This window comes from Ranitomeya imitator, chromosome 1 (genome assembly GCF_032444005.1).
Source record: "Ranitomeya imitator isolate aRanImi1 chromosome 1, aRanImi1.pri, whole genome shotgun sequence".
Taxonomy (NCBI): Eukaryota; Metazoa; Chordata; class Amphibia; order Anura; family Dendrobatidae; genus Ranitomeya; species Ranitomeya imitator.
Window position 1 is genome coordinate 435049574 of NC_091282.1, and position 144179 is coordinate 435193752.

Below are 144179 nucleotides of genomic sequence, written 5' to 3' on the forward strand. Positions count from 1 at the left end.
GACCTTGTGCAGCAGTGCATCAAGATCCGGATAGTCCCTCAGAAAACTCTGCACAACCAAATTGAGCACATGTGCCAGACATGGGATGTGAGTGAGGTTGCCAATGGCCAAAGCTGCCACCAGATTTCGGCCATTGTCACACACTACCATGCCTGGCTGGAGATTCACTGGCACAAACCACACATCGCTCTCCTGCTTGATGGCATTCCAGAGCTCCTGCACTGTGTGGCTTTGATTCCCCAAAGAAACAAGTTTCAAGACGGCCTGTTTGACGTTTAGCACGGCTGTGCTCATGTCGGTCGTAACAGGTAAACGTTCACGGGTCCATGTGGAGGTGGACTGTGACGGCTCCTGCAGGGATGATTCCAAGGAACTTGTGTATGAGGAGGAGTCAATGCGTACAGACTGGATTCCTGCAATCCTTGGAGTGGGCAGGACACGTCCTGCGCCACTCGCACGATCTGTACCTGGCTCAACAACATTTACCCAATGGGCAGTGAGGGAAATGTATCGCCCCTGTCCATGTTGACTGGTCCACGCATCGGTGGTGAGGTGGACCTTGCTACTGACGGCGTTCAGTAGCACGTCTTTTATGTGTCCCTCCACATGCTTGTGCAGGGCAGGGACAGCTTGCCTGCTGAAGTAAAAGCGGCTGGGCACTTGGTACTGTGGGACTGCCAATGCCATCAAGTCACGGAAGCTGTCAGTCTCCACCAGCCTGAATGAGAGCATTTCCAGTGACAGAAGTTTGGCAATGCCTGCATTCAGAGCCTGTGCTCGGGGGTGGTTGGCCGAGAATGCCCGCCTTTTCTCCCATGCCTGTACTACCGATGGCTGTAGAGTAGACTGGGAGTGTGAGGATGACTGGGAATGTGGTGCTGTGGGTGGAATTACACTAGGTCTCTGGACAACAGTGCCAGAGGTTCTTCCATGGCGATCCTGGGAGGAAGCCGAACCAGCTGTGCGTGAGCTGGAGGAAGAGGCAACACGAGCTGAAGAGGTGGTAGCTGCCGCTGTTGGTTGGCCTAGGTCTTCAGTGTGTTTTTGTAACTCCAACGCGTGCCTGGTCCGCACATGTTTCCACATATTTGTGGTATTGAGGTTGCTGACACTTTTCCCTCTTTTTACTTTCTGATGACACAGCTTGCATTTGACAAAACAAATGTCATCTGCAACTGTGTCAAAAAAGGACCAGGCACTGCAAGTCTTGGGAACGCCCTTTTTGGCTTTTGAAAGAGACAGGCTCCTAATGGGTGCCAAATTGGAGGCTACAGGCTCCGCAGTCTTCCCCCTCCCTCTCCCTCTTTGACCCGTTAGGGGAATCTCTTCCTCAGAGCTGCTCCCACCACCTTCCTGTTCCTCACGCCACGATGGGTCAAGGACCTCATCATCTCCACTACCCTCTGCCACCAACTGCTCCTCCTGGATAGTCTCGGCAGCACAGTATGCACCAGAAAGCGGCACCTGAGTTTCATCATCAGATGCGTACTGCGCTGTGGTCACCGCAGGCACTGGCCCACCCGCCTCTTCAGAGTCAGAGAGACAAAGCTGTTGGGCATCACTGCACACTGCCTCTTCTTCCATTTCTCCAATGCTGCTTGGCTGGCCCCCTGTTTCCAAGCCAAGAGATTCAGAGAACAGAAGTAGAGACGGCTCCTGTCCTGGGCTCTCTGACTGCCTGGCCAATTTGGCAGGTGGTGAAGAGACAGATGGCTGCTCTCCAGTGGTCTGTGCCTGAGAGAATGTGGCACTAATTGAAGTCGATGCCGATGCGTTAGCTGCCATCCATCCGACAACGGCTTCAATTTGATCTTCACGCAGCAGCGGTGCACGGCGCTCTCCGACAAAGCTGCGCATGAAGGACTGTTCCCTGCTGAAACTAAGTGATGATGAGTCACCGGTGCCCGCAGCAGGCACAGAATCACCATGTCCTCTCCCTGCTCCTCTCCCTGCTCCGCGCCCACGCCCACGTGCCTTACTCCCTGCCCTCTTCATCTTGGTTGACAGATAAAGATAAGCGAAAAGTACTAAGGCCTTAGTGTGCTTATTCCTGAAATGCTCCTCCTAACAGGTGTAAGAAACACTAATGTTGTAAAGTGTGGACTAGACTTTATTATTTATAAAATGTGGCCTACACAAGCGTTAAGTGGTGTTTGGTGAACTTTACTTTTTTTTTCTGCAGATCGGGCTACAGAGCGAGTTTAACTCACACGGGGACCGTGCAGACAGCCGTAAATGGCGCTGCAAGGCCCAAAAACACTCCTCTAGGTTATCCTATGTAGTGTTTTTCCACTATATAGCTGGAGACGGGTGGAAAGACACTAATAGGAAATTTTTGGAAAAATTTTCAACAGGCTGCACTATTTGAAAAAAAGGACAAGTTATTCAACGGTATGAGGCAGTGACGCACCCTGAGCTGAATACAACCGGCTGTGGCTGCACACAGACTACAGGGCGAGCTGCGCTCACACAGAGACCGTGCAGACAGCCGTAAACGGCGCTGCAAGGCCCAAAAACGCTCCTCTAGGTTATCCTATGTAGTGTATTTCCACTATTTAGCTGGAGACGGGTGGAAAGACACTAATAGGAAATTTTTGGAAAAATTTTCAACAGGCTGCACTATTTGAAAAAAAGGACAAGTTATTTAATGGTATAAGGCAGTAACGCACCCTGAGCTGAATACAACCGGCTGTGGTTGCACACAGACTACAGGGCAAGCTGCGCTCACACAGAGACCGTGCAGACAGCCGTAAACGGCGCTGCAAGGCCCAAAAACACTCCTCTAGGTTATCCTATGTAGTGTATTTCCACTATTTAGCTGGAGACAGGTGGAAAGACACTAATAGGAAATTTTTGGAAAAATTTTCAACAGGCTGCACTATTTGAAAAAAAGGGCAAGTTATTCAACGGTATGAGGCAGTGACGCACCCTGAGCTGAATACAACCGGCTGTGGCTGCACACAGACTACAGGGCGAGCTGCGCTCACACAGAGACCGTGGTGCAGACAGCCGTAAACGGTGCTGCAAGGCCCAAAAACACTCCTCTAGGTTATCCTATGTAGTGTATTTCCACTATTTAGCTGGAGATGGGTGGAAAGACACTAATAGGAAATTTTTGGAAAAATTTTCAACAGGCTGCACTATTTGAAAAAAAGGACAAGTTATTCAACGGTATGAGGCAGTGACGCACCCTGAGCTGAATACAACCGGCTGTGCCTGCACACAGACTACAGGGCGAGCTGCGCTCACACGGAGACCGTGCAGACTGCCGTAAACGGCGCTGCAAGGCCCAAAAACGCTCCTCTAGGTTATCCTATGTAGTGTTTTTCCACTATTTAGCTGGAGACGGGTGGAAAGACACTAATAGGAAATTTTTTTAAAAATTTTCAACAGGCTGCACTATTTGAAAAAAAGGACAAGTTATTCAACGGTATGAGGCAGTAAGGCACCTTGAGCTGAATACAACCAGCTGTGGCTGCACACAGACTACATGGCGAGCTGCGCTCACACGGAGACCGTGCAGACAGCCGTAAACGGCGCTGCAAGGCCCAAAAACCCTACTCTAGGTTATCCTATGTAGTGTTTTTCCACTATTTAGCTGGAGACGGGTGGAAAGACACTAATAGGAAATTTTTGGAAAAATTTACAGCAGGCTGCACTATTTGAAAAAAATTAAAAGTTTTTTCACGGTATGAGGCAGTGACGCACCCTGAGCTGAATACAACCGGCTGTGGCTGCACACAGACTACAGGGCGAGCTGTGCTCACACCGAGACCGTGCAGACAGCCGTAAACGGCGCTGCAAGGCCCAAAAGCCCTACTCTAGGTTATCCTATGTAGTGTTTTTCCACTATTTAGCTGGAGACGGGTGGAAAGACACTAATAGGAAATTTTTGGAAAAATTTACAGCAGGCTGCACTATTTGAAAAAAATGAAAAGTTTTTTCACGGTATGAGGTAGTGACGCACCCTGAGCTGAATACAACCGGCTGTGGCTGCACACAGACTACAGGGCGAGCTGCGCTCACACGGAGACCATGCAGACAGCCGTAAACGGCGCTGCAAGGCCCAAAAAACCCCCTCTACGTTATCCTATGTAGTGTTTTTCCACAATTTAGCTGGAGACGGGTGGAAAAACACTAATAGGAAATTTTAGAAAAAATGTGCAGCAGGCTGCACTATGAGCAAAAAAGGACAATGGATAGAACTGTATGAGGCAGTGTGAACCCCCCTGAGCTGAATACAACCAGGTATATGGCTGCACACAGACTACAGAGTGAGCTGCACACACACACACACAGAGACCTTGCAGAACGCTGTTAAAACAGCGCTGCAAGGCAAGAGCAAGGTGAACACACAGTGTTTGCTAAATTAGCCTTGGAAAAGCAAAATAAAGCAATTAGCTATCTCAACTGGCCCTCAGTTAGAACACAGCGTCCTGTCCCTAACTGAAATCACAGCAGAGTGAGCGCAAAATGGCAGCAGCGTTTTTTATAGTGCAGAGTGACATCATTTCAGCAGCCAATCACAGCCTTGCCAGTACTTACATGCCCACCATGCTAAACAGGATGTGCCCACACTTCCATTCATTCCTCATTGGCTGCTGCGTGCAGTTTGAATTCTGGGAACTTCCGATTCCGGTATCCGATACGTGGGAAATATCGGAATTCGGTATCGGAATTCCGATACCGCAAATATCGGCCGATACCCGATACTTGCGGTATCGGAATGCTCAACACTACTTACAAACTCTTTGTCTCTCATATAAATATTGCTTATCTGTTTAGTCAGTGATATAAAGTTGGTGCGATTCAATATTGGCTTTATGTGAAGTTACAACATCCTTTTCAAAAGTTCTTGATAAGACCTTGATCATATATGACATTCGGGTAACATGTTTGTCAAATTCATTAATTATGCTACCTCTAGCAGAGCTTTAGGAGTCTAATGACCCTTCTTCATCAATTCTTGATGTGTGATTTTGTAATATAAAGAATTACATATTTTATTTAAGCAAGCAGTAGAATTCTCTTCTTCGCCAGTCCATGCGATTTGATTTTTTTGCACATCAGATTGCCAATAAACAGGTTGTCAGTTATAGAACTGAAGCATCAGAATGTTTGCAAGTCATGCTTTTGCATTGCAAGAGCAGTTGTTGGTTTGTTGGTGATGGGACATTACGTTAAGAGTGTGATTTCAAACTAAAAATGAAAGGACTTGTGTTGTTAATGCAACTGAATGGCTATTGCACTGTTCGAAGTAGAGATCAAAAGATGGGGCACTGTTTCGCTGGCTTCATAGCTCAGTGGTTAGAGCACTGGTCTTGTAAACCAGGGTTCGTGAGTTCAATTCTCACTGGAGCCTTTGTGTTATTTTGAAACTGAATAGTTTAATGAAAGTAATAAAACGAAGAAAAAGCCAGCTCACCGATCCCACGGGGAAGCAAGGGACTCCGTCCTTGATGAGACGTGATGAAACACATTTGAAAAGAAAAAAGAGGTTCCAGCTTCTCCAGATAAAATCGAAAGGCTTTATTGCTATAACATCATTAAAAAATGAACAGCTCCCGAGACATCACCATGACAGTATGTACAACAGGCTACACGTTTCGACCGACAAGCGGTCTTTATCAAAGCTTTGATAAAGACCGCTTGTCGGTCGAAACGCGTAGCCTGTTGTACATACTGTCATGGTGATGTCTCGGGAGCTGTTCATTCATTTTTTAATGATGTTATAGCAATAAAGCCTTTCGATTTTATCTCGAGAAGCTGGAACCTCTTTTTTCTTTTCAAGTGTGAATAGTTTAATACTTGAGCTTATCTATAAAAAATACCTGCTAAGGTGAAGGTTTATTATACTGAGAAAAAAATGTTCAGACATAATAATTACATTACTTGGAGAGTTTTCATCCATTTCAGGTTTTCAAAAAAACGTGGTGGCAAAGAAAAAAAATACTTGTTGCTTCTGTGAAGCCGATCCTGAGGAAAACTACTCCAAACTAGGCACATTCAAATCAAACATCTGCAAAAAATGGCCTTAAGAGTGAAAATCTCATTGCAAACTCTGCAAAAAATCCCCAGGAAACACATCATGAACATAAAAACTCTTCCCAGAAGTACCTAATAAAGTGGTGTTTTCCTAAGTGGTTTCTGCTTGCAAAACTCATTGTTTTTAAATGCCTTAATAAAATTCCATCTGCAAATAACCTAAAGATTCACACTGAGGTTTTTTCAGGAACTTTTGATCAAAACTTTTCCAAACACCACTAGGAGTTCAAAAAACACAAGTTTTGTTTGAAGTGTTGGACTGCGCACACACTCAGTTTTTTAACCCCTTAAGCCCCGAGGGTGGTTTGCACGTTAATGACCAGGCCAATTTTTACAATTCAGACCACTGTCCCTTTATGAGGTTATAACTCTGGAACGCTTCAACGGATCTTGGCGATTCTGACATTATTTTCTCGTGACATATGGTACTTCATTTTAATGGTAACATTTATTTGATATAACTTGCGTTTATTTGTGAAAAAAACGGAAATTTGGCGAAAATTTAGAAAATTTTGCAATTTTCCAACTTTAAATTTGTATGCCCTTAAATCACAGAGATATGTCACACAAAATACTTAATAAGTAACATTTCCCACATGTCTACTTTACATCAGCACAATTTTGGAACCAAAATTTTTTTTTGTTAGGGAGTTATAAGGGTTAAAAGTTGACCAGCAATTTCTCATTTTTACAACACCATTTTTTTTTAGGAACCACATCTCATTTGATGTCACTTTGAGGGGTCTATATGATAGAAAATACCCAAGTGTGACACCATTCTAAAAACTGCACCCCTCAAGGTGCTCAAAACCACATTCAAGAAGTTTATTAACCCTTCAGGGGTTTCACAGGAATTTTTGGAATGTTTAAATAAAAATGAATATTTAACTTTTTTTCACACAAAATTTATTTCAGCTCCAATTTGTTTTATTTTACCAAGGGTAACAGGATAAAATGGATGCCAAACGTTGTTGTACAATCTGTACTGAGTACGCTGATACCCAATATGTGGGGGTAAACCACTGTTTGGGCGCATGGCAGAGCTCGGAAGGAAAGGAGCGCCATTTGACTTTTCAATGCAAAATTGACAGGAATTGAGATGGGACACCATGTTGCGTTTGGAGAGCCCCTCATGTGCCTAAACATTGAAACCCCCCACAAGTGACAGACACCATTTTGGAAAGTAGACACCCTAAGGAACTTGAGGAACAGGAACTGAGTGTTTTTGGTTTTACTATTCTCTTTTGTGTCTTCAGGACCCTAAGGAACTTATCTAGATGTGTGGTGACCACTTTGACCCACCAATTGCTTCACAGAAGTTTATAATGCAGAGCCGTAAAAATAAAAAATCATATTTTTTCACAAAAATGATCTTTTCGCCCCCAATTTTTTATTTTCCCAAGAGTAAGAGAAGAAATTGGACCTCAAAAATTGTTGTCCAATTTGTCCTGAGTACGCTGATGCCCCATATATGGGTGTAAACCATTGTTTGGGCGTATGGCAGAGCTCGGAAGGGAAGGAGCGCCATTTTACTTTTCAATGCAAAATTGACTGGAATTGAGATGGGATGCCATGTTGCGTTTTGAGAGCCCCTGATGTGCCTAAACATTGAAATCCCCACAAGTGACACCATTTTGGAAAGTAGACCCCTTAAGGAACTTATCTAGAGGTGTGGTGAGCACTTTGACCCAACAAGTGCTTCACAGAAGTTTATAATGCAGAGCCGTAAAAATAAAAAATCATATGTTTTCACAAAAATGATCTTTTCGCCACCAATTTTTTATTTTCCCAAGGGTAAGAGAAAAAATTAGACCACAAAAGTTGTTGTGCAATTTGTCCTGAGTGCGACGATACCCCATATGTGGGGTTAAACCACTGTTTGGGCGCATGGCAGAGCTCGGAAGGAAAGGAGCGCCATTTGACTTTTCAATGCAAAAGTGACTGGAATTGAGATGGGACCCCATGTTGCGTTTGGAGAGCCCCTGATGTGCCTAAACATTGGAACCCCTCACAAGTGACATCATTTTGAAAAGTAGACCCCTTAAGGAACTTATCTAGATGTGTGGTGAGCACTTTGACCCAACAAGTGCTTCACAGAAGTTTATAATGCAGAGCCGTAAAAATAAAAAATCTTATTTTTTCACAAAAATGATCTTTTCGCCCCCAATTTTTTATTTTCCCAAGGGTAAGAAAAGAAATTAGACCACAAAAGTTGTTGTGCAATTTGTCCTGAGTGCGACGATACCCCATATGTGGGGGTAAACCACTTTTTGGGCGCATAGCAGAGCTCGGAAGGGAAGGAGCGCCATTTGACTTTTCAATGCAAAATTGACTGGAATTAAGATGGGACGCCATGTTGGTTTGGAGAGCCCTTGATGTGCCTAAACATTAAAACCCCCCACAAGTGACACCATTTTGGAAACTAGACCCCCTAAGGAACTTATCTAGATGTGTTTTGAGAGCTTTGAACCCCCAAGTGTTTCACTACAGTTTATAACGCAGAGCCGTTAAAATAATTTTATTTTTTTTTCGCAAAAATTATTTTTTTGCCCCCAGTTTTGTATTTTCACAAGGGTAACAGAATAAATTGGACCCCAAAAGTTGTTGTCCAATTTGTCCTGAGTACGCTGATACCCAATATGTGGGGGGGAACCACTGTTTGGGCGCATGGCAGAGCTCGGAAGGGAAGGAGCGCCATTTGGAATGCAGACTTAGATGGATTGGTCTGCAGGAGTCACGTTGCATTTGCAGAGCCCCTGATGTACCCAAACAGTACAAACCCCCCACAAGTGACCCCATATTAGAAACTAGACCTCCCAAGGAACATATCTAGATGTGTTGTGAGAACTTTGAACCCCTAAGTGTTTCACTACAGTTTATAACGCAGAGCCGTGAAAATAAAAATTCTTTTTTTTTTTTCACAAAAATGATTTTTTAGCCCCCAGCTTTGTATTTTTACAAGGGTAACAGAATAAATTGGACCCCAAAAGTTGTTGTCCAATTTGTCCTGAGTACGCTGATACCCAATATGTGGGGGGAAACCACTGTTTGGGCGCATGGCAGAGCTCGGAAGGGAAGGAGCGCCATTTGGAATGCAGACTTAGATGGATTGGTCTACAGGAGTCACGTTGCATTTGCAGAGCCCCTGATGTACCCAAACAGTACAAACCCCCCACAAGTGACCCCATATTAGAAACTAGACCTCCCAAGGAACTTATCTAGATGTGTTGTGAGAACTTTGAAGCCCTAAGTGTTTCACTACAGTTTACAACGCAGAGCCGTGAAAAGAAAAAATCATTTTGTTTCCCACAAAAATTATTTTTAGCCCCCCAAATTTTTATTTTCCCAAGGATAACAAGAGAACTTGGACCCAAAAATTTGTTGTCCAATTTGTCTCGAGTACGATGATACCCCATATGTTGGGGTAAACCCCTGTTTGGGCGCCCGGGAGAGCTCGGAAGTGAAGGAGCACTGTTTTACTTTTTCAATGCAGAATTGGCTGGAATTGAGATCGGACGCCATGTCGCGTTTGGAGAGCCCCTGATGTGCCTAAACAGTGGAAACCCCCCAATTATAAATGAAACCCGAATCCAAACGCACCCCTAACCCTAATCCCAACTGTAACCCTAACCACAACCTAACCCTGACACACCCCTAATTCTAATCCCAACCCTAATCCCAACCGTAAATGTAATCCAAACCCTAAGCCTAGCCCAAACCCTAGCCCTAACCCTAGCCCTAACCCTAGCCCTAACCCTAGCCCTAACCCTAATGGGAAAATGGAAATAAATACATTTTTTTTTATTTTATTATTTTTCCCTAAGGCTAGGTTCACATTGCGTTAGGGAAATCCGTTTAGCGCTAGCGGATTGCGCTAACGCAATGTCTTTTTAGGTGTCGTGTTTAGTGGTCGCGTTAACGTCCCCGCTCTGGAAGATCGGGGATCGGACCTCGGGCGCGCCGCGGACGCTGCAAGCAGCGTCCGAGGCGTGCCACAAAAGAACGGCACCTTGCTAGCGCGAGCCGAAAATGGCACGCTCTAGCGATGCGCTACACCCGAAAATCACATTGCTGTCAATGGTTGTGCTAACGGACCCGTTGCACGGCGTTAATTGTGACATTTTCGCCGTGCAACGCTGTCCGTTAGCGTTAACCCATTAACGCAATGTGAACCTAGCCTAACTAAAGGGGTGATGAAGGGGGGTTTGATTTACTTTTATAGCGTTTTTTATATCGGATTTTTATGATTGGCAGCCGTCACACACTAAAAGACGCTTTTTATAGCAAAAAAGTTTTTGCATCTCCACATTTTGAGACCTATAATTTTTCCATATTTTGGTCCACAGAGTCATGTGAGGTCTTGTTTTTTGCGGGACGAGTTGACGTCTTTATTGGTTACATTTTCGGACACGTGACAGTTTTTGATCGCTTTTTATTCCGATTTTTTGTGAGGCAGAATGACCAAAAACCAGCTATTCGTTAATTTCTTTTGGCAAAGCGTTTATACCGTTCCGCGTTTGGTAAAATTGATGAAGCAGTTTTATTCTTCGGGTCAGTACGATTACAGCGATACCTCTTTTATATAATTTTTTTTATGTTTTGGCGCTTTTATACGATAAAAGCTATTTTATAGAAAAAATAATTATTTTGGCATCGCTTTATTCTGAGGACTATAACTTTTTTATTTTTTTGGTTATGATGCTATATGGTGGCTCGTTTTTTGCGGGACAAGATGATGTTTTCAGCGCTACCATGGTTATTTATATCCGTCTTTTTGATCGCGTGTTATTCCACTTTTTGTTCAGCGTTATGATAATAAAGCGTTGTTTTTTGGCTCGTTTTTTTTTTTTTTCTTACGGTGTTCACTGAAGGGGTTAACTAGTGGGCCAGTTTTATAGGTTGGGTCGTTACGGACGCGGCGATACTAAATATTTGTACTTTTATTGTTTTTTTGTTTTTTTTTTTTATAAAGAAATGTATTTATGGGAATAATATTTTTTTTGTTTTCTTCTTTATTTAGGAATTTTTTTTTTTTTTTTTTTACACGTGTGGAAATTTTTTTTTTTACTTTTTCACTTTGTCCCAGGGGGGGACATCACAGATCACCGATCTGACAGTGTGCACAGCATACAGCATACAGCCGGGCAGGATTACAGCTGCAGCTGCAGCCTGATCCTGACCCGGAAGTGCTCCCTGCAGGACCCGGATGCAGCCCGGCGGCCATTTTGGATCCGGGGACTGCAGGGAGAAGACACTCGGTACACGGTGAGTACATCACCGTGTACCGATCGTCTCAGGGAAGCCCGCAGGGAGCCCCCTCCCTGCGCGATGCTTCCCTGCACCGCCAGCACACCGCGATCATCTTTGATCGCGGTGTGCCGGGGGTTAATGTGCCGGGAGCGGTCCGTGACCGCTCCTGGCACATAGTGCCGGATGTCAGCTGCGATAGGCAGCTGACACCCGGCCGCGATCGGCCGCGCTCCCCCCGTGAGTGCGGCCGATCGCATATGACGTACTATCCCGTCACTGGGAATTAAGTCCCAGGTCACCTGGACGGGATAGTACGTCATATGGGATTAAGGGGTTAATGAATTTTTGGAACAGAAACTGGTATGTGCATATGACGGCTTTTAAACTCAGGACAACTTGATGAGTTTTTCACGCAGAAGACTTTTCAAGAAATTTAGGACATTTCTTCCCCTGAATCGTCTTTTGTGTCATCTTTTTGGTTGTTTCCTGGACAATTTTGAGACAGCTTTTTTGAAAGGTTTTCCCATTGTTTCGGTGATGTCTTTTTTTCTGGTAGCATTTTTCACTTCATTTAAACATGAAGAAACAGTTAGTTCTTTTAAGCAAAATCAATGGCAAAACACTCCAAAAAAAAGTCTTGTTGCAGTCCAGGCATGTATTGAGCTTTTCCACTGATTTGTATTGTAAAATACACAGCATGCTCCTGGTGGAAAACGTTAAAAGAATGGACATGTGACTTCTTTTAACCGCTTGGCATTTTTAGAAACCTGAAGTGGTCAAAAGACATTCAAAAACCTCAACATAGACAGAGCAAGTCAGTTTTACATAGAATTTCTTATGTTCATTCTTTTGAGCAATGTTTGATAGGGTTTTCAAATGATTCCAATGGCGGAAGCCGCCTGAAAAAAGACGTCATGTGCACATAGCCACCTAGTTGAAACTGAGTGGAAACTCTACAAATGCACCTGCAAATCTCATAGCTCCTCAAAAATTTGGAGTTTCTGCCCAGATTCTGCTGATGGAATTTTCTCCAAAGTAGACACTGTAAATCAATAGGTTGCAAAGAAAAAGCTTTAAAAAAAAAAACTCTTCAAAAACACTTCAAGAACTCTTAAAAAGTGCTTTAGGAGCCACTTTATAAAGCTGAAACTCCTTTAAAAGCTCCCCAATGAAAGGGTGTTTTTGCTTTAAAAAGTCTTCTTTTTTGAATGCCTCAATAAATCTCCATCTGCATATTTCCTAATACTGACACAAAAAAAATTCAGACATCATTCTTAAATTTGCCAAGATTGAAAATATAAATGAACATCATGGCCAGAGATCTAATGCTATGTGGCGACAAAGACTTTAGAGCAGATTTGCTTTAAAATTTGCTTTCATAAAAAGTTTCCACTTGAAAAACTCATCTTGTTTGAATGGTTCCATAAAACTCCATTTGCACATAGATTAATACTGACCTGAAAAAAATTTATGAAATCATTCTTAAATTTGGTACAATTGAAAATATAAATAAATCATCATGCTTCTCTTTACATTTTTGTACCAAGCCTTATCTTACAATCATTGCTTGTATGGGTTGTAAGTTTTCATATGCATTTTTCCCATGTCAATGTCAAATTGGTACCTAAAGAAAAATCTTTGTACAGTTTCTTTGCATTTCTCCCATGTAGCATAGTAAATGATCCTTAGGAGGTACTGAGCGTACCCAAACCTCTAACAGACTAATCCCTACATTGCTCGAGAAATTGTTGCTTGTCAATGGCTTCATAGCTCAGAGGTTAGAGCACTGGTAGTCGTGAGTCTGACTCTCACTGAAGCCTTATAAAAACTCTTTGTCTCTCATATGAAAATTGCTTATCTGTTTGGTCAGTGGTATAAAGTTGGTGCGATTCAAGATTGACTTTATGTGAAGTTACGACAACCTTTTCAAAAGTTCTTGATAAGACTTTGATCCTATATGACATTCGGGTAACATGTTTGTCAAATTCCTTTCTTATGCTACCTCTAGCAGAGTTTAAGGAGTCTAATGACCCTTCATCTATTCTTGATGTGTGATTTTGTCATATAAAGAATTACATATTTTATTTAAGCAAGCAGTAGAAGTCTCTTCCTTGCCAATCCATCCAATTTCATTTTTTTGCACATCAGATTGCCAATAAACAGGTTGTCAGTTTTAGAACTGAAGCTTCAGAATGTTTACAAGTCATGCTTTTGCGTTGCAAGAGCAGTTGTTGGTTTGTTGGTGATGGGACATTACGCTAAGAGTGTGATTTCAAACTAGAAATGAAAGGACTTGTGTGGTTAATGCAACTGAATGGCTATTGCACTGTTCAAAATAGAGATCAAAAGATGGGGCAAAGTGACGCTGGCTTCATAGCTCAGTGGTTAGAGCACTGGTCGTGAGTTCAATTCTCACTGGAGCCTTTGTGTTATTTTGAAACTGAATAGTTTAATTCCTGAGGTTTATTATACTGAGAAAAAAAATGTTCAGACGTAATAATTACATTACTTGGAGAGTTTTCATCCATTTCAGGTTTTCAAAAAAACGTGGTGGCAAAGAAAAAAAATACTTGTTGCTTCTGTGAAGCGGATCCTGAGGAAAACTACTCCAAACTAGGCACATTCAAATCAAAAATCTGCAAAAAAGGCTTTAAGAATGAAAATCTCATTGCAAACTCTGCAAAAAATCCCCAGGAAACACATCATGAACATAAAAACTCTTCCCAGAAGTACCTAATAAAGTGGTGATTTCCTAAGTGGTTTCTGCTTGCAAAACTCATTGTTTTTAAATACCTTAATAAAATTCCATCTGCAAATAACCTAAAGATTCACACTGAGGTTTCTTCAGGAACTTTTGATCAAAACTATTCCAAACACCACTAGGAGTTCAAAAACCTCAAGTTTTGTTTGACGTGTTGGACTGCACACACACTCAGTTTTTTAATGAATTTTTGGAACAGGAACTGGTATGTGCATATGACGGCTTTTAAACTCAGGACAACTTGATGAGTTTTTCACGCAGAAGACTTTTCAAGAAATGTAGGACATTTCTTCCCCTGAATCGTCTTTTGTGTCATCTTTTTGGTTGTTTCCTGGACAATTTTGAGACAGCTTTTTTGAAAGGTTTTCCCATGGTTTCGGTGAAGTCTTTTTTTCTGGTCGCATTTTTCACTCCATTGAAACATGAAGAAACAGTTAGCTCTTTTAAGCAAAATCAATGGCAAAACACTCCAAAAAAAGTCTTGTTGCAGTCCAGGCATGTATTGAGCTTTTCCACTGATTTGTATTGTAAAATACACAGCATGCTCCTGGTGGAAAACGCTAAAAGAATGGACATGTGACTTCTTTTAACCGCTTGGCATTTTTAGAAACCTGAAGTGGTCAAAAGACATTCAAAAACCTCAACATAGACAGAGCAAGTCAGTTTTACATAGAATTGCTTATGTTCATTCTTTTGAGCAATGTTTGATAGGGTTTTCAAATGATTCCAATGGCGGAAGCCGCCTGAAAAAAGACATCATGTGCACATAGCCACCTAGTTGAAACTGAGTGGAAACTCTACAAATGCACCTGCAAATCTCATAGCTCCTCAAAAATTTGGAGTTTCTGCCCAGATTCTGCTGATGGAATTTTCTCCAAAGTAGACACTGTAAATCAAAAGGTTGCAAAGAAAAAGCTTTAGAAAAAAAAACTCTTCAAAAACACTTCAAGAACTCTTAAAAAGTGCTTTAGGAGCCACTTTATAAAGCTGAAACTCCTTTAAAAGCTCCTCAATGAAAGGGTGTTTTTGCTTTAAAAAGTCTTCTTTTTTGAATGCCTCAATAAATCTCCATCTGCATATTTCCTAATACTGACACAAAAAAAATTCAGACATCATTCTTAAATTTGCCAAGATTGAAAATATAAATGAACATCATGGCCAGAGATCTAATGCTATGTGGAGACAGACTTTAGAGCAGATTCGCTTTAAAATTTGCTTTCATAAAAAGTTTCCACTTGAAAAACTCATCTTGTTTGAATGGTTCCATAAAACTCCATTTGTACATAGATTAATACTGACCTGAAAAAAATTTATGAAATCATTCTTAAATTTGGTACAATTGAAAATATAAATAAATCATCATGCTTCTCTTTACATTTTTGTACCAAGCCTTATCTTACAATCATTGCTTGTATGGGTTGTAAGTTTTCATATGCATTTTTCCCATGTCAATGTCAAATTGGTACCTAAAGAAAAATCTTTGTACAGTTTCTTTGCATTTCTCCCATGTAGCATAGTAAATGATCCTTAGGAGGTACTGAGCGTACCCAAACCTCTAACAGACTAATCCCTACATTGCTCGAGAAATTGTTGCTTTTCAATGGCTTCATAGCTCAGAGGTTAGAGCACTGGTCTAACTGGTAAACCAGGGGTCGTGAGTTCGACTCTCACTGAAGCCTTACAAAAACTCTTTGTCTCTCATATGAAAATTGCTTATCTGTTTGGTCAGTGGTATAAAGTTGGTGCGATTCAAGATTGACTTTATGTGAAGTTACGACAACCTTTTCAAAAGTTCTTGATAAGACTTTGATCCTATATGACATTCGGGTAACATGTTTGTCAAATTCCTTTCTTATGCTACCTCTAGCAGAGTTTAAGGAGTCTAATGACCCTTCATCTATTCTTGATGTGTGATTTTGTCATATAAAGAATTACATATTTTATTTAAGCAAGCAGTAGAAGTCTCTTCCTTGCCAATCCATCCAATTTCATTTTTTTGCACATCAGATTGCCAATAAACAGGTTGTCAGTTTTAGAACTGAAGCTTCAGAATGTTTGCAAGTCATGCTTTTGCGTTGCAAGAGCAGTTGTTGGTTTGTTGGTGATGGGACATTACGCTAAGAGTGTGATTTCAAACTAGAAATGAAAGGACTTGTGTGGTTAATGCAACTGAATGGCTATTGCACTGTTTGAAAAAGAGATCAAAAGATGGGGCAAAGTGACGCTGGCTTCATAGCTCAGTGGTTAGAGCACTTGTCGTGAGTTCAATTCTCACTGGAGCCTTTGTGTTATTTTGAAACTGAATAGTTTAATTCCTGAGGTTTATTATACTGAGAAAAAAAATGTTCAGACGTAATAATTACATTACTTGGAGAGTTTTCATCCATTTCAGGTTTTCAAAAAAACGTGGTGGCAAAGAAAAAAAATACTTGTTGCTTCTGTGAAGCGGATCCTGAGGAAAACTACTCCAAACTAGGCACATTCAAATCAAAAATCTGCAAAAAAGGCTTTAAGAATGAAAATCTCATTGCAAACTCTGCAAAAAATCCCCAGGAAACACATCATGAACATAAAAACTCTTCCCAGAAGTACCTAATAAAGTGGTGTTTTCCTAAGTGGTTTCTGCTTGCAAAACTCATTGTTTTTAAATACCTTAATAAAATTCCATCTGCAAATAACCTAAAGATTCACACTGAGGTTTTTTCAGGAACTTTTGATCAAAACATTTCCAAACACCACTAGGAGTTCAAAAACCACAAGTTTTGTTTGACGTGTTGGACCGCACACACACTCAGTTTTTTAATGAATTTTTGGAACAGGAACTGGTATGTGCATATGACGGCTTTTAAACTCAGGACAACTTGATGAGTTTTTCACGCAGAAGACTTTTCAAGAAATGTAGGACATTTCTTCCCCTGAATCGTCTTTTGTGTCATCTTTTTGGTTGTTTCCTGGACAATTTTGAGACAGCTTTTTTGAAAAGTTTTCCCATGGTTTCGGTGAAGTCTTTTTTTCTGGTCGCATTTTTCACTCCATTGAAACATGAAGAAACAGTTAGCTCTTTTAAGCAAAATCAATGGCAAAACACTCCAAAAAAAGTCTTGTTGCAGTCCAGGCATGTATTGAGCTTTTCCACTGATTTGTATTGTAAAATACACAGCATGCTCCTGGTGGAAAACGCTAAAAGAATGGACATGTGACTTCTTTTAACCGCTTGGCATTTTTAGAAACCTGAAGTGGTCAAAAGACATTCAAAAACCTCAACATAGACAGAGCAAGTCAGTTTTACATAGAATTGCTTATGTTCATTCTTTTGAGCAATGTTTGATAGGGTTTTCAAATGATTCCAATGGCGGAAGCCGCCTGAAAAAAGACATCATGTGCACATAGCCACCTAGTTGAAACTGAGTGGAAACTCTACAAATGCACCTGCAAATCTCATAGCTCCTCAAAAATTTGGAGTTTCTGCCCAGATTCTGCTGATGGAATTTTCTCCAAAGTAGACACTGTAAATCAAAAGGTTGCAAAGAAAAAGCTTTAGAAAAAAAAACTCTTCAAAAACACTTCAAGAACTCTTAAAAAGTGCTTTAGGAGCCACTTTATAAAGCTGAAACTCCTTTAAAAGCTCCCCAATGAAAGGGTGTTTTTGCTTTAAAAAGTCTTCTTTTTTGAATGGCTCAATAAATCTCCATCTGCATATTTCCTAATACTGACACAAAAAAAATTCAGACATCATTCTTAAATTTGCCAAGATTGAAAATATAAATGAACATCATGGCCAGAGATCTAATGCTATGTGGAGACAGACTTTAGAGCAGATTCGCTTTAAAATTTGCTTTCATAAAAAGTTTCCACTTGAAAAACTCATCTTGTTTGAATGGTTCCATAAAACTCCATTTGCACATAGATTAATACTGACCTGAAAAAAAATTATGAAATCATTCTTAACCCCTTCATGACCCAGGCTATTTTGACCTTAAAGACCTTGCCGTTTTTTGCAATTCTGACCAGTGTCCCTTTATGAGGTAATAACTCAGGAACGCTTCAACGGATCCTAGCGGTTCTGAGATTGTTTTTTCGTGACATATTGGGCTTCATGTTAGTGGTAAATTTAGGCCGATAATTTTTGCGTTTATTTCTAAAAAAATCGGAATTTTGGCGAAAATTTTGAAAATTTCGCAATTTTTAAATTTTTTATTTTTATTCTGTAAACCAGAAAGATATGTGACACAAAATAGTTAATAAATAACATTTCTCACATGTCTACTTTACATCAGCACAATTTTGAAACCAAAATTTTTTTTTGCTAGGAAGTTATAAGGGTTAAAATTTGACTAACGATTTCTCATTTTTACAACAAAATTTACAACACCATTTTTTTTAGGGACCACCTCACGTTTGAAGTCACTTTGAGGGGTCTATATGAGAGAAAATACCCAAAAGTGACACCATTCTAAAAACTGCACCCCTCAAGATGCTCAAAACCACATTCAAGTAGTTTATTAACCCTTCAGGTGTTTCACAGCAGCAGAAGCAACATGGAAGGAAAAAATGAACATTTAACTTTTTAGTCACAAAAATGATCTTTTAGCAACATTTTTTTTATTTTCCCAAGGATAAAAGGAGAAACTCAACCGCAAAAGTTGTTGTCCAATTTGTCCTGAGTACGCTGAAACCTCATATGTGGGGGGGAACCACTGTTTGGGCGCACGGCAGGGCTCAGAAGGGAAAGAGCGCCATTTGATTTTTTGAATGAAAAACTAGCTCCCATCTTTAGCGGACACCATGTCGCATTTGGAGAGCCCCTGTGTGCCTAAACATTGGAGCTCCCCCACATGTGACCCCATTTTGGAAACTAGACCACCCAAGGAACTTATCTAGATGCATATTGAGCACTTTGAACCCCCAGGTGCTTCACAAATTGATCCATAAAAATGAAAAAGTACTTTTTTTTCACAGAAATTTTATTTTAGCCTCAATTTTTTCCATTTTCACATGGGCATCAGGATAAAATGGATGCTAAAATTTGTTGGGCAATTTCTCCTGAGTACACCGATATCTCACATGTGGGGGTAAACCACTGTTTGGGCGCACGGCAAGGCTCGGAAGGGAAGGAGCGCCATTTGACTTTTTGAATGAAAAATTAGCTCCAATCTTTAGCGGACACCATGTCGCGTTTGGAGAGCCCCTGTGTGCCTAAACATTGGAGCTCCCCCACATGTGACCCCATTTTGGAAACTAGACCACCCAACGAACTTATCTAGATGCATATTGAGCACTTTGAACCCCCAGGTGCTTCACAAATTGATCCATAAAAATGAAAATGTACTTTTTTTTCACAAAAATTTTATTTTAGCCTCAATTTTTTCCATTTTCACATGGGCATCAGGATAAAATGGATGCTAAAATTTGTTGGGCAATTTCTCCTGAGTTCACTGATATCTCACATGTGGGGGTAAACCACTGTTTGGGTGCACGGCAAGGCTCGGAAGGGAAGGAGCGCCATTTGACTTTTTGAATGAAAAATTAGCTCCAATATTTAGCGGACACCATGTCGTGTTTGGAGAGCCCCTGTGTGCCTAAACATTGGAGCTCCCCCACATGTGACCCCATTTTGGAAACTAGACCACCCAAGGAACTTATCTAGATGCATATTAAGCACTTTGAACCCCCAGGTGCTTCACAAATTGATCCATAAAAATGAAAACGTACTTTTTTTTCACAAAAATTTTATTTTAGCCTCAATTTTTTCCATTTTCACATGGGCATCAGGATAAAATGGATGCTAAAATTTGTTGGGCAATTTCTCCTGAGTACACCGATATCTCACAAGTGGGGGTAAACCACTGTTTGGGTGCACGGCAAGGCTCAGAAGGGAAGGAGCGCCATTTGACTTATTGAATGAAAAATTAGCTCCAATCTTTAGCGGACACCATGTCGTGTTTGGAGATCCCCTGTGTGCCTAAACATTGGAGCTCCCCCACATGTGACCCCATTTTGGAAACTAGACCACCCAAGGAACTTATCTAGATGCATATTGAGCACTTTGAACCCCCAGGTGCTTCACAAATTGATCCATAAATATGAAAAAGTACTTTTTTTCACAAAAATTTTATTTTAGCCTCAATTTTTTCCATTTTCACATGGGCATCAGGCTAAAATGGATGCTAACATTTGTTGGGCAATTTCTCCTGAGTACACTGATATCTCACATGTGGGGGTAAACCACTGTTTGGGCGCACGGCAAGGCTCGGAAGGGAAGGAGCGCCATTTCACTTTTTGAATGGAAAATTAGCTCCATTCATTAGCGGACACCATGTTGCGTATGGAAGGTATGTAGTGTATGTCAGGTTGGTGTGTGTGGTGTAGTATTCACCACACACACACACCAACCTGACGTACACTATATCAAACTACACACCAACCTGACGTACACAACGCCATACACACCAACCTGACACACTACGTCAGGTTGGAGTGTGTGGTGTAGTGTACGTCTGGTTGGGGTGTGGTGTAGTTTACGTCAGGTTGGTGTGTGTGGTGTAGTGTACACCATACACACACACCAACCTGACGTACACTATACAACACCACACACCAACCTGACGTGCACTACGCCATACACACCAACCTGACACTACGTCAGGTTGGAGTGTGTGGTGTAGTGTACGTCAGGTTGGGGTGTGGTGTAGTGTACGTCAGGTTGGGGTGTGTGGTGTAGTGTACACCATACACACACACCAACCTGATGTACACTATACCACACCACACACCAACCTCACGTACACTACGCCATACACACCAACCTGACACACTACGTCAGGTTGGAGTGTGTGGTGTAGTGTACGTCTGGTTGGGGTGTGGTGTAGTTTACGTCAGGTTGGTGTGTGTGGTGTAGTGTACACCATACACACACACCAACCTGACGTACACTATACAACACCACACACCAACCTGACGTGCACTACGCCATACACACCAACCTGACACTACGTCAGGTTGGAGTGTGTGGTGTAGTGTACGTCAGGTTGGGGTGTGGTGTAGTGTACGTCAGGTTGGTGTGTGTGGTGTAGTGTACACCATACACACACACCAACCTGACGTACACTATACAACACCACACACCAACCTGACGTACACTACTCCATACACACCAACCTGACACACTACGTCAGGTTGGAGTGTGTGGTGTAGAGTACGTCAGGTTGGGGTGTGGTGTAGTGTACGTCAGGTTGGGGTGTGTGTGTGGTGTTGTGTATATCAGCCTGGTGTGGGTGAGTTCTGTAGGGGAATGTCAGGATGTGTTTAGTCCACGGACGTGTGATGAATTCTGAAGCATTCATTCAAACACAGTCCAGGTTTGTCGGGACACGTTTCACATTGGAAACGAGTTTCCCTTCTTATCCCCCTTTTATAGCACACCCGGCACCTTTTTTTTGCTCTCCCCTCACAAGGAAAATGTTGCCCTGGTACCATACGGGAGACTTGAGTTCCAGGGGTGCTGGGGCCCACTCCTTCCTCGCCTCCAAACATTAGGGCCTTTATCACCGCCTCCTGGAACTGAAGGAAGGTGTTGTTGGTCTGGCCTGCACATCGTGATAGCACGTATGCGTTATACAGTGCCATTTGCACGATGTGCACAGCCAGTTTTTTATACCACACCTTCGTCTTCCGCATGGCACTATAGGGCTGGAGGACTTGATCAGAAAGATCAACTCCCCCCATGTGTTTGTTGTACCCCAGGGCACAGTCCGGTTTGTGGACCTGTGCTGGGGTACCTCGAACGGTGGTGGCCGTGGTGCCGGGACCATGGATTGTGGTCAAGAAAAAGACGTCCCTTTTGTCTTTGAACTTGACCGCAAGCATGTTGCCTCTACATTGGGCCCGGCTCTCACCCTTTGGGAGAACCTGCTCAATTAGTGACAAAGGGAGACCCCTCTTGTTTCTGCGCACGGTACCGCAAGCGACGGTAGCTCTGGCAGAGAGGGATTGAAAGAGTGGGATGCTTGTATAAAAGTTATCAACGTACAGATGGTAACCTTTATCAAGCAGTGGGTGGACCAAATCCCACACTATTTTCCCACTCACCCCCAGAGCAGGTGGACATTCTGGGGGCTGGATACTGCTGTCCTTTCCTTGATAAACTCTAAAGCTGAGAGTGTACCCTGAGGTACTCTCGCAGATCTTATAGAGTTTTATCCCGTACCTTGCCCTTTTGCTGGGCAGGTACTGACGGAACTGAAGCCTCCCTTTGAAGTGGATGAGGGATTCATCCACACAAATTTCCCTTTGGGGAATGTACACTTCAGCAAACTTGTTGCTGAAGTGTTCGATGACCGGCCGAATTTTGAATAGTCTATCAAAATTCGGGTCATCGCGAGGAAGGATGTCCGTGTTGTCCCTAAAGTGGAGAAATTTATGAATCGCCTCAAAACGTTTGCGTATCATAACCATGCCATATAATGGAGTTTGATATAAAATATCAGTACTCCAGTATTGGCGAATTTCTGGTTTCTTCACAATCCCCATGTGAAGGACCAGTCCCCAATATTTCATCATTTCTACAGAGTCAACGGGATTCCAAGTAGTAAATGATGAACTTGGGTTTTCGGCAAAAAATTGCAGGGCGTACAAATTTGTTTGCTCCACCATGAGACTGACGATTGACTCCGAGAAAAAGACTTTGAAAAAGTCTATTTCCCGGAGGTTGGCAGTCTCAAATTGGATTCCTGATTGGGGAATGAAATCAGGAATCCGTGGAGCAAAATTTTCAGGGACGGGGGTCCAGACGGGGGCACTAGTGCTAGGTTGGGCGTCACTTGCACTAGGTTGGGGGTTACTTCCACTTGGCTCCGACTCTCCTCCCCTGAGCTCCGGCTCTCCTCCCCTGGGCTCCGGACGATTTCTCGACCTGCGACATCTTGGGGGTGGCGAGTCGGTGTCACTAGAGGAGGAAGAGTGGGAGGAATACAGAAAAGTGGGGTCCTCTCCCTCACTATCAGCTTCGGAGGCAAGATAGGAATATGCCTCCTCAGCTGTGTACAGCCTTTGTGACTGGGATGACTGGGATGAGCGGGACATTGTGTGTGTGGTGTGTGTAAAAAACTAAACTTTATTATAGTGTGCGTGTGTCTATGTGCGAGTGTTTGGTGAAACTTTCTACTGCAGGAGGGGGCTGCCAGGCGCGGGGGCGGCTGCCAGGAGCGGGGGCGGCTGCCAAGCGCGGGGGCGGATGTCAGGAGCGGAGGCGGATGTCAGGAGCTGAGGCGGATGTCAGGAGCAGGGGTGGATGTCAGGGGCGGGGGCGGCTGTCAGGGGCGGGGGCGGCTGTCAGGGGCGGGGGCGGCTGTCAGAAGCGGGGGTGGCTGTCAGAAGCGGGGGCGGCTGCCAGGAGCGGGGGCGGCTGCCAGGCGCGGGGGCGGCTGCCAGGCGCAGGGGCGGATGTCAGGAGCGGAGGCGGATGTCAGGAGCGGAGGCGGATGTCAGGAGCTGAGGCGGATGTCAGGAGCAGGGGCGGATGTCAGGAGCTGAGGCGGATGTCAGGGGCGGGGGCGGCTGTCAGGGGCGGGGGCGGCTGACAGGAGCGGGGGCGGATGTCAGGAGCGGAGGCGGATGTCAGGGGCGGCTGTCAGGGGCGGGGGCGGCTGTCAGGGGCGGGGGCGGCTGTCAGAGGCGGGGGCGGATGTCAGGAGTGGAGGCGGATGTCAGGAGCGGAGGCGGCTGTCAGGCGCGGGGGTGGCAGAGGCGATGCAGTAGCAGATGGAATCGGCAGCAGCAGGGGTGATCGGGGGACGGGGGATGATCAGGGGGACGGGGGGTGATCAGGGGGACGGGGGGTGATCAGGGGGACGGGGGTGATCAGGGGGGCAGTGGGTGATCACTGGGGACAGGAGGGGGCTGTCAGGCGCAGGGGGGCAGAGGCGATGCAGTAGCAGCAGCAGATGGAATCGGCGGCAGCAGCAGGGGATGATCTGGGGGACGGGGGTGATCAGGGGGGCAGGGGGTAATCAGAGGGGCAGAGGGTGATCAGGGGGGCAGAGGGTGATCAGGGGGGCAGAGGGTGATCACCGGGGGACAGGAGGGGGCTGTCAGGCGCGGGGGGCAGAGGCGATGCGACAGCAGCAGATGGAATCGGCAGCAGCAGCAGGGGGTGATCAGGGTGGCGATCAGGGGGGCAGGGGGTGATCAGGGGGGCAGGGGGTGATCAGGGGGGCAGGGGGTGATCACCGAGGGGCAGGGGGAGGCTGTCAGGCGCGGGGGGGCTGAGGCAATGCAGCAGGAGCAGATGAAATCTGCTGCAGCAGCAGGGGGGTGATCAGGGGGGCAGGGGGTGATAAGGGGGGCAGGGGGTGATCAGGGGGGCAGGGGGGGTTCAGGGGGTGATCAGGGGGGCAGGGGTGATCAGGGGGGCAGGGGGTGCTCAAGTGGGCAGGGGGTGATCACCAGGGGGCAGGCGGAGGCTGTCAGGAGCTGGGAGAGCTGAGGTGATTGAGCTGGCAGCAGCAACAGGGGGGGTGAAAAGGGGGACAGGGGGTAAGATCGGGGGGGAGGGTGATCAGGGGGGCAGAGCGCAGAGGTGGATGGCAGAGAGGGGAGTACCTGGCGGCGGCGGCGGTGGCAGGAGCACAGGCAGCGGCGGCAGGAGCAGCGGCAGAGGCGGCAGGAGCCGCGACAGAGCAGCAGCAGCGGCGGCGATTGGCGGCGATCGGCGGCGATCGGGGGGCAGGTATAAACGCAGGGTCCTCGTTCTCCAGCTTCCAGCAACGGGATGAGTCTGGAGAACGAGGACAGACATATTTTACTCCGCCCATACAGATCTGATTGGAGAGCTAGCGTCACATGGACGTTAGCTCCAATCAGAGCTGAAGGGGGTTAAATAAAGGTCACCCGGAGCGATCGTACACCCGGGGGGGCAAAGCCACCCCCCCTGGGGTGAAGTACAGGTCCCCCTGCACCTGCGGGTACGGTGACATTTGAATGACCCCGGTCACCGGACCCGCAGGGAAGCATTCCCGCCATGACGCCACGTAGGCGTCACAGGTCGGATTGGCACCGACTTTCATGACGCCTACGTGGCGTCAAAGGTCGGGAAGGGGTTAAATTTGGTACAATTGAAAATATAAATAAATCATCATGCTTCTCTTTACATTTTTGTACCAAGCCTTATCTTACAATCATTGCTTGTATGGGTTGTAAGTTTTCATATGCATTTTTCCCATGTCAATGTCAAATTGGTACCTAAAGAAAAATCTTTGTACAGTTTCTTTGCATTTCTCCCATGTAGCATAGTAAATGATCCTTAGGAGGTACTGAGCGTACCCAAACCTCTAACAGACTAATCCCTACATTGCTCGAGAAATTGTTGCTTTTCAATGGCTTCATAGCTCAGAGGTTAGAGCACTGGTCTCGTAAACCAGGGGTCGTGAGTTCGACTCTCACTGAAGCCTTACAAAAACTCTTTGTCTCTCATATGAAAATTGCTTATCTGTTTGGTCAGTGGTATAAAGTTGGTGCGATTCAAGATTGACTTTATGTGAAGTTACGACAACCTTTTCAAAAGTTCTTGATAAGACTTTGATCCTATATGACATTCGGGTAACATGTTTGTCAAATTCCTTTCTTATGCTACCTCTAGCAGAGTTTAAGGAGTCTAATGACCCTTCATCTATTCTTGATGTGTGATTTTGTCATATAAAGAATTACATATTTTATTTAAGCAAGCAGTAGAAGTCTCTTCCTTGCCAATCCATCCAATTTCATTTTTTTGCACATCAGATTGCCAATAAACAGGTTGTCAGTTTTAGAACTGAAGCTTCAGAATGTTTGCAAGTCATGCTTTTGCGTTGCAAGAGCAGTTGTTGGTTTGTTGGTGATGGGACATTACGCTAAGAGTGTGATTTCAAACTAGAAATGAAAGGACTTGTGTGGTTAATGCAACTGAATGGCTATTGCACTGTTTGAAAAAGAGATCAAAAGATGGGGCAAAGTGACGCTGGCTTCATAGCTCAGTGGTTAGAGCATGGGTCTTGTAAACCAGGGGTCGTGAGTTCAATTGTTATTTTGAAACTGAATAGTTTAATTCCTGAGGTTTATTATACTGAGAAAAAAAATGTTCAGACGTAATAATTACATTACTTGGGGAGTTTTCATCCATTTCAGGTTTTCAAAAAAACATGGTGGCAAAGCAAAAAAATACTTGTTGCTTCTGTGAAGCGGATCCTGAGGAAAACTACTCCAAACTAGGCACATTCAAATCAAAAATCTGCAAAAAAGGCTTTAAGAATGAAAATCTCATTGCAAACTCTGCAAAAAATCCCCAGGAAACACATCATGAACATAAAAACTCTTCCCAGAAGTACCTAATAAAGTGGTGATTTCCTAAGTGGTTTCTGCTTGCAAAACTCATTGTTTTTAAATACCTTAATAAAATTCCATCTGCATATAACCTAAAGATTCACACTGAGGTTTTTTCAGGAACTTTTGATCAAAACTTTTCCAAACACCACTAGGAGTTCAAAAACCACAAGTTTTGTTTGACGTGTTGGACTGCACACACACTCAGTTTTTTAATGAATTTTTGGAACAAGAACTGGTATGTGCATATGACGGCTTTTAAACTCAAGACAACTTGATGAGTTTTTCACGCAGAAGACTTTTCAAGAAATGTAGGACATTTCTTCCCCTGAATCGTCTTTTGTGTCATCTTTTTGGTTGTTTCCTGGACAATTTTGAGACAGCTTTTTTGAAAAGTTTTCCCATTGTTTCGGTGAAGTCTTTTTTTCTGGTCGCATTTTTCACTCCATTGAAACATGAAGAAACAGTTAGCTCTTTTAAGCAAAATCAATGGCAAAACACTCCAAAAAAAGTCTTGTTGCAGTCCAGGCATGTATTGAGCTTTTCCACTGATTTGTATTGTAAAATACACAGCATGCTCCTGGTGGAAAACGCTAAAAGAATGGACATGTGACTTCTTTTAACCGCTTGGCATTTTTAGAAACCTGAAGTGGTCAAAAGACATTCAAAAACCTCAACATAGACAGAGCAAGTCAGTTTTACATAGAATTGCTTATGTTCATTCTTTTGAGCAATGTTTGATAGGGTTTTCAAATGATTCCAATGGCGGAAGCCGCCTGAAAAAAGACATCATGTGCACATAGCCACCTAGTTGAAACTGAGTGGAAACTCTACAAATGCACCTGCAAATCTCATAGCTCCTCAAAAATTTGGAGTTTCTGCCCAGATTCTGCTGATGGAATTTTCTCCAAAGTAGACACTGTAAATCAAAAGGTTGCAAAGAAAAAGCTTTAGAAAAAAAAACTCTTCAAAAACACTTCAAGAACTCTTAAAAAGTGCTTTAGGAGCCACTTTATAAAGCTGAAACTCCTTTAAAAGCTCCCATATGAAAGGGTGTTTTTGCTTTAAAAAGTCTTCTTTTTTGAATGCCTCAATAAATCTCCATCTGCATATTTCCTAATACTGACACAAAAAAAATTCAGACATCATTCTTAATTTTGCCAAGATTGAAAATATAAATGAACATCATGGCCAGAGATCTAATGCTATGTGGAGACAGACTTTAGAGCAGATTCGCTTTAAAATTTGCTTTCATAAAAAGTTTCCACTTGAAAAACTCATCTTGTTTGAATGGTTCCATAAAACTCCATTTGTACATAGATTAATACTGACCTGAAAAAAATTTATGAAATCATTCTTAAATTTGGTACAATTGAAAATATAAATAAATCATCATGCTTCTCTTTACATTTTTGTACCAAGCCTTATCTTACAATCATTGCTTGTATGGGTTGTAAGTTTTCATATGCATTTTTCCCATGTCAATGTCAAATTGGTACCTAAAGAAAAATCTTTGTACAGTTTCTTTGCATTTCTCCCATGTAGCATAGTAAATGATCCTTAGGAGGTACTGAGCGTACCCAAACCTCTAACAGACTAATCCCTACATTGCTCGAGAAATTGTTGCTTTTCAGTGGCTTCATAGCTCAGAGGTTAGAGCACTGGTCTCGTAAACCAGGGGTCGTGAGTTCGACTCTCACTGAAGCCTTACAAAAGCTCTTTGTCTCTCATATGAAAATTGCTTATCTGTTTGGTCAGTGGTATAAAGTTGGTGCGATTCAAGATTGACTTTATGTGAAGTTACGACAACCTTTTCAAAAGTTCTTGATAAGACTTTGATCCTATATGACATTCGGGTAACATGTTTGTCAAATTCCTTTCTTATGCTACCTCTAGCAGAGTTTAAGGAGTCTAATGACCCTTCATCTATTCTTGATGTGTGATTTTGTCATATAAAGAATTACATATTTTATTTAAGCAAGCAGTAGAAGTCTCTTCCTTGCCAATCCATCCAATTTCATTTTTTTGCACATCAGATTGCCAATAAACAGGTTGTCAGTTTTAGAACTGAAGCTTCAGAATGTTTGCAAGTCATGCTTTTGCGTTGCAAGAGCAGTTGTTGGTTTGTTGGTGATGGGACATTACGCTAAGAGTGTGATTTCAAACTAGAAATGAAAGGACTTGTGTGGTTAATGCAACTGAATGGCTATTGCACTGTTTGAAAAAGAGATCAAAAGATGGGGCAAAGTGACGCTGGCTTCATAGCTCAGTGGTTAGAGCACTTGTCGTGAGTTCAATTCTCACTGGAGCCTTTGTGTTATTTTGAAACTGAATAGTTTAATTCCTGAGGTTTATTATACTGAGAAAAAAAATGTTCAGACGTAATAATTACATTACTTGGAGAGTTTTCATCCATTTCAGGTTTTCAAAAAAACGTGGTGGCAAAGAAAAAAAATACTTGTTGCTTCTGTGAAGCGGATCCTGAGGAAAACTACTCCAAACTAGGCACATTCAAATCAAAAATCTGCAAAAAAGGCTTTAAGAATGAAAATCTCATTGCAAACTCTGCAAAAAATCCCCAGGAAACACATCATGAACATAAAAACTCTTCCCAGAAGTACCTAATAAAGCGGTGATTTCCTAAGTGGTTTCTGCTTGCAAAACTCATTGTTTTTAAATACCTTAATAAAATTCCATCTGCATATAACCTAAAGATTCACACTGAGGTTTTTTCAGGAACTTTTGATCAAAACTTTTCCAAACACCACTAGGAGTTCAAAAACCACAAGTTTTGTTTGACGTGTTGGACTGCACACACACTCAGTTTTTTAATGAATTTTTGGAACAGGAACTGGTATGTGCATATGACGGCTTTTAAACTCAAGACAACTTGATGAGTTTTTCACGCAGAAGACTTTTCAAGAAATGTAGGACATTTCTTACCCTGAATCGTCTTTTGTGTCATCTTTTTGGTTGTTTCCTGGACAATTTTGAGACAGCTTTTTTGAAAGGTTTTCCCATGGTTTCGGTGAAGTCTTTTTTTCTGGTCGCATTTTTCACTCCATTGAAACATGAAGAAACAGTTAGCTCTTTTAAGCAAAATCAATGGCAAAACACTCCAAAAAAAGTCTTGTTGCAGTCCAGGCATGTATTGAGCTTTTCCACTGATTTGTATTGTAAAATACACAGCATGCTCCTGGTGGAAAACGCTAAAAGAATGGACATGTGACTTCTTTTAACCGCTTGGCATTTTTAGAAACCTGAAGTGGTCAAAAGACATTCAAAAACCTCAACATAGACAGAGCAAGTCAGTTTTACATAGAATTGCTTATGTTCATTCTTTTGAGCAATGTTTGATAGGGTTTTCAAATGATTCCAATGGCGGAAGCCGCCTGAAAAAAGACATCATGTGCACATAGCCACCTAGTTGAAACTGAGTGGAAACTCTACAAATGCACCTGCAAATCTCATAGCTCCTCAAAAATTTGGAGTTTCTGCCCAGATTCTGCTGATGGAATTTTCTCCAAAGTAGACACTGTAAATCAAAAGGTTGCAAAGAAAAAGCTTTAGAAAAAAAAACTCTTCAAAAACACTTCAACAACTCTTAAAAAGTGCTTTAGGAGCCACTTTATAAAGCTGAAACTCCTTTAAAAGCTCCCCAATGAAAGGGTGTTTTTGCTTTAAAAAGTCTTCTTTTTTGAATGCCTCAATAAATCTCCATCTGCATATTTCCTAATACTGACACAAAAAAAATTCAGACATCATTCTTAAATTTGCCAAGATTGAAAATATAAATGAACATCATGGCCAGAGATCTAATGCTATGTGGAGACAGACTTTAGAGCAGATTCGCTTTAAAATTTGCTTTCATAAAAAGTTTCCACTTGAAAAACTCATCTTGTTTGAATGGTTCCATAAAACTCCATTTGTACATAGATTAATACTGACCTGAAAAAAATTTATGAAATCATTCTTAAATTTGGTACAATTGAAAATATAAATAAATCATCATGCTTCTCTTTACATTTTTGTACCAAGCCTTATCTTACAATCATTGCTTGTATGGGTTGTAAGTTTTCATATGCATTTTTCCCATGTCAATGTCAAATTGGTACCTAAAGAAAAATCTTTGTACAGTTTCTTTGCATTTCTCCCATGTAGCATAGTAAATGATCCTTAGGAGGTACTGAGCGTACCCAAACCTCTAACAGACTAATCCCTACATTGCTCGAGAAATTGTTGCTTTTCAATGGCTTCATAGCTCAGAGGTTAGAGCACTGGTCTCGTAAACCAGGGGTCGTGAGTTCGACTCTCACTGAAGCCTTACAAAAACTCTTTGTCTCTCATATGAAAATTGCTTATCTATTTGGTCAGTGGTATAAAGTTGGTGCGATTCAAGATTGACTTTATGTGAAGTTACGACAACCTTTTCAAAAGTTCTTGATAAGACTTTGATCCTATATGACCTTCGGGTAACATGTTTGTCAAATTCCTTTCTTATGCTACCTCTAGCAGAGTTTAAGGAGTCTAATGACCCTTCATCTATTCTTGATGTGTGATTTTGTCATATAAAGAATTACATATTTTATTTAAGCAAGCAGTAGAAGTCTCTTCCTTGCCAATCCATCCAATTTCATTTTTTTGCACATCAGATTGCCAATAAACAGGTTGTCAGTTTTAGAACTGAAGCTTCAGAATGTTTGCAAGTCATGCTTTTGCGTTGCAAGAGCAGTTGTTGGTTTGTTGGTGATGGGCCATTACGCTAAGAGCGTGATTTCAAACTAGAAATGAAAGGACTTGTGTGGTTAATGCAACTGAATGGCTATTGCACTGTTCAAAATAGAGATCAAAAGATGGGGCAAAGTGACGCTGGCTTCATAGCTCAGTGGTTAGAGCACTGGTCGTAAGTTCAATTCTCACTGGAGCCTTTGTGTTATTTTGAAACTGAATAGTTTAATTCCTGAGGTTTATTATACTGAGAAAAAAAATGTTCAGACGTAATAATTACATTACTTGGAGAGTTTTCATCCATTTCAGGTTTTCAAAAAAACGTGGTGGCAAAGAAAAAAAATACTTGTTGCTTCTGTGAAGCGGATCCTGAGGAAAACTACTCCAAACTAGGCATATTCAAATCAAAAATCTGCAAAAAAGGCTTTAAGAATGAAAATCTCATTGCAAACTCTGCAAAAAATCCCCAGGAAACACATCATGAACATAAAAACTCTTCCCAGAAGTACCTAATAAAGTGGTGATTTCCTAAGTGGTTTCTGCTTTCAAAACTCATTGTTTTTAAATACCTTAATAAAATTCCATCTGCATATAACCTAAAGATTCACACTGAGGTTTTTTCAGGAACTTTTGATCAAAACTTTTCCAAACACCACTAGGAGTTCAAAAACCACAAGTTTTGTTTGACGTGTTAGACTGCACACACACTCAGTTTTTTAATGAATTTTTGGAACAGGAACTGGTATGTGCATATGACGGCTTTTAAACTCAAGACAACTTGATGAGTTTTTCACGCAGAAGACTTTTCAAGAAATGTAGGACATTTCTTACCCTGAATCGTCTTTTGTGTCATCTTTTTGGTTGTTTCCTGGACAATTTTGATTCAGCTTTTTTGAAAAGTTTTCCCATGGTTTCGGTGAAGTCTTTTTTTCTGGTCGCATTTTTCACTCCATTGAAACATGAAGAAACAGTTAGCTCTTTTAAGCAAAATCAATGGCAAAACACTCCAAAAAAAGTCTTGTTGCAGTCCAGGCATGTATTGAGCTTTTCCACTGATTTGTATTGTAAAATACACAGCATGCTCCTGGTGGAAAACGCTAAAAGAATGGACATGTGACTTCTTTTAACCGCTTGGCATTTTTAGAAACCTGAAGTGGTCAAAAGACATTCAAAAACCTCAACATAGACAGAGCAAGTCAGTTTTACATAGAATTGCTTATGTTCATTCTTTTGAGCAATGTTTGATAGGTTTTCAAATGATTCCAATGGCGGAAGCCGCCTGAAAAAAGACATCATGTGCACATAGCCACCTAGTTGAAACTGAGTGGAAACTCTACAAATGCACCTGCAAATCTCATAGCTCCTCAAAAATTTGGAGTTTCTGCCCAGATTCTGCTGATGGAATTTTCTCCAAAGTAGACACTGTAAATCAAAAGGTTGCAAAGAAAAAGCTTTAGAAAAAAAAACTCTTCAAAAACACTTCAACAACTCTTAAAAAGTGCTTTAGGAGCCACTGTATAAAGCTGAAACTCCTTTAAAAGCTCCCCAATGAAAGGGTGTTTTTGCTTTAAAAAGTCTTCTTTTTTGAATGCCTCAATAAATCTCCATCTGCATATTTCCTAATACTGACACAAAAAAAATTCAGACATCATTCTTAAATTTGCCAAGATTGAAAATATAAATGAACATCATGGCCAGAGATCTAATGCTATGTGGAGACAGACTTTAGAGCAGATTCGCTTTAAAATTTGCTTTCATAAAAAGTTTCCACTTGAAAAACTCATCTTGTTTGAATGGTTCCATAAAACTCCATTTGTACATAGATTAATACTGACCTGAAAAAAATTTATGAAATCATTCTTAAATTTGGTACAATTGAAAATATAAATAAATCATCATGCTTCTCTTTACATTTTTGTACCAAGCCTTATCTTACAATCATTGCTTGTATGGGTTGTAAGTTTTCATACGCATTTTTCCCATGTCAATGTCAAATTGGTACCTAAAGAAAAATCTTTGTACAGTTTCTTTGCATTTCTCCCATGTAGCATAGTAAATGATCCTTAGGAGGTACTGAGCGTACCCAAACCTCTAACAGACTAATCCCTACATTGCTCGAGAAATTGTTGCTTTTCAATGGCTTCATAGCTCAGAGGTTAGAGCACTGGTCTCGTAAACCAGGGGTCGTGAGTTTGACTCTCACTGAAGCCTTACAAAAACTCTTTGTCTCTCATATGAAAATTGCTTATCTGTTTGGTCAGTGGTATAAAGTTGGTGCGATTCAAGATTGACTTTATGTGAAGTTACGACAACCTTTTCAAAAGTTCTTGATAAGACTTTGATCCTATATGACATTCGGGTAACATGTTTGTCAAATTCCTTTCTTATGCTACCTCTAGCAGAGTTTAAGGAGTCTAATGACCCTTCATCTATTCTTGATGTGTGATTTTGTCATATAAAGAATTACATATTTTATTTAAGCAAGCAGTAGAAGTCTCTTCCTTGCCAATCCATCCAATTTCATTTTTTTGCACATCAGATTGCCAATAAACAGGTTGTCAGTTTTAGAACTGAAGCTTCAGAATGTTTGCAAGTCATGCTTTTGCGTTGCAAGAGCAGTTGTTGGTTTGTTGGTGATGGGACATTACGCTAAGAGTGTGATTTCAAACTAGAAATGAAAGGACTTGTGTGGTTAATGCAACTGAATGGCTATTGCACTGTTCAAAATAGAGATCAAAAGATGGGGCAAAGTGACGCTGGCTTCATAGCTCAGTGGTTAGAGCACTGGTCGTGAGTTCAATTCTCACTGGAGCCTTTGTGTTATTTTGAAACTGAATAGTTTAATTCCTGAGGTTTATTATACTGAGAAAAAAAATGTTCAGACGTAATAATTACATTACTTGGAGAGTTTTCATCCATTTCAGGTTTTCAAAAAAAAGTGGTGGCAAAGAAAAAAAATACTTGTTGCTTCTGTGAAGCGGATCCTGAGGAAAACTACTCCAAACTAGGCACATTCAAATCAAAAATCTGCAAAAAAGGCTTTAAGAATGAAAATCTCATTGCAAACTCTGCAAAAAATCCCCAGGAAACACATCATGAACATAAAAACTCTTCCCAGAAGTACCTAATAAAGTGGTGATTTCCTAAGTGGTTTCTGCTTGCAAAACTCATTGTTTTTAAATACCTTAATAAAATTCCATCTGCATATAACCTAAAGATTCACACTGAGGTTTTTTCAGGAACTTTTGATCAAAACTTTTCCAAACACCACTAGGAGTTCAAAAACCACAAGTTTTGTTTGACGTGTTGGACTGCACACACACTCAGTTTTTTAATGAATTTTTGGAACAGGAACTGGTATGTGCATATGACGGCTTTTAAACTCAAGACAACTTGATGAGTTTTTCACGCAGAAGACTTTTCAAGAAATGTAGGACATTTCTTACCCTGAATCGTCTTTTGTGTCATCTTTTTGGTTGTTTCCTGGACAATTTTGAGACAGCTTTTTTGAAAAGTTTTCCCATGGTTTCGGTGAAGTCTTTTTTTCTGGTCGCATTTTTCACTCCATTGAAACATGAAGAAACAGTTAGCTCTTTTAAGCAAAATCAATGGCAAAACACTCCAAAAAAAGTCTTGTTGCAGTCCAGGCATGTATTGAGCTTTTCCACTGATTTGTATTGTAAAATACACAGCATGCTCCTGGTGGAAAACGCTAAAAGAATGGACATGTGACTTCTTTTAACCGCTTGGCATTTTTAGAAACCTGAAGTGGTCAAAAGACATTCAAAAACCTCAACATAGACAGAGCAAGTCAGTTTTACATAGAATTGCTTATGTTCATTCTTTTGAGCAATGTTTGATAGGGTTTTCAAATGATTCCAATGGCGGAAGCCGCCTGAAAAAAGACATCATGTGCACATAGCCACCTAGTTGAAACTGAGTGGAAACTCTACAAATGCACCTGCAAATCTCATAGCTCCTCAAAAATTTGGAGTTTCTGCCCAGATTCTGCTGATGGAATTTTCTCCAAAGTAGACACTGTAAATCAAAAGGTTGCAAAGAAAAAGCTTTAGAAAAAAAAACTCTTCAAAAACACTTCAACAACTCTTAAAAAGTGCTTTAGGAGCCACTTTATAAAGCTGAAACTCCTTTAAAAGCTCCCCAATGAAAGGGTGTTTTTGCTTTAAAAAGTCTTCTTTTTTGAATGCCTCAATAAATCTCCATCTGCATATTTCCTAATGCAGACACAAAAAAAATTCAGACATCATTCTTAAATTTGCCAAGATTGAAAATATAAATGAACATCATGGCCAGAGATCTAATGCTATGTTGAGACAGACTTTAGAGCAGATTCGCTTTAAAATTTGCTTTCATAAAAAGTTTCCACTTGAAAAACTCATCTTGTTTGAATGGTTCCATAAAACTCCATTTGTACATAGATTAATACTGACCTGAAAAAAATTTATGAAATCATTCTTAAATTTGGTACAATTGAAAATATAAATAAATCATCATGCTTCTCTTTACATTTTTGTACCAAGCCTTATCTTACAATCATTGCTTGTATGGGTTGTAAGTTTTCATATGCATTTTTCCCATGTCAATGTCAAATTGGTACCTAAAGAAAAATCTTTGTACAGTTTCTTTGCATTTCTCCCATGTAGCATAGTAAATGATCCTTAGGAGGTACTGAGCGTACCCAAACCTCTAACAGACTAATCCCTACATTGCTCGAGAAATTGTTGCTTTTCAATGGCTTCATAGCTCAGAGGTTAGAGCACTGGTCTCGTAAACCAGGGGACGTGAGTTCGACTCTCACTGAAGCCTTACAAAAACTCTTTGTCTCTCATATGAAAATTGCTTATCTGTTTGGTCAGTGGTATAAAGTTGGTGCGATTCAAGATTGACTTTATGTGAAGTTACGACAACCTTTTCAAAAGTTCTTGATAAGACTTTGATCCTACATGACATTCGGGTAACATGTTTGTCAAATTCCTTTCTTATGCTACCTCTAGCAGAGTTTAAGGAGTCTAATGACCCTTCATCTATTCTTGATGTGTGATTTTGTCATATAAAGAATTACATATTTTATTTAAGCAAGCAGTAGAAGTCTCTTCCTTGCCAATCCATCCAATTTCATTTTTTTGCACACCAGATTGCCAATAAACAGGTTGTCAGTTTTAGAACTGAAGCTTCAGAATGTTTGCAAGTCATGCTTTTGCATTGCAAGAGCAGTTGTTGGTTTGTTGGTGATGGGACATTACGCTAAGAGTGTGATTTCAAACTAGAAATGAAAGGACTTGTGTGGTTAATGCAACTGAATGGCTATTGCACTGTTCAAAATAGAGATCAAAAGATGGGGCAAAGTGATGCTGGCTTCATAGCTCAGTGGTTAGAGCACTGGTCGTGAGTTCAATTCTCACTGGAGCCTTTGTGTTATTTTGAAACTGAATAGTTTAATTCCTGAGGTTTATTATACTGAGAAAAAAAATGTTCAGACGTAATAATTACATTACTTGGAGAGTTTTCATCCATTTCAGGTTTTCAAAAAAACGTGGGGGCAAAGAAAAAAAATACTTGTTGCTTCTGTGAAGCGGATCCTGAGGAAAACTACTCCAAACTAGGCACATTCAAATCAAAAATCTGCAAAAAAGGCTTTAAGAATGAAAATCTCATTGCAAACTCTGCAAAAAATCCCCAGGAAACACATCATGAACATAAAAACTCTTCCCAGAAGTACCTAATAAAGTGGTGATTTCCTAAGTGGTTTCTGCTTGCAAAACTCATTGTTTTTAAATACCTTAATAAAATTCCATCTGCAAATAACCTAAAGATTCACACTGAGGTTTTTTCAGGAACTTTTGATCAAAACTTTTCCAAACACCACTAGGAGTTCAAAAACCACAAGTTTTGTTTGACGTGTTGGACTGCACACACACTCAGTTTTTTAATGAATTTTTGGAACAGGAACTGGTATGTGCATATGACGGCTTTTAAACTCAAGACAACTTGATGAGTTTTTCACGCAGAAGACTTTTCAAGAAATGTAGGACATTTCTTACCCTGAATCGTCTTTTGTGTCATCTTTTTGGTTGTTTCCTGTTCAATTTTGAGACAGCTTTTTTGAAAAGTTTTCCCATGGTTTCGGTGAAGTCTTTTTTTCTGGTCGCATTTTTCACTCCATTGAAACATGAAGAAACAGTTAGCTCTTTTAAGCAAAATCAATGGCAAAACACTCCAAAAAAAGTCTTGTTGCAGTCCAGGCATGTATTGAGCTTTTCCACTGATTTGTATTGTAAAATACACAGCATGCTCCTGGTGGAAAACGCTAAAAGAATGGACATGTGACTTCTTTAAACCGCTTGGCATTTTTAGAAACCTGAAGTGGTCAAAAGACATTCAAAAACCTCAACATAGACAGAGCAAGTCAGTTTTACATAGAATTGCTTATGTTCATTCTTTTGAGCAATGTTTGATAGGGTTTTCAAATGATTCCAATGGCGGAAGCCGCCTGAAAAAAGACATCATGTGCACATAGCCACCTAGTTGAAACTGAGTGGAAACTCTACAAATGCACCTGCAAATCTCATAGCTCCTCAAAAATTTGGAGTTTCTGCCCAGATTCTGCTGATGGAATTTTCTCCAAAGTAGACACTGTAAATCAAAAGGTTGCAAAGAAAAAGCTTTAGAAAAAAAAACTCTTCAAAAACACTTCAAGAACTCTTAAAAAGTGCTTTAGGAGCCACTTTATAAAGCTGAAACTCCTTTAAAAGCTCCCCAATGAAAGGGTGTTTTTGCTTTAAAAAGTCTTCTTTTTTGAATGCCTCAATAAATCTCCATCTGCATATTTCCTAATGCAGACACAAAAAAAATTCAGACATCATTCTTAAATTTGCCAAGATTGAAAATATAAATGAACATCATGGCCAGAGATCTAATGCTATGTGGAGACAGACTTTAGAGCAGATTCGCTTTAAAATTTGCTTTCATAAAAAGTTTCCACTTGAAAAACTCATCTTGTTTGAATGGTTCCATAAAACTCCATTTGTACATAGATTAATACTGACCTGAAAAAAATTTATGAAATCATTCTTAAATTTGGTACAATTGAAAATATAAATAAATCATCATGCTTCTCTTTACATTTTTGTACCAAGCCTTATCTTACAATCATTGCTTGTATGGGTTGTAAGTTTTCATATGCATTTTTCCCATGTCAATGTCAAATTGGTACCTAAAGAAAAATCTTTGTACAGTTTCTTTGCATTTCTCCCATGTAGCATAGTAAATGATCCTTAGGAGGTACTGAGCGTACCCAAACCTCTAACAGACTAATCCCTACATTGCTCGAGAAATTGTTGCTTTTCAATGGCTTCATAGCTCAGAGGTTAGAGCACTGGTCTCGTAAACCAGGGGACGTGAGTTCGACTCTCACTGAAGCCTTACAAAAACTCTTTGTCTCTCATATGAAAATTGCTTATCTGTTTGGTCAGTGGTATAAAGTTGGTGCGATTCAAGATTGACTTTATGTGAAGTTACGACAACCTTTTCAAAAGTTCTTGATAAGACTTTGATCCTACATGACATTCGGGTAACATGTTTGTCAAATTCCTTTCTTATGCTACCTCTAGCAGAGTTTAAGGAGTCTAATGACCCTTCATCTATTCTTGATGTGTGATTTTGTCATATAAAGAATTACATATTTTATTTAAGCAAGCAGTAGAAGTCTCTTCCTTGCCAATCCATCCAATTTCATTTTTTTGCACATCAGATTGCCAATAAACAGGTTGTCAGTTTTAGAACTGAAGCTTCAGAATGTTTGCAAGTCATGCTTTTGCATTGCAAGAGCAGTTGTTGGTTTGTTGGTGATGGGACATTACGCTAAGAGTGTGATTTCAAACTAGAAATGAAAGGACTTGTGTGGTTAATGCAACTGAATGGCTATTGCACTGTTCAAAATAGAGATCAAAAGATGGGGCAAAGTGATGCTGGCTTCATAGCTCAGTGGTTAGAGCACTGGTCGTGAGTTCAATTCTCACTGGAGCCTTTGTGTTATTTTGAAACTGAATAGTTTAATTCCTGAGGTTTATTATACTGAGAAAAAAAATGTTCAGACGTAATAATTACATTACTTGGAGAGTTTTCATCCATTTCAGGTTTTCAAAAAAACGTGGGGGCAAAGAAAAAAAATACTTGTTGCTTCTGTGAAGCGGATCCTGAGGAAAACTACTCCAAACTAGGCACATTCAAATCAAAAATCTGCAAAAAAGGCTTTAAGAATGAAAATCTCATTGCAAACTCTGCAAAAAATCCCCAGGAAACACATCATGAACATAAAAACTCTTCCCAGAAGTACCTAATAAAGTGGTGATTTCCTAAGTGGTTTCTGCTTGCAAAACTCATTGTTTTTAAATACCTTAATAAAATTCCATCTGCAAATAACCTAAAGATTCACACTGAGGTTTTTTCAGGAACTTTTGATCAAAACTTTTCCAAACACCACTAGGAGTTCAAAAACCACAAGTTTTGTTTGACGTGTTGGACTGCACACACACTCAGTTTTTTAATGAATTTTTGGAACAGGAACTGGTATGTGCATATGACGGCTTTTAAACTCAAGACAACTTGATGAGTTTTTCACGCAGAAGACTTTTCAAGAAATGTAGGACATTTCTTACCCTGAATCGTCTTTTGTGTCATCTTTTTGGTTGTTTCCTGTTCAATTTTGAGACAGCTTTTTTGAAAAGTTTTCCCATGGTTTCGGTGAAGTCTTTTTTTCTGGTCGCATTTTTCACTCCATTGAAACATGAAGAAACAGTTAGCTCTTTTAAGCAAAATCAATGGCAAAACACTCCAAAAAAAGTCTTGTTGCAGTCCAGGCATGTATTGAGCTTTTCCACTGATTTGTATTGTAAAATACACAGCATGCTCCTGGTGGAAAACGCTAAAAGAATGGATATGTGACTTCTTTAAACCGCTTGGCATTTTTAGAAACCTGAAGTGGTCAAAAGACATTCAAAAACCTCAACATAGACAGAGCAAGTCAGTTTTACATAGAATTGCTTATGTTCATTCTTTTGAGCAATGTTTACATAGTAACATAGTAACATAGTTAGTAAGGCCGAAAAAAGACATTTGTCCATCCAGTTCAGCCTATATTCCATCATAATAAATCCCCAGATCTACGTCCTTCTACAGAACCTAATAATTGTATGATACAATATTGTTCTGCTCCAGGAAGACATCCAGGCCTCTCTTGAACCCCTCGACTGAGTTCGCCATCACCACCTCCTCAGGCAAGCAATTCCAGATTCTCACTGCCCTAACAGTAAAGAATCCTCTTCTATGTTGGTGGAAAAACCTTCTCTCCTCCAGACGCAAAGAATGCCCCCTTGTGCCCGTCACCTTCCTTGGTATAAACAGATCCTCAGCGAGATATTTGTATTGTCCCCTTATATACTTATACATGGTTATTAGATCGCCCCTCAGTCGTCTTTTTTCTAGACTAAATAATCCTAATTTCGCTAATCTATCTGGGTATTGTAGTTCTCCCATCCCCTTTATTAATTTTGTTGCCCTCCTTTGTACTCTCTCTAGTTCCATTATATCCTTCCTGAGCACCGGTGCCCAAAACTGGACACAGTACTCCATGTGCGGTCTAACTAGGGATTTGTACAGAGGCAGTATAATGCTCTCATCATGTGTATCCAGACCTCTTTTAATGCACCCCATGATCCTGTTTGCCTTGGCAGCTGCTGCCTGGCACTGGCTGCTCCAGGTAAGTTTATCATTAACTAGGATCCCCAAGTCCTTCTCCCTGTCAGATTTACCCAGTGGTTTCCCATTCAGTGTGTAATGGTGATATTGATTCCTTCTTCCCATGTGTATAACCTTACATTTATCATTGTTAAACCTCATCTGCCACCTTTCAGCCCAAGTTTCCAACTTATCCAGATCCATCTGTAGCAGAATACTATCTTCTCTTGTATTAACTGCTTTACATAGTTTTGTATCATCTGCAAATATCGATATTTTACTGTGTAAACCTTCTACCAGATCATTAATGAATATGTTGAAGAGAACAGGTCCCAATACTGACCCCTGCGGTACCCCACTGGTCACAGCGACCCAGTTAGAGACTATACCATTTATAACCACCCTCTGCTTTCTATCACTAAGCCAGTTACTAACCCATTTACACACATTTTCCCCCAGACCAAGCATTCTCATTTTGTGTACCAACCTCTTGTGCGGCACGGTATCAAACGCTTTGGAAAAATCGAGATATACCACGTCCAATGACTCACCGTGGTCCAGTCTATAGCTTACCTCTTCATAAAAACTGATTAGATTGGTTTGACAGGAGCGATTTCTCATAAACCCATGCTGATATGGAGTTAAACAGTTATTCTCATTGAGATAATCCAGAATAACATCCCTCAGAAACCCTTCAAATATTTTACCAACAATAGAGGTTAGACTTACTGGCCTATAATTTCCAGGTTCACTTTTAGAGCCCTTTTTGAATATTGGCACCACATTTGCTATGCGCCAGTCCTGCAGAACAGACCCTGTCGCTATAGAGTCACTAAAAATAAGAAATAATGGTTTATCTATTACATTACTTAGTTCTCTTAGTACTCGTGGGTGTATGCCATCCGGACCCGGAGATTTATCTATTTTAATCTTATTTAGCCGGTTTCGCACCTCTTCTTGGGTTAGATTGGTGACCCTTAATATAGGGTTTTCATTGTTTCTTGGGATTTCACCTAGCATTTCATTTTCCACCGTGAATACCGTGGAGAAGAAGGTGTTTAATATGTTAGCTTTTTCCTCGTCATCTACAACCATTCTTTCCTCACTATTTTTTAAGGGGCCTACATTTTCAGTTTTTACTCTTTTACTATTGATATAGTTGAAGAACAGTTTGGGATTAGTTTTACTCTCCTTAGCAATGTGCTTCTCTGTTTCCTTTTTGGCAGCTTTAATTAGTTTTTTAGATAAAGTATTTTTCTCCCTATAGTTTTTTAGAGCTTCAATGGTGCCATCCTGCTTTAGTAGTGCAAATGCTTTCTTTTTACTGTTAATTGCCTGTCTTACTTCTTTGTTTAGCCACATTGGGTTTTTCCTATTTCTAGTCCTTTTATTCCCACAAGGTATAAACCGCTTACACTGCCTATTTAGGATGTTCTTAAACATTTCCCATTTATTATCTGTATTCTCATTTCTGAGGATATTGTCCCAGTCTACCAGATTAAGGGCATCTCTAAGCTGTTCAAACTTTGCCTTCCTAAAGTTCAATGTTTTTGTGACTCCCTGACAAGTCCCCCTAGTGAAAGACAGGTGAAACTGCACAATATTGTGGTCGCTATTTCCTAAATGCCCAACCACCTGCAGATTTGTTATTCTGTCAGGTCTATTAGATAGAATTAGGTCTAAAAGTGCTGCTCCTCTGGTTGGATTCTGCACCAATTGTGAAAGATAATTTTTCTTGGTTATTAGCAGAAACCTGTTGCCTTTATGGGTTTCACAGGTTTCTGTTTCCCAGTTAATATCCGGGTAGTTAAAGTCCCCCATAACCAGGACCTCATTATGGGTTGCAGCTTCATCTATCTGCTTTAGAAGTAGACTTTCCATGCTTTCTGTTATATTTGGGGGTTTGTAACAGACCCCAATGAGAATTTTGTTACCATTTTTCCCTCCATGAATTTCAACCCATATGGACTCGACATCCTCATTCCCTTCGCTAATATCCTCCCTTAAAGTGGACTTTAGACAAGACTTTACATAGAGACAAACCCCTCCTCCTCTCCGATTTTTACGATCCTTTCTAAACAGACTGTAACCCTGTAAGTTAACTGCCCAGTCATAGCTTTCATCTAACCATGTCTCGGTTATTCCCACTATGTCAAAGTTACCTGTAGATATTTCTGCTTCTAGTTCTTCCATCTTGTTTGTCAGGCTTCTGGCGTTTGCGAGCATGCAGTTTAGAGGATTTTGTTTTGTTCCAATCTCCTCACTGTGGATTGTTTTAGAAATGTTCTTACCTCCCTTCTGAGTATGTTTTCCTGGGTCGTCTTTGTTCGAGTCTAATGCTTTTCTTCCCGTCCCCTCTTCTTCTAGTTTAACGCCCTCCTGATGAGTGTAGCGAGTCTTCTGGCGAATGTGTGTTTCCCAGGTTTGTTGAGGTGTAGTCCGTCTCTGGCGAGGAGTCCATCATACCAGTAATTCACACCGTGGTCCAGGAATCCAAATCCTTGTTGTCTGCACCATCGTCTTAGCCAGTTGTTTGCATCAAGGATCCTGTTCCATCTCCTGGTGCCATGCCCGTCTACTGGAAGGATAGAAGAAAAAACTACCTGTGCATCCAGTTCCTTTACTTTCTTCCCCAACTCTTCAAAGTCCTTGCAGATTGTCGGTAGGTCCTTCCTTGCCGTGTCATTGGTGCCAACATGTATCAGAAGAAATGGGTGGACGTCCTTGGAGCTGAAGAGCTTTGGTATCCTATCGGTCACATCCTTGATCATCGCACCTGGAAGGCAGCATACTTCTCTTGCAGTTATGTCCGGTCTGCAGATGGCTGCTTCGGTGCCTCTCAGTAGTGAGTCTCCCACCACCACCACTCTTCGTTGCTTCTTGGCTGTACTTTTTGCTGTCACTTGTTGCTGTGTGCCCTTTTCTTTTTTGCTTGCTGGTATTGCTTCATTCTTAGGTGTGCCATCTTCATCCTCTACAAAGATTTGATATCGGTTCTTCAGTTGTGTGGTTGGTGATTTCTCCATGGTCTTCTTGCTTCTTTTGGTCACATGCTTCCACTCATCTGCTTTTGGAGGTTCTCTGACACTTTTTGCACCTTCTGTGACCAGTAGAGATGCTTCTGTTCTGTCTAGAAAGTCTTCATTCTCTTTGATGAGTTTCAAAGTTGCTATTCTTTCTTCCAGACCCCGCACCTTTTCTTCTAAAAGGGCCACTAGTCTACACTTCTGACAGGTGAAATTGGATTCTTCTTCTGGTCGATCTGTGAACATGTAGCACATGCTGCAGCTCACCATGTAGGTTGTCACATCTGCCATGTTGCTCCTAGATCCTGCTGACTTGCTGTGTGTTTGATAGGGTTTTCAAATGATTCCAATGGCGGAAGCCGCCTGAAAAAAGACATCATGTGCACATAGCCACCTAGTTGAAACTGAGTGGAAACTCTACAAATGCACCTGCAAATCTCATAGCTCCTCAAAAATTTGGAGTTTCTGCCCAGATTCTGCTGATGGAATTTTCTCCAAAGTAGACACTGTAAATCAAAAGGTTGCAAAGAAAAAGCTTTAGAAAAAAAAACTCTTCAAAAACACTTCAAGAACTCTTAAAAAGTGCTTTAGGAGCCACTTTATAAAGCTGAAACTCCTTTAAAAGCTCCCCAATGAAAGGGTGTTTTTGCTTTAAAAAGTCTTCTTTTTTGAATGCCTCAATAAATCTCCATCTGCATATTTCCTAATGCAGACACAAAAAAAATTCAGACATCATTCTTAAATTTGCCAAGATTGAAAATATAAATGAACATCATGGCCAGAGATCTAATGCTATGTGGAGACAGACTTTAGAGCAGATTCGCTTTAAAATTTGCTTTCATAAAAAGTTTCCACTTGAAAAACTCATCTTGTTTGAATGGTTCCATAAAACTCCATTTGTACATAGATTAATACTGACCTGAAAAAATTTTATGAAATCATTCTTAAATTTGGTACAATTGAAAATATAAATAAATCATCATGCTTCTCTTTACATTTTTGTACCAAGCCTTATCTTACAATCATTGCTCGTATGGGTTGTAAGTTTTCATACGCATTTTTCCCATGTCAATGTCAAATTGGTACCTAAAGAAAAATCTTTGTACAGTTTCTTTGCATTTCTCCCATGTAGCATAGTAAATGATCCTTAGGAGGTACTGAGCGTACCCAAACCTCTAACAGACTAATCCCTACATTGCTCGAGAAATTGTTGCTTTTCAATGGCTTCATAGCTCAGAGGTTAGAGCACTGGTCTCGTAAACCAGGGGTCGTGAGTTTGACTCTCACTGAAGCCTTACAAAAACTCTTTGTCTCTCATATGAAAATTGCTTATCTGTTTGGTCAGTGGTATAAAGTCGGTGCGATTCAAGATTGACTTTATGTGAAGTTACGACAACCTTTTCAAAAGTTCTTGATAAGACTTTGATCCTATATGACCTTCGGGTAACATGTTTGTCAAATTCCTTTCTTATGCTACCTCTAGCAGAGTTTAAGGAGTCTAATGACCCTTCATCTATTCTTGATGTGTGATTTTGTCATATAAAGAATTACATATTTTATTTAAGCAAGCAGTAGAAGTCTCTTCCTTGCCAATCCATCCAATTTCATTTTTTTGCACATCAGATTGCCAATAAACAGGTTGTCAGTTTTAGAACTGAAGCTTCAGAATGTTTGCAAGTCATGCTTTTGCGTTGCAAGAGCAGTTGTTGGTTTGTTGGTGATGGGACATTACGCTAAGAATGTGATTTCAAACTAGAAATGAAAGGACTTGTGTGGTTAATGCAACTGAATGGCTATTGCACTGTTCAAAATAGAGATCAAAAGATGGGGCAAAGTGACGCTGGCTTCATAGCTCAGTGGTTAGAGCACTGGTCGTGAGTTCAATTCTCACTGGAGCCTTACAAAAACTCTTTGTCTCTCATATGAAAATTGCTAATCTGTTTGGTCAGTGGTATAAAGTTGCGCACCAACTCAACATTCAAGATTGACTTTATGTGAAGTTACGACAACCTTTTCAAAAGTTCTTGATAAGACTTTGGTCCTATATGACATTCGGGTAACATGTTTGTCAAATTCCTTTCTTATTCTACCTCTAGCAGAGTTTAAGGAGTCTAATGACCCTTCATCTATTCTTGATGTGTGATTTTGTCATATAAAGAATTACATATTTTATTTAAGCAAGCAGTAGAAGTCTCTTCCTTGCCAATCCATCCAATTTCATTTTTTTGCACATCAGATTGCCAATAAACAGGTTGTCAGTTTTAGAACTGAAGCTTCAGAATGTTTGCAAGTCATGCTTTTGCGTTGCAAGAGCAGTTGTTGGTTTGTTGGTGATGGGACATTACGCTAAGAGTGTGATTTCAAACTAGAAATGAAAGGACTTGTGTGGTTAATGCACCTGAATGGCTATTGCACTGTTTGAAATAGAGATCAAAAGATGGGGCAAAGTGACGCTGGCTTCATAGCTCAGTGGTTAGAGCGCTGGTCTTGTAAACCAGGGGTCGTGAGTTCAATTCTCACTGGAGCCTTTGTGTTATTTTGAAACTGAATAGTTTAATTCCTGAGGTTTATTATACTGAGAAAAAAAATGTTCAGACGTAATAATTAAATTACTTGGAGAGTTTTCATCCATTTCAGGTTTTCAAAAAAACGTGGTGGCAAAGCAAAAAAATACTTGTTGCTTCTGTGAAGCGGATCCTGAGGAAAACTACTCCAAACTAGGCACATTCAAATAAAAAATCTGCAAAAAAGGCTTTAAGAATGAAAATCTCATTGCAAACTCTGCAAAAAATCCCCAGGAAACACATCATGAACATAAAAACTCTTCCCAGAAGTACCTAATAAAGTGGTGATTTCCTAAGTGGTTTCTGCTTGCAAAACTCATTGTTTTTAAATACCTTAATAAAATTCCATCTGCAAATAACCTAAAGATTCACACTGAGGTTTTTTCAGGAACTTTTGATCAAAACTTTTCCAAACACCACTAGGAGTTCAAAAACCACAAGTTTTGTTTGACGTGTTGGACTGCACACACACTCAGTTTTTTAATGAATTTTTGGAACAGGAACTGGTATGTGCATATGACGGCTTTTAAACTCAAGACAACTTGATGAGTTTTTCACGCAGAAGACTTTTCAAGAAATGTAGGACATTTCTTCCCCTGAATCGTCTTTTGTGTCATCTTTTTGGTTGTTTCCTGGACAATTTTGAGACAGCTTTTTTGAAAAGTTTTCCCATGGTTTCGGTGAAGTCTTTTTTTCTGGTCGCATTTTTCACTCCATTGAAACATGAAGAAACAGTTAGCTCTTTTAAGCAAAATCAATGGCAAAACACTCCAAAAAAAGTCTTGTTGCAGTCCAGGCATGTATTGAGCTTTTCCACTGATTTGTATTGTAAAATACACAGCATGCTCCTGGTGGAAAACGCTAAAAGAATGGACATGTGACTTCTTTTAACCGCTTGGCATTTTTAGAAACCTGAAGTGGTCAAAAGACATTCAAAAACCTCAACATAGACAGAGCAAGTCAGTTTTACATAGAATTGCTCATGTTCATTCTTTTGATAGGGTTTTCATATGATTCCAATGGCGGAAGCCGCCTGAAAAAAGACATCATGTGCACATAGCTACCTAGTTGAAACTGAGTGGAAACTCTACAAATGCACCTGCAAATCTCATAGCTCCTCAAAAATTTGGAGTTTCTGCCCAGATTCTGCTGATGGAATATTCTCCAAAGTAGACACTGTAAATCAAAAGGTTGCAAAGAAAAAGCTTTAGAAAAAAAAAACTCTTCAAAAACACTTCAAGAACTCTTAAAAAGTGCTTTAGGAGCCACTTTATAAAGCTGAAACTCCTTTAAAAGCTCCCCAATGAAAGGGTGTTTTTGCTTTAAAAAGTCTTCTTTTTTGAATGCCTCAATAAATCTCCATCTGCATATTTCCTAATACTGACACAAAAAAAATTCAGACATCATTCTTAAATTTGCCAAGATTGAAAATATAAATGAACATCATGGCCAGAGATCTAATGCTATGTGGAGACAGACTTTAGAGCAGATTCGCTTTAAAATTTGCTTTCATAAAAAGTTTCCACTTGAAAAACTCATCTTGTTTGAATGGTTCCATAAAACTCCATTTGTACATAGATTAATACTGACCTGAAAAAAATTTATGAAATCATTCTTAAATTTGGTACAATTGAAAATATAAATAAATCATCATGCTTCTCTCTACATTTTTGTACCAAGCCTTATCTTACAATCATTGCTTGTATGGGTTGTAAGTTTTCATATGCATTTTTCCCATGTCAATGTCAAATTGGTACCTAAAGAAAAATCTTTGTACAGTTTCTTTGCATTTCTCCCATGTAGCATAGTAAATGATCCTTAGGAGGTACTGAGCGTACCCAAACCTCTAACAGACTAATCCCTACATTGCTCGAGAAATTGTTGCTTTTCAATGGCTTCATAGCTCAGAGGTTAGAGCACTGGTCTCGTAAACCAGGGGTCGTGAGTTCGACTCTCACTGAAGCCTTACAAAAACTCTTTGTCTCTCATATGAAAATTGCTTATCTGTTTGGTCAGTGGTATAAAGTTGGTGCGATTCAAGATTGACTTTATGTGAAGTTACGACAACCTTTTCAAAAGTTCTTGATAAGACTTTGATCCTATATGACATTCGGGTAACATGTTTGTCAAATTCCTTTTTTATGCTACCTCTAGCAGAGTTTAAGGAGTCTAATGACCCTTCATCTATTCTTGATGTGTGATTTTGTCATATAAAGAATTACATATTTTATTTAAGCAAGCAGTAGAAGTCTCTTCCTTGCCAATCCATCCAATTTCATTTTTTTGCACATCAGATTGCCAATAAACAGGTTGTCAGTTTTAGAACTGAAGCTTCAGAATGTTTGCAAGTCATGCTTTTGCATTGCAAGAGCAGTTGTTGGTTTGTTGGTGATGGGACATTACGCTAAGAGTGTGATTTCAAACTAGAAATGAAAGGACTTGTGTGGTTAATGCACCTGAATGGCTATTGCACTGTTCAAAATAGAGATCAAAAGATGGGGCAAAGTGACGCTGGCTTCAAATCTCAGTGGTTAGAGCACTGGTCTTGTAAACCAGGGGTCGTGAGTTCAATTCTCACTGGAGCCTTTGTGTTATTTTGAAACTGAATAGTTTAATTCCTGAGGTTTATTATACTGAGAAAAAAAATGTTCAGACGTAATAATTACATTACTTGGAGAGTTTTCATCCATTTCAGGTTTTCAAAAAAACGTGGTGGCAAAGAAAAAAAATACTTGTTGCTTCTGTGAAGCGGATCCTGAGGAAAACTACTCCAAACTAGGCACATTCAAATCAAAAATCTGCAAAAAAGGCTTTAAGAATGAAAATCTCATTGCAAACTCTGCAAAAAATCCCCAGGAAACACATCATGAACATAAACACTCTTCCCAGAAGTACCTAATAAAGTGGTGATTTCCTAAGTGGTTTCTGCTTGCAAAACTCATTGTTTTTAAATACCTTAATAAAATTCCATCTGCAAATAACCTAAAGATTCACACTGAGGTTTTTTCAGGAACTTTTGATCAAAACTTTTCCAAACACCACTAGGAGTTCAAAAACCACAAGTTTAGTTTGACGTGTTGGACTGCACACACACTCAGTTTTTTAATGAATTTTTGGAACAGGAACTGGTATGTGCATATGACGGCTTTTAAACTCAGGACAACTTGATGAGTTTTTCATGCAGAAGACTTTTCAAGAAATGTAGGACATTTCTTCCCCTGAATCGTCTTTTGTGTCATCTTTTTGGTTGTTTCCTGGACAATTTTGAGACAGCTTTTTTGAAAAGTTTTCCCATGGTTTCGGTGAAGTCTTTTTTTCTGGTCGCATTTTTCACTCCATTGAAACATGAAGAAACAGTTAGCTCTTTTAAGCAAAATCAATGGCAAAACACTCCAAAAAAAGTCTTGTTGCAGTCCAGGCATGTATTGAGCTTTTCCACTGATTTGTATTGTAAAATACACAGCATGCTCCTGGTGGAAAACGCTAAAAGAATGGACATGTGACTTCTTTTAACCGCTTGGCATTTTTAGAAACCTGAAGTGGTCAAAAGACATTCAAAAACCTCAACATAGACAGAGCAAGTCAGTTTTACATAGAATTGCTTATGTTCATTCTTTTGAACAATGTTTGATAGGGTTTTCAAATGATTCCAATGGCGGAAGCCGCCTGAAAAAAGACATCATGTGCACATAGCCACCTAGTTGAAACTGAGTGGAAACTCTACAAATGCACCTGCAAATCTCATAGCTCCACAAAAATTTGGAGTTTCTGCCCAGATTCTGCTGATGGAATTTTCTCCAAAGTAGACACTGTAAATCAAAAGGTTGCAAAGAAAAAGCTTTAGAAAAAAAAAACTCTTCAAAAACACTTCAAGAACTCTTAAAAAGTGCTTTAGGAGCCACTTTATAAAGCTGAAACTCCTTTAAAAGCTCCCCAATGAAAGGGTGTTTTTGCTTTAAAAAGTCTTCTTTTTTGAATGCCTCAATAAATCTCCATCTGCATATTTCCTAATACTGACACAAAAAAAATTCAGACATCATTCTTAAATTTGCCAAGATTGAAAATATAAATGAACATCATGGCCAGAGATCTAATGCTATGTGGAGACAGACTTTAGAGCAGATTCGCTTTAAAATTTGCTTTCATAAAAAGTTTCCACTTGAAAAACTCATCTTGTTTGAATGGTTCCATAAAACTCCATTTGCACATAGATTAATACTGACCTGAAAAAAATTTATGAAATCATTCTTAAATTTGGTACAATTGAAAATATAAATAAATCATCATGCTTCTCTTTACATTTTTGTACCAAGCCTTATCTTACAATCATTGCTTGTATGGGTTGTAAGTTTTCATATGCATTTTTCCCATGTCAATGTCAAATTGGTACCTAAAGAAAAATCTTTGTACAGTTTCTTTGCATTTCTCCCATGTAGCATAGTAAATGATCCTTAGGAGGTACTGAGCGTACCCAAACCTCTAACAGACTGATCCCTACATTGCTCGAAAAATTGATGCTTTTCAATGGCTTCATAGCTCAGAGGTTAGAGCACTGGTCTTGTAAACCAGGGGTCGTGAGTTCGACTCTCACTGAAACCTTACAAAAACTCTTTGTCTCTCATATGAAAATTGCTTATCTGTTTGGTCAGTGGTATAAAGTTGGTGCGATTCAAGATTGACTTTATGTGAAGTTACGACAACCTTTTCAAAAGTTCTTTATAAGACTTTGATCCTATATGACATTCGGTTAACATGTTTGTCAAATTCCTTTCTTATGCTACCTCTAGCAGAGTTTAAGGAGTCTAATGACCCTTCATCTATTCTTGATGTGTGATTTTGTCATATAAAGAATTACATATTTTATTTAAGCAAGCAGTAGAAGTCTCTTCCTTGCCAATCCATCCAATTTCATTTTTTGCACATCAGATTGCCAATAAACAGGTTGTCAGTTTTAGAACTGAAGCTTCAGAATGTTTGCAAGTCATGCTTTTGCGTTGCAAGAGCAGGTGTTGGTTTGTTGGTGATGGGACATTACGCTAAGAGTGTGATTTCAAACTAGAAATGAAAGGACTTGTGTGGTTAATGCACCTGAATGGCTATTGCACTGTTCAAAACAAGAGATCAAAAGATGGGGCAAAGTGACGCTGGCTTCAAATCTCAGTGGTTAGAGCACTGGTCTTGTAAACCAGGGGTCGTGAGTTCAATTCTCACTGGAGCCTTTGTGTTATTTTGAAACTGAATAGTTTAATTCCTGAGGTTTATTATACTGAGAAAAAAAATGTTCAGACGTAATAATTACATTACTTGGAGAGTTTTCATCCATTTCAGGTTTTCAAAAAAACGTGGTGGCAAAGCAAAAAAATACTTGTTGCTTCTGTGAAGCGGATCCTGAGGAAAACTACTCCAAACTAGGCACATTCAAATCAAAAATCTGCAAAAAAGGCTTTAAGAATGAAAATCTCATTGCAAACTCTGCAAAAAATCCCCAGGAAACACATCATGAACATAAAAACTCTTCCCAGAAGTACCTAATAAAGTGGTGATTTCCTAAGTGGTTTCTGCTTGCAAAACTCATTGTTTTTAAATACCTTAATAAAATTCCATCTGCAAATAACCTAAAGATTCACACTGAGGTTTTTTCAGGAACTTTTGATCAAAACTTTTCCAAACACCACTAGGAGTTCAAAAACCACAAGTTTAGTTTGACGTGTTGGACTGCACACACACTCAGTTTTTTAATGAATTTTTGGAACAGGAACTGGTATGTGCATATGACGGCTTTTAAACTCAGGACAACTTGATGAGTTTTTCATGCAGAAGACTTTTCAAGAAATGTAGGACATTTCTTCCCCTGAATCGTCTTTTGTGTCATCTTTTTGGTTGTTTCCTGGACAATTTTGAGACAGCTTTTTTGAAAGGTTTTCCCATGGTTTCGGTGAAGTCTTTTTTTCTGGTCGCATTTTTCACTCCATTGAAACATGAAGAAACAGTTAGCTCTTTTAAGCAAAATCAATGGCAAAACACTCCAAAAAAAGTCTTGTTGCAGTCCAGGCATGTATTGAGCTTTTCCACTGATTTGTATTGTAAAATACACAGCATGCTCCTGGTGGAAAACGCTAAAAGAATGGACATGTGACTTTTTTTAACCGCTTGGCATTTTTAGAAACCTGAAGTGGTCAAAAGACATTCAAAAACCTCAACATAGACAGAGCAAGTCAGTTTTACATAGAATTGCTTATGTTCATTCTTTTGAACAATGTTTGATAGGGTTTTCAAATGATTCCAATGGCGGAAGCCGCCTGAAAAAAGACATCATGTGCACATAGCCACCTAGTTGAAACTGAGTGGAAACTCTACAAATGCACCTGCAAATCTCATAGCTCCTCAAAAATTTGGAGTTTCTGCCCAGATTCTGCTGATGGAATTTTCTCCAAAGTAGACACTGTAAATCAAAAGGTTGCAAAGAAAAAGCTTTAGAAAAAAAAACTCTTCAAAAACACTTCAAGAACTCTTAAAAAGTGCTTTAGGAGCCACTTTATAAAGCTGAAACTCCTTTAAAAGCTCCCCAATGAAAGGGTGCTTTTGCTTTAAAAAGTCTTCTTTTTTGAATGCCTCAATAAATCTCCATCTGCATATTTCCTAATACTAACACAAAAAAAATTCAGACATCATTCTTAAATTTGCCAAGATTGAAAATATAAATGAACATCATGGCCAGAGATCTAATGCTATGTGGAGACAGACTTTAGAGCAGATTCGCTTTAAAATTTGCTTTCATAAAAAGTTTCCACTTGAAAAACTTATCTTGTTTGAATGGTTCCATAAAACTCCATTTGTACATAGATTAATACTGACCTGAAAAAAATTTATGAAATCATTCTTAAATTTGGTACAATTGAAAATATAAATAAATCATCATGCTTCTCTCTACATTTTTGTACCAAGCCTTATCTTACAATCATTGCTTGTATGGGTTGTAAGTTTTCATATGCATTTTTCCCATGTCAATGTCAAATTGGTACCTAAAGAAAAATCTTTGTACAGTTTCTTTGCATTTCTCCCATGTAGCATAGTAAATGATCCTTAGGAGGTACTGAGCGTACCCAAACCTCTAACAGACTAATCCCTACATTGCTCGAGAAATTGTTGCTTTTCAATGGCTTCATAGCTCAGAGGTTAGAGCACTGGTCTCGTAAACCAGGGGTCGTGAGTTCGACTCTCACTGAAGCCTTACAAAAACTGTTTGTCTCTCATATGAAAATTGCTTATCTGTTTGGTCAGTGGTATAAAGTTGGTGCGATTCAAGATTGACTTTATGTGAAGTTACGACAACCTTTTCAAAAGTTCTTGATAAGACTTTGATCCTGTATGACATTCGGGTAACATGTTTGTCAAATTCCTTTTTTATGCTACCTCTAGCAGAGTTTAAGGAGTCTAATGACCCTTCATCTATTCTTGATGTGTGATTTTGTCATATAATGAATTACATATTTTATTTAAGCAAGCAGTAGAAGTCTCTTCCTTGCCAATCCATCCAATTTCATTTTTTTGCACATCAGATTGCCAATAAACAGGTTGTCAGTTTTAGAACTGAAGATTCAGAATGTTTGCAAGTCATGCTTTTGCGTTGCAAGAGCAGTTGTTGGTTTGTTGGTGATGGGACATTACGCTAAGAGTGTGATTTCAAACTAGAAATGAAAGGACTTGTGTGGTTAATGCACCTGAATGGCTATTGCACTGTTCAAAATAGAGATCAAAAGATGGAGCAAAATGACGCTGGCTTCATAGCTCAGTGGTTAGAGCACTGGTCTTGTCAACCAGGGGTCGTGAGTTCAATTCTCACTAGAGCCTTTGTGTTATTTTGAAACTGAATAGTTTAATTCCTGAGGTTTATTATACTGAGAAAAAAAATGTTCAGACGTAATAATTACATTACTTGGAGAGTTTTCATCCATTTCAGGTTTTCAAAAAAACGTGGTGGCAAAGAAAAAAAATACTTGTTGCTTCTGTGAAGCGGATCCTGAGGAAAACTACTCCAAACTAGGCACATTCAAATCAAAAATCTGCAAAAAAGGCTTTAAGAATGAAAATCTCATTGCAAACTCTGCAAAAAATCCCCAGGAAACACATCATGAACATAAAAACTCTTCCCAGAAGTACCTAATAAAGTGGTGATTTCCTAAGTGGTTTCTGCTTGCAAAACTCATTGTTTTTAAATACCTTAATAAAATTCCATCTGCATATAACCTAAAGATTCACACTGAGGTTTTTTCAGGAACTTTTGGTCAAAACTTTTCCAAACACCACTAGGAGTTCAAAAACCACAAGTTTTGTTTGACGTGTTGGACTGCACGCACACTCAGTTTTTTAATGAATTTTTGGAACAGGAACTGGTATGTGCACATGACGGCTTTTAAACTCAAGACAACTTGATGAGTTTTTCACGCAGAAGACTTTTCAAGAAATGTAGGACATTTCTTCCCCTGAATCGTCTTTTGTGTCATCTTTTTGGTTGTTTCCTGGACAATTTTGAGACAGCTTTTTTGAAAAGTTTTCCCATGGTTTCGGTGAAGTCTTTTTTTCTGGTCGCATTTTTCACTCCATTGAAACATGAAGAAACAGTTAGCTCTTTTAAGCAAAATCAATGGCAAAACACTCCAAAAAAAGTCTTGTTGCAGTCCAGGCATGTATTGAGCTTTTCCACTGATTTGTATTGTAAAATACACAGCATGCTCCTGGTGGAAAACGCTAAAAGAATGGACATGTGACTTCTTTTAACCGCTTGGCATTTTTAGAAACCTGAAGTGGTCAAAAGACATTCAAAAACCTCAACATAGACAGAGCAAGTCAGTTTTACATAGAATTGCTTATGTTCATTCTTTTGAGCAATGTTTGATAGGGTTTTCAAATGATTCCAATGGAGGAAGCCGCCTGAAAAAAGACATCATGTGCACATAGCCACCTAGTTGAAACTGAGTGGAAACTCTACAAATGCACCTGCAAATCTCATAGCTCCTCAAAAATTTGGAGTTTCTGCCCAGATTCTGCTGATGGAATTTTCTCCAAAGTAGACACTGTAAATCAAAAGGTTGCAAAGAAAAAGCTTTAGAAAAAAAAAACTCTTCAAAAACACTTCAAGAACTCTTAAAAAGTGCTTTAGGAGCCACTTTATAAAGCTGAAACTCCTTTAAAAGCTCCCCAATGAAAGGGTGTTTTTGCTTTAAAAAGTCTTCTTTTTTGAATGCCTCAATAAATCTCCATCTGCATATTTCCTAATACTGACACAAAAAAAATTCAGACATCATTCTTAAATTTGCCAAGATTGAAAATATAAATGAACATCATGGCCAGAGATCTAATGCTATGTGGAGACAGACTTTAGAGCAGATTCGCTTTAAAATTTGCTTTCATAAAAAGTTTCCACTTGAAAAACTCATCTTGTTTGAATGGTTCCATAAAACTCCATTTGCACATAGATTAATACTGACCTGAAAAAAATTTATGAAATCATTCTTAAATTTGGTACAATTGAAAATATAAATAAATCATCATGCTTCTCTTTACATTTTTGTACCAAGCCTTATCTTACAATCATTGCTTGTATGGGTTGTAAGTTTTCATATGCATTTTTCCCATGTCAATGTCAAATTGGTACCTAAAGAAAAATCTTTGTACAGTTTCTTTGCATTTCTCCCATGTAGCATAGTAAATGATCCTTAGGAGGTACTGAGCGTACCCAAACCTCTAACAGACTAATCCCTACATTGCTCGAAAAATTGATGCTTTTCAATGGCTTCATAGCTCAGAGGTTAGAGCACTGGTCTTGTAAACCAGGGGTCGTGAGTTCGACTCTCACTGAAACCTTACAAAAACTCTTTGTCTCTCATATGAAAATTGCTTATCTGTTTGGTCAGTGGTATAAAGTTGGTGCGATTCAAGATTGACTTTATGTGAAGTTACGACAACCTTTTCAAAAGTTCTTTATAAGACTTTGATCCTATATGACATTCGGTTAACATGTTTGTCAAATTCCTTTCTTATGCTACCTCTAGCAGAGTTTAAGGAGTCTAATGACCCTTCATCTATTCTTGATGTGTGATTTTGTCATATAAAGAATTACATATTTTATTTAAGCAAGCAGTAGAAGTCTCTTCCTTGCCAATCCATCCAATTTCATTTTTTGCACATCAGATTGCCAATAAACAGGTTGTCAGTTTTAGAACTGAAGCTTCAGAATGTTTGCAAGTCATGCTTTTGCGTTGCAAGAGCAGTTGTTGGTTTGTTGGTGATGGGACATTACGCTAAGAGTGTGATTTCAAACTAGAAATGAAAGGACTTGTGTGGTTAATGCACCTGAATGGCTATTGCACTGTTCAAAATAGAGATCAAAAGATGGGGCAAAGTGACGCTGGCTTCAAATCTCAGTGGTTAGAGCACTGGTCTTGTAAACCAGGGGTCGTGAGTTCAATTCTCACTGGAGCCTTTGTGTTATTTTGAAACTGAATAGTTTAATTCCTGAGGTTTATTATACTGAGAAAAAAAATGTTCAGACGTAATAATTACATTACTTGGAGAGTTTTCATCCATTTCAGGTTTTCAAAAAAACGTGGTGGCAAAGCAAAAAAATACTTGTTGCTTCTGTGAAGCGGATCCTGAGGAAAACTACTCCAAACTAGGCACATTCAAATCAAAAATCTGCAAAAAAGGCTTTAAGAATGAAAATCTCATTGCAAACTCTGCAAAAAATCCCCAGGAAACACATCATGAACATAAAAACTCTTCCCAGAAGTACCTAATAAAGTGGTGATTTCCTAAGTGGTTTCTGCTTGCAAAACTCATTGTTTTTAAATACCTTAATAAAATTCCATCTGCAAATAACCTAAAGATTCACACTGAGGTTTTTTCAGGAACTTTTGATCAAAACTTTTCCAAACACCACTAGGAGTTCAAAAACCACAAGTTTAGTTTGACGTGTTGGACTGCACACACACTCAGTTTTTTAATGAATTTTTGGAACAGGAACTGGTATGTGCATATGACGGCTTTTAAACTCAGGACAACTTGATGAGTTTTTCATGCAGAAGACTTTTCAAGAAATGTAGGACATTTCTTCCCCTGAATCGTCTTTTGTGTCATCTTTTTGGTTGTTTCCTGGACAATTTTGAGACAGCTTTTTTGAAAGGTTTTCCCATGGTTTCGGTGAAGTCTTTTTTTCTGGTCGCATTTTTCACTCCATTGAAACATGAAGAAACAGTTAGCTCTTTTAAGCAAAATCAATGGCAAAACACTCCAAAAAAAGTCTTGTTGCAGTCCAGGCATGTATTGAGCTTTTCCACTGATTTGTATTGTAAAATACACAGCATGCTCCTGGTGGAAAACGCTAAAAGAATGGACATGTGACTTCTTTTAACCGCTTGGCATTTTTAGAAACCTGAAGTGGTCAAAAGACATTCAAAAACCTCAACATAGACAGAGCAAGTCAGTTTTACATAGAATTGCTTATGTTCATTCTTTTGAGCAATGTTTGATAGGGTTTTCAAATGATTCCAATGGCGGAAGCCGCCTGAAAAAAGACATCATGTGCACATAGCCACCTAGTTGAAACTGAGTGGAAACTCTACAAATGCACCTGCAAATCTCATAGCTCCTCAAAAATTTGGAGTTTCTGCCCAGATTCTGCTGATGGAATTTTCTCCAAAGTAGACACTGTAAATCAAAAGGTTGCAAAGAAAAAGCTTTAGAAAAAAAAAACTCTTCAAAAACACTTCAAGAACTCTTAAAAAGTGCTTTAGGAGCCACTTTATAAAGCTGAAACTCCTTTAAAAGCTCCCCAATGAAAGGGTGTTTTTGCTTTAAAAAGTCTTCTTTTTTGAATGCCTCAATAAATCTCCATCTGCATATTTCCTAATACTGACACAAAAAAAATTCAGACATCATTCTTAAATTTGCCAAGATTGAAAATATAAATGAACATCATGGCCAGAGATCTAATGCTATGTGGAGACAGACTTTAGAGCAGATTCGCTTTAAAATTTGCTTTCATAAAAAGTTTCCACTTGAAAAACTCATCTTGTTTGAATGGTTCCATAAAACTCCATTTGCACATAGATTAATACTGACCTGAAAAAAATTTATGAAATCATTCTTAAATTTGGTACAATTGAAAATATAAATAAATCATCATGCTTCTCTTTACATTTTTGTACCAAGCCTTATCTTACAATCATTGCTTGTATGGGTTGTAAGTTTTCATATGCATTTTTCCCATGTCAATGTCAAATTGGTACCTAAAGAAAAATCTTTGTACAGTTTCTTTGCATTTCTCCCATGTAGCATAGTAAATGATCCTTAGGAGGTACTGAGCGTACCCAAACCTCTAACAGACTAATCCCTACATTGCTCGAAAAATTGATGCTTTTCAATGGCTTCATAGCTCAGAGGTTAGAGCACTGGTCTTGTAAACCAGGGGTCGTGAGTTCGACTCTCACTGAAACCTTACAAAAACTCTTTGTCTCTCATATGAAAATTGCTTATCTGTTTGGTCAGTGGTATAAAGTTGGTGCGATTCAAGATTGACTTTATGTGAAGTTACGACAACCTTTTCAAAAGTTCTTTATAAGACTTTGATCCTATATGACATTCGGTTAACATGTTTGTCAAATTCCTTTCTTATGCTACCTCTAGCAGAGTTTAAGGAGTCTAATGACCCTTCATCTATTCTTGATGTGTGATTTTGTCATATAAAGAATTACATATTTTATTTAAGCAAGCAGTAGAAGTCTCTTCCTTGCCAATCCATCCAATTTCATTTTTTGCACATCAGATTGCCAATAAACAGGTTGTCAGTTTTAGAACTGAAGCTTCAGAATGTTTGCAAGTCATGCTTTTGCGTTGCAAGAGCAGTTGTTGGTTTGTTGGTGATGGGACATTACGCTAAGAGTGTGATTTCAAACTAGAAATGAAAGGACTTGTGTGGTTAATGCACCTGAATGGCTATTGCACTGTTCAAAATAGAGATCAAAAGATGGGGCAAAGTGACGCTGGCTTCAAATCTCAGTGGTTAGAGCACTGGTCTTGTAAACCAGGGGTCGTGAGTTCAATTCTCACTGGAGCCTTTGTGTTATTTTGAAACTGAATAGTTTAATTCCTGAGGTTTATTATACTGAGAAAAAAAATGTTCAGACGTAATAATTACATTACTTGGAGAGTTTTCATCCATTTCAGGTTTTCAAAAAAACGTGGTGGCAAAGCAAAAAAATACTTGTTGCTTCTGTGAAGCGGATCCTGAGGAAAACTACTCCAAACTAGGCACATTCAAATCAAAAATCTGCAAAAAAGGCTTTAAGAATGAAAATCTCATTGCAAACTCTGCAAAAAATCCCCAGGAAACACATCATGAACATAAAAACTCTTCCCAGAAGTACCTAATAAAGTGGTGATTTCCTAAGTGGTTTCTGCTTGCAAAACTCATTGTTTTTAAATACCTTAATAAAATTCCATCTGCAAATAACCTAAAGATTCACACTGAGGTTTTTTCAGGAACTTTTGATCAAAACTTTTCCAAACACCACTAGGAGTTCAAAAACCACAAGTTTAGTTTGACGTGTTGGACTGCACACACACTCAGTTTTTTAATGAATTTTTGGAACAGGAACTGGTATGTGCATATGACGGCTTTTAAACTCAGGACAACTTGATGAGTTTTTCATGCAGAAGACTTTTCAAGAAATGTAGGACATTTCTTCCCCTGAATCGTCTTTTGTGTCATCTTTTTGGTTGTTTCCTGGACAATTTTGAGACAGCTTTTTTGAAAGGTTTTCCCATGGTTTCGGTGAAGTCTTTTTTTCTGGTCGCATTTTTCACTCCATTGAAACATGAAGAAACAGTTAGCTCTTTTAAGCAAAATCAATGGCAAAACACTCCAAAAAAAGTCTTGTTGCAGTCCAGGCATGTATTGAGCTTTTCCACTGATTTGTATTGTAAAATACACAGCATGCTCCTGGTGGAAAACGCTAAAAGAATGGACATGTGACTTCTTTTAACCGCTTGGCATTTTTAGAAACCTGAAGTGGTCAAAAGACATTCAAAAACCTCAACATAGACAGAGCAAGTCAGTTTTACATAGAATTGCTTATGTTCATTCTTTTGAGCAATGTTTGATAGGGTTTTCAAATGATTCCAATGGCGGAAGCCGCCTGAAAAAAGACATCATGTGCACATAGCCACCTAGTTGAAACTGAGTGGAAACTCTACAAATGCACCTGCAAATCTCATAGCTCCTCAAAAATTTGGAGTTTCTGCCCAGATTCTGCTGATGGAATTTTCTCCAAAGTAGACACTGTAAATCAAAAGGTTGCAAAGAAAAAGCTTTAGAAAAAAAAAACTATTCAAAAACACTTCAAGAACTCTTAAAAAGTGCTTTAGGAGCCACTTTATAAAGCTGAAACTCCTTTAAAAGCTCCCCAATGAAAGGGTGTTTTTGCTTTAAAAAGTCTTCTTTTTTGAATGCCTCAATAAATCTCCATCTGCATATTTCCTAATACTGACACAAAAAAAATTCAGACATCATTCTTAAATTTGCCAAGATTGAAAATATAAATGAACATCATGGCCAGAGATCTAATGCTATGTGGAGACAGACTTTAGAGCAGATTCGCTTTAAAATTTGCTTTCATAAAAAGTTTCCACTTGAAAAACTCATCTTGTTTGAATGGTTCCATAAAACTCCATTTGCACATAGATTAATACTGACCTGAAAAAAATTTATGAAATCATTCTTAAATTTGGTACAATTGAAAATATAAATAAATCATCATGCTTCTCTCTACATTTTTGTACCAAGCCTTATCTTACAATCATTGCTTGTATGGGTTGTAAGTTTTCATATGCATTTTTCCCATGTCAATGTCAAATTGGTACCTAAAGAAAAATCTTTGTACAGTTTCTTTGCATTTCTCCCATGTAGCATAGTAAATGATCCTTAGGAGGTACTGAGCGTACCCAAACCTCTAACAGACTAATCCCTACATTGCTCGAGAAATTGTTGCTTTTCAATGGCTTCATAGCTCAGAGGTTAGAGCACTGGTCTCGTAAACCAGGGGTCGTGAGTTCGACTCTCACTGAAGCCTTACAAAAACTATTTGTCTCTCATATGAAAATTGCTTATCTGTTTGGTCAGTGGTATAAAGTTGGTGCGATTCAAGATTGACTTTATGTGAAGTTACGACAACCTTTTCAAAAGTTCTTGATAAGACTTTGATCCTATGTGACATTCGGGTAACATGTTTGTCAAATTCCTTTTTTATGCTACCTCTAGCAGAGTTTAAGGAGTCTAATGACCCTTCATCTATTCTTGATGTGTGATTTTGTCATATAAAGAATTACATATTTTATTTAAGCAAGCAGTAGAAGTCTCTTCCTTGCCAATCCATCCAATTTCATTTTTTTGCACATCAGATTGCCAATAAACAGGTTGTCAGTTTTAGAACTGAAGCTTCAGAATGTTTGCAAGTCATGCTTTTGCGTTGCAAGAGCAGTTGTTGGTTTGTTGGTGATGGGACATTACGCTAAGAGTGTGATTTCAAACTAGAAATGAAAGGACTTGTGTGGTTGATGCACCTGAATGGCTATTGCACTGTTCAAAATAGAGATCAAAAGATGGGGCAAAATGACGCTGGCTTCATAGCTCAGTGGTTAGAGCACTGGTCTTGTAAACCAGGGGTCGTGAGTTCAATTCTCACTAGAGCCTTTGTGTTATTTTAAAACTGAATAGTTTAATTCCTGAGGTTTATTATACTGAGAAAAAAAATGTTCAGACGTAATAATTACATTACTTGGAGAGTTTTCATCCATTTCAGGTTTTCAAAAAAACGTGGTGGCAAAGAAAAAAAATACTTGTTGCTTCTGTGAAGCGGATCCTGAGGAAAACTACTCCAAACTAGGCACATTCAAATCAAAAATCTGCAAAAAAGGCTTTAAGAATGAAAATCTCATTGCAAACTCTGCAAAAAATCCCCAGGAAACACATCATGAACATAAAAACTCTTCCCAGAAGTACCTAATAAAGTGGTGATTTCCTAAGTGGTTTCTGCTTGCAAAACTCATTGTTTTTAAATACCTTAATAAAATTCCATCTGCATATAACCTAAAGATTCACACTGAGGTTTTTTCAGGAACTTTTGATCAAAACTTTTCCAAACACCACTAGGAGTTCAAAAACCACAAGTTTTGTTTGACGTGTTGGACTGCACACACACTCAGTTTTTTAATGAATTTTTGGAACAGGAACTGGTATGTGCATATGACGGCTTTTAAACTCAAGACAACTTGATGAGTTTTTCACGCAGAAGACTTTTCAAGAAATGTAGGACATTTCTTCCCCTGAATCGTCTTTTGTGTCATCTTTTTGGTTGTTTCCTGGACAATTTTGAGACAGCTTTTTTGAAAAGTTTTCCCATGGTTTCGGTGAAGTCTTTTTTTCTGGTCGCATTTTTCACTCCATTGAAACATGAAGAAACAGTTAGCTCTTTTAAGCAAAATCAATGGCAAAACACTCCAAAAAAAGTCTTGTTGCAGTCCAGGCATGTATTGAGCTTTTCCACTGATTTGTATTGTAAAATACACAGCATGCTCCTGGTGGAAAACGCTAAAAGAATGGACATGTGACTTCTTTTAACCGCTTGGCATTTTTAGAAACCTGAAGTGGTCAAAAGACATTCAAAAACCTCAACATAGACAGAGCAAGTCAGTTTTACATAGAATTGCTTATGTTCATTCTTTTGAGCAATGTTTGATAGGGTTTTCAAATGATTCCAATGGCGGAAGCCGCCTGAAAAAAGACATCATGTGCACATAGCCACCTAGTTGAAACTGAGTGGAAACTCTACAAATGCACCTGCAAATCTCATAGCTCCTCAAAAATTTGGAGTTTCTGCCCAGATTCTGCTGATGGAATTTTCTCCAAAGTAGACACTGTAAATCAAAAGGTTGCAAAGAAAAAGCTTTAGAAAAAAAAAACTCTTCAAAAACACTTCAAGAACTCTTAAAAAGTGCTTTAGGAGCCACTTTATAAAGCTGAAACTCCTTTAAAAGCTCCCCAATGAAAGGGTGTTTTTGCTTTAAAAAGTCTTCTTTTTTGAATGCCTCAATAAATCTCCATCTGCATATTTCCTAATACTGACACAAAAAAAATTCAGACATCATTCTTAAATTTGCCAAGATTGAAAATATAAATGAACATCATGGCCAGAGATCTAATGCTATGTGGAGACAGACTTTAGAGCAGATTCGCTTTAAAATTTGCTTTCATAAAAAGTTTCCACTTGAAAAACTCATCTTGTTTGAATGGTTCCATAAAACTCCATTTGCACATAGATTAATACTGACCTGAAAAAAATTTATGAAATCATTCTTAAATTTGGTACAATTGAAAATATAAATAAATCATCATGCTTCTCTTTACATTTTTGTATCAAGCCTTATCTTACAATCATTGCTTGTATGGGTTGTAAGTTTTCATATGCATTTTTCCCATGTCAATGTCAAATTGGTACCTAAAGAAAAATCTTTGTACAGTTTCTTTGCATTTCTCCCATGTAGCATAGTAAATGATCCTTAGGAGGTACTGAGCGTACCCAAACCTCTAACAGACTAATCCCTACATTGCTCGAAAAATTGATGCTTTTCAATGGCTTCATAGCTCAGAGGTTAGAGCACTGGTCTTGTAAACCAGGGGTCGTGAGTTCGACTCTCACTGAAACCTTACAAAAACTCTTTGTCTCTCATATGAAAATTGCTTATCTGTTTGGTCAGTGGTATAAAGTTGGTGCGATTCAAGATTGACTTTATGTGAAGTTACGACAACCTTTTCAAAAGTTCTTTATAAGACTTTGATCCTATATGACATTCGGTTAACATGTTTGTCAAATTCCTTTCTTATGCTACCTCTAGCAGAGTTTAAGGAGTCTAATGACCCTTCATCTATTCTTGATGTGTGATTTTGTCATATAAAGAATTACATATTTTATTTAAGCAAGCAGTAGAAGTCTCTTCCTTGCCAATCCATCCAATTTCATTTTTTGCACATCAGATTGCCAATAAACAGGTTGTCAGTTTTAGAACTGAAGCTTCAGAATGTTTGCAAGTCATGCTTTTGCGTTGCAAGAGCAGTTGTTGGTTTGTTGGTGATGGGACATTACGCTAAGAGTGTGATTTCAAACTAGAAATGAAAGGACTTGTGTGGTTAATGCACCTGAATGGCTATTGCACTGTTCAAAATAGAGATCAAAAGATGGGGCAAAGTGACGCTGGCTTCAAATCTCAGTGGTTAGAGCACTGGTCTTGTAAACCAGGGGTCGTGAGTTCAATTCTCACTGGAGCCTTTGTGTTATTTTGAAACTGAATAGTTTAATTCCTGAGGTTTATTATACTGAGAAAAAAAATGTTCAGACGTAATAATTACATTACTTGGAGAGTTTTCATCCATTTCAGGTTTTCAAAAAAACGTGGTGGCAAAGCAAAAAAATACTTGTTGCTTCTGTGAAGCGGATCCTGAGGAAAACTACTCCAAACTAGGCACATTCAAATCAAAAATCTGCAAAAAAGGCTTTAAGAATGAAAATCTCATTGCAAACTCTGCAAAAAATCCCCAGGAAACACATCATGAACATAAAAACTCTTCCCAGAAGTACCTAATAAAGTGGTGATTTCCTAAGTGGTTTCTGCTTGCAAAACTCATTGTTTTTAAATACCTTAATAAAATTCCATCTGCAAATAACCTAAAGATTCACACTGAGGTTTTTTCAGGAACTTTTGATCAAAACTTTTCCAAACACCACTAGGAGTTCAAAAACCACAAGTTTAGTTTGACGTGTTGGACTGCACACACACTCAGTTTTTTAATGAATTTTTGGAACAGGAACTGGTATGTGCATATGACGGCTTTTAAACTCAGGACAACTTGATGAGTTTTTCATGCAGAAGACTTTTCAAGAAATGTAGGACATTTCTTCCCCTGAATCGTCTTTTGTGTCATCTTTTTGGTTGTTTCCTGGACAATTTTGAGACAGCTTTTTTGAAAGGTTTTCCCATGGTTTCGGTGAAGTCTTTTTTTCTGGTCGCATTTTTCACTCCATTGAAACATGAAGAAACAGTTAGCTCTTTTAAGCAAAATCAATGGCAAAACACTCCAAAAAAAGTCTTGTTGCAGTCCAGGCATGTATTGAGCTTTTCCACTGATTTGTATTGTAAAATACACAGCATGCTCCTGGTGGAAAACGCTAAAAGAATGGACATGTGACTTCTTTTAACCGCTTGGCATTTTTAGAAACCTGAAGTGGTCAAAAGACATTCAAAAACCTCAACATAGACAGAGCAAGTCAGTTTTACATAGAATTGCTTATGTTCATTCTTTTGAGCAATGTTTGATAGGGTTTTCAAATGATTCCAATGGCGGAAGCCGCCTGAAAAAAGACATCATGTGCACATAGCCACCTAGTTGAAACTGAGTGGAAACTCTACAAATGCACCTGCAAATCTCATAGCTCCTCAAAAATTTGGAGTTTCTGCCCAGATTCTGCTGATGGAATTTTCTCCAAAGTAGACACTGTAAATCAAAAGGTTGCAAAGAAAAAGCTTTAGAAAAAAAAAACTATTCAAAAACACTTCAAGAACTCTTAAAAAGTGCTTTAGGAGCCACTTTATAAAGCTGAAACTCCTTTAAAAGCTCCCCAATGAAAGGGTGTTTTTGCTTTAAAAAGTCTTCTTTTTTGAATGCCTCAATAAATCTCCATCTGCATATTTCCTAATACTGACACAAAAAAAATTCAGACATCATTCTTAAATTTGCCAAGATTGAAAATATAAATGAACATCATGGCCAGAGATCTAATGCTATGTGGAGACAGACTTTAGAGCAGATTCGCTTTAAAATTTGCTTTCATAAAAAGTTTCCACTTGAAAAACTCATCTTGTTTGAATGGTTCCATAAAACTCCATTTGCACATAGATTAATACTGACCTGAAAAAAATTTATGAAATCATTCTTAAATTTGGTACAATTGAAAATATAAATAAATCATCATGCTTCTCTCTACATTTTTGTACCAAGCCTTATCTTACAATCATTGCTTGTATGGGTTGTAAGTTTTCATATGCATTTTTCCCATGTCAATGTCAAATTGGTACCTAAAGAAAAATCTTTGTACAGTTTCTTTGCATTTCTCCCATGTAGCATAGTAAATGATCCTTAGGAGGTACTGAGCGTACCCAAACCTCTAACAGACTAATCCCTACATTGCTCGAGAAATTGTTGCTTTTCAATGGCTTCATAGCTCAGAGGTTAGAGCACTGGTCTCGTAAACCAGGGGTCGTGAGTTCGACTCTCACTGAAGCCTTACAAAAACTATTTGTCTCTCATATGAAAATTGCTTATCTGTTTGGTCAGTGGTATAAAGTTGGTGCGATTCAAGATTGACTTTATGTGAAGTTACGACAACCTTTTCAAAAGTTCTTGATAAGACTTTGATCCTATGTGACATTCGGGTAACATGTTTGTCAAATTCCTTTTTTATGCTACCTCTAGCAGAGTTTAAGGAGTCTAATGACCCTTCATCTATTCTTGATGTGTGATTTTGTCATATAAAGAATTACATATTTTATTTAAGCAAGCAGTAGAAGTCTCTTCCTTGCCAATCCATCCAATTTCATTTTTTTGCACATCAGATTGCCAATAAACAGGTTGTCAGTTTTAGAACTGAAGCTTCAGAATGTTTGCAAGTCATGCTTTTGCGTTGCAAGAGCAGTTGTTGGTTTGTTGGTGATGGGACATTACGCTAAGAGTGTGATTTCAAACTAGAAATGAAAGGACTTGTGTGGTTGATGCACCTGAATGGCTATTGCACTGTTCAAAATAGAGATCAAAAGATGGGGCAAAATGACGCTGGCTTCATAGCTCAGTGGTTAGAGCACTGGTCTTGTAAACCAGGGGTCGTGAGTTCAATTCTCACTAGAGCCTTTGTGTTATTTTGAAACTGAATAGTTTAATTCCTGAGGTTTATTATACTGAGAAAAAAAATGTTCAGACGTAATAATTACATTACTTGGAGAGTTTTCATCCATTTCAGGTTTTCAAAAAAACGTGGTGGCAAAGAAAAAAAATACTTGTTGCTTCTGTGAAGCGGATCCTGAGGAAAACTACTCCAAACTAGGCACATTCAAATCAAAAATCTGCAAAAAAGGCTTTAAGAATGAAAATCTCATTGCAAACTCTGCAAAAAATCCCCAGGAAACACATCATGAACATAAAAACTCTTCCCAGAAGTACCTAATAAAGTGGTGATTTCCTAAGTGGTTTCTGCTTGCAAAACTCATTGTTTTTAAATACCTTAATAAAATTCCATCTGCATATAACCTAAAGATTCACACTGAGGTTTTTTCAGGAACTTTTGATCAAAACTTTTCCAAACACCACTAGGAGTTCAAAAACCACAAGTTTTGTTTGACGTGTTGGACTGCACACACACTCAGTTTTTTAATGAATTTTTGGAACAGGAACTGGTATGTGCATATGACGGCTTTTAAACTCAAGACAACTTGATGAGTTTTTCACGCAGAAGACTTTTCAAGAAATGTAGGACATTTCTTCCCCTGAATCGTCTTTTGTGTCATCTTTTTGGTTGTTTCCTGGACAATTTTGAGACAGCTTTTTTGAAAAGTTTTCCCATGGTTTCGGTGAAGTCTTTTTTTCTGGTCGCATTTTTCACTCCATTGAAACATGAAGAAACAGTTAGCTCTTTTAAGCAAAATCAATGGCAAAACACTCCAAAAAAAGTCTTGTTGCAGTCCAGGCATGTATTGAGCTTTTCCACTGATTTGTATTGTAAAATACACAGCATGCTCCTGGTGGAAAACGCTAAAAGAATGGACATGTGACTTCTTTTAACCGCTTGGCATTTTTAGAAACCTGAAGTGGTCAAAAGACATTCAAAAACCTCAACATAGACAGAGCAAGTCAGTTTTACATAGAATTGCTTATGTTCATTCTTTTGAGCAATGTTTGATAGGGTTTTCAAATGATTCCAATGGCGGAAGCCGCCTGAAAAAAGACATCATGTGCACATAGCCACCTAGTTGAAACTGAGTGGAAACTCTACAAATGCACCTGCAAATCTCATAGCTCCTCAAAAATTTGGAGTTTCTGCCCAGATTCTGCTGATGGAATTTTCTCCAAAGTAGACACTGTAAATCAAAAGGTTGCAAAGAAAAAGCTTTAGAAAAAAAAAACTCTTCAAAAACACTTCAAGAACTCTTAAAAAGTGCTTTAGGAGCCACTTTATAAAGCTGAAACTCCTTTAAAAGCTCCCCAATGAAAGGGTGTTTTTGCTTTAAAAAGTCTTCTTTTTTGAATGCCTCAATAAATCTCCATCTGCATATTTCCTAATACTGACACAAAAAAAATTCAGACATCATTCTTAAATTTGCCAAGATTGAAAATATAAATGAACATCATGGCCAGAGATCTAATGCTATGTGGAGACAGACTTTAGAGCAGATTCGCTTTAAAATTTGCTTTCATAAAAAGTTTCCACTTGAAAAACTCATCTTGTTTGAATGGTTCCATAAAACTCCATTTGCACATAGATTAATACTGACCTGAAAAAAATTTATGAAATCATTCTTAAATTTGGTACAATTGAAAATATAAATAAATCATCATGCTTCTCTTTACATTTTTGTATCAAGCCTTATCTTACAATCATTGCTTGTATGGGTTGTAAGTTTTCATATGCATTTTTCCCATGTCAATGTCAAATTGGTACCTAAAGAAAAATCTTTGTACAGTTTCTTTGCATTTCTCCCATGTAGCATAGTAAATGATCCTTAGGAGGTACTGAGCGTACCCAAACCTCTAACAGACTAATCCCTACATTGCTCGAAAAATTGATGCTTTTCAATGGCTTCATAGCTCAGAGGTTAGAGCACTGGTCTTGTAAACCAGGGGTCGTGAGTTCGACTCTCACTGAAACCTTACAAAAACTCTTTGTCTCTCATATGAAAATTGCTTATCTGTTTGGTCAGTGGTATAAAGTTGGAGCGATTCAAGATTGACTTTATGTGAAGTTACGACAACCTTTTCAAAAGTTCTTTATAAGACTTTGATCCTATATGACATTCGGTTAACATGTTTGTCAAATTCCTTTCTTATGCTACCTCTAGCAGAGTTTAAGGAGTCTAATGACCCTTCATCTATTCTTGATGTGTGATTTTGTCATATAAAGAATTACATATTTTATTTAAGCAAGCAGTAGAAGTCTCTTCCTTGCCAATCCATCCAATTTCATTTTTTGCACATCAGATTGCCAATAAACAGGTTGTCAGTTTTAGAACTGAAGCTTCAGAATGTTTGCAAGTCATGCTTTTGCGTTGCAAGAGCAGTTGTTGGTTTGTTGGTGATGGGACATTACGCTAAGAGTGTGATTTCAAACTAGAAATGAAAGGACTTGTGTGGTTAATGCACCTGAATGGCTATTGCACTGTTCAAAATAGAGATCAAAAGATGGGGCAAAGTGACGCTGGCTTCAAATCTCAGTGGTTAGAGCACTGGTCTTGTAAACCAGGGGTCGTGAGTTCAATTCTCACTGGAGCCTTTGTGTTATTTTGAAACTGAATAGTTTAATTCCTGAGGTTTATTATACTGAGAAAAAAAATGTTCAGACGTAATAATTACATTACTTGGAGAGTTTTCATCCATTTCAGGTTTTCAAAAAAACGTGGTGGCAAAGAAAAAAAATACTTGTTGCTTCTGTGAAGCGGATCCTGAGGAAAACTACTCCAAACTAGGCACATTCAAATCAAAAATCTGCAAAAAAGGCTTTAAGAATGAAAATCTCATTGCAAACTCTGCAAAAAATCCCCAGGAAACACATCATGAACATAAAAACTCTTCCCAGAAGTACCTAATAAAGTGGTGATTTCCTAAGTGGTTTCTGCTTGCAAAACTCAATGTTTTTAAATACCTTAATAAAATTCCATCTGCAAATAACCTAAAGATTCACACTGAGGTTTTTTCAGGAACTTTTGATCAAAACTTTTCCAAACACCACTAGGAGTTCAAAAACCACAAGTTTAGTTTGACGTGTTGGACCGCACACACACTCAGTTTTTTAATGAATTTTTGGAACAGGAACTGGTATGTGCATATGACGGCTTTTAAACTCAGGACAACTTGATGAGTTTTTCATGCAGAAGACTTTTCAAGAAATGTAGGACATTTCTTCCCCTGAATCGTCTTTTGTGTCATCTTTTTGGTTGTTTCCTGGACAATTTTGAGACAGCTTTTTTGAAAGGTTTTCCCATGGTTTCGGTGAAGTCTTTTTTTCTGGTCGCATTTTTCACTCCATTGAAACATGAAGAAACAGTTAGCTCTTTTAAGCAAAATCAATGGCAAAACACTCCAAAAAAAGTCTTGTTGCAGTCCAGGCATGTATTGAGCTTTTCCACTGATTTGTATTGTAAAATACACAGCATGCTCCTGGTTGAAAACGCTAAAAGAATGGACATGTGACTTTTTTTAACCGCTTGGCATTTTTAGAAACCTGAAGTGGTCAAAAGACATTCAAAAACCTCAACATAGACAGAGCAAGTCAGTTTTACATAGAATTGCTTATGTTCATTCTTTTGAACAATGTTTGATAGGGTTTTCAAATGATTCCAATGGCGGAAGCCGCCTGAAAAAAAGACATCATGTGCACATAGCCACCTAGTTGAAACTGAGTGGAAACTCTACAAATGCACCTGCAAATTTCATAGCTCCTCAAAAATTTGGAGTTTCTGCCCAGATTCTGCTGATGGAATTTTCTCCAAAGTAGACACTGTAAATCAAAAGGTTGCAAAGAAAAAGCTTTAGAAAAAAAAACTCTTCAAAAACACTTCAAGAACTCTTAAAAAGTGCTTTAGGAGCCACTTTATAAAGCTGAAACTCCTTTAAAAGCTCCCCAATGAAAGGGTGCTTTTGCTTTAAAAAGTCTTCTTTTTTGAATGCCTCAATAAATCTCCATCTGCATATTTCCTAATACTGACACAAAAAAAATTCAGACATCATTCTTAAATTTGCCAAGATTGAAAATATAAATGAACATCATGGCCAGAAATCTAATGCTATGTGGAGACAGACTTTAGAGCAGATTCGCTTTAAAATTTGCTTTCATAAAAAGTTTCCACTTGAAAAACTCATCTTGTTTGAATGGTTCCATAAAACTCCATTTGTACATAGATTAATACTGACCTGAAAAAAATTTATGAAATCATTCTTAAATTTGGTACAATTGAAAATATAAATAAATCATCATGCTTCTCTCTACATTTTTGTACCAAGCCTTATCTTACAATCATTGCTTGTATGGGTTGTAAGTTTTCATATGCATTTTTCCCATGTCAATGTCAAATTGGTACCTAAAGAAAAATCTTTGTACAGTTTCTTTGCATTTCTCCCATGTAGCATAGTAAATGATCCTTAGGAGGTACTGAGCGTACCCAAACCTCTAACAGACTAATCCCTACATTGCTCGAGAAATTGTTGCTTTTCAATGGCTTCATAGCTCAGAGGTTAGAGCACTGGTCTCGTAAACCAGGAGTCGTGAGTTCGACTCTCACTGAAGCCTTACAAAAACTCTTTGTCTCTCATATGAAAATTGCTTATCTGTTTGGTCAGTGGTATAAAGTTGGTGCGATTCAAGATTGACTTTATGTGAAGTTACGACAACCTTTTCAAAAGTTCTTGATAAGACTTTGATCCTATATGACATTCGGGTAACATGTTTGTCAAATTCCTTTTTTATGCTACCTCTAGCAGAGTTTAAGGAGTCTAATGACCCTTCATCTATTCTTGATGTGTGATTTTGTCATTTAAAGAATTACATATTTTATTTAAGCAAGCAGTAGAAGTCTCTTCCTTGCCAATCCATCCAATTTCATTTTTTGCACATCAGATTGCCAATAAACAGGTTGTCAGTTTTAGAACTGAAGCTTCAGAATGTTTGCAAGTCATGCTTTTGCGTTGCAAGAGCAGTTGTTGGTTTGTTGGTGATGGGACATTACGCTAAGAGTGTGATTTCAAACTAGAAATGAAAGGACTTGTGTGGTTAATGCACCTGAATGGCTATTGCACTGTTCAAAATAGAGATCAAAAGATGGGGCAAAGTGACGCTGGCTTCAAATCTCAGTGGTTAGAGCACTGGTCTTGTAAACCCGGGGTCGTGAGTTCAATTCTCACTGGAGCCTTTGTGTTATTTTGAAACTGAATAGTTTAATTCCTGAGGTTTATTATACTGAGAAAAAAAATGTTCAGACGTAATAATTACATTACTTGGAGAGTTTTCATCCATTTCAGGTTTTCAAAAAAACGTGGTGGCAAAGAAAAAAAATACTTGTTGCTTCTGTGAAGCGGATCCTGAGGAAAACTACTCCAAACTAGGCACATTCAAATCAAAAATCTGCAAAAAAGGCTTTAAGAATGAAAATCTCATTGCAAACTCTGCAAAAAATCCCCAGGAAACACATCATGAACATAAAAACTCTTCCCAGAAGTACCTAATAAAGTGGTGATTTCCTAAGTGGTTTCTGCTTGCAAAACTCATTGTTTTTAAATACCTTAATAAAATTCCATCTGCAAATAACCTAAAGATTCACACTGAGGTTTTTTCAGGAACTTTTGATCAAAACTTTTCCAAACACCACTAGGAGTTCAAAAACCACAAGTTTAGTTTGACGTGTTGGACTGCACACACACTCAGTTTTTTAATGAATTTTTGGAACAGGAACTGGTATGTGCATATGACGGCTTTTAAACTCAGGACAACTTGATGAGTTTTTCATGCAGAAGACTTTTCAAGAAATGTAGGACATTTCTTCCCCTGAATCGTCTTTTGTGTCATCTTTTTGGTTGTTTCCTGGACAATTTTGAGACAGCTTTTTTGAAAGGTTTTCCCATGGTTTCGGTGAAGTCTTTTTTTCTGGTCGCATTTTTCACTCCATTGAAACATGAAGAAACAGTTAGCTCTTTTAAGCAAAATCAATGGCAAAACACTCCAAAAAAAGTCTTGTTGCAGTCCAGGCATGTATTGAGCTTTTCCACTGATTTGTATTGTAAAATACACAGCATGCTCCTGGTGGAAAACGCTAAAAGAATGGACATGTGACTTTTTTTAACCGCTTGGCATTTTTAGAAACCTGAAGTGGTCAAAAGACATTCAAAAACCTCAACATAGACAGAGCAAGTCAGTTTTACATAGAATTGCTTATGTTCATTCTTTTGAACAATGTTTGATAGGGTTTTCAAATGATTCCAATGGCGGAAGCCGCCTGAAAAAAGACATCATGTGCACATAGCCACCTAGTTGAAACTGAGTGGAAACTCTACAAATGCACCTGCAAATTTCATAGCTCCTCAAAAATTTGGAGTTTCTGCCCAGATTCTGCTGATGGAATTTTCTCCAAAGTAGACACTGTAAATCAAAAGGTTGCAAAGAAAAAGCTTTAGAAAAAAAACTCTTCAAAAACACTTCAAGAACTCTTAAAAAGTGCTTTAGGAGCCACTTTATAAAGCTGAAACTCCTTTAAAAGCTCCCCAATGAAAGGGTGCTTTTGCTTTAAAAAGTCTTCTTTTTTGAATGCCTCAATAAATCTCCATCTGCATATTTCCTAATACTGACACAAAAAAAATTCAGACATCATTCTTAAATTTGCCAAGATTGAAAATATAAATGAACATCATGGCCAGAAATCTAATGCTATGTGGAGACAGACTTTAGAGCAGATTCGCTTTAAAATTTGCTTTCATAAAAAGTTTCCACTTGAAAAACTCATCTTGTTTGAATGGTTCCATAAAACTCCATTTGTACATAGATTAATACTGACCTGAAAAAAATTTATGAAATCATTCTTAAATTTGGTACAATTGAAAATGTAAATAAATCATCATGCTTCTCTCTACATTTTTGTACCAAGCCTTATCTTACAATCATTGCTTGTATGGGTTGTAAGTTTTCATATGCATTTTTCCCATGTCAATGTCAAATTGGTACCTAAAGAAAAATCTTTGTACAGTTTCTTTGCATTTCTCCCATGTAGCATAGTAAATGATCCTTAGGAGGTACTGAGCGTACCCAAACCTCTAACAGACTAATCCCTACATTGCTCGAGAAATTGTTGCTTTTCAATGGCTTCATAGCTCAGAGGTTAGAGCACTGGTCTCGTAAACCAGGGGTCGTGAGTTCGACTCTCACTGAAGCCTTACAAAAACTCTTTGTCTCTCATATGAAAATTGCTTATCTGTTTGGTCAGTGGTATAAAGTTGGTGCGATTCAAGATTGACTTTATGTGAAGTTACGACAACCTTTTCAAAAGTTCTTGATAAGACTTTGATCCTATATGACATTCGGGTAACATGTTTGTCAAATTCCTTTTTTATGCTACCTCTAGCAGAGTTTAAGGAGTCTAATGACCCTTCATCTATTCTTGATGTGTGATTTTGTCATTTAAAGAATTACATATTTTATTTAAGCAAGCAGTAGAAGTCTCTTCCTTGCCAATCCATCCAATTTCATTTTTTGCACATCAGATTGCCAATAAACAGGTTGTCAGTTTTAGAACTGAAGCTTCAGAATGTTTGCAAGTCATGCTTTTGCGTTGCAAGAGCAGTTGTTGGTTTGTTGGTGATGGGACATTACGCTAAGAGTGTGATTTCAAACTAGAAATGAAAGGACTTGTGTGGTTAATGCACCTGAATGGCTATTGCACTGTTCAAAATAGAGATCAAAAGATGGGGCAAAGTGACGCTGGCTTCAAATCTCAGTGGTTAGAGCACTGGTCTTGTAAACCAGGGGTCGTGAGTTCAATTCTCACTGGAGCCTTTGTGTTATTTTGAAACTGAATAGTTTAATTCCTGAGGTTTATTATACTGAGAAAAAAAATGTTCAGACGTAATAATTACATTACTTGGAGAGTTTTCATCCATTTCAGGTTTTCAAAAAAACGTGGTGGCAAAGAAAAAAAATACTTGTTGCTTCTGTGAAGCGGATCCTGAGGAAAACTACTCCAAACTAGGCACATTCAAATCAAAAATCTGCAAAAAAGGCTTTAAGAATGAAAATCTCATTGCAAACTCTGCAAAAAATCCCCAGGAAACACATCATGAACATAAAAACTCTTCCCAGAAGTACCTAATAAAGTGGTGATTTCCTAAGTGGTTTCTGCTTGCAAAACTCATTGTTTTTAAATACCTTAATAAAATTCCATCTGCAAATAACCTAAAGATTCACACTGAGGTTTTTTCAGGAACTTTTGATCAAAACTTTTCCAAACACCACTAGGAGTTCAAAAACCACAAGTTTAGTTTGACGTGTTGGACTGCACACACACTCAGTTTTTTAATGAATTTTTGGAACAGGAACTGGTATGTGCATATGACGGCTTTTAAACTCAGGACAACTTGATGAGTTTTTCATGCAGAAGACTTTTCAAGAAATGTAGGACATTTCTTCCCCTGAATCGTCTTTTGTGTCATCTTTTTGGTTGTTTCCTGGACAATTTTGAGACAGCTTTTTTGAAAGGTTTTCCCATGGTTTCGGTGAAGTCTTTTTTTCTGGTCGCATTTTTCACTCCATTGAAACATGAAGAAACAGTTAGCTCTTTTAAGCAAAATCAATGGCAAAACACTCCAAAAAAAGTCTTGTTGCAGTCCAGGCATGTATTGAGCTTTTCCACTGATTTGTATTGTAAAATACACAGCATGCTCCTGGTGGAAAACGCTAAAAGAATGGACATGTGACTTTTTTTAACCGCTTGGCATTTTTAGAAACCTGAAGTGGTCAAAAGACATTCAAAAACCTCAACATAGACAGAGCAAGTCAGTTTTACATAGAATTGCTTATGTTCATTCTTTTGAACAATGTTTGATAGGGTTTTCAAATGATTCCAATGGCGGAAGCCGCCTGAAAAAAGACATCATGTGCACATAGCCACCTAGTTGAAACTGAGTGGAAACTCTACAAATGCACCTGCAAATCTCATAGCTCCTCAAAAATTTGGAGTTTCTGCCCAGATTCTGCTGATGGAATTTTCTCCAAAGTAGACACTGTAAATCAAAAGGTTGCAAAGAAAAAGCTTTAGAAAAAAAAAACTCTTCAAAAACACTTCAAGAACTCTTAAAAAGTGCTTTAGGAGCCACTTTATAAAGCTGAAACTCCTTTAAAAGCTCCCCAATGAAAGGGTGCTTTTGCTTTAAAAAGTCTTCTTTTTTGAATGCCTCAATAAATCTCCATCTGCATATTTCCTAATACTGACACAAAAAAAATTCAGACATCATTCTTAAATTTGCCAAGATTGAAAATATAAATGAACATCATGGCCAGAGATCTAATGCTATGTGGAGACAAAGACTTTAGAGCAGATTTGCTTTAAAATTTGCTTTCATAAAAAGTTTCCACTTGAAAAACTCATCTTGTTTGAATGGTTCCATAAAACTCCATTTGCACATAGATTAATACTGACCTGAAAAAAATTTATGAAATCATTCTTAAATTTGGTACAATTGAAAATATAAATAAATCATCATGCTTCTCTTTACATTTTTGTACCAAGCCTTATCTTACAATCATTGCTTGTATGGGTTGTAAGTTTTCATATGCATTTTTCCCATGTCAATGTCAAATTGGTACCTAAAGAAAAATCTTTGTACAGTTTCTTTGCTTTTCTCCCATGTAGCATAGTAAATGATCCTTTGGAAGTACTGAGCGTACCCAAACCTCTAACAGACTAATCCCTACATTGCTCGAGAAATTGTTGCTTTTCAATGGCTTTATAGCTCAGAGATTAGAGCACTGGTCTTGTAAACCAGGGGTCGTGAGTTCGACTCTCACTGAAGCCTTACAAACTCTTTGTCTCTCATATGAAAATTGCTTATATGTTTGGTCAGTGGTATAAAGTTGGTGCGATTCAAGATTGACTTTATGTGAAGTTACGACAAACTTTTCAAAAGTTCTTGATAAGACCTTGATCCTATATGACATTCGGGTAACATGTTTGTCAAATTCCTTTCTTATGCTACCTCTAGCAGAGCTTTAGGAGTCTAATGACTAGTGTTGAGCATTCCGATACCGCAAGTATCGGTTATCGGCCGATATTTGCGGTATCGGAATTCCGATACCGATTTCCGATACTTCCCGCGTATCGGATACCGGAATCGGAAGTTCCCAGAATTCAAACTGAACGCAGCAGCCAATGAGGAATGATTGGAAGTGTGGGCACATCCTGTTTAGCATAGTGGGCATGTAAGTACTGGCAAGGCTTGGATTGGCTGCTGAAATGATGTCACTCTGCACTATAAAAAACGCTGCCGCCATTTTGCGCTCACTCTGCTGTGATTTCAGTTAGGGACAGGACACTGTGTTCTAACTGAGGGCCAGTCGAGCTAGCTAATTGCTTTATTTTCCTTTCCAAAGGCTAATTTAGCAAAACGCTGTGTGTTCTTCACTGTTCACCTTGCTCTTGCCTTGCAGCGCTGTTTTAACAGCGTTCTGCAAGGTCTCTGTGTGTGTGTGTGTGTGTGCAGCTCACTCTGTAGTCTGTGTGCAGCCATATACCCGGTTGTATTCAGCTCAGGGGGGGTTCACACTGCCTCACACAGTTGTCCTTTTTTGCTCTTAGTGCAGCCTGCTGCACATTTTTTCTCAAATTTCCTATTAGTGTTTTTCCACCAGTCTCCAGCTCTATTGTGGAAAAACACTACATAGGATAACCTAGAGGGGGGTTTTTGGGCCTTGCAGCGCCGTTTACGGCTGTCTGCACAGTCTCCGTGTGAGCCCAGCTCGCCCTGTAGTCTGTGTGCAGCCATAGCCGGTTGGATTCAGCTCAGGGTTCGTTACTGGCTCATACCTTGAGAAAAATTTTACTTTTTTTCAAATAGTGCAGCCTGTTTAAAATTTGAAAAAAAAAATTCCTATTAGTGTCTTTCCACTCGTATCCAGCTAAATAGTGGAAAAACACTATATAGGATAACCTAGAGGAGGGTTTTTTGGCCTTGCAGCGCCGTTTACGGCTGTCTGCACGGTCTCCGTGTGAGCCCAGCTCGCCCTGTAGTCTGTGTGCAGCCATAGCCGGTTGGATTCAGCTCAGGGTTCGTTACTGGCTCATACCTAGAGAAAAATTTTACTTTTTTTCAAATAGTGCAGCCTGTTTAAAATTTGAAAAACAAAAATTCCTATTAGTGTCTTTCCACTCGTATCCAGCTAAATAGTGGAAAAACACTATATAGGATAACCTAGAGGAGGGTTTTTTGGCCTTGCAGCGCCGTTTACGGCTGTCTGCACGGTCTCTGTGTGAGCGCAGCTCGCCCTGTAGTCTGTGTGCAGCCATAGCCGGTTGGATTCAGCTCAGGGTGCGTTACTGCCTCATACCTTGAAAAACAATTTCCTTTTTTTCAAATAGTGCAGCCAGTTTAAAATTTGAAAAAAAAAATTCCTATTAGTGTCTTTCCACTCGTATCCAGCTAAATAGTGGAAAAACACTATATAGGATAACCTAGAGGAGGTTTTTTTGGCCTTGCAGCGCCATTTACGGCTGTCTGCACGGTCTCCGTGTGAGCCCAGCTCGCCCTGTAGTCTGTGTGCAGCCATAGCCGGTTGGATTCAGCTCAGGGTTCGTTACTGCCTCATACCTTGAGAAAAATTTTACTTTTTTTCAAATAGTGCAGCCTGTTTAAAATTTGAAAAAAAAAATTCCTATTAGTGTCTTTCCACTCGTATCCAGCTAAATAGTGGAAAAACACTATATAGGATAACCTAGAGGAGGGTTTGTTGGCCTTGCAGCGCCGTTTACGGCTGTCTGCACGGTCTCTGTGTGAGCGCAGCTCGCCCTGTAGTCTGTGTGCAGCCATAGCCGGTTGGATTCAGCTCAGGGTGCGTTACTGCCTCATACCTTGAAAAACAATTTCCTTTTTTTCAAATAGTGCAGCCAGTTTAAAATTTGAAAAAAAAAATTCCTATTAGTGTCTTTTCACTCGTATCCAGCTAAATAGTGGAAAAACACTATATAGGATAACCGAGAGGAGGGTTTTTTGGCCTTGCAGCGCCGTTTACGGCTGTCTACACGGTCTCCGTGTGATTTAAACTAGCTCTGTAGCCCGATCTGCACCAAAAAAAAAGTTAAGTTCACCAAACACAACTTAACACTTGTGTAGGCCACATTTGAAAAATAATAAAGTTTAGTCCACAATTTACAACATTAGTGTTTCTTACACCTGTTAGGAGGAGCATTTCAGGAATAAGCACACTAAGGCCTTAGTACTTTTCTGCTTATCTTTATCTGTCAACCAAGATGAAGATGGCAGGGAGTAAGGCACGTGGGCGTGGGCGCGGAGCAGGGAGAGGAGCAGGGAGAGGACGTGGTGATTCTGTGCCTGCTGCGGGCGCCGGTGACTCGTCGTCACTCAGTTTCAGCAGGGAACAGTCCTTCATGCGCAGCTTTGTCGGAGAGCGCCGTGCACCGCTGCTACGTGAAGACCAAATTGAAGCCGTTGTCAGGTGGATGGCAACTAACGCCTCGGCATCGACTTCAGTTAGTGCCACATCCTCTCAGGCACAGAGCACTGGAGAGCAGCCATCTGTCTCTTCACCACCTGCCAAATTGGCCAGGCAGTCAGAGAGCCCAGGACAGGAGCCGTCTCTACTTCTGTTCTCTGAATCTCTTGGCTTGGAAACAGGGGGCCAGCCAAGCAGCATTGGAGAAATGGAAGAAGAGGCAGTGTGCAGTGATGCCCAAAAGCTTTATCTCTCTGACTCTGAAGAGGCAGGTGGGCCAGTGCCTCCGGTGACCACAGCGCAGTACGCATCTGATGATGAAACTCAGGTGCTGCTTTCTGATGCGTACTGTGCTGCCGAGACTACCCAGGAGGAGCAGTTGGTGGCAGAGGGTAGTGGAGATGATGAGGTCCTTGACCCATCGTGGCGTGAGGAACAGGAAGGTGGTGGGAGCAGCTCTGAGGAAGAGCTTCCCCTTACGGGCCAAAGAGGGAGAGGGAGGGGGAAGACTGCGGAGCCTGTAGCCTCCACTTTGGCACCCGTTAGGAGCCTGTCTCTTTCCAAAGCCAAAAAGGGCGCTCCCAAGACTTGCAGTGCCTGGTCCTTTTTTGACACAGTTGCAGATGACATTTGTTTTGTCAAATGCAAGCTGTGTCATCAGAAAGTAAAAAGAGGTAAAAGTGTCAGCAACCTCAATACCACAAATATGTGGAAACATGTGCGGAACAGGCACGCGGTGGAGTTACAGAAACACAGTGAAGACGTAGGCCAACCAACAGCGGCAGCTACCACCTCTTCATCTCGTGTTGCCTCTTCCTCCACTGTTGTCCAGAGACCTAGTGTAATTCCACCCACAGCACCACCTTCCCAGTCATCCTCACACTCCCAGTCTACTCTACAGCCATCGGTAGTCCAGGCATGGGAGAAAAGGCGGGCATTCTCGGCCAACCACCCCCGAGCACAGGCTCTGAATGCAGGCATTGCCAAACTGTTGTCCCTGGAAATGCTCTCGTTCAGGCTGGTGGAGACTGACAGCTTCCGTGACTTGATGGCATTGGCAGTCCCACAGTACAAGGTGCCCAGCCGCTTTTACTTCAGCAGGCAGGCTGTCCCTGCCCTGCACAGGCATGTTGAGGCAAACATAAAACATGCGCTACTGAACGCCGTCAGTAGCAAGGTCCACCTCACCACCGATGCGTGGACCAGTCAGCATGGACAGGGGCGATATGTTTCCCTCACTGCCCATTGGGTTAATGTTGTTGAGCCAGGTACAGATCGTGCGAGTGGCGCAGGACGTGTCCTGCCCACTCCAAGGATTGCAGGAATCCAGTCTGTACGCATCGACTCCTCCTCTTACACCAGTTCCTCTGATTCCTCTCTGCAGGATCCGTCACAGTCCACCTCCACATGGACCCGTGAACGTTTACCTATGACCGACATGAGCACAGCCGTGGCCAAACGTCAGCAGGCCGTCTTGAAACTAGTTTCATTGGGGCATCGAAGCCACACAGCGCAGGAGCTCTGGAATGCCATCAAGCAGGAGAGCGATGTGTGGTTACTGCCAGCGAATCTCCAGCCAGGCATGGTAGTGTGTGACAATGGCCGAAATCTGGTGGCAGCTTTGGCCCTTGGCAACCTCACTCACATCCCATGTCTGGCACATGTGCTCAATTTGGTTGTGCAGAGTTTTCTGAGGGATTATCCGGATCTTGATGCCCTGCTGCACAAGGTCCGCCTAGAGTATGCTCACTTGCGGCGTTCCAGCTTGGCCAGATCCCGCATTGCTGCTCTGCAGCGCCGATTCCGCCTTCCGGAACACCGCATCATATGTGACCTACCTACCCGGTGGAATTCCACGTTACATATGTTGGAGCGGTTGTGTGAGCAGCAGCAAGCAGTTATGGAGTACCAGCTGCATCAGGCGCAAAGAAGTCGCAGTCAGCGCCGATCAGACTTCACAACCACAGAGTGGGCCACTATGAAGGACGTCTGCCAGGTTTTGCGTCCTTTTGATTATTCCACGCGGATGGCAAGTGCAGATGATGCACTAGTCAGCATGACTGTCCCCCTTATCTGCCTGCTTCAGCAAACTTTGCAAGGGTTAAGGGATGATGTGGTGGAAGAGGTGGAGGATGAGGAGTCACCTTTTCCATCAGCTTCTGGAGAGTCAGCGCCACGTGGTTCCTCACAAAGGGGTACGCAGGGGCCAATTTGTGAGGAGGATGAGGAGGAGTCAATGGAGGAGGAAGAGCTCCGTCCAGAGGAGGGAGCGACACAATTGTCCAGTGGTCAGTGTGTACAGCGAGGGTGGGGTGATGACGAGCGGGCAGAGATCATGTCTCAAGCAGGGGACAGCGTTTCTGGGCCAGTTGGCACTCTGCAGCACATGGTGGATTTCATGCTGCAGTGCCTGAGAAACGACCGCCGCATCGACCACATTCTCAACATGCCTGATTATTGGGTATTCACCCTCCTCGATCCTCGCTACTGGGACAACGTCCAAAACCTCATCCCTGCGTTGACCCGGGAGCGTAAATTGCGGGAGTACCACGACACACTGGTGAATTCCATCATCTTCTCCTGTCCAACTGAGAGGAGTGCTGCTAGTGCTTTACAAGGCAGCTCAGTGCGTCGAGGCAGTGGGGGAGGCTCTGCCCAAAGAGGGAGCAGAAGCAGTGCCTCTGCCCAAGGCAAGCCCAGTATGGCACAACTCTGGCACACTTTTGTGTGCCCGCCCCAAATGTCTACACCATCACCGGCGGCTCCAGTCAGCAGGAGGCAACGGTTCCGTCAGATGGTGACAGACTACATGGCTTGCCCTCTTACTGTACTCCCAGACGGCTCTTCCCCGTTCAAGTTTTGGGTCTCTAAGCTGGATACATGGCCAGAGCTAAGCCAGTATGCATTGGAGGTGCTGGCTTGCCCTGCGGCTAGTGTCTTATCGGAACGTGTCTTTAGTGCCGCAGGTGGTGTACTAACAGACCGTCGCATGCGACTATCCTCCGATAACGTTGACCGGCTTACTTTCCTGAAAATGAACCAGGCCTGGATCTCGCAGGAATTTGCCACTCCTCTGCCTGATTAAGTAATTGGGTGTCATCCAGGTCTCCTGCTGTGTTCATCTTTCTACCACCTGAACTGCTATTCCTGGGCTCCAACACCGCCAGTTGCGGCTCAGAAGTGCAGGCTGCACAGTAAAAACATACGACCCAGTGTTATTGGGTTTCAGTAACGTCAGCTGATCCCCAGCTGTGTAGCCGGCAATGTGTCCTGCGACCGCCACGCTGGCACAACAACCTAAATGTAAGGGAACCTGTCCCCCCCCCCCCCCGTCGTTTGTTACTGAAAGAGCCATCTTGTGCAGCAGTAATGCTGCACAAGGAAAAGGTAGCTCTTTTTTTTTAGCTCTTTGCACACGCAGAACTTAACACTTATAAAATGTGTTCACTGATACCGTTATACCGTCCCGGAGCTGGGACTTTCCTTCGTAATGTGACGCAGCACAGCCGTCATTCCTACCCCCTTGGTGCCATGCGCTGCCTCCTCAGCGTTGTTTTAAGCTGTCACGGAGCCTGCGCTGTTCTGTTATCCCTTGGGCATGCGCTATTTGCGCTGCCTGTCTTCTGACATAATTTGGTGTCAGGCTGGCTGCGCCTGTGCGGCCGCGCTGCCCGAGATCCCGCCTCGCAGTGTCTTCTGATTGAGTCACACTGCGGGCCTGGGATCCATGGGCATGCGCAGTGCATATCTTCCCCTCGGGCTCTCGCTCATTTCCCTCCGCCTTCTTTAGACTGTGCGCCGTCAGCTGATCCCTAGCATGCCACGGCCGTGACACCGCACAGTCTGAAGAAGAGGGAAGGAGGGGAGTGAGAGTCGAGGTTATGCACTGTGCATGCCCATGGTTCCAAGGCCCGCAGTGGGATTACGTTAGACGAGACTGCGAGGTGGGATCTGGAGCAGCGTGGACGCACAGGCACTGACAGCCTGACACCAAATTATGTCAGAAGACAGGCAGCGCTAATTGGGCATGGCCAAGGGCTAACAGAACAGTGCAGGCTCCGTGACAGCTTAAAACAACGCTGAGGAGGCAGCGCACGGCATCAAGGGGATAGGAATGACAGCTGTGCTGTGTCCCATTACGAAGGAAATTCGCACCTCCGGAACGGTTTAACGGTATAAAGGGACACATTTTTAGTGTTTACTTCGGTGTTTGCAAGGAGCATAATTAAAAGAGCAACCTTTTCCTTTTGCATCCTTAGTGCTGCACAAGATGGCTCTTTCAGCTACAAACGTCTTGGGGGGGGGTTAAAGGTTTCCTTTCAACTTGCTCCAATCAGGCTTCGGCCTACACTCTGTTCCTCTGCTCCTCCTGCTGTCCCTGGGCTCTAACACCGCCAGTTGGTGCCTGGAAGTGCTGTGTGCACAGTCAACAGTCGCTCCTCTGTTATTGGGGTTCAGTAACGTCAGCTGATCCCCAGCTGTGTGTGCGGCAATACCTCCAATCTGCTCCTCCTGCTGTCCCTGGGCTCTAACACCGCCAGTTGGTGCCTGGAAGTGCTGTGTGCACAGTCAACAGTCGCTCCTCTGTTATTGGGGTTCAGTAACGTCAGCTGATCCCCAGCTGTGTGTGCGGCAATACCTCCAATCTGCTCCTCCTGCTGTCCCTGGGCTCTAACACCGCCAGTTGGTGCCTGGAAGTGCTGTGTGCACAGTCAACAGTCGCTCCTCTGTTATTGGGGTTCAGTAACGTCAGCTGATCCCCAGCTGTGTATCCGGCAACGTGTCATGCGACCGCCACGCTGGCACAACTAAAATGTAAGGGGACCTGTCCCCCCCCTCCCCCTAGGCGTTTGTTACTGAAAGAGCCACCATGTGCAGCACTAATACTGCACAAGGGAAAGGTCGCTCTTGAAATTATGCTCCTTGCAAACGCTGAACTACACACTCATGTAATGTGTCCCCTCACACCGTCCAACCGTCCCGGAGGAGGGACTTTCCTTTGTGATGTGACGCAGCACAGCCATCATTGCTACCCCCTTGGCACCGTGCGCTGCCTCCTTAGCGTTGTTTGATTCCGTCATGGACCCTGCGCTGTTATGTTATCCCTTGGCCATGCACAGTTTGCGCTGCCTGTCCTCTGACATCATTTGTTGTCGTCCTGGCTGCGCCTGTGCGTCCACGCTGCCCGAAATCACACCTCGCAGTGTCGTCTAATGTGATCCCACAGTGGGCCTGGTATCCATGGCCATGCGCAGTGCATATACTAGCCTCTCACTCCCCTTCTTCACGCTTCTTCAGACTAGGCGGCGTCAGCTGATCCCTAATAGCATGCCACGGCCGTGACGCCGCACAGTCTGAAGAAGCAGGAAGGAGGTGAGTGAGAGGCGATGATATGCACTGCGCATGCCCATGGATCCCTGGCCCGCAGTGGGACTACATTAGATGACACTGCAAGGTTGGATCTCGGGCAGCTTGGACGCACAGGCACTGCCAGCCTGACACCTACATGATGTCAGAAGACGGGCACCGCTAACTGTGCATGGCCAAGGGATAACATTACAGCGCGGGCTCCGTGACAGAACCAAACAACGTTGAGGAGGTGGCGCCCGGCACCAAGGGGGTTGGAATGACGGCTGTGCTGTGTCACATTACAAAGGAAAGTCCCACTTCCGGGATGGTTTGACGGTGTGAGGGGACACATTATATGAGTGTGTACTTCAACGTTTGCAAGGAGCATAATTTTCGGAGCCACCATTTTCCATGTGCAGTATTACTGCTGTACAAGATGGCTCTTTCAGCAACAAATGCCTGGGGGGGGGGGTTAAAGGTTCCCTTTCAACTTGCTCCACTGCAGGCTTCGGCCTACACTCTGCTCCTCTTTGATTCCCTGGGTTTCAACACTGTCAGTTGCCACCTGGAAGTGTTGTCTACACAGAAAAAACACTAGGTGATGTGTCAGTGGGGTTCAGCACCGCCAGCTGTTCCCCTGCTGTGTAGTCGGCAACGTGTCCAGCACAAGCCACGCTGGCACAACAGAACAAAAGCTGCCACCAGTGCAGGCTTCGGCCTAGACTCTGCTCCTCTCCTCCTCCTGCTGACCCTGGGCTCAAACACCGCTAGTTTTTGCCCGGAAGTGCTAGCTGCACAGAGAAAAACACCAGCCAATGTGTTAGTGGGGTTCAGCAACGCCAGCTGTTCCCCTGCTGTGTAGCCGGCAACGTGACCTGCAAACGCCACGCAGGCACATGAACTGAAATTAAAGGGAACCTGGCCCCACCCCCCCAGGTGTTTCTATGTATAACAGCCACCTAGTACAGCAGTACTGCTGCATTTGTACAAGGTGGCTGACTTTTTCTCCTTGCCCACGTGGAACTCAACACGTACAAAATGTGTCTCATTGAGACCATTCCACTGTCCCTGAGGTGTGACTTTCCTTTCTAATGATACGCAGCACCACCCTTGTTAGCGCTGCCCGTCTTTTGACATCATTGGTTAGCTGGCTGCGCCTGTGCGTCTGCCCTGCTCGAAACAACGCCCCTCGGTGTCTTATTTTTTTGAACAGCGAGGGTGTGATTGATGGGCATGTGCAGTGCATATGTTTGCCTGTGTTCACTCATCTCCTTCCGCCTTCTTCAGACTGGGTGTCCTCATGGCCGCGGCAGGCGATAAGGGATCAGATGAGGCCGCCCAGTCTGAAGCAGGTGTAAGGACATGTGTGAGCGTCAAACATATTTACTGAACAAGGCCACGAATCCCAGCCACGCAGTGTGATTTTTTGAAAACACACTGTGGGTCTGGGATTCATGTCCATCGCTAACCGTAACGGCCGACATTAAATGAGGTCAGAAGACAGGAAGCGCTCACAGCGCATGGCCAAGGGATCCCAATAGCGCAGACTCCTGTACAGCAAATAACAACGCTCAGGAATCTGCGCACAGCAGCTAGTTGTAAATTTTGACACCTGTGCTGCATCTCCTTAAAAAGACTAGTAGTCACGCCTCCACTACTGTTTGACAGTATAATGGGCTAAACAGTGTACGTGTTTTATTCAGCGTGTGCAAGGAGCAAAATTAAATAGAGCAACCTTTGACTTGTGCATCATTAATGCTGTTCAAGGTGTGGCTCTTGTACCTTGCAACACCTGAGGGGGGGGGTTAAAGGTAACCTTTGAAATTGGTTCAACTAGGCTTCGGCCTACACTCTGCTCCTCTACTCCTCCTGCTGACCCTGGGCTCAAACACCGCTAGTTTCTGCCCGGAACTGCTAGCTGCACAGAGAAAAACACCAGTCAATGTGTTCGTGGGGTTCAGCACCGCCAGCTGTTCCCCTGCTTTGTAGTTGGCATCATGTCCAGCACAAGCCACGCTGGCACAACCGACCAAAAGCTGCCACCAGTGCAGGCTTCGGCCTACACTCTGCTCCTCTCCTCCTCCTGCTGACCCCGGGCTCAAACACCGCCAGTTTCTGCCCGGACATGCTAGCTGCACAGAGAGAAACACCAGCCAATGTGTTAGTGGGGTTCAGCACCGCCAGCTGTTCCCCTGCTGTGTAGTCGGCAACGTGTCCAGCACAAGCCACGCTGGCACAACTGACCAAAAGCTGCCACCAGTGCAGGCTTCGGCCTACACTTTGCTCCTCTCCTCCTCCTGCTGACCCTGGGCTCAAACAACGCCAGTTTCTGCCCGGACATGCTAGCTGCACAGAGAAAAACACCAATGTGTTAGTGGGGTTCAGCACCGCCAGCTGTTCCCCTGCTGTGTAGCTGGCAACGTGTCCTGCAAACGCCACACAGGCACATGAACTGAAATTGAAGGGAGCCTGCCCCCCACCCCCCCAGGTGTTTCTATGTACAACAGCCACCTTGTGCAGCAGTACTGCTGCATTTGTACAAGGTGGCTGACTTTTTCTCCTTGCACACGTGGAACTCAACAAGTACAAAATGTGTCTCATTACAGACCATTACAATGTCCCTGAGGTGTGACTTTCCTTTTTAATGACACGCAGCACCCCCATTGTTAGCGCTGCCCGTCTCCTGACATCATTGGTTGGCTGGCTGTGCCTGTGCGTCCCCCCTGCCCGACACAACGCCCCCCGTTGTCTCATATATTTTGACTGCGAGGGTGTGATTGATGGGCACGAGCAGTGCATATGTTCCCCTGTCTTCACTCCCCTCCTTCCGCCTTCTTCTGACTGTGCGGCCTCATGGCCGCGGCATGCGATAAGGGATCAGCTGAGGCCGCCCAGTCTGAAGCAGGTGTAAGGACATGTGTGAGCGGCGAACATATTTACTGCACAAGGCCACGAATCCCAGCACCGCAGTGTGACTTTAGGAAAAGCCACTGTGGGTCTGGGATTTATGGCCATCGTTAACCGCACCGGCCAACATGAAATGAGGTCATGAGACGGCCTGCACTAACAGGGTATTGCCAAGGGAGAGCGCAGTTTCCTGTACTGCAAATAACAACGGTAAGGAATCTGCGCACAGCACCTAGGTGTAAATTTGTACACCTGTGCTGCGTCTCCTTAAAAAGACTAGTAGTCACGCCTCCACTACTGTTTTACAGTATAATGGGCTAAATAGTGTACGTGTTTAATTCAGCGTGTGCAAGGAGCAAAATTAAATAGAGCAACCTTTGACTTGTGCATCATTAATGCTGTTCAAGGTGTGGCTCTTGTACCTTGCAACACCTGAGGGGGGGGTTAAAGGTAACCTTTGAAATTGGTTCAACTAGGCTTCGGCCTACACTCTGCTCCTCTACTCCTCCTGCTGACCCTGGGCTCAAACACCGCTAGTTTTTGCCCGGAACTGCTAGCTGCACAGAGAAAAACACCAGTCAATGTGTTAGTGGGGTTCAGCAACGCCAGCTGTTCCCCTGCTGTGTAGTCGGCAACGTGTCCAGCACAAGCCACGCTGGCACAACTGACCAAAAGCTGCCACCAGTGCAGGCTTCGGCCTACACTTTGCTCCTCTCCTCCTCCTGCTGACCCTGGGCTCAAACAATGCCAGTTTCTGCCCGGACATGCTAGCTGCACAGAGAAAAACACCAGCCAATGTGTTAGTGGGGTTCAGCACCGCCAGCTGTTCCCCTGCTGTGTAGCTGGCAACGTGTCCTGCAAACGCCACGGAGGCACATGAACTGAAATTGAAGGGAGCCTGCCCCCCACCCCCCCAGGTGTTTCTATGTATAACAGCCACCTTGTACAGCAGTACTGCTGCATTTGTACAAGGTGGCTGACTTTTTCTCCTTGCACACGTGGAACTCAACAAGTACAAAATGTGTCTCATTACAGACCATTACAATGTCCCTGAGGTGTGACTTTCCTTTTTAATGACACGCAGCACCCCCATTGTTAGCGCTGCCCGTCTCCTGACATCATTGGTTGGCTGGCTGTGCCTGTGCGTCCCCCCTGCCCGACACAACGCCCCCCGTTGTCTCATATATTTTGACTGCGAGGGTGTGATTGATGGGCACGAGCAGTGCATATGTTCCCCTGTCTTCACTCCCCTCCTTCCGCCTTCTTCTGACTGTGCGGCCTCATGGCCGCGGCATGCGATAAGGGATCAGCTGAGGCCGCCCAGTCTGAAGCAGGTGTAAGGACATGTGTGAGCGGCGAACATATTTACTGCACAAGGCCACGAATCCCAGCAGCGCAGTGTGACTTTAGGAAAAGCCACTGTGGGTCTGGGATTTATGGCCATCGTTAACCGCACCGGCCAACATGAAATGAGGTCATGAGACGGCCTGCACTAACAGGGTATTGCCAAGGGATAACACAAGAGCGCAGTTTCCTGTACTGCAAATAACAACGGTAAGGAATCTGCGCACAGCACCTAGGTGTAAATTTGTACACCTGTGCTGCGTCTCCTTAAAAAGACTAGTAGTCACGCCTCCACTACTGTTTTACAGTATAATGGGCTAAATAGTGTACGTGTTTAATTCAGCGTGTGCAAGGAGCAAAATTAAATAGAGCAACCTTTGACTTGTGCATCATTAATGCTGTTCAAGGTGTGGCTCTTGTACCTTGCAACACCTGAGGGGGGGTTAAAGGTAACCTTTGAAATTGGTTCAACTAGGCTTCGGCCTACACTTTGCTCCTCTCCTCCTCCTGCTGACCCTGGGCTCAAACAACGCCAGTTTCTGCCCGGACATGCTAGCTGCACAGAGAAAAACACCAGCCAATGTGTTAGTGGGGTTCAGCACCGCCAGCTGTTCCCCTGCTGTGTAGTCGGCAACGTGTCCAGCACAAGCCACGCTGGCACAACAGAACAAAAGCTGCCACCAGTGCAGGCTTCGGCCTACACTTTGCTCCTCTCCTCCTCCTGCTGACCCTGGGCTCAAACAACGCCAGTTTCTGCCCGGACATGCTAGCTGCACAGAGAAAAACACCAGCCAATGTGTTAGTGGGGTTCAGCACCGCCAGCTGTTCCCCTGCTGTGTAGCTGGCAACGTGTCCTGCAAACGCCACGCAGGCACATGAACTGAAATTGAAGGGAGCCTGCCCCCCACCCCCAGGTGTTTCTATGTATAACAGCCACCTTGTACAGCAGTACTGCTGCATTTGTACAAGGTGGCTGACTTTTTGTCCTTGCCCACGTGGAACTCAAAACGTACAAAATGTGTCTCATTGAGACCATTCCACTGTCCCTGAGGTGTGACTTTCCTTTCTAATGATACGCAGCACCCCCCTTGGTAGCGCTTACCGTCTTCTGACATCATTGGTTGGCTTGTTGCGCCTGTGCGTCCGCCCTGCCTGAAACAATGCTCCTCATTGTCTTATTTTGACTGCGAGGGTGTGATTGATGGGCACGAGCAGTGCATATCTTCACCTGTCTTAACTCATCTCCTTCCGCCTTCTTCAGACTGTGCAGCCTCATGGCCGCGGCATGCGAGAAGGGATCAGCAGAGGCCGCCCAGTCTGAAGCAGGTGTAAGGACGTGTGTGAGCGGCCAAAATATTTACTGCTCAAGGCCACGAATCACAGCACCGCAGTGTGACTTTATGAAAAGGCACTGTGGGTCTGGGATTTATGGCCATCGTTAACCGCACCGGCCAACATGAAATGAGGTCATAAGACGGGCAGCTCTAACAGGGCATTGCCAAGGGATAACACAAGAGCGCAGACTCCTGTACAGCAAATAACAACGCTCAGGAAGCTGCGCCAAGCACCAAGGCGTTATTTGGGACACCTGTGCTGCGTCTCCTTAAAAAGCCAAGTCACGCATCCACTACAGTTTGACTGTAGAATGGGCTAAATTGTGTACGTCTTTCATTCAGCGTGTGCAAGTAGACAAATTAATAGAGCAACCTTTCACTTGTGCAGCATTAATACTGCACAAGGTGTGTCTCTTGTACTTTGTAACACCTGAGGGGGGGTTAAAGGTTTCCTTTGAAATTGGTTCAAATAGGCTTCGGCCTACACTCTGCTCCTCTCCTCCTCCTCCTGCTTCAACACGGGCTCTAACATCGCTAGTTTTTGACCGCAAGTGCTAGCTGCACAGAGAAAAACACACGCCATTGTGTTAGTGGGGTTCAGCAACGCCAGCTGTTCCCCCACTGTGTAGCCGTCAAAGTGTCCTGCAAACGCAACGCAGACACAAAGCTGCCTCAAGTGCAGGCTTCGGCCTACACTCTGCTCCCCCTGCTTACCCTTAGCTCCAACACCGCTAGTTGGGGCTCTAGGAAGACAATCTTTAATAGGCAACGCATCTGAGTTCCAGCACCGCCAGCTGGTTCTCGGCAGTGTTCTTGTCACAGGTACTCCCTCGTGCCAAGCCTGGTTTCAGCACCGTCAGCTGTTTCCGGGTTGTGTCAAGCTCACTGAGACGCCTATGCTTGCCCCGTCGTGGTGCGGTCGGGTTAGCCAACTCCAGGGTGCCTCCAGTTTAGGAGCTTCCTATGTGGGCTGCGTGAACTGGTAGTCAAGGCTGGTTCTGTATTGCCAGTAGGCCCAGCTCCCCCTGTAGGACCGTTGGGGTTCGGTAACTGCGGCTGCCTCGCGGCCTAGCTGTTCTCTCCTCTCCTGTGGGCCTTGGGGTCCACCACCTGGTTCCAGCACCGTCAGCTGGTTCCAGGCCGAGCCTTTGGCTTAGGTGCCTCCTCCTGGGTATCCGAGTTCCGCCAACGTCAGGCGGTCCTTGGTAGTGCTTTTAAGCGCGGGCACCTACAGCTTAGTAACCGGGTTCCAGCACCGCCAGCTGGTCCTCGGTCGTGCCATTGGCTCTTGCACACTGGGGCAACGCATCTGGGTTCCAGCACCGCCAGCTGGTTCTCGGCAGTGTTCTTGTCACAGGTACTCCCTCGTGCCAAGCCTGGTTTCAGCACCGTCAGCTGTTTCCGGGTTGTGTCAAGCTCACTGAGACGCCTATGCTTGCCCCGTCGTGGTGCGGTCGGGTTAGCCAACTCCAGGGTGCCTCCAGTTTAGGAGCTTCCTATGTGGGCTGCGTGAACTGGTAGTCAAGGCTGGTTCTGTAGTGCCAGTAGGCCCAGCTCCCCCTGTAGGACTGTTGGGGTTCGGTAACTGCGGCTGCCTCGCGGCCTAGCTGTTCTCTCCTCTCCTGTGGGCCTTGGGGTCCACCACCTGGTTCCAGCACCGTCAGCTGGTTCCAGGCCGAGCCTTTGGCTTAGGTGCCTCCTCCTGGGTATCCGAGTTCCGCCAACGTCAGGCGGTCCTTGGTAGTGCTTTTAAGCGCGGGCACCTACAGCTTAGTAACCGGGTTCCAGCACCGCCAGCTGGTCCTCGGTCGTGCCATTGGCTCTTGCACACTGGGGCAACGCATCTGGGTTCCAGCACCGCCAGCTGGTTCTCGGCAGTGTTCTTGTCACAGGTACTCCCTCGTGCCAAGCCTGGTTTCAGCACCGTCAGCTGTTTCCGGGTTGTGTCAAGCTCACTGAGACGCCTATGCTTGCCCCGTCGTGGTGCGGTCGGGTTAGCCAACTCCAGGGTGCCTCCAGTTTAGGAGCTTCCTATGTGGCCTGCGTGAACTGGTAGTCAAGGCTGGTTCTGTAGTGCCAGTAGGCCCAGCTCCCCCTGTAGGACTGTTGGGGTTCGGTAACTGCGGCTGCCTCGCGGCCTAGCTGTTCTCTCCTCTCCTGTGGGCCTTGGGGTCCACCACCTGGTTCCAGCACCGTCAGCTGGTTCCAGGCCGAGCCTTTGGCTTAGGTGCCTCCTCCTGGGTATCCGAGTTCCGCCAACGTCAGGCGGTCCTTGGTAGTGCTTTTAAGCGCGGGCACCTACAGCTTAGTAACCGGGTTCCAGCACCGCCAGCTGGTCCTCGGTCGTGCCATTGGCTCTTGCACACTGGGGCAACGCATCTGGGTTCCAGCACCGCCAGCTGGTTCTCGGCAGTGTTCTTGTCACAGGTACTCCCTCGTGCCAAGCCTGGTTTCAGCACCGTCAGCTGTTTCCGGGTTGTGTCAAGCTCACTGAGACGCCTATGCTTGCCCCGTCGTGGTGCGGTCGGGTTAGCCAACTCCAGGGTGCCTCCAGTTTAGGAGCTTCCTATGTGGGCTGCGTGAACTGGTAGTCAAGGCTGGTTCTGTAGTGTCAGTAGGCCCAGCTCCCCCTGTAGGACTGTTGGGGTTCGGTAACTGCGGCTGCCTCGCGGCCTAGCTGTTCTCTCCTCTCCTGTGGGCCTTGGGGTCCACCACCTGGTTCCAGCACCGTCAGCTGGTTCCAGGCCGAGCCTTTGGCTTAGGTGCCTCCTCCTGGGTATCCGAGTTCCGCCAACGTCAGGCGGTCCTTGGTAGTGCTTTTAAGCGCGGGCACCTACAGCTTAGTAACCGGGTTCCAGCACCGCCAGCTGGTCCTCGGTCGTGCCATTGGCTCTTGCACACTGGGGCAACGCATCTGGGTTCCAGCACCGCCAGCTGGTTCTCGGCAGTGTTCTTGTCACAGGTACTCCCTCGTGCCAAGCCTGGTTTCAGCACCGTCAGCTGTTTCCGGGTTGTGTCAAGCTCACTGAGACGCCTATGCTTGCCCCGTCGTGGTGCGGTCGGGTTAGCCAACTCCAGGGTGCCTCCAGTTTAGGAGCTTCCTATGTGGGCTGCGTGAACTGGTAGTCAAGGCTGGTTCTGTAGTGCCAGTAGGCCCAGCTCCCCCTGTAGGACTGTTGGGGTTCGGTAACTGCGGCTGCCTCGCGGCCTAGCTGTTCTCTCCTCTCCTGTGGGCCTTGGGGTCCACCACCTGGTTCCAGCACCGTCAGCTGGTTCCAGGCCGAGCCTTTGGCTTAGGTGCCTCCTCCTGGGTATCCGAGTTCAGCCAACGTCAGGCGGTCCTTGGTAGTGCTTTTAAGCGCGGGCACCTACAGCTTAGTAACCGGGTTCCAGCACCGCCAGCTGGTCCTCGGTCGTGCCATTGGCTTCCTATGTGGGCTGCGTGAACTGGTAGTCAAGGCTGGTTCTGTAGTGCCAGTAGGCCCAGCTCCCCCTGTAGGACTGTTGGGGTTCGGTAACTGCGGCTGCCTCGCGGCCTAGCTGTTCTCTCCTCTCCTGTGGGCCTTGTGGTCCACCACCTGGTTCCAGCACCGTCAGCTGGTTCCAGGCCGAGCCTTTGGCTTAGGTGCCTCCTCCTGGGTATCCGAGTTCCGCCAACGTCAGGCGGTCCTTGGTAGTGCTTTTAAGCGCGGGCACCTACAGCTTAGTAACCGGGTTCCAGAACCGCCAGCTGGTCCTCGGTCGTGCCATTGGCTCTTGCACACTGGGGCAACGCATCTGGGTTCCAGCACCGCCAGCTGGTTCTCGGCAGTGTTCTTGTCACAGGTACTCCCTCGTGCCAAGCCTGGTTTCAGCACCGTCAGCTGTTTCCGGGTTGTGTCAAGCTCGCTGAGACGCCTATGCTTGCCCCGTCGTGTTGCAGTCGGGTTAGCCAACTCCAGGGTGCCTCCAGTTTAGGAGCTTCCTATGTGGGCTGCGTGAACTGGTAGTCAAGGCTGGTTCTGTAGTGCCAGTAGGCCCAGCTCCCCCTGTAGGACTGTTGGAGTTCGGTAACTGCGGCTGCCTCGCGGCCTAGCTGTTCTCTCCTCTCCTGTGGGCCTTCGGGTCCACCACCTGGTTCCAGCACCGTCAGCTGGTTCTCGGCAGTGTCTTTTGCTCTTGTACCTTCTGCTCCCCATCCTGGTTCCAGTACCGTCAGCTGGTTCCGGGCAGAGCCTTTGGCTTAGGTGCCTCCTTCTGGGTATCCAAGTTCCACCAACGTCAGGTGGTCCTTGGTAGTGCTTTCAGGCACGGGCACCTCCTGCTTAGTAACCGGGTTCCAGTAACGTCAGCTGGTCCTCGGTAGTTCCATTGGCTCTTGGACCTTCGGCTACCCATCCGGGTTCCAGTACCGTCAGCTGGTTCTCGGCAGTGTCTTTTGCTCTTGTACCTTCTGCTCCCCATCCTGGTTCCAGTAACGTCAGCTGGTTCCGGGCAGAGCCTTTGGCTTAGGTGCCTCCTTCTGGGTATCCGAGTTCCGCCAACGCCAGGCGGTCCTTGGTAGTGCTTTTTAGCACGGGTACCTCCTGCTTAGTAACCGGGTTCCAGTAACGTCAGCTGGTCCTCGGTAGTTCCATAGGCTCTTGAACCTTCGGGTAGCCATCCGAGTTCCAGTTCCATCAGCTGGTTCTTGGCATTTTCTCAGCCTTCTTGTACCTTCTGCTACATTTCCAAGTTTAAGACCCTAAAGTCGACGACCCGGAAGACCACCCCGATGACGACGACCCGGAAGACCACCCCGATGACGACGACGACGACCCGGAAGACCACCCCGATGACGACGGCGGAGACGACGACGGCGGAGATGACGACGGCGGAGACGACGACGGCTGAGACGACGACGGCGGAGATGACGACACTGGAGACGACGACCCTGGAGACGACGACATGGAAGACCGAGAAGCAGAAGAACAAGAGGCTGCAGAACAAAGAGCAGAAGAACATTAAGCATAAGACTTAATATCAGAGCAAAAGATATTATCTAAATTATATGCAGAAGAAGACTAAGCAGTGTATGGGGGTGAGTCCGTTCCTCCTCGTGGTGCCCCTGGATAAAGCCTGATGCTGCAGGCCAAACTGAACGCGGACAAATGTAACTTTTGTGACTGGCAGAACGGAAGGTGTAATCTTCCAACTTTTATAGATAACAACTACGGGAATGCCTGTCACAAATGAGAATATGATGAAGAAGTAGAATAGGAAGAATAATAACAGTGGAATAAAAAGAATATGTAGAATAGGAAGAATAATAGTAGTTGAATAAAATGAATATGAAGAATGTAATAAAAAAAAAAAATAGGTAGAAGATGAAGAAGAAGATGAATAAGGTGAAGAAGAAGTTGATGTCAAAGATGCTGATGATGATGAAGATGAAAGTGTGGGAAAAGTAAAAAAAAAAAGAAAAAAAAAGAAGGGGAAGGGCGTGGAATAGTGAAACATCAATATCTGACAAAATAAAAAAAAATTTACATACTCAATATCTTTTTCACTCCGAACGTCTTAAAAAAACAAAAAAACATGCTATTCTATTTGATTGGGCTAAACCTCATTGCCTTTAATGTCTCCGCCACCTCCCACAATACATCCTACATTATTCTTAGTTGTTTTCCTTGATGTAGAATGAACCTACAAGGAAAGAAAGGGTTTATTTTAATTCCGATATTTTGGTCCCATTGACTTGCATTGGGATCGGGGATCGGTATCGGCGATATCCGATATTTTTTGAATATCGGCCGATCCCAACCGATACCGATACTTTCCGATATCGGAAGGTATCGCTCAACACTACTAATGACCCTTCATCTATTCTTGATGTGTGATTTTGTCATTTAAAGAATTACATATTTTATTTAAGCAAGCAGTAGAAGTCTCTTCTTTGCCAATCCATCCAATTTCATTTTTTGCACATCAGATTGTCAATAAACAGGTAGTCAGTTTTAGAACTGAAGCTTCAGAATGTTTGCAAGTCATGCTTTTGCGTTGCAAGAGCAGTAGTTGGTTTGTTGGTGATGGGACATTACGCTAAGAGTGTGATTTCAAGCTAGAAATGAAAAGACTTGTGTGGTTAATGCAACTGAATGGCTATTGCACTGTTTGAAAAAGAGATCAAAAGATGGGGCAAAGTGACGCTGGCTTCATAGCTCAGTGGTTAGAGCACTGGTCTTGTAAACCAGGGGTCGTGAGTTCAATTGTTATTTTGAAACTGAATAGTTTAATTCCTGAGGTTTATTATACTGAGAAAAAAAAGGTTCAGACGTAATAATTACATTACTTGGAGAGTTTTCATCCATTTCAGGTTTTCAAAAAAACGTGGTGGCAAAGAAAAAAAATACTTGCTGCTTCTGTGAAGCGGATCCTGAGGAAAACTACTCCAAACTAGGCACATTCAAATCAAAAATCTGCAAAAAAGGCTTTAAGAATGAAAATCTCATTGCAAACTCTGCAAAAAATCCCCAGGAAACACATCATGAACATAAAAACTCTTCCCAGAAGTACCTAATAAAGTGGTGATTTCCTAAGTGGTTTCTGCTTGCAAAACTCATTGTTTTTAAATACCTTAATAAAATTCCATCTGCAAATAACCTAAAGATTCACACTGAGGTTTTTTCAGGAACTTTTGATCAAAACTTTTCCAAACACCACTAGGAGTTCAAAAACCACAAGTTTTGTTTGACGTGTTGGACTGCACACACACTCAGTTTTTTAATGAATTTTTGGAACAGGAACTGGTATGTGCATATGACGGCTTTTAAACTCAGGACAACTTGATGAGTTTTTCACGCAGAAGACTTTTCAAGAAATGTAGGACATTTCTTCCCCTGAATCGTCTTTTGTGTCATCGTTTTGGTTGTTTCCTGGACAATTTTGAGACAGCTTTTTTGAAAGGTTTTCCCATGGTTTCGGTGAAGTCTTTTTTTCTGGTCGCATTTTTCACTCCATTGAAACATGAAGAAACAGTTAGCTCTTTTAAGCAAAATCAATGGCAAAATACTCCAAAAAAAGTCTTGTTGCAGTCCAGGCATGTATTGAGCTTTTCCACTGATTTGTATTGTAAAATACACAGCATGCTCCTGGTGGAAAACGCTAAAAGAATGGACATGTGACTTCTTTTAACCGCTTGGCATTTTTAGAAACCTGAAGTGGTCAAAAGACATTCAAAAACCTCAACATAGACAGAGCAAGTCAGTTTTACATAGAATTGCTTATGTTCATTCTTTTGAGCAATGTTTGATAGGGTTTTCAAATGATTCCAATGGCGGAAGCTGCCTGAAAAAAGACATCATGTGCACATAGCCACCTAGTTGAAACTGAGTGGAAACTCTACAAATGCACCTGCAAATCTCATAGCTCCTCAAAAATTTGGAGTTTCTGCCCAGATTCTGCTGATGGAATTTTCTCCAAAGTAGACACTGTAAATCAAAAGGTTGCAAAGAAAAAGCTTTAGAAAAAAAAACTCTTCAAAAACACTTCAAGAACTCTTAAAAAGTGCTTTAGGAGCCACTTTATAAAGCTGAAACTCCTTTAAAAGCTCCCCAATGAAAGGGTGTTTTTGCTTTAAAAAGTCTTCTTTTTTGAATGCCTCAATAAATCTCCATCTGCATATTTCCTAATACTGACACAAAAAAAATTCAGACATCATTCTTAAATTTGCCAAGATTGAAAATATAAATGAACATCATGGCCAGAGATCTAATGCTATGTGGAGACAAAGACTTTAGAGCAGATTTGCTTTAAAATTTGCTTTCATAAAAAGTTTCCACTTGAAAAACTCATCTTGTTTGAATGGTTCCATAAAACTCCATTTGCACATAGATTAATACTGACCTGAAAAAAATTTATGAAATCATTCTTAAATTTGGTACAATTGAAAATATAAATAAATCATCATGCTTCTCTTTACATTTTTGTACCAAGCCTTATCTTACAATCATTGCTTGTATGGGTTGTAAATTTTCATATGCATTTTTCCCATGTCAATGTCAAATTGGTACCTAAAGAAAAATCTTTGTACAGTTTCTTTGCTTTTCTCCCATGTAGCATAGTAAATGATCCTTTGGAGGTACTGAGCGTACCCAAACCTCTAACAGACTAATCCCTACATTGCTCGAGAAATTGTTGCTTTTCAATGGCTTTATAGCTCAGAGGTTAGAGCACTGGTCTTGTAAACCAGGGGTCGTGAGTTCGACTCTTACTGAAGCCTTACAAACTCTTTGTCTCTCATATGAAAATTGCTTATATGTTTGGTCAGTGGTATAAAGTTGGTGCAATTCAAGATTGACTTTATGTGAAGTTACGACATCCTATTCAAAAGTTCTTGATAAGACCTTGATCCTATATGACATTGGGGTAACATGTTAGTCAAATTCCTTTCTTATGCTACCTCTAGCAGAGCTTTAGGAGTCTAATGACCCTTCATCTATTCTTGATGTGTGATTTTGTCATTTAAAGAATTACATATTAAATTTAAGCAAGCAGTAGAAGTCTCTTCTTTGCCAATCCATCCAATTTCATTTTTTGCACATCAGATTGCCAATAAACAGGTAGTCAGTTTTAGAACTGAAGCTTCAGAATGTTTGCAAGTCATGCTTTTGCGTTGCAAGAGCAGTAGTTGGTTTGTTGGTGATGGGACATTACGTAAGAGTGTGATTTCAAACTAGAAATGAAAGGACTTGTGTGGTTAATGCAACTGAATGGCTATTGCACTGTTTGAAAAAGAGATCAAAAGATGGGGCAAAGTGACGCTGGCTTCATAGCTCAGTGGTTAGAGCACTGGTCTTGTAAACCAGGGGTCGTGAGTTCAATTGTTATTTTGAAACTGAATAGTTTAATTCCTGAGGTTTATTATACTGAGAAAAAAAATGTTCAGACGTAATAATTACATTACTTGGAGAGTTTTCATCCATTTCAGGTTTTCAAAAAAACGTGGTGGCAAAGAAAAAAAATACTTGTTGCTTCTGTGAAGCGGATCCTGAGGAAAACTACTCCAAACTAGGCACATTCAAATCAAAAATCTGCAAAAAAGGCTTTAAGAATGAAAATCTCATTGCAAACTCTGCAAAAAATCCCCAGGAAACACATCATGGACATAAAAACTCTTCCCAGAAGTACCTAATAAAGTGGTGATTTCCTAAGTGGTTTCTGCTTGCAAAACTCATTGTTTTTAAATACCTTAATAAAATTCCATCTGCAAATAACCTAAAGATTCACACTGAGGTTTTTTCAGGAACTTTTGATCAAAACTTTTCCAAACACCACTAGGAGTTCAAAAACCACAAGTTTTGTTTGACGTGTTGGACTGCACACACACTCAGTTTTTTAATGAATTTTTGGAACAGGAACTGGTATGTGCATATGACGGCTTTTAAACTCAGGACAACTTGATGAGTTTTTCACGCAGAAGACTTTTCAAGAAATGTAGGACATTTCTTCCCCTGAATCGTCTTTTGTGTCATCTTTTTGGTTGTTTCCTGGACAATTTTGAGACAGCTTTTTTGAAAGGTTTTCCCATGGTTTCGGTGAAGTCTTTTTTTCTGGTCGCATTTTTCACTCCATTGAAACATGAAGAAACAGTTAGCTCTTTTAAGCAAAATCAATGGCAAAACACTCCAAAAAAAGTCTTGTTGCAGTCCAGGCATGTATTGAGCTTTTCCACTGATTTGTATTGTAAAATACACAGCATGCTCCTGGTGGAAAACGCTAAAAGAATGGACATGTGACTTCTTTTAACCGCTTGGCATTTTTAGAAACCTGAAGTGGTCAAAAGACATTCAAAAACCTCAACATAGACAGAGCAAGTCAGTTTTACATAGAATTGCTTATGTTCATTCTTTTGAGCAATGTTTGATAGGGTTTTCAAATGATTCCAATGGCGGAAGCCGCCTGAAAAAAGACATCATGTGCACATAGCCACCTAGTTGAAACTGAGTGGAAACTCTACAAATGCACCTGCAAATCTCATAGCTCCTCAAAAATTTGGAGTTTCTGCCCAGATTCTGCTGATGGAATTTTCTCCAAAGTAGACACTGAAAATTAAAAGGTTGCAAAGAAAAAGCTTTAGAAAAAAACTCTTCAAAAACACTTCAAGAACTCTTAAAAAGTGCTTTAGGAGCCACTTTATAAAGCTGAAACTCCTTTAAAAGCTCCCCAATGAAAGGGTGTTTTTGCTTTAAAAAGTCTTCTTTTTTGAATGCCTCAATAAATCTCCATCTGCATATTTCCTAATACTGACACAAAAAAAATTCAGACATCATTCTTAAATTTGCCAAGATTGAAAATATAAATGAACATCATGGCCAGAGATCTAATGCTATGTGGAGACAAAGACTTTAGAGCAGATTTGCTTTAAAATTTGCTTTCATAAAAAGTTTCCACTTGACAAACTCATCTTGCTTGAATGGTTCCATAAAACTCCATTTGCACATAGATTAATACTGACCTGAAAAAAATTTATGAAATCATTCTTAAATTTGGTACAATTGAAAATATAAATAAATCATCATGCTTCTCTTTACATTTTTGTACCAAGCCTTATCGTACAATCATTGCTTGTATGGGTTGTAAGTTTTCATATGCATTTTTCCCATGTCAATGTCAAATTGGTACCTAAAGAAAAATCTTTGTACAGTTTCTTTGCTTTTCTCCCATGTAGCATAGTAAATGATCCTTTGGAGGTACTGAGCGTACCCAAACCTCTAACAGACTAATCCCTACATTGCTCGAGAAATTGTTGCTTTTCAATGGCTTTATAGCTCAGAGGTTAGAGCACTGGTCTCGTAAACCAGGGGTCGTGAGCTCGACTCTCACAAACTCTTTGTCTCTCATATGAAAATTGCTTATATGTTTGGTCAGTGGTATAAAGTTGGTGCGATTCAATATTGACTTTATGTGAAGTTACGACAAACTTTTCAAAAGTTCTTGATAAGACCTTGATCCTATATGACATTCGGGTAACATGTTTGTCAAATTCCTTTCTTATGCTACCTCTAGCAGAGCTTTAGGAGTCTAATGACCCTTCATCTATTCTTGATGTGTGATTTTGTCATTTAAAGAATTACATATTTTATTTAAGCAAGCAGTAGAAGTCTCTTCTTTGCCAATCCATCCAATTTCATTTTTTGCACATCAGATTGCCAATAAACAGGTAGTCAGTTTTAGAACTGAAGCTTCAGAATGTTTGCAAGTCATGCTTTTGCGTTGCAAGAGCAGTAGTTGGTTTGTTGGTGATGGGACATTACGTAAGAGTGTGATTTCAAACTAGAAATGAAAGGACTTGTGTGGTTAATGCAACTGAATGGCTATTGCACTGTTTGAAAAAGAGATCAAAAGATGGGGCAAAGTGACGCTGGCTTCATAGCTCAGTGGTTAGAGCACTGGTCTTGTAAACCAGGGGTCGTGAGTTCAATTGTTATTTTGAAACTGAATAGTTTAATTCCTGAGGTTTATTATACTGAGAAAAAAAATGTTCAGACGTAATAATTACATTACTTGGAGAGTTTTCATCCATTTCAGGTTTTCAAAAAAACGTGGTGGCAAAGAAAAAAAATACTTGTTGCTTCTGTGAAGCGGATCCTGAGGAAAACTACTCCAAACTAGGCACATTCAAATCAAAAATCTGCAAAAAAGGCTTTAAGAATGAAAATCTCATTGCAAACTCTGCAAAAAATCCCCAGGAAACACATCATGGACATAAAAACTCTTCCCAGAAGTACCTAATAAAGTGGTGATTTCCTAAGTGGTTTCTGCTTGCAAAACTCATTGTTTTTAAATACCTTAATAAAATTCCATCTGCAAATAACCTAAAGATTCACACTGAGGTTTTTTCAGGAACTTTTGATCAAAACTTTTCCAAACACCACTAGGAGTTCAAAAACCACAAGTTTTGTTTGACGTGTTGGACTGCACACACACTCAGTTTTTTAATGAATTTTTGGAACAGGAACTGGTATGTGCATATGACGGCTTTTAAACTCAGGACAACTTGATGAGTTTTTCACGCAGAAGACTTTTCAAGAAATGTAGGACATTTCTTCCCCTGAATCGTCTTTTGTGTCATCTTTTTGGTTGTTTCCTGGACAATTTTGAGACAGCTTTTTTGAAAGGTTTTCCCATGGTTTCGGTGAAGTCTTTTTTTCTGGTCGCATTTTTCACTCCATTGAAACATGAAGAAACAGTTAGCTCTTTTAAGCAAAATCAATGGCAAAACACTCCAAAAAAAGTCTTGTTGCAGTCCAGGCATGTATTGAGCTTTTCCACTGATTTGTATTGTAAAATACACAGCATGCTCCTGGTGGAAAACGCTAAAAGAATGGACATGTGACTTCTTTTAACCGCTTGGCATTTTTAGAAACCTGAAGTGGTCAAAAGACATTCAAAAACCTCAACATAGACAGAGCAAGTCAGTTTTACATAGAATTGCTTATGTTCATTCTTTTGAGCAATGTTTGATAGGGTTTTCAAATGATTCCAATGGCGGAAGCCGCCTGAAAAAAGACATCATGTGCACATAGCCACCTAGTTGAAACTGAGTGGAAACTCTACAAATGCACCTGCAAATCTCATAGCTCCTCAAAAATTTGGAGTTTCTGCCCAGATTCTGCTGATGGAATTTTCTCCAAAGTAGACACTGTAAATCAAAAGGTTGCAAAGAAAAAGCTTTAGAAAAAAAAACTCTTCAAAAACACTTCAAGAACTCTTAAAAAGTGCTTTAGGAGCCACTTTATAAAGCTGAAACTCCTTTAAAAGCTCCCCAATGAAAGGGTGTTTTTGCTTTAAAAAGTCTTCTTTTTTGAATGCCTCAATAAATCTCCATCTGCATATTTCCTAATACTGACACAAAAAAAATTCAGACATCATTCTTAAATTTGCCAAGATTGAAAATATAAATGAACATCATGGCCAGAGATCTAATGCTATGTGGAGACAAAGACTTTAGAGCAGATTTGCTTTAAAATTTGCTTTCATAAAAAGTTTCCACTTGAAAAACTCATCTTGTTTGAATGGTTCCATAAAACTCCATTTGCACATAGATTAATACTGACCTGAAAAAAATTTATGAAATCGTTCTTAAATTTGGTACAATTGAAAATATAAATAAATCATCATGCTTCTCTTTACATTTTTGTACCAAGCCTTATCGTACAATCATTGCTTGTATGGGTTGTAAGTTTTCATATGCATTTTTCCCATGTCAATGTCAAATTGGTACCTAAAGAAAAATCTTTGTACAGTTTCTTTGCTTTTCTCCCATGTAGCATAGTAAATGATCCTTTGGAGGTACTGAGCGTACCCAAACCTCTAACAGACTAATCCCTACATTGCTCGAGAAATTGTTGCTTTTCAATGGCTTTATAGCTCAGAGGTTAGAGCACTGGTCTCGTAAACCAGGGGTCGTGAGCTCGACTCTCACAAACTCTTTGTCTCTCATATGAAAATTGCTTATATGTTTGGTCAGTGGTATAAAGTTGGTGCGATTCAATATTGACTTTATGTGAAGTTACGACAAACTTTTCAAAAGTTCTTGATAAGACCTTGATCCTATATGACATTCGGGTAACATGTTTGTCAAATTCCTTTCTTATGCTACCTCTAGCAGAGCTTTAGGAGTCTAATGACCCTTCATCTATTCTTGATGTGTGATTTTGTCATTTAAAGAATTACATATTTTATTTAAGCAAGCAGTAGAAGTCTCTTCTTTGCCAATCCATCCAATTTCATTTTTTGCACATCAGATTGCCAATAAACAGGTAGTCAGTTTTAGAACTGAAGCTTCAGAATGTTTGCAAGTCATGCTTTTGCGTTGCAAGAGCAGTAGTTGGTTTGTTGGTGATGGGACATTACGTAAGAGTGTGATTTCAAACTAGAAATGAAAGGACTTGTGTGGTTAATGCAACTGAATGGCTATTGCACTGTTTGAAAAAGAGATCAAAAGATGGGGCAAAGTGACGCTGGCTTCATAGCTCAGTGGTTAGAGCACTGGTCTTGTAAACCAGGGGTCGTGAGTTCAATTGTTATTTTGAAACTGAATAGTTTAATTCCTGAGGTTTATTATACTGAGAAAAAAAATGTTCAGACGTAATAATTACATTACTTGGAGAGTTTTCATCCATTTCAGGTTTTCAAAAAAACGTGGTGGCAAAGAAAAAAAATACTTGTTGCTTCTGTGAAGCGGATCCTGAGGAAAACTACTCCAAACTAGGCACATTCAAATCAAAAATCTGCAAAAAAGGCTTTAAGAATGAAAATCTCATTGCAAACTCTGCAAAAAATCCCCAGGAAACACATCATGGACATAAAAACTCTTCCCAGAAGTACCTAATAAAGTGGTGATTTCCTAAGTGGTTTCTGCTTGCAAAACTCATTGTTTTTAAATACCTTAATAAAATTCCATCTGCAAATAACCTAAAGATTCACACTGAGGTTTTTTCAGGAACTTTTGATCAAAACTTTTCCAAACACCACTAGGAGTTCAAAAACCACAAGTTTTGTTTGACGTGTTGGACTGCACACACACTCAGTTTTTTAATGAATTTTTGGAACAGGAACTGGTATGTGCATATGACGGCTTTTAAACTCAGGACAACTTGATGAGTTTTTCACGCAGAAGACTTTTCAAGAAATGTAGGACATTTCTTCCCCTGAATCGTCTTTTGTGTCATCTTTTTGGTTGTTTCCTGGACAATTTTGAGACAGCTTTTTTGAAAGGTTTTCCCATGGTTTCGGTGAAGTCGTTTTTTCTGGTCGCATTTTTCACTCCATTGAAACATGAAGAAACAGTTAGCTCTTTTAAGCAAAATCAATGGCAAAACACTCCAAAAAAAGTCTTGTTGCAGTCCAGGCATGTATTGAGCTTTTCCACTGATTTGTATTGTAAAATACACAGCATGCTCCTGGTGGAAAACGCTAAAAGAATGGACATTGTGACTTCTTTTAACCGCTTGGCATTTTTACAAACCTGAAGTGGTCAAAAGACATTCAAAAACCTCAACATAGACAGAGCAAGTCAGTTTTACATAGAATTGCTTATGTTCATTCTTTTGAGCAATGTTTGATAGGGTTTTCAAATGATTCCAATGGCGGAAGCCGCCTGAAAAAAGACATCATGTGCACATAGCCACCTAGTTGAAACTGAGTGGAAACTCTACAAATGCACCTGCAAATCTCATAGCTCCTCAAAAATTTGGAGTTTCTGCCCAGATTCTGCTGATGGAATTTTCTCCAAAGTAGACACTGAAAATTAAAAGGTTGCAAAGAAAAAGCTTTAGAAAAAAATTCTTCAAAAACACTTCAAGAACTCTTAAAAAGTGCTTTAGGAGCCACTTTATAAAGCTGAAACTCCTTTAAAAGCTACCCAATGAAAGGGTGTTTTTGCTTTAAAAAGTCTTCTTTTTTGAATGCCTCAATAAATCTCCATCTGTATATTTCCTAATACTGACACAAAAAAAATTCAGACATCATTCTTAAATTTGCCAAGATTGAAAATATAAATGAACATCATGGCCAGAGATCTAATGCTATGTGGAGACAAAGACTTTACAGCAGATTTGCTTTAAAATTTGCTTTCATAAAAAGTTTCCACTTGAAAAACTCATCTTATTTGAATGGTTCCATAAAACTACATTTGCACATAGATTAATACTGACCTGAAAAAAATTTATGAAATCGTTCTTAAATTTGGTACAATTGAAAATATAAATAAATCATCATGCTTCTCTTTACATTTTTGTACCAAGCCTTATCGTACAATCATTGCTTGTATGGGTTGTAAGTTTTCATATGCATTTTTCCCATGTCAATGTCAAATTGGTACCTAAAGAAAAATCTTTGTACAGTTTCTTTGCTTTTCTCCCATGTAGCATAGTAAATGATCCTTTGGAGGTACTGAGCGTACCCAAACCTCTAACAGACTAATCCCTACATTGCTCGAGAAATTGTTGCTTTTCAATGGCTTTATAGCTCAGAGGTTAGAGCACTGGTCTCGTAAACCAGGGGTCGTGAGCTCGACTCTCACAAACTCTTTGTCTCTCATATGAAAATTGCTTATATGTTTGGTCAGTGGTATAAAGTTGGTGCGATTCAATATTGACTTTATGTGAAGTTACGACAAACTTTTCAAAAGTTCTTGATAAGACCTTGATCCTATATGACATTCGGGTAACATGTTTCTGGTCGCATTTTTCACTCCATTGAAACATGAAGAAACAGTTAGCTCTTTTAAGCAAAATCAATGGCAAAACACTCCAAAAAAAGTCTTGTTGCAGTCCAGGCATGTATTGAGCTTTTCCACTGATTTGTATTGTAAAATACACAGCATGCTCCTGGTGGAAAACGCTAAAAGAATGGACATGTGACTTCTTTTAACCGCTTGGCATTTTTAGAAACCTGAAGTGGTCAAAAGACATTCAAAAACCTCAACATAGACAGAGCAAGTCAGTTTTACATAGAATTGCTTATGTTCATTCTTTTGAGCAATGTTTGATAGGGTTTTCAAATGATTCCAATGGCGGAAGCCGCCTGAAAAAAGACATCATGTGCACATAGCCACCTAGTTGAAACTGAGTGGAAACTCTACAAATGCACCTGCAAATCTCATAGCTCCTCAAAAATTTGGAGTTTCTGCCCAGATTCTGCTGATGGAATTTTCTCCAAAGTAGACACTGTAAATCAAAAGGTTGCAAAGAAAAAGCTTTAGAAAAAAAAACTCTTCAAAAACACTTCAAGAACTCTTAAAAAGTGCTTTAGGAGCCACTTTATAAAGCTGAAACTCCTTTAAAAGCTCCCCAATGAAAGGGTGTTTTTGCTTTAAAAAGTCTTCTTTTTTGAATGCCTCAATAAATCTCCATCTGCATATTTCCTAATACTGACACAAAAAAAATTCAGACATCATTCTTAAATTTGCCAAGATTGAAAATATAAATGAACATCATGGCCAGAGATCTAATGCTATGTGGAGACAAAGACTTTAGAGCAGATTTGCTTTAAAATTTGCTTTCATAAAAAGTTTCCACTTGAAAAACTCATCTTGTTTGAATGGTTCCATAAAACTCCATTTGCACATAGATTAATACTGACCTGAAAAAAATTTATGAAATCGTTCTTAAATTTGGTACAATTGAAAATATAAATAAATCATCATGCTTCTCTTTACATTTTTGTACCAAGCCTTATCGTACAATCATTGCTTGTATGGGTTGTAAGTTTTCATATGCATTTTTCCCATGTCAATGTCAAATTGGTACCTAAAGAAAAATCTTTGTACAGTTTCTTTGCTTTTCTCCCATGTAGCATAGTAAATGATCCTTTGGAGGTACTGAGCGTACCCAAACCTCTAACAGACTAATCCCTACATTGCTCGAGAAATTGTTGCTTTTCAATGGCTTTATAGCTCAGAGGTTAGAGCACTGGTCTCGTAAACCAGGGGTCGTGAGCTCGACTCTCACAAACTCTTTGTCTCTCATATGAAAATTGCTTATATGTTTGGTCAGTGGTATAAAGTTGGTGCGATTCAATATTGACTTTATGTGAAGTTACGACAAACTTTTCAAAAGTTCTTGATAAGACCTTGATCCTATATGACATTCGGGTAACATGTTTGTCAAATTCCTTTCTTATGCTACCTCTAGCAGAGCTTTAGGAGTCTAATGACCCTTCATCTATTCTTGATGTGTGATTTTGTCATTTAAAGAATTACATATTTTATTTAAGCAAGCAGTAGAAGTCTCTTCTTTGCCAATCCATCCAATTTCATTTTTTGCACATCAGATTGCCAATAAACAGGTAGTCAGTTTTAGAACTGAAGCTTCAGAATGTTTGCAAGTCATGCTTTTGCGTTGCAAGAGCAGTAGTTGGTTTGTTGGTGATGGGACATTACGTAAGAGTGTGATTTCAAACTAGAAATGAAAGGACTTGTGTGGTTAATGCAACTGAATGGCTATTGCACTGTTTGAAAAAGAGATCAAAAGATGGGGCAAAGTGACGCTGGCTTCATAGCTCAGTGGTTAGAGCACTGGTCTTGTAAACCAGGGGTCGTGAGTTCAATTGTTATTTTGAAACTGAATAGTTTAATTCCTGAGGTTTATTATACTGAGAAAAAAAATGTTCAGACGTAATAATTACATTACTTGGAGAGTTTTCATCCATTTCAGGTTTTCAAAAAAACGTGGTGGCAAAGAAAAAAAATACTTGTTGCTTCTGTGAAGCGGATCCTGAGGAAAACTACTCCAAACTAGGCACATTCAAATCAAAAATCTGCAAAAAAGGCTTTAAGAATGAAAATCTCATTGCAAACTCTGCAAAAAATCCCCAGGAAACACATCATGGACATAAAAACTCTTCCCAGAAGTACCTAATAAAGTGGTGATTTCCTAAGTGGTTTCTGCTTGCAAAACTCATTGTTTTTAAATACCTTAATAAAATTCCATCTGCAAATAACCTAAAGATTCACACTGAGGTTTTTTCAGGAACTTTTGATCAAAACTTTTCCAAACACCACTAGGAGTTCAAAAACCACAAGTTTTGTTTGACGTGTTGGACTGCACACACACTCAGTTTTTTAATGAATTTTTGGAACAGGAACTGGTATGTGCATATGACGGCTTTTAAACTCAGGACAACTTGATGAGTTTTTCACGCAGAAGACTTTTCAAGAAATGTAGGACATTTTTTCCCCTGAATCGTCTTTTGTGTCATCTTTTTGGTTGTTTCCTGGACAATTTTGAGACAGCTTTTTTGAAAGGTTTTCCCATGGTTTCGGTGAAGTCGTTTTTTCTGGTCGCATTTTTCACTCCATTGAAACATGAAGAAACAGTTAGCTCTTTTAAGCAAAATCAATGGCAAAACACTCCAAAAAAAGTCTTGTTGCAGTCCAGGCATGTATTGAGCTTTTCCACTGATTTGTATTGTAAAATACACAGCATGCTCCTGGTGGAAAACGCTAAAAGAATGGACATTGTGACTTCTTTTAACCGCTTGGCATTTTTACAAACCTGAAGTGGTCAAAAGACATTCAAAAACCTCAACATAGACAGAGCAAGTCAGTTTTACATAGAATTGCTTATGTTCATTCTTTTGAGCAATGTTTGATAGGGTTTTCAAATGATTCCAATGGCGGAAGCCGCCTGAAAAAAGACATCATGTGCACATAGCCACCTAGTTGAAACTGAGTGGAAACTCTACAAATGCACCTGCAAATCTCATAGCTCCTCAAAAATTTGGAGTTTCTGCCCAGATTCTGCTGATGGAATTTTCTCCAAAGTAGACACTGAAAATTAAAAGGTTGCAAAGAAAAAGCTTTAGAAAAAAATTCTTCAAAAACACTTCAAGAACTCTTAAAAAGTGCTTTAGGAGCCACTTTATAAAGCTGAAACTCCTTTAAAAGCTACCCAATGAAAGGGTGTTTTTGCTTTAAAAAGTCTTCTTTTTTGAATGCCTCAATAAATCTCCATCTGTATATTTCCTAATACTGACACAAAAAAAATTCAGACATCATTCTTAAATTTGCCAAGATTGAAAATATAAATGAACATCATGGCCAGAGATCTAATGCTATGTGGAGACAAAGACTTTACAGCAGATTTGCTTTAAAATTTGCTTTCATAAAAAGTTTCCACTTGAAAAACTCATCTTATTTGAATGGTTCCATAAAACTCCATTTGCACATAGATTAATACTGACCTGAAAAAAATTTATGAAATCATTCTTAAATTTGGTACAATTGAAAATATAAATAAATCATCATGCTTCTCTTTACATTTTTGTACCAAGCCTTATCTTACAATCATTGCTTGTATGGGTTGTAAGTTTTCATATGCATTTTTCCCATGTCAATGTCAAATTGGTACCTAAAGAAAAATCTTTGTACAGTTTCTTTGCTTTTCTCCCATGTAGCATAGTAAATGATCCTTTGGAGGTACTGAGCGTACCCAAACCTCTAACAGACTAATCCCTACATTGCTCGAGAAATTGTTGCTTTTCAATGGCTTTATAGCTCAGAGGTTAGAGCACTGGTCTCGTAAACCTGGGGTCGTGAGTTCGACTCTTACTGAAGCCTTACAAACCCTTTGTCTCTCATATGAAAATTGCTTATATGTTTGGTCAGTGGTATAAAGTTGGTGCAATTCAAGATTGACTTTATGTGAAGTTACGACAAACTTTTCAAAAGTTCTTGATAAGACCTTGATCCTATATGACATTCGGGTAACATGTTTGTCAAATTCCTTTCTTATGCTACCTCTAGCAGAGCTTTAGGAGTCTAATGACCCTTCATCTATTCTTGATGTGTGATTTTGTCATTTAAAGAATTACATATTTTATTTAAGCAAGCAGTAGAAGTCTCTTCTTTGCCAATCCATCCAATTTCATTTTTTGCACATCAGATTGCCAATAAACAGGTAGTCAGTTTTAGAACTGAAGCTTCAGAATGTTTGCAAGTCATGCTTTTGCGTTGCAAGAGCAGTAGTTGGTTTGTTGGTTATGGGACATTACGTAAGAGTGTGATTTCAAACTAGAAATGAAAGGACTTGTGTGGTTAATGCAACTGAATGGCTATTGCACTGTTTGAAAAAGAGATCAAAAGATGGGGCAAAGTGACGCTGGCTTCATAGCTCAGTGGTTAGAGCGCTTGTCTTGTAAACCAGGGGTCGTGAGTTCAATTGTTATTTTGAAACTAAATAGTTTAATTCCTGAGGTTTATTATACTGAGGAAAAAAAATGTTCAGACGTAATAATTACATTACTTGGAGAGTTTTCATCCATTTCAGGTTTTCAAAAAAACGTGGTGGCAAAGAAAAAAAATACTTGTTGCTTCTGTGAAGCGGATCCTGAGGAAAACTACTCCAAACTAGGCACATTCAAATCAAAAATCTGCAAAAAAGGCTTTAAGAATGAAAATCTCATTGCAAACTCTGCAAAAAATCCCCAGGAAACACATCATGAACATAAAAACTCTTCCCAGAAGTACCTAATAAAGTGGTGATTTCCTAAGTGGTTTCTGCTTGCAAAACTCATTGTTTTTAAATACCTTAATAAAATTCCATCTGCAAATAACCTAAAGATTCACACTGAGGTTTTTTCAGGAACTTTTGATCAAAACTTTTCCAAACACCACTAGGAGTTCAAAAACCACAAGTTTTGTTTGACGTGTTGGACTGTACACACACTCAGTTTTTTAATTAATTTTTGGAACAGGAACTGGTATGTGCATATGACGGCTTTTAAACTCAGGACAACTTGATGAGTTTTTCACGCAGAAGACTTTTCAAGAAATGTAGGACATTTCTTCCCCTGAATCGTCTTTTGTGTCATCTTTTTGGTTGTTTCCTGGACAATTTTGAGACAGCTTTTTTGAAAGGTTTTCCCATGGTTTCGGTGAAGTCGTTTTTTCTGGTCGCATTTTTCACTCCATTGAAACATGAAGAAACAGTTAGCTCTTTTAAGCAAAATCAATGGCAAAACACTCCAAAAAAAGTCTTGTTGCAGTCCAGGCATGTATTGAGCTTTTCCACTGATTTGTATTGTAAAATACACAGCATGCTCCTGGTGGAAAACGCTAAAAGAATGGACATGTGACTTCTTTTAACCGCTTGGCATTTTTAGAAACCTGAAGTGGTCAAAAGACATTCAAAAACCTCAACATAGACAGAGCAAGTCAGTTTTACATAGAATTGCTTATGTTCATTCTTTTGAGCAATGTTTGATAGGGTTTTCAAATGATTCCAATGGCGGAAGCCGCCTGAAAAAAGACATCATGTGCACATAGCCACCTAGTTGAAACTGAGTGGAAACTCTACAAATGCACCTGCAAATCTCATAGCTCCTCAAAAATTTGGAGTTTCTGCCCAGATTCTGCTGATGGAATTTTCTCCAAAGTAGACACTGTAAATCAAAAGGTTGCAAAGAAAAAGCTTTAGAAAAAAAAACTCTTCAAAAACACTTCAAGAACTCTTAAAAAGTGCTTTAGGAGCCACTTTATAAAGCTGAAACTCCTTTAAAAGCTCCCCAATGAAAGGGTGTTTTTGCTTTAAAAAGTCTTCTTTTTTGAATGCCTCAATAAATCTCCATCTGCATATTTCCTAATACTGACACAAAAAAAATTCAGACATCATTCTTAAATTTGCCAAGATTGAAAATATAAATGAACATCATGGCCAGAGATCTAATGCTATGTGGAGACAAAGACTTTACAGCAGATTTGCTTTAAAATTTGCTTTCATAAAAAGTTTCCACTTGAAAAACTCATCTTGTTTGAATGGTTCCATAAAACTCCATTTGCACATAGATTAATACTGACCTGAAAAAAATTTATGAAATCATTCTTAAATTTGGTACAATTGAAAATATAAATAAATCATCATGCTTCTCTTTACATTTTTGTACCAAGCCTTATCTTACAATCATTGCTTGTATGGGTTGTAAGTTTTCATATGCATTTTTCCCATGTCAATGTCAAATTGGTACCTAAAGAAAAATCTTTGTACAGTTTCTTTGCTTTTCTCCCATGTAGCATAGTAAATGATCCTTTGGAGGTACTGAGCGTACCCAAACCTCTAACAGACTAATCCCTACATTGCTCGAGAAATTGTTGCTTTTCAATGGCTTTATAGCTCAGAGGTTAGAGCACTGGTCTCGTAAACCTGGGGTCGTGAGTTCGACTCTTACTGAAGCCTTACAAACCCTTTGTCTCTCATATGAAAATTGCTTATATGTTTGGTCAGTGGTATAAAGTTGGTGCAATTCAAGATTGACTTTATGTGAAGTTACGACAAACTTTTCAAAAGTTCTTGATAAGACCTTGATCCTATATGACATTCGGGTAACATGTTTGTCAAATTCCTTTCTTATGCTACCTCTAGCAGAGCTTTAGGAGTCTAATGACCCTTCATCTATTCTTGATGTGTGATTTTGTCATTTAAAGAATTACATATTTTATTTAAGCAAGCAGTAGAAGTCTCTTCTTTGCCAATCCATCCAATTTCATTTTTTGCACATCAGATTGCCAATAAACAGGTAGTCAGTTTTAGAACTGAAGCTTCAGAATGTTTGCAAGTCATGCTTTTGCGTTGCAAGAGCAGTAGTTGGTTTGTTGGTTATGGGACATTACGTAAGAGTGTGATTTCAAACTAGAAATGAAAGGACTTGTGTGGTTAATGCAACTGAATGGCTATTGCACTGTTTGAAAAAGAGATCAAAAGATGGGGCAAAGTGACGCTGGCTTCATAGCTCAGTGGTTAGAGCGCTTGTCTTGTAAACCAGGGGTCGTGAGTTCAATTGTTATTTTGAAACTAAATAGTTTAATTCCTGAGGTTTATTATACTGAGGAAAAAAAATGTTCAGACGTAATAATTACATTACTTGGAGAGTTTTCATCCATTTCAGGTTTTCAAAAAAACGTGGTGGCAAAGAAAAAAAAAACTTGTTGCTTCTGTGAAGCGGATCCTGAGGAAAACTACTCCAAACTAGGCACATTCAAATCAAAAATCTGCAAAAAAGGCTTTAAGAATGAAAATCTCATTGCAAACTCTGCAAAAAATCCCCAGGAAACACATCATGAACATAAAAACTCTTCCCAGAAGTACCTAATAAAGTGGTGATTTCCTAAGTGGTTTCTGCTTGCAAAACTCATTGTTTTTAAATACCTTAATAAAATTCCATCTGCAAATAACCTAAAGATTCACACTGAGGTTTTTTCAGGAACTTTTGATCAAAACTTTTCCAAACACCACTAGGAGTTCAAAAACCACAAGTTTTGTTTGACGTGTTGGACTGTACACACACTCAGTTTTTTAATTAATTTTTGGAACAGGAACTGGTATGTGCATATGACGGCTTTTAAACTCAGGACAACTTGATGAGTTTTTCACGCAGAAGACTTTTCAAGAAATGTAGGACATTTCTTCCCCTGAATCGTCTTTTGTGTCATCTTTTTGGTTGTTTCCTGGACAATTTTGAGACAGCTTTTTTGAAAGGTTTTCCCATGGTTTCGGTGAAGTCGTTTTTTCTGGTCGCATTTTTCACTCCATTGAAACATGAAGAAACAGTTAGCTCTTTTAAGCAAAATCAATGGCAAAACACTCCAAAAAAAGTCTTGTTGCAGTCCAGGCATGTATTGAGCTTTTCCACTGATTTGTATTGTAAAATACACAGCATGCTCCTGGTGGAAAACGCTAAAAGAATGGACATGTGACTTCTTTTAACCGCTTGGCATTTTTAGAAACCTGAAGTGGTCAAAAGACATTCAAAAACCTCAACATAGACAGAGCAAGTCAGTTTTACATAGAATTGCTTATGTTCATTCTTTTGAGCAATGTTTGATAGGGTTTTCAAATGATTCCAATGGCGGAAGCCGCCTGAAAAAAGACATCATGTGCACATAGCCACCTAGTTGAAACTGAGTGGAAACTCTACAAATGCACCTGCAAATCTCATAGCTCCTCAAAAATTTGGAGTTTCTGCCCAGATTCTGCTGATGGAATTTTCTCCAAAGTAGACACTGTAAATCAAAAGGTTGCAAAGAAAAAGCTTTAGAAAAAAAAACTCTTCAAAAACACTTCAAGAACTCTTAAAAAGTGCTTTAGGAGCCACTTTATAAAGCTGAAACTCCTTTAAAAGCTCCCCAATGAAAGGGTGTTTTTGCTTTAAAAAGTCTTCTTTTTTGAATGCCTCAATAAATCTCCATCTGCATATTTCCTAATACTGACACAAAAAAAATTCAGACATCATTCTTAAATTTGCCAAGATTGAAAATATAAATGAACATCATGGCCAGAGATCTAATGCTATGTGGAGACAAAGACTTTACAGCAGATTTGCTTTAAAATTTGCTTTCATAAAAAGTTTCCACTTGAAAAACTCATCTTGTTTGAATGGTTCCATAAAACTCCATTTGCACATAGATTAATACTGACCTGAAAAAAATTTATGAAATCATTCTTAAATTTGGTACAATTGAAAATATAAATAAATCATCATGCTTCTCTTTACATTTTTGTACCAAGCCTTATCTTACAATCATTGCTTGTATGGGTTGTAAGTTTTCATATGCATTTTCCCCATGTCAATGTCAAATTGGTACCTAAAGAAAAATCTTTGTACAGTTTCTTTGCTTTTCTCCCATGTAGCATAGTAAATGATCCTTTGGAGGTACTGAGCGTACCCAAACCTCTAACAGACTAATCCCTACATTGCTCGAGAAATTGTTGCTTTTCAATGGCTTTATACCTCAGAGGTTAGAGCACTGGTCTCGTAAACCTGGGGTCGTGAGTTCGACTCTTACTGAAGCCTTACAAACTCTTTGTCTCTCATATGAAAATTGCTTATATGTTTGGTCAGTGGTATAAAGTTGGTGCAATTCAAGATTGACTTTATGTGAAGTTACGACAAACTTTTCAAAAGTTCTTGATAAGACCTTGATCCTATATGACATTCGGGTAACATGTTTGTCAAATTCCTTTCTTATGCTACCTCTAGCAGAGCTTTAGGAGTCTAATGACCCTTCATCTATTCTTGATGTGTGATTTTGTCATTTAAAGAATTACATATTTTATTTAAGCAAGCAGTAGAAGTCTCTTCTTTGCCAATCCATCCAATTTCATTTTTTGCACATCAGATTGCCAATAAACAGGTAGTCAGTTTTAGAACTGAAGCTTCAGAATGTTTGCAAGTCATGCTTTTGCGTTGCAAGAGCAGTAGTTGGTTTGTTGGTGATGGGACATTACGTAAGAGTGTGATTTCAAACTAGAAATGAAAGGACTTGTGTGGTTAATGCAACTGAATGGCTATTGCACTGTTTGAAAAAGAGATCAAAAGATGGGGCAAAGTGACGCTGGCTTCATAGCTCAGTGGTTAGAGCACTGGTCTTGTAAACCAGGGGTCGTGAGTTCAATTGTTATTTTGAAACTGAATAGTTTAATTCCTGAGGTTTATTATACTGAGAAAAAAAATGTTCAGACGTAATAATTACATTACTTGGAGAGTTTTCATCCATTTCAGGTTTTCAAAAAAACGTGGTGGCAAAGAAAAAAAATACTTGTTGCTTCTGTGAAGCGGATCCTGAGGAAAACTACTCCAAACTAGGCACATTCAAATCAAAAATCTGCAAAAAAGGCTTTAAGAATGAAAATCTCATTGCAAACTCTGCAAAAAATCCCCAGGAAACACATCATGGACATAAAAACTCTTCCCAGAAGTACCTAATAAAGTGGTGATTTCCTAAGTGGTTTCTGCTTGCAAAACTCATTGTTTTTAAATACCTTAATAAAATTCCATCTGCAAATAACCTAAAGATTCACACTGAGGTTTTTTCAGGAACTTTTGATCAAAACTTTTCCAAACACCACTAGGAGTTCAAAAACCACAAGTTTTGTTTGACGTGTTGGACTGCACACACACTCAGTTTTTTAATTAATTTTTGGAACAGGAACTGGTATGTGCATATGACGGCTTTTAAACTCAGGACAACTTGATGAGTTTTTCACGCAGAAGACTTTTCAAGAAATGTAGGACATTTCTTCCCCTGAATCGTCTTTTGTGTCATCTTTTTGGTTGTTTCCTGGACAATTTTGAGACAGCTTTTTTGAAAGGTTTTCCCATGGTTTCGGTGAAGTCGTTTTTTCTGGTCGCATTTTTCACTCCATTGAAACATGAAGAAACAGTTAGCTCTTTTAAGCAAAATCAATGGCAAAACACTCCAAAAAAAGTCTTGTTGCAGTCCAGGCATGTATTGAGCTTTTCCACTGATTTGTATTGTAAAATACACAGCATGCTCCTGGTGGAAAACGCTAAAAGAATGGACATGTGACTTCTTTTAACCGCTTGGCATTTTTAGAAACCTGAAGTGGTCAAAAGATATTCAAAAACCTCAACATAGACAGAGCAAGTCAGTTTTACATAGAATTGCTTATGTTCATTCTTTTGAGCAATGTTTGATAGGGTTTTCAAATGATTCCAATGGCGGAAGCCGCCTGAAAAAAGACATCATGTGCACATAGCCACCTAGTTGAAACTGAGTGGAAACTCTACAAATGCACCTGCAAATCTCATAGCTCCTCAAAAATTTGGAGTTTCTGCCCAGATTCTGCTGATGGAATTTTCTCCAAAGTAGACACTGTAAATCAAAAGGTTGCAAAGAAAAAGCTTTAGAAAAAAAACTCTTCAAAAACACTTCAAGAACTCTTAAAAAGTGCTTTAGGAGCCACTTTATAAAGCTGAAACTCCTTTAAAAGCTCCCCAATGAAAGGGTGTTTTTGCTTTAAAAAGTCTTCTTTTTTGAATGCCTCAATAAATCTCCATCTGCATATTTCCTAATACTGACACAAAAAAAATTCAGACATCATTCTTAAATTTGCCAAGATTGAAGATATAAATGAACATCATGGCCAGAGATCTAATGCTATGTGGAGACAAAGACTTTAGAGCAGATTTGCTTTAAAATTTGCTTTCATAAAAAGTTTCCACTTGAAAAACTCATCTTGTTTGAATGGTTCCATAAAACTCCATTTGCACATAGATTAATACTGACCTGAAAAAAATTTATGAAATCATTCTTAAATTTGGTACAATTGAAAATATAAATAAATCATCATGCTTCTCTTTACATTTTTGTACCAAGCCTTATCTTACAATAATTGCTTGTATGGGTTGTAAGTTTTCATATGCATTTTTCCCATGTCAATGTCAAATTGGTACCTAAAGAAAAATCTTTGTACAGTTTCTTTGCTTTTCTCCCATGTAGCATAGTAAATGATCCTTTGGAGGTACTGAGCGTACCCAAACCTCTAACAGACTAATCCCTACATTGCTCGAGAAATTGTTGCTTTTCAATGGCTTCATAGCTCAGAGGTTAGAGCACTGGTCTTGAAACCAGTGGTTGTGAGTTCGACTCTCACTGAAGCCTTACAAACTCTTTGTCTCTCATATGAAAATTGCTTATATGTTTGGTCAGTGGTATAAAGTTGGTGCGATTCAAGATTGACTTTATGTGAAGTTACGACAAACTTTTCAAAAGTTCTTGATAAGACCTTGATCCTATATGACATTCGGGTAACATGTTTGTCAAATTCCTTTCTTATGCTACCTCTAGCAGAGCTTTAGGAGTCTAATGACCCTTCATCTATTCTTGATGTGTGATTTTGTCATTTAAAGAATTACATATTTTATTTAAGCAAGCAGTAGAAGTCTCTTCTTTGCCAATCCATCCAATTTCATTTTTTGCACATCAGATTGCCAATAAACAGGTAGTCAGTTTTAGAACTGAAGCTTCAGAATGTTTGCAAGTCATGCTTTTGCGTTGCAAGAGCAGTAGTTGGTTTGTTGGTGATGGGACATTACGCTGAGGCCGGCGTCACACTAGCGAGTTTTACGGACGTAAGAGCGCAGAATCTACGTCCGTAAAACTCGCAAAAAATACGGCACAATTATTCTCTATGCCCCTGCTCCTATTTGCCGTATTTTACTGATCAGTATTATACGGCTTTCTACGGCCGTACAAAATCGCAGCATGCTGCGTTTGTCACCGTACTGCGCAAGAAATACGCCAATGAAAGTCTATGGAAGCGTGAAAAATACGGATTACACACGGACAAGCAGTGTGACTTGCGAGAAATACGCAGCGCTGTTAGAGAGAAAAGCCGGTAATTCAGTGCGGTGTACAGTAAAATCACACTGACAGCTTACAGTAGAATAGGTGGAATAAATGTGTACACATAGAATAGGTATATATATATATATATATGTCAGTGAGACACATATATGTATATATATTAATATTTATTCCAGCGCTATACAGCTTGAAAGCCTGTAATTCAATTACCGGCTTTTTCTTTCTCCTTCCTAAAACCCGACATGATTTGAGACATGGTTTACATACAGTAAACCATGTCTTCTCTCCATTTTTTTTGCAGATTCCACACTACTAATGTCAGTAGTGTGTATCTGCAAAATTTGGCCGTTCTGGCTCTTAAAATAAAGGGTTAAATGGCGGAAAAAATTGGCGTGGGCTCCCGCGCAATTTTCTCCGCCAGAGTAGTAAAGCCAGTGACTGAGGGCAGATATTAATAGCCTGGAGAGGGTCCACGGTTATTGGCCCCCCCCTGGCTAAAAATATCTGCCCCCAGCCACCCCAGAAAAGGCACATCTGGAAGATGCGCCTATTCTGGCACTTGGCCACTCTCTTCCCATTCCCGTGTAGCGGTGGGATATGGGGTAATGAAGGGTTAATGCCACCTTGCTATTGTAAGGTGACATTAAGCCTAATTAATAATGGAGAGGCGTCAATTATGACACCTATCCATTATTAATCCAATTGTAGTGAAGGGTTAAATAAAACACAAACACATTATTTAAAATTTTAATGAAATAAAAACAATGGTTGTTGGAGTATTTTATTCAACGCCCAATCCAGTCACTGAAGACCCTCGTTCTGTGAAAGAAAAAACATAATAAACCAACAATATACTTACCCTCCGCAGATCTGTAACGTCCAACGATGTAAATTCTTCTGAAGGGGTTAAAACATTTTGCAGAAAGGAGCTGTGCTAATGCAGGCTGCTCCTCGCTGCAAAACCCCGGGGAATGAGGCTAAAAATAGATCAATGAGCTATATTTAGCTTCATTTGCGGTGAGGCGCCCTCTGCTGGATGTTCATAGATCGTGGGAAATTACCTAGAAAGCCAGGGAGCTTTCTAGGTAATTTCCCACGATCTATGAACAGCCAGCAGAGGGCGCCTCACCGCAAATGAAGCTAAATATAGATCATTGATCTATTTTTAGCCTCATTCCCTGGGGTTTTGCAGCGAGGAGCAGCCTGCATTAGCACAGCTCCTTTCTGCAAAATGTTTTAACCCCTTCAGAAGGATTTACAGCGTTGGACGTTACAGATCTGCGGAGGGTAAGTATATTGTTGGTTTATTATGTTTTTTCTTTCACAGAACGAGGGTCTTCAGTGACTGGATTGGGCGTTGAATAAAATACTCCAACAACCATTGTTTTTATTTCATTAAAATAATTTTAAATAATGTGTTTGTGTTTTATTTAACCCTTCACTACAATTGGATTAATAATGGATAGGTGTCATAATTGACGCCTCTCCATTATTAATTAGGCTTAATGTCACCTTACAATAGCAAGGTGGCATTAACCCTTCATTACCCCATATCCCACCGCTACACGGGAATGGGAAGAGAGTGGCCAAGTGCCAGAATAGGCGCATCTTCCAGATGTGCCTTTTCTGGGGTGGCTGGGGGCAGATATTTTTAGCCAGGGGGGGGCCAATAACCGTGGACCCTCTCCAGGCTATTAATATCTGCCCTCAGTCACTGGCTTTACTACTCTGGCGGAGAAAATTGCGCGGGAGCCCACGCCAATTTTTTCCGCCATTTAACCCTTTATTTTAAGAGCTAGAACGGCCAAATTTTGCAGATACACACTACTGACATTAGTAGTGTGGAATCTGCAAAAAAAATGGAGAGAAGACATGGTTTACTGTATGTAAACCATGTCTCAAATCATGTCGGGTTTTAGGAAGGAGAAAGAAAAAGCCGGTAATTGAATTACCGGCTTTCAAGCTGTATAGCGCTGGAATAAATATGAATATATATACATATATGTGTGTCTACTGACATATATATATATATATAGACAGTATATATATATTTTCTTTTCTTTTTGGGACACATGGATCACTTCTATAGCGGTATGTTGGTTTTGCTAGCCTGCGAGAAAACCACGCAGTACGGATGTCATACGGATTACATACGGAGGATGCCATGCGCAAAAAACGCTGACACACCCTGCCTACGGAGGAGCTACCGACCACTTTTTTCGGGACTTTTCAGCGTATTACGGCCGTAATATACGGACCGTATTGTTTTACGCTGTGTGTGACGCCGGCCTAAGAGTGTGATTTCAAACTAGAAATGACAGGACTTGTGTGGTTAATGCAACTGAATGGCTATTGCACTGTTTGAAAAAGAGATCAAAAGATGGGGCAAATCGACGCTGGCTTCATAGCTCAGTGGTTAGAGCACTGGTCTTGTAAACCAGGGGTCGTGAGTTCAATTGTTATTTTGAAACTGAATAGTTTAATTCCTGAGGTTTATTATACTGAGAAAAAAAAGGTTCAGACGTAATAATTACATTACTTGGAGAGTTTTCATCCATTTCAGGTTTTCAAAAAAACGTGGTGGCAAAGAAAAAAAATACTTGTTGCTTCTGTGAAGCGGATCCTGAGGAAAACTACTCCAAACTAGGCACATTCAAATCAAAAATCTGCAAAAAAGGCTTTAAGAATGAAAATCTCATTGCAAACTCTGCAAAAAATCCCCAGGAAACACATCATGAACATAAAAACTCTTCCCAGAAGTACCTAATAAAGTGGTGATTTCCTAAGTGGTTTCTGCTTGCAAAACTCATTGTTTTTAAATACCTTAATAAAATTCCATCTGCAAATAACCTAAAGATTCACACTGAGGTTTTTTCAGGAACTTTTGATCAAAACTTTTCCAAACACCACTAGGAGTTCAAAAACCACAAGTTTTGTTTGACGTGTTGGACTGCACACACACTCAGTTTTTTAATTAATTTTTGGAACAGGAACTGGTATGTGCATATGACGGCTTTTAAACTCAGGACAACTTGATGAGTTTTTCACGCAGAAGACTTTTCAAGAAATGTAGGACATTTCTTCCCCTGAATCGTCTTTTGTGTCATCTTTTTGGTTGTTTCCTGGACAATTTTGAGACAGCTTTTTTGAAAGGTTTTCCCATGGTTTCGGTGAAGTCTTTTTTTCTGGTCGCATTTTTCACTCCATTGAAACATGAAGAAACAGTTAGCTCTTTTAAGCAAAATCAATGGCAAAACACTCCAAAAAAAGTCTTGTTGCAGTCCAGGCATGTATTGAGCTTTTCCACTGATTTGTATTGTAAAATACACAGCATGCTCCTGGTGGAAAACGCTAAAAGAATGGACATATGACTTCTTTTAACCGCTTGGCATTTTTAGAAACCTGAAGTGGTCAAAAGACATTCAAAAACCTCAACATAGACAGAGCAAGTCAGTTTTACATAGAATTGCTTATGTTCATTCTTTTGAGCAATGTTTGATAGGGTTTTCAAATGATTCCAATGGCGGAAGCCGCCTGAAAAAAGACATCATGTGCACATAGCCACCTAGTTGAAACTGAGTGGAAACTCTACAAATGCACCTGCAAATCTCATAGCTCCTCAAAAATTTGGAGTTTCTGCCCAGATTCTGCTGATGGAATTTTCTCCAAAGTAGACACTGTAAATCAAAAGGTTGCAAAGAAAAAGCTTTAGAAAAAAAAACTCTTCAAAAACACTTCAAGAACTCTTAAAAAGTGCCTTAGGAGCCACTTTATAAAGCTGAAACTCCTTTAAAAGCTCCCCAATGAGAGGGTGTTTTTGCTTTAAAAAGTCTTCTTTTTTGAATGCCTCAATAAATCTCCATCTGCATATTTCCAAATACTGACACAAAAAAAATTCAGACATCATTCTTAAATTTGCCAAGATTGAAAATATAAATGAACATCATGGCCAGAGATCTAATGCTATGTGGAGACAAAGACTTTAGAGCAGATTTGCTTTAAAATTTGCTTTCATAAAAAGTTACCACTTGAAAAACTCATCTTGTTTGAATGGTTCCATAAAACTCCATTTGCACATAGATTAATACTGACCTGAAAAAAATTTATGAAATCATTCTTAAATTTGGTACAATTGAAAATATAAATAAATCATCATGCTTCTCTTTACATTTTTGTACCAAGCCTTATCTTACAATCATTGCTTGTATGGGTTGTAAGTTTTCATATGCATTTTTCCCATGTCAATGTCAAATTGGTACCTAAAGAAAAATCTTTGTACAGTTTCTTTGCTTTTCTCCCATGTAGCATAGTAAATGATCCTTTGGAGGTACTGAGCGTACCCAAACCTCTAACAGACTAATCCCTACATTGCTCGAGAAATTGTTGTTTTTCAATGGCTTTATAGCTCAGAGGTTAGAGCACTGGTCTTGTAAACCAGGGGTCGTGAGTTCGACTCTCACAAACTCTTACAAACTCTTTGTCTCTAATATAAAATTGCTTATATGTTTGGTCAGTGGTATAAAGTTGGTGCGATTCAAGATTGACTTTATGTGAAGTTACGACAAACTTTTCAAAAGTTCTTGATAAGACCTTGATCCTATATGACATTCGGTTAACATGTTTGTCAAATTCCTTTCTTATGCTACCTCTAGCAGAGCTTTAGGAGACTAATGACCCTTCATCTATTCTTGATGTGTGATTTTGTCATTTAAAGAATTACATATTTTATTTAAGCAAGCAGTAGAAGTCTCTTCTTTGCCAATCCATCCAATTTCATTTTTTGCACATCAGATTGCCAATAAACAGGTTGTCAGTTTTAGAACTGAAGCTTCAGAATGTTTGCAAGTCATGCTTTTGCGTTGCAAGAGCAGTAGTTGGTTTGTTGGTGATGGGACATTACGTAAGAGTGTGATTTCAAACTAGAAATGAAAGGACTTGTGTGGTTAATGCAACTGAATGGCTATTGCACTGTTTGAAAAAGAGATCAAAAGATGGGGCAAAGTGACGCTGGCTTCATAGCTCAGTGGTTAGAGCACTGGTCTTGTAAACCAGGGGTCGTGAGTTCAATTGTTATTTTGAAACTGAATAGTTTAATTCCTGAGGTTTATTATACTGAGAAAAAAAATGTTCAGACGTAATAATTACATTACTTGGAGAGTTTTCATCCATTTCAGGTTTTCAAAAAAACGTGGTGGCAAAGAAAAAAAATACTTGTTGCTTCTGTGAAGCGGATCCTGAGGAAAACTACTCCAAACTAGGCACATTCAAATCAAAAATCTGCAAAAAAGGCTTTAAGAATGAAAATCTCATTGCAAACTCTGCAAAAAATCCCCAGGAAACACATCATGGACATAAAAACTCTTCCCAGAAGTACCTAATAAAGTGGTGATTTCCTAAGTGGTTTCTGCTTGCAAAACTCATTGTTTTTAAATACCTTAATAAAATTCCATCTGCAAATAACCTAAAGATTCAGGCCAGCTTCACACTCAGCGTATGAAAATACGGTCCGTATATTACGGCCGTAATACGCTGAAATGTCCCGAAAATAGTGGTCTGTAGCTCCTCCGTAGGCAGGGTGTGTCAGCGTTTTTTGCGCATGGCATCCTCCGTATGTAATCCGTATGGCATCCGTACTGCGTGGTTTTCTCGCAGGCTTGCAAAACCAACATACCGCTATAGAAATGATCCATGTGTCCCAAAAAGAAAAAAATATATATATATATACTGTCTATATATATATATATATGTCATTAGACACATATATGTATATATATTAATATTTATTCCAGTGCTATACAGCTTGAAAGCCGGTAATTCAATTACCGGCTTTTTCTTTCTCCTTCTTAAAACCCGACATGATTTGAGACATGGTTTACATACAGTAAACCATGTCTTCTCTCCATTTTTTTTGCAGATTCCACACTACTAATGTCAGTAGTGTGTATCTGCAAAATTTGGCCGTTCTAGCTCTTAAAATAGAGGGTTAAATGGCGGAAAAAATTGGCGTGGGCTCCCGCGCAATTTTCTCCGCCAGAGTAGTAAAGCCAGTGACCGAGGGCAGATATTAATAGCCTGGAGAGGGTCCACGGTTATTGGCCCCCCCCTGGCTAAAAATATCTGCCCCCAGCCACCCCAGAAAAGGCACATCTGGAAGATGCGCCTATTCTGGCACTTGGCCACTCTCCTCCCATTCCCGTGTAGCGGTGGGATATGGGGTAATGAAGGGTTAATGCCACCTTGCTATTGTAAGGTGACATTAAGCCTAATTAATAACGGAGAGGCGTCAATTATGACACCTATCCATTATTAATCCAATTGAATGAAAGGGTTAAATAAAACACAAACACATTATTTAAAATTATTTTAATGAAATAAAAACAATGGTTGTTGGAGTATTTTATTCTACGCCCAATCCAGTCACTGAAGACCCTCGTTCTGTGAAAGAAAAAACATAATAAACCAACAATATACTTACCCTCCGCAGATCTGTAACGTCCAACGATGTAAATCCTTCTGAAGGGGTTAAAACATTTTGCAGCAAGGAGCTTTGCTAATGCAGGCTGCTCCTCGCTGCAAAACCCCGGGGAATGAGTCTAAATATAGATCAATGAGCTATATTTAGCTTCATTTGCGGTGAGGCGCCCTCTGCTGGCTGTTTATAGATCGTGGGAACTTGCCTAGAAAGCCTGGGAGCTTTCTAGGAAATTTCCCACGATCTATGAACATCCAGCAGAGGGCGCCTCACCGCAAATGAAGCTAAATATAGCTCATTGATCTATATTTAGACTCATTCCCCGGGGTTTTGCAGCGAGGAGCAGCCTGCATTAGCAAAGCTCCTTGCTGCAAAATGTTTTAACCCCTTCAGAAGGATTTACATCGTTGGACGTTACAGATCTGCGGAGGGTAAGTATATTGTTGGTTTATTATGTTTTTTCTTTCACAGAACGAGGGTCTTCAGTGATTGGATTGGGCGTAGAATAAAATACTCCAACAACCATTGTTTTTATTTCATTAAAATAATTTTAAATAATGTGTTTGTGTTTTATTTAACCCTTTCATTCAATTGGATTAATAATGGATAGGTGTCATAATTGACGCCTCTCCATTATTAATTAGGCTTAATGTCACCTTACAATAGCAAGGTGGCATTAACCCTTCATTACCCCATATCCCACCGCTACACGGGAATGGGAAGAGAGTGGCCAAGTGCCAGAATAGGCGCATCTTCCAGATGTGCCTGTTCTGGGGTGGCTGGGGGCAGATATTTTCAGCCGGGGGGGGCCAATAACCATGGACCCTCTCCAGGCTATTAATATCTGCCCTCGGTCACTGGCTTTACTACTCTGGCGGAGAAAATTGCGCGGGAGCCCACGCCAATTTTTTACGCCATTTAAACCTTTATTTTAAGAGCTAGAACGGCCAAATTTTGCAGATACACACTACTGACATTAGTAGTGTGGAATCTGCAAAAAAAATGGAGAGAAGACATGGTTTACTGTATGTAAACCATGTCTCAAATCATGTCGGGTTTTAGGAAGGAGAAAGAAAAAGCCGATAATTGAATTACCGGCTTTCAAGCTGTATAGCGCTGGAATAAATAGTAATATATATACATATATGTGTCTCACTGCCATATATATATATATATACCTATTCTATGTGTACACATTTATTCTACCTATTGGACTGTAAGCTGTCAGTGTGATTTTACTGAACACCGCACTGAATTTCCGGCTTTTCTCTCTAACACCGCTGCGTATTTCTCGCAAGTCACACTGCTTGTCCGTGTGAAATCCGTATTTTTCACGCTTCCATAGACTTTCATTGGCGTATTTCTTGCGCAGTACGGTGACAAACGCAGCATGCTGCGATTTTGTACGGCCGTAGAAAGCCGTATAATACTGATCAGTAAAATACGGCAGATAGGAGCAGGGGCATAGAGAATAATTGTGCCGTATTTTTTGCGAGTTTTACGGACGTAGTTTCTGCGCTCTTACGTCCGTAAAACTCGCAAGTGTGAAGCCGGCCTCACACTGAGGTTTTTTCAGGAACTTTTGATCAAAACTTTTCCAAACACCACTAGGAGTTCAAAAACCACAAGTTTTGTTTGACGTGTTGTACTGCACACACACTCAGTTTTTTAATGAATTTTTGGAACAGGAACTGGTATGTGCATATGACGGCTTTTAAACTCAGGACAACTTGATGAGTTTTTCACGCAGAAGACTTTTCAAGAAATGTAGGACATTTCTTCCCCTGAATCGTCTTTTGTGTCATCTTTTTGGTTGTTTCCTGGACAATTTTGAGACAGCTTTTTTGAAAGGTTTTCCCATGGTTTCGGTGAAGTCTTTTTTTCTGGTCGCATTTTTCACTCCATTGAAACATGAAGAAACAGTTAGCTCTTTTAAGCAAAATCAATGGCAAAACACTCCAAAAAAAGTCTTGTTGCAGTCCAGGCATGTATTGAGCTTTTCCACTGATTTGTATTGTAAAATACACAGCATGCTCCTGGTGGAAAACGCTAAAAGAATGGACATGTGACTTCTTTTAACCGCTTGGCATTTTTAGAAACCTGAAGTGGTCAAAAGACATTCAAAAACCTCAACATAGACAGAGCAAGTCAGTTTTACATAGAATTGCTTATGTTCATTCTTTTGAGCAATGTTTGATAGGGTTTTCAAATGATTCCAATGGCGGAAGCCGCCTGAAAAAAGACATCATGTGCACATAGCCACCTAGTTGAAACTGAGTGGAAACTCTACAAATGCACCTGCAAATCTCATAGCTCCTCAAAAATTTGGAGTTTCTGCCCAGATTCTGCTGATGGAATTTTCTCCAAAGTAGACACTGTAAATCAAAAGGTTGCAAAGAAAAAGCTTTAGAAAAAAAACTCTTCAAAAACACTTCAAGAACTCTTAAAAAGTGCTTTAGGAGCCACTTTATAAAGCTGAAACTCCTTTAAAAGCTCCCCAATTAAAGGGTGTTTTTGCTTTAAAAAGTCTTCTTTTTTGAATGCCTCAATAAATCTCCATCTGCATATTTCCTAATACTGACACAAAAAAAATTCAGACATCATTCTTAAATTTGCCAAGATTGAAAATATAAATGAACATCATGGCCAGAGATCTAATGCTATGTGGAGACAAAGACTTTACAGCAGATTTGCTTTAAAATTTGCTTTCATAAAAAGTTTCCACTTGAAAAACTCATCTTGTTTGAATGGTTCCATAAAACTCCATTTGCACATAGATTAATACTGACCTGAAAAAAATTTATGAAATCATTCTTAAATTTGGTACAATTGAAAATATAAATAAATCATCATGCTTCTCTTTACATTTTTGTACCAAGCCTTATCTTACAATCATTGCTTGTATGGGTTGTAAGTTTTCATATGCATTTTTCCCATGTCAATGTCAAATTGGTACCTAAAGAAAAATCTTTGTACAGTTTCTTTGCTTTTCTCCCATGTAGCATAGTAAATGATCCTTTGGAGGTACTGAGCGTACCCAAACCTCTCACAGACTAATCCCTACATTGCTCGAGAAATTGTTGTTTTTCAATGGCTTTATAGCTCAGAGGTTAGAGCACTGGTCTCGTAAACCAGGGGTCGTGCGTTCGACTCTCACAAACTCTTACAAACTCTTTGTCTCTCATATGAAAATTGCTTATATGTTTGGTCAGTGGTATAAAGTTGGTGCGATTCAAGATTGACTTTATGTGAAGTTACGACAAACTTTTCAAAAGTTCTTGATAAGACCTTGATCCTATATGACATTCGGGTAACTTGTTTTTCAAATTCCTTTCTTATGCTACCTCTAGCAGAGCTTTAGGAGTCTAATGACCCTTCATCTATTCTTGATGTGTGATTTTGTCATTTAAAGAATTACATATTTTATTTAAGCAAGCAGTAGAAGTCTCTTCTTTGCCAATCCATCCAATTTCATTTTTTGCACATCAGATTGCCAATAAACAGGTAGTCAGTTTTAGAACTGAAGCTTCAGAATGTTTGCAAGTCATGCTTTTGCGTTGCAAGAGCAGTTGTTGGTTTGTTGGTGATGGGACATTACGCTAAGAGTGTGATTTCAAACTAGAAATGAAAGGACTTGTGTGGTTAATGCAACTGAATGGCTATTGCACTGTTTGAAAAAGAGATCAAAAGATGGGGCAAAGTGACGCTGGCTTCATAGCTCAGTGGTTAGAGCACTGGTCTTGTAAATCAGGGGTCGTGAGTTCAATTGTTATTTTGAAACTGAATAGTTTAATTCCTGAGGTTTATTATACTGAGAAAAAAAATGTTCAGACGTAATAATTACATTACTTGGAGAGTTTTCATCCATTTCAGGTTTTCAAAAAAACGTGATGGCTAAGAAAAAAAATACTTGTTGCTTCTGTGAAGCGGATCCTGAGGAAAACTACTCCAAACTAGGCACATTCAAATCAAAAATCTGCAAAAAAGGCTTTAAGAATGAAAATCTCATTGCAAACTCTGCAAAAAATCCCCAGGAAACACATCATGAACATAAAAACTCTACCCAGAAGTACCTAATAAAGTGGTGATTTCCTAAGTGGTTTCTGCTTGCAAAACTCATTGTTTTTAAATACCTTAATAAAATTCCATCTGCAAATAACCTAAAGATTCACACTGAGGTTTTTTCAGGAACTTTTGATCAAAACTTTTCCAAACACCACTAGGAGTTCAAAAACCACAAGTTTTGTTTGACGTGTTGGACTGCACACACACTCAGTTTTTTAATGAATTTTTGGAACAGGAACTGGTATGTGCATATGATGGCTTTTAAACTCAGGACAACTTGATGAGTTTTTCACGCAGAAGACTTTTCAAGAAATGTAGGACATTTCTTCCCCTGAATCGTCTTTTGTGTCATCTTTTTGGTTGTTTCCTGGACAATTTTGAGACAGCTTTTTTGAAAGGTTTTCCCATGGTTTCGGTGAAGTCTTTTTTTCTGGTCGCATTTTTCACTCCATTGAAACATGAAGAAACAGTTAGCTCTTTTAAGCAAAATCAATGGCAAAACACTCCAAAAAAAGTCTTGTTGCAGTCCAGGCATGTATTGAGCTTTTCCACTGATTTGTATTGTAAAATACACAGCATGCTCCTGGTGGAAAACGCTAAAAGAATGGACATGTGACTTCTTTTAACCGCTTGGCATTTTTAGAAACCTGAAGTGGTCAAAAGACATTCAAAAACCTCAACATAGACAGAGCAAGTCAGTTTTACATAGAATTGCTTATGTTCATTCTTTTGAGCAATGTTTGATAGGGTTTTCAAATGATTCCAATGGCGGAAGCCGCCTGAAAAAAGACATCATGTGCACATAGCCACCTAGTTGAAACTGAGTGGAAACTCTACAAATGCACCTGCAAATCTCATAGCTCCTCAAAAATTTGGAGTTTCTGCCCAGATTCTGCTGATGGAATTTTCTCCAAAGTAGACACTGTAAATCAAAAGGTTGCAAATAAAAAGCTTTAGATAAAAAAAACTCTTCAAAAACACTTCAAGAACTCTTAAAAAGTGCTTTAGGAGCCACTTTATAAAGCTGAAACTCCTTTAAAAGCTCCCCAATGAAAGGGTGTTTTTGCTTTAAAAAGTCTTCTTTTTTGAATGCCTCAATAAATCTCCATCTGCATATTTCCTAATACTGACACACAAAAAATTCAGACATCATTCTTAAATTTGCCAAGATTGAAAATATAAATGAACATCATGGCCAGAGATCTAATGCTATGTGGAGACAGACTTTAGAGCAGATTCGCTTTAAAATTTGCTTTCATAAAAAGTTTCCACTTGAAAAACTCATCTTGTTTGAATGGTTCCATAAAACTCCATTTGTACATAGATTAATACTGACCTGAAAAAAATTTATGAAATCATTCTTAAATTTGGTACAATTGAAAATATAAATAAATCATCATGCTTCTCTGTACATTTTTGTACCAAGCCTTATCTTACAATCATTGCTTGTATGGGTTGTAAGTTTTCATATGCATTTTTCCCATGTCAATGTCAAATTGGTACCTAAAGAAAAATCTTTGTACAGTTTCTTTGCATTTCTCCAATGTAGCATAGTAAATGATGCTTAGGAGGTACTGAGCATACCCAAACCTCTCACAGACTAATCCCTACATTGCTCGAGAAATTGTTGCTTTTCAATGGCTTCATAGCTCAGAGGTTAGAGCATTGGTCTCGTAAACCAGGGGTCGTGAGTTCGACTCTCACTGAAGCCTTACAAAAACTCTTTGTCTCTCATATGAAATTTGCTTATCTGTTTGGTCAGTGGTATAAAGTCGGTGCGAGTCAAGATTGACTTTATGTGAAGTTACGACAACCTTTTCAAAAGTTCTTGATAAGACTTTGATCCTATATGACATTCGTGTAACATGTTTGTCAAATTCCTTTCTTATGCTACCTCTAGCAGAGTTTAAGGAGTCTAATGACCCTTCATCTATTCTTGATGTGTGATTTTGTCATATAAAGAATTACATATTTTATTTAAGCAAGCAGTAGAAGTCTCTTCCTTGCCAATCCATCCAATTTCATTTTTTTGCACATCAGATTGCCAATAAACAGGTTGTCAGTTTTAGAACTGAAGCTTCAGAATGTTTGCAAGTCATGCTTTTGCGTTGCAAGAGCAGTTGTTGGTTTGTTGGTGATGGGACATTACGCTAAGAGTGTGATTTCAAACTAGAAATGAAAGGACTTGTGTGGTTAATGCACCTGAATGGCTATTGCACTGTTCAAAATAGAGATCAAAAGATGGGGCAAAGTGACGCTGGCTTCATAGCTCAGTGGTTAGAGCACTGGTCTTGTAAACCAGGGGTCGTGAGTTCAATTCTCACTGGAGCCTTTGTGTTATTTTGAAACTGAATAGTTTAATTCCTGAGGTTTATTATACTGAGAAAAAAAAGGTTCAGACGTAATAATTACATTACTTGGAGAGTTTTCATCCATTTCAGGTTTTCAAAAAAACGTGGTGGCAAAGAAAAAAAATACTTGTTGCTTCTGTGAAGCGGATCCTGAGGAAAACTACTCCAAACTAGGCACATTCAAATCAAAAATCTGCAAAAAAGGCTTTAAGAATGAAAATCTCATTGCAAACTCTGCAAAAAATCCCCAGGAAACACATCATGAACATAAAAACTCTTCCCTAATAAAGTGGTGATTTCCTAAGTGGTTTCTGCTTGCAAAACTCATTGTTTTTAAATACCTTAATAAAATTCCATCTGCAAATAACCTAAAGATTCACACTGAGGTTTTTTCAGGAACTTTTGATCAAAACTTTTCCAAACACCACTAGGAGTTCAAAAACCACAAGTTTTGTTTGACGTGTTGGACTGCACACACACTCAGTTTTTTAATGAATTTTTGGAACAGGAACTGGTATGTGCATATGACGGCTTTTAAACTCAGGACAACTTGATGAGTTTTTCACGCAGAAGACTTTTCAAGAAATGTAGGACATTTCTTCCCCTGAATCGTCTTTTGTGTCATCTTTATGGTTGTTTCCTGGACAATTTTGAGACAGCTTTTTTGAAAGGTTTTCCCATGGTTTCGGTGAAGTCTTTTTTTCTGGTCGCATTTTTCACTCCATTGAAACATGAAGAAACAGTTAGCTCTTTTAAGCAAAATCAATGGCAAAACACTCCAAAAAAAGTCTTGTTGCAGTCCAGGCATGTATTGAGCTTTTCCACTGATTTGTATTGTAAAATATACAGCATGCTCCTGGTGGAAAACGCTAAAAGAATGGACATGTGACTTCTTTTAACCGCTTGGCATTTTTAGAAACCTGAAGTGGTCAAAAGACATTCAAAAACCTCAACATAGACAGAGCAAGTCAGTTTTACATAGAATTGCTTATGTTCATTCTTTTGAGCAATGTTTGATAGGGTTTTCAAATGATTCCAATGGCGGAAGCCGCCTGAAAAAAGACATCATGTGCACATAGCCACCTAGTTGAAACTGAGTGGAAACTCTACAAATGCACCTGCAAATCTCATAGCTCCTCAAAAATTTGGAGTTTCTGCCCAGATTCTGCTGATGGAATTTTCTCCAAAGTAGACACTGTAAATCAAAAGGTTGCAAAGAAAAAGCTTTAGAAAAAAAAACTCTTCAAAAACACTTCAAGAACTCTTAAAAAGTGCTTTAGGAGCCACTTTATAAAGCTGAAACTCCTTTAAAAGCTCCCCAATGAAAGGGTGTTTTTGCTTTAAAAAGTCTTCTTTTTTGAATGCCTCAATAAATCTCCATCTGCATATTTCCTAATACTGACACAAAAAAAATTCAGACATCATTCTTAAATTTACCAAGATTGAAAATATAAATGAACATCATGGCCAGAGATCTAATGCAATGTGGAGACAAAGACTTTAGAGCAGATTTGCTTTAAAATTTGCTTTCATAAAAAGTTTCCACTTGAAAAACTCATCTTGTTTGAATGGTTCCATAAAACTCCATTTGCACATAGATTAATACTGACCTGAAAAAAATTTATGAAATCATTCTTAAATTTGGTACAATTGAAAATATAAATAAATCATCATGCTTCTCTTTACATTTTTGTACCAAGCCTTATCTTACAATCATTGCTTGTATGGGTTGTAAGTTTTCATATGCATTTTTCCCATGTCAATGTCAAATTGGTACCTAAAGAAAAATCTTTGTACAGTTTCTTTGCATTTCTCCAATGTAGCATAGTAAATGATCCTTAGGAGGTACTGAGCGTACCCAAACCTCTCACAGACTAATCCCTACATTGCTCGAGAAATTGTTGCTTTTCAATGGCTTCATAGCTCAGAGGTTAGAGCATTGGTCTCGTAAACCAGGGGTCGTGAGTTCGACTCTCACTGAAGCCTTACAAAAACTCTTTGTCTCTCATATGAAAATTGCTTATCTGTTTGGTCAGTGGTATAAAGTTGGTGCGATTCAAGATTGACTTTATGTGAAGTTACGACAACCTTTTCAAAAGTTCTTGATAAGACTTTGATCCTATATGACATTCGGGTAACATGTTTGTCAAATTTCTTTCTTATGCTACCTCTAGCAGAGTTTAAGGAGTCTAATGACCCTTCATCTATTCTTGATGTGTGATTTTGTCATATAAAGAATTACATATTTTATTTAAGCAAGCAGTAGAAGTCTCTTCTTTGCCAATCCATCCAATTTCATTTTTTGCACATCAGATTGCCAATAAACAGGTAGTCAGTTTTAGAACTGAAGCTTCAGAATGTTTGCAAGTCATGCTTTTGCGTTGCAAGAGCAGTAGTTGGTTTGTTGGTGATGGGACATTACGCTAAGAGTGTGATTTCAAACTAGAAATGAAAGGACTTGTGTGGTTAATGCAACTGAATGGCTATTGCACTGTTTGAAATAGAGATCAAAAGATGGGACAAAGTTTCGTTGGCTTCATAGCTCAGTGGTTAGAGCACTGGTCTTGTATACTTTTGTGAGTTCAATTCTCACTGGAGCCGTTGTGTTATTTTAAAACCGAATAGTTTAATTCTTGAGCTTATCTATAAAAAATACCTGCTAAGGTGAAGGTTTATTATACTGAGAAAAAAATGTTCAGATGTAATAATTACATTACTTGGAGAGTTTTCATCCATTTCAGGTTTTCAAAAAAACATGGTGGCAAAGAAAAAAAAACTTGTTGCTTCTGTGAAGCGGATCCTGAGGAAAACTACTCCAAACTAGGCACATTCAAATCAAAAATCTGCAAAAAAGGCTTTAAGAATGAAAATCTCATTGCAAACTCTGCAAAAAATCTCCAGGAAACACATCATAGTAACATAGTTAGTAAGGCCAAAAAAAGACATTTGTCCATCCAGTTCAGCCTATATTCCATCATAATAAATCCCCAGATTTACGTCCTTCTACAGAACCTAATAATTGTATGATACAATATTGTTCTGCTCCAGGAAGACATCCAGGCCTCTCTTGAACCCCTCGACTGAGTTCGCCATCACCACCTCCTCAGGCAAGCAGTTCCAGATTCTCACTGCCCTAACAGTAAAGAATCCTCTTCTATGTTGGTGGAAAAACCTTCTCTCCTCCAGACGCAAAGAATGCCCCCTTGTGCCCGTCACCTTCCTTGGTATAAACAGATCCTCAGCGAGATATTTGTATTGTCCCCTTATATACTTATACATGGTTATTAGATCGCCCCTCAGTCGTCTTTTTTCTAGACTAAATAATCCTAATTTCGCTAATCTATCTGGGTATTGTAGATCTCCCATCCCCTTTATTAATTTTGTTGCCCTCATTTGTACTCTCTCTAGTTCCATTATATCCTTCCTGAGCACCGGTGCCCAAAACTGGACACAGTACTCCATGTGCGGTCTAACTAGGGATTTGTACAGAGGCAGTATAATGCTCTCATCATGTGTATCCAGACCTCTTTTAATGCACCCCATGATTCTGTTTGCCTTGGCAGCTGCTGCCTGGCTCCAGGTAAGTTTATCATTAACTAGGATCCCCAAGTCCTTCTCCATGTCAGATTTACCCAGTGGTTTCCCATTCAGTGTGTAATGGTGACATTGATTCCTTCTTCCCATGTGTATAACCTTACATTTATCATTGTTAAACCTCATCTGCCACCTTTCAGCCCAAGTTTCCAACTTATCCAGATCCATCTGTAGCAGAATACTATCTTCTCTTGTATTAACTGCTTTACATAGTTTTGTATCATCTGCAAATATTGATATTTTACTGTGTAAACCTTCTACCAAATCATTAATGAATATGTTGAAGAAAACAGGTCCCAATACCGACCCCTGCGGTACCCCACTGGTCACAGCGACCCAGTTAGAGACTATACCATTTATAACCACCCTCTGCTTTCTATCACTAAGCCAGTTACTAACCCATTTACACACATTTTCCCCCAGACCAAGCATTCTTATTTTGTGTACCAACCTCTTGTGTGGCACGGTATCAAACGCTTTGGAAAAATCGAGATATACCACATCCAATGACTCACCGTGGTCCAGCCTATAGCTTACCTCTTCATAAAAACTGATTAGATTGGTTTGACAGGAGCGATTTCTCATAAACCCATGCTGATATGGAGTTAAACAGTTATTCTCATTGAGATAATCCAGAATAACATCCCTCAGAAACCCTTCAAATATTTTACCAACAATAGAGGTTAGACTTACTGGCCTATAATTTCCAGGTTCACTTTTAGAGCCCTTTTTGAATATTGGCACCACATTTTCTATGCGCCAGTCCTGCGGAACAGACCTCGTCGCTATAGAGTCCCTAAAAATAAGAAATAATGGTTTATCTATTACATTACTTAGTTCTCTTAGTACTCGTGGGTGTATGCCATCCGGACCCGGAGATTTATCTATTTTAATCTTATTTAGCCGGTTTCGCACCTCTTCTTGGGTTAGATTGGTGACCCTTAATATAGGGTTTTCATTGTTTCTTTCGATTTCACCTAGCATTTCATTTTCCACCGTGAATACCGTGGAGAAGAAGGTGTTTAATATGTTAGCTTTTTCCTCGTCATCTACAACCATTCTTTCCTCACTATTTTTTAAGGGGCCTACATTTTCAGTTTTTATTCTTTTACTATTGATATAGTTGAAGAACAGTTTGGGATTAGTTTTACTCTCCTTAGCAATGTGCTTCTCTGTTTCCTTTTTGGCAGCTTTAATTAGTTTTTTAGATAAAGTATTTTTCTCCCTATAGTTTTTTAGAGCTTCAATGGTGCCATCCTGCTTTAGTAGTGCAAATGCTTTCTTTTTACTGTTAATTGCCTGTCTTACTTCTTTGTTTAGCCACATTGGGTTTTTCCTATTTCTAGTCCCTTTATTCCCACAAGGTATAAACCGCTTACACTGCCTATTTAGGATGTTCTTAAACATTTTCCATTTATTATCTGTATTCTTATTTCTGAGGATATTGTCCCAGTCGACCAGATTCAGGGTATCTCTAAGCTGGTCAAACTTTGCCTTCCTAAAGTTCAGTGTTTTTGTGACTCCCTGACAAGTCCCCCCAGTTAAAGACAGGTGAAACTGCACAATATTGTGGTCGCTATTTCCTAGATGCCCGACCACCTGCAGATTTGTTATTCTGTTAGGTCTATTAGATAGTATTAGGTCTAAAAGTGCTGCTCCTCTGGTTGGATTCTGCACCAATTGTGAAAGATAATTTTTCTTGGTTATTAGCAGAAACCTGTTGCCTTTATGGGTTTCACAGGTTTCTGTTTCCCAGTTAATATCCGGGTAGTTAAAGTCCCCCATAACCAGGACCTCATTATGGGTTGCAGCTTCATCTATCTGCTTTAGAAGTGGACTTTCCATGATTTCTGTTATATTCGGGGGTTTGTAACAGACCCCAATGAGAATTTTGTTACCATTTTTCCCTCCATGAATTTCGACCCATATGGACTCGACATCCTCATTCCCTTCGCTAATATCCTCCCTTAAAGTGGACTTTAGACAAGACTTTACATAGAGACAAACCCCTCCTCCTCTCCGATTTTTACGATCCTTTCTAAACAGACTGTAACCCTGTAAGTTAACTGCCCAGTCATAGCTTTCATCTAACCATGTCTCGGTTATTCCCACTATGTGAAAGTTACCTGTAGATATTTCTGCTTCTAGTTCTTCCATCTTGTTTGTCAGGCTTCTGGCGTTTGCGAGCATGCAGTTTAGAGGATTTTGTTTTGTTCCAATCTCCTCGTTGTGGATTGTTTTAGAAATGTTCTTACCTCCCTTCTGAGTATGTTTTCCTGGGTCTTCTTTGTTCGAGTCTAATGTTTTTCTTCCCGTCCCCTCTTCTTCTAGTTTAACGCCCTCCTGATGAGTGTAGCGAGTCTTCTGGCGAATGTGTGTTTCCCAGGTTTGTTGAGGTGTAGTCCGTCTCTGGCAAGGAGTCCATCGTACAAGTAATTCACACCGTGGTCCAGGAATCCGAATCCTTGTTGTCTGCACCATCGTCTTAGCCAGTTGTTCGCATCAAGGATCCTGTTCCATCTCCTGGTGCCATGCCCGTCTACTGGAAGGATAGAAGAAAAAACTACCTGTGCATCCAGTTCCTTTACTTTCTTCCCCAACTCTTCAAAGTCCTTGCAGATTGTCGGTAGGTCCTTCCTTGCCGTGTCATTGGTGCCAACATGTATCAGAAGAAATGGGTGGACATCCTTGGAGCTGAAGAGCTTTGGTATCCTATCGGTCACATCCTTGATCATCGCACCTGGAAGGCAGCATACTTCTCTTGCGGTTATGTCCGGTCTGCAGATGGCTGCTTCTGTACCTCTCAGTAGTGAGTCTCCCACTCATGAACATAAAAACTCTTCCCAGAAGTACCTAAAAAAGTGGTGATTTCCTAAGTGGTTTCTGCTTGCAAAACTCATTGTTTTTAAATCTAATATATAAAGCTGAATGTGTGTGTATGTGTGTGTGTGTATGTGTGTATGTCCGGGATTGGCATCTGCACCGTCGCAGCTACAGCCACAAAATTTTGCACACTCACGCGTCTGGACCCCGAGAGCGTCATAGGCTATGTTGTGAGGCGAAATTTTAAACCCGCGCGTTCCAATTCACCAAACAATTTTGCCCCTATCTACATAATAGGGAAAAAAGTGAAAGGAAAAGTGTTGGAGGCGTCACAGCTACAGCCACAAAATTTTGCACAGTCACACGTCTGGACCCTGAGAGCGTCATAGGCTATGTTGTGAGGTGAAATTTTAACCCCGTGCTTTCCAATTCACCAAACAATTTTGCCCCTATCTACATAATGGGGAAAAATGAAAGGAAAAGTGTAGGAGGCAAATTGACAGCTGCCAGATGTGAACAAGGGGGACTTAAAGAATGATAGCGATGGCGCTAAAGAGTTTATACCGTACAGTTGCTAAGGTGGGGCCCCAATATGGGATACTCACCACACACGGGGATATGAACACACACACAAAATGTGCCACACACTACCACGTGCTTGAACACATATTACCCTCAGCACACATTTCACCACAAATACACCAACCTCGCCACATAAAAGTCAAAACACAAAAGTCGCCACTCAAAACTCGCCACGCGCAGAACTCGCCACATGCAAAAACTAGGCTCTTGCAAAACTCACCTCATGGAAAACTCGCCACATGCAAAACTTGCACACGCGGAAAAATTGCCACATGCACAAAAGTTGCAACACATGCAAAAGTTGCCTCACACAAAACTTGCACATACTCAAAAGGCACCACACATAAAGCTCGCCACGCGGAAAACTTGCCATGAGTAAAACTTGCTGCACACAACTTGCTACACTAACCTGTCACATGCAACTCGACACACAAAAAGTTGCTACACGCATGTTGCCACACAAAACTCATCTCACAAAAGTCGCTACATGCATGTCGCCACACGCAACTCAACACACACAACTTGACAAACGAAACTCGCCCTAAAACACACACAAGTCTGGTATTAACCTTCAAAAATAAAAATCTGATTAATAAGCAGACAAACTACAACAAATGTACCATATAGGAAATACGGCAGCTGTCAGTCACATGACCTGTCTATTATGTGTATGTGTGAGCTAATATATACTGCCACGGGGAGGGCTTCCTGTTGGCTGGGGATTTATCAGGCTGCCAATTTAGCTTACAAATACTGAGGTAAAAATACTGAGCAAATAATGTGTGAACGAGGTCTAATACAGGAGGAGATGACACACAGATATATACTATATACAGGAGAGATGACACACAGGTATATACTATATAGAGGAGGAGATGACATACAGGTACATATATATACAGGAGGAGATGACATACAGGTATATACTATATACAGGAGGAGATGACACATAGGTATATACTATATACAGGAGCAGATGACCTACAGGTATATACTATATACAGGAGGAGATGACATACAGGTATATGCTATATATAGAAGATGACATGCAGATATATACTATATACAGGGGAGATGACACACAGGTATATACTATATACAGGAGGAGATGACATACAGGTATATACTATATATAGAAGGAGATGACATTCAGGTATATACTATATATAGGGGAGATGACACACAGCAGGTATATACTATATACAGGGGAGATGACATACAGGTATATACTATATACAGGAAATGACATACAGATGTATACTATATATAAGGGAGATGACAAACATATATATACTGAGGTGATGAGGTGAAAATGAGAGGTGTGAGGTGAAAATGAAAAGGTGTGAGTGCAAAATGAGAGGAGTGAGGGAAAATAGTGGAGTGATCAGAAAATGACAGATGTGAGGTTGAAATGACAAGTGTTAGGGGGGAATGAGAGGAGTGAGGGAGAAAATGAGAGGTGTGAGGGAGAAAATGAGAGATGTGAGGGGGAAAATGAAAGATGTGATTGGGAAAATGAGAGGCGTGATGAGAAAATAAGAGAAGTGAGGTGCTATAACTAACCACAGATATTTACTATGCCCAGGCAACGCCGGGCTCTTCAGCTAGTACCTTAATAAAATTCCATCTGCAAATAACCTAAAGATTCACACAGAGGTTGTCTCAGGAACTTTTGATCAAAACTTTTCCAAACACCACTGTGAGTTCAAAAACCACAAGTTTTGTTTGAAGTGTTGGACTGCGCCCACACTCAGTTTTTTAATGAATTTTTGGAACAGGAACTGGTATGTGCATATGACGGCTTTTAACCCCTTCCCGACCTGTGACACAGCGTATGCGTCATGAAAGTCGGTGCCAATCCGACCTGTGACGCATATGCTGTGTCACAGAAAGATCGCGTCCCTGCAGATCGGGTGAAAGGGTTAACTCCCATTTCACCCGATCTGCAGGGAAAGGGGGAGTGGTAGTTTAGCCCAGGGGGGGTGGCTTCACCCCCCCGTGGCTACGATCGCTCTGATTGGCTGTTGAAAGTGAAACTGCCAATCAGAGCGATTTGTAATATTTCACCTAAAAAACTGGTGAAATATTACAATCCAGCCATGGCCGATTCTGCAATATCATCGGCCATGGCTGGAAATACTAATGTGCCCCCACCCCACCCCACCGATCGCCCCCCCAGCCCCCCGATCTGTGCAGCGCTCCCCTCAGTCCTGTGCTCCGCTCCCCCGTCCTCCTGTCCGCTCCCCCCGTGCTCCAGTTAACCCCCCCGCACTCCGATCACCCCCCCCGCACAGCGATCCCCCCCCGTGCTCCGATCACCCCCCCCTGCACAGCGATCCCCCACCCCGTGCTCCAATCCACCCGCACGCACACCGATCCTCATCCGTGCTCCGACGCCCCCCACCCCGTGCTCCGACGCCTCCCCCCGTGCTCCGACGCCCCCCCCCGTGCTCCGACGCCCCCCCCCGTGCTCCGACGCCCCCGTGCCCTGATCTCCCCCCCCTTATACTTACCGAGCCTGCCGGTGTCCGTCTTCTTTCCTGGGCGCCGCCATCTTCCAAAATGGCGGGCGCATATGCAGTGAATTTTGATCACTGAGATATAACCTATCTCAGTGATCAAAATAAAAAAAATAGTAAATGACCCCCCATAGGTAGGGACAATAAAAAAAAAAGAATTTTTTTTTTTTCACTAAGGTTGGAGTTAGAACTAGGGGTAGGGTTAGGGGTAGGGTTAGGGGTAGGGTTAGGGGTAGGGTTAGGGGTAGGGGTAGGGTTAGGGGTAGGGGTAGGGGTAGGGTTAGGGGTAGGGTTAGGGTTAGGGCTAGGGTTCGGGATGTGCACACGTATTCTGGTCCTCACCTGATCCACCTGCTGTAATCACCTATACGGCATCACGGGAGATGACTCAGCCCCAGGGGTGGCACCTGACCGGATCCACCTGCCATAATCGCCTATACGGCATCACGGGGGATGACTCAGCCCCAGGGGGTGGCACCTACACGGCTGTCGATCAGTCATATCTGTAACGGATTGGGTACTAACTGGATCCATCGATCCCAGTCAAAGCACGGTGGCTCACTTGTTAGCGCTGCGGCCTTGCCGAGCTGGCGTCTCGGGTTCGAATCCTGTTGTGTCATACATTCAGAAAGGGAAAAATCTCAGGTGTTATGTCAAGGACACTTCCTTAGACATTTTTAGAAAAATTTTGAGACAATCCCGATTTTGTAAAAAAAAAAAAATCTCACATTTTCCCTACTTCAACCTCATGGGTCGTCAATATGTTGTAAAGTACCCCAAGATAGAGACCCAAGTGTGGGTAAAGTGTCTGGTTCATGGGCACAAAGTTGAATTTTCAGTGAAAATTTGTCGGAAATCCGCTGTGGACATTGGCTGGGCGCGTGACCCGAGTGAGAGAGGCGAATCTGGGTGACCCGAGCTTGGCAGGACCCTTCCCACGGGGGTCCTGGTTCTCTGGAGGTAATCACTGTCAGAAGGGCACATCTTGAGTCCTCACCCAGGTGAGGGCTCTCGGAAGGCGGACGCCCTTCTGTCTTTGTCCCCCCAGAGCAGGCTCGGTGTTTATCGGAAGTCTTCTGCGGACGTTGGCTGGGCGCGTGACCCGAGTGAGAGAGGCGAATCTGGGCGACCCGAGCTTGGCAGGACCCTTCCCACGGGGGTCCTGGTTCTCTGGAGGTAATCACTGTCAGAAGGGCACATCTTGAGTCCTCACCCAGGTGAGGGCTCTCGGAAGGCGGACGCCCTTCTGTCTTTGTCCCCCCAGAGCAGGCTCGGTGTTTATCGGAAGTCTTCTGCGGACGTTGGCTGGGCACGTGACCCGAGTGAGAGAGGCGAATCTGGGTGACCCGAGCTTGGCAGGACCCTTCCCACGGGGGGTCCTGGTTCTCTGGAGGTAATCACTGTCAGAAGGGCACATCTTGGGTCCTCACCCAGGTGAGGGCTCTCGGAAGGCGGACGCCCTTCTGTCTTTGTCCCCCCAGAGCAGGCTCGGTGTTTATCGGAAGTCTTCTGCGGACGTTGGCTGGGCGCGTGACCCGAGTGAGAGAGGCGAATCTGGGCGACCCGAGCTTGGCAGGACCCTTCCCACGGGGGTCCTGGTTCTCTGGAGGTAATCACTGTCAGAAGGGCACATCTTGAGTCCTCACCCAGGTGAGGGCTCTCGGAAGGCGGACGCCCTTCTGTCTTTGTCCCCCCAGAGCAGGCTCGGTGTTTATCGGAAGTCTTCTGCGGACGTTGGCTGGGCGCGTGACCCGAGTGAGAGAGGCGAATCTGGGTGACCCGAGCTTGGCAGGACCCTTCCCACGGGGGGTCCTGGTTCTCTGGAGGTAATCACTGTCAGAAGGGCACATCTTGGGTCCTCACCCAGGTGAGGGCTCTCGGAAGGCGGACGCCCTTCTGTCTTTGTCCCCCCAGAGCAGGCTCGGTGTTTATCGGAAGTCTTCTGCGGACGTTGGCTGGGCGCGTGACCCGAGTGAGAGAGGCGAATCTGGGTGACCCGAGCTTGGCAGGACCCTTCCCACGGGGGGTCCTGGTTCTCTGGAGGTAATCACTGTCAGAAGGGCACATCTTGGGTCCTCACCCAGGTGAGGGCTCTCGGAAGGCGGACGCCCTTCTGTCTTTGTCCCCCCAGAGCAGGCTCGGTGTTTATCGGAAGT

The 144179-nt window shown here is 40.5% G+C and overlaps 19 non-coding genes across 19 annotated transcripts; all 19 read left to right on the top strand.

The window, feature by feature from the left end:
• The first annotated feature begins 25430 nt into the window (after positions 1 to 25430).
• TRNAT-CGU (transfer RNA threonine (anticodon CGU)) lies at positions 25431 to 25503 on the top strand. Its single transcript has one exon. It is a non-coding gene; the product is annotated as a tRNA-Thr (tRNA).
• Positions 25504 to 28045: 2542 nt separating this feature from the next.
• Positions 28046 to 28118, top strand: TRNAT-CGU (transfer RNA threonine (anticodon CGU)). The gene has a single exon. It is a non-coding gene; the product is annotated as a tRNA-Thr (tRNA).
• Positions 28119 to 30661: 2543 nt separating this feature from the next.
• TRNAT-CGU (transfer RNA threonine (anticodon CGU)) lies at positions 30662 to 30734 on the top strand. The gene has a single exon. It is a non-coding gene; the product is annotated as a tRNA-Thr (tRNA).
• Positions 30735 to 33276: 2542 nt separating this feature from the next.
• On the top strand, positions 33277 to 33349 carry TRNAT-CGU (transfer RNA threonine (anticodon CGU)). Its single transcript has one exon. It is a non-coding gene; the product is annotated as a tRNA-Thr (tRNA).
• Positions 33350 to 35892: 2543 nt separating this feature from the next.
• On the top strand, positions 35893 to 35965 carry TRNAT-CGU (transfer RNA threonine (anticodon CGU)). Its single transcript has one exon. It is a non-coding gene; the product is annotated as a tRNA-Thr (tRNA).
• A 2543-nt stretch (positions 35966 to 38508) lies between these two features.
• TRNAT-CGU (transfer RNA threonine (anticodon CGU)) lies at positions 38509 to 38581 on the top strand. Its single transcript has one exon. It is a non-coding gene; the product is annotated as a tRNA-Thr (tRNA).
• Positions 38582 to 45142: 6561 nt separating this feature from the next.
• TRNAT-CGU (transfer RNA threonine (anticodon CGU)) lies at positions 45143 to 45215 on the top strand. The gene has a single exon. It is a non-coding gene; the product is annotated as a tRNA-Thr (tRNA).
• A 1160-nt stretch (positions 45216 to 46375) lies between these two features.
• On the top strand, positions 46376 to 46448 carry TRNAT-UGU (transfer RNA threonine (anticodon UGU)). The gene has a single exon. It is a non-coding gene; the product is annotated as a tRNA-Thr (tRNA).
• A 1929-nt stretch (positions 46449 to 48377) lies between these two features.
• TRNAT-CGU (transfer RNA threonine (anticodon CGU)) lies at positions 48378 to 48450 on the top strand. Its single transcript has one exon. It is a non-coding gene; the product is annotated as a tRNA-Thr (tRNA).
• A 5192-nt stretch (positions 48451 to 53642) lies between these two features.
• Positions 53643 to 53715, top strand: TRNAT-CGU (transfer RNA threonine (anticodon CGU)). The gene has a single exon. It is a non-coding gene; the product is annotated as a tRNA-Thr (tRNA).
• Positions 53716 to 61539: 7824 nt separating this feature from the next.
• TRNAT-CGU (transfer RNA threonine (anticodon CGU)) lies at positions 61540 to 61612 on the top strand. Its single transcript has one exon. It is a non-coding gene; the product is annotated as a tRNA-Thr (tRNA).
• A 5192-nt stretch (positions 61613 to 66804) lies between these two features.
• Positions 66805 to 66877, top strand: TRNAT-CGU (transfer RNA threonine (anticodon CGU)). Its single transcript has one exon. It is a non-coding gene; the product is annotated as a tRNA-Thr (tRNA).
• A 5192-nt stretch (positions 66878 to 72069) lies between these two features.
• TRNAT-CGU (transfer RNA threonine (anticodon CGU)) lies at positions 72070 to 72142 on the top strand. Its single transcript has one exon. It is a non-coding gene; the product is annotated as a tRNA-Thr (tRNA).
• A 2557-nt stretch (positions 72143 to 74699) lies between these two features.
• Positions 74700 to 74772, top strand: TRNAT-CGU (transfer RNA threonine (anticodon CGU)). The gene has a single exon. It is a non-coding gene; the product is annotated as a tRNA-Thr (tRNA).
• A 36228-nt stretch (positions 74773 to 111000) lies between these two features.
• TRNAT-CGU (transfer RNA threonine (anticodon CGU)) lies at positions 111001 to 111073 on the top strand. Its single transcript has one exon. It is a non-coding gene; the product is annotated as a tRNA-Thr (tRNA).
• Positions 111074 to 113614: 2541 nt separating this feature from the next.
• TRNAT-CGU (transfer RNA threonine (anticodon CGU)) lies at positions 113615 to 113687 on the top strand. Its single transcript has one exon. It is a non-coding gene; the product is annotated as a tRNA-Thr (tRNA).
• An 18106-nt stretch (positions 113688 to 131793) lies between these two features.
• TRNAT-CGU (transfer RNA threonine (anticodon CGU)) lies at positions 131794 to 131866 on the top strand. Its single transcript has one exon. It is a non-coding gene; the product is annotated as a tRNA-Thr (tRNA).
• Positions 131867 to 132413: 547 nt separating this feature from the next.
• On the top strand, positions 132414 to 132486 carry TRNAT-UGU (transfer RNA threonine (anticodon UGU)). Its single transcript has one exon. It is a non-coding gene; the product is annotated as a tRNA-Thr (tRNA).
• A 1932-nt stretch (positions 132487 to 134418) lies between these two features.
• TRNAT-CGU (transfer RNA threonine (anticodon CGU)) lies at positions 134419 to 134491 on the top strand. The gene has a single exon. It is a non-coding gene; the product is annotated as a tRNA-Thr (tRNA).
• The last annotated feature ends 9688 nt before the right edge of the window (positions 134492 to 144179 follow it).